This window comes from Salvelinus namaycush, chromosome 11 (genome assembly GCF_016432855.1).
Source record: "Salvelinus namaycush isolate Seneca chromosome 11, SaNama_1.0, whole genome shotgun sequence".
Lineage (NCBI taxonomy): Eukaryota > Metazoa > Chordata > Actinopteri > Salmoniformes > Salmonidae > Salvelinus > Salvelinus namaycush.
Genome location: NC_052317.1, coordinates 19409397 through 19553575, shown reverse-complemented (window position 1 = coordinate 19553575; position 144179 = coordinate 19409397). Strand labels below are relative to the sequence as shown.

The 144179-nt window shown below is 42.7% G+C and overlaps 2 protein-coding genes across 3 annotated transcripts; both read right to left on the bottom strand.

Moving 5' to 3' along the window:
* Positions 1-43085: 43085 nt before the first annotated feature.
* LOC120055264 (pancreas transcription factor 1 subunit alpha) lies at positions 43086-44002 on the bottom strand. The gene is made up of 2 exons (XM_039003149.1): positions 43402-44002; positions 43086-43294 (listed from the first exon to the last, which is right to left on the bottom strand). The coding sequence occupies exons 1-2, from the start codon at positions 44000-44002 to the stop codon at positions 43086-43088; spliced, it is 810 nt and encodes a 269-aa protein (XP_038859077.1).
* Positions 44003-56999: 12997 nt separating this feature from the next.
* Positions 57000-94338, bottom strand: LOC120055543 (disks large-associated protein 1-like). 2 transcript variants are annotated; one of them, XM_039003407.1, is made up of 12 exons: positions 93271-94338; positions 88770-88996; positions 81981-82176; positions 80369-80609; positions 79313-79325; positions 76439-76455; positions 61624-62021; positions 61041-61126; positions 58680-59119; positions 58358-58449; positions 58091-58243; positions 57000-57215 (listed from the first exon to the last, which is right to left on the bottom strand). In XM_039003407.1, the coding sequence occupies exons 1-12, from the start codon at positions 94336-94338 to the stop codon at positions 57000-57002; spliced, it is 3147 nt and encodes a 1048-aa protein (XP_038859335.1). The 2 variants fall into 2 exon arrangements, with proteins under 2 accessions (XP_038859335.1, XP_038859336.1); XM_039003408.1 differs by lacking the exons at positions 76439-76455; positions 79313-79325.
* Between the last annotated feature and the right edge of the window lie 49841 nt (positions 94339-144179).

The window sequence follows — 144179 nt, the reverse complement described above, 5'->3', positions numbered from 1 at the left end:
TGGCCTGTGAATCTACCAGAGGGAAGAAAAACAAACGCCAATGAAAACTTTCATTTTAAAGGGTTCTTTTAAAGTAAATATCTGCAGGGTAGCTGGGTAGTTACTGTAAGTCAATCTGAGTCAATCATAAACTTGGAAGAGAAGTGGCACAGTTCTAGTTATAAGGAGTAATTTGGAGAATTAGGGATGGTTTTCCAAATGGGAGAGCAGGAATTTCTATTGTTTATGAGAACACTGGCCTCGATGATGTCATCTGTATGCATCTCATCCCGAGACTAAACCAAAGCCACAGAAATAGCCATGTCACGCCAGTATCACCTAAATCATTATTAACAAGGGAACAAAATGAAGTTAAATCAACTGAGCAGCTGTTTCAGATGTGTTGAGTTCATGAAAGCATGCATCACTGTTGTGGCTATAAAAAAGACACATGTCATTAGGGCTGTAGTGTAGAGGCTGTAGAGGTGGGGGTTGGGACGGACGGGACCGGGCAGACTTCCGTCTGATCTGAAACCACGCAGCTGTCAGAGCGAATCAGAATCAGGGTCTGCGAGCTAGGCTGCTGCCTGAGATGACACAAGGATTGCCATAATTAACAGATCACATGGGTTACGTAACTGAAAATGAAGTGACTTGGTCAAAATGAAAAAGGTCTGTTAGATCCAATAATACACAGATAAGGGTTTTTTAGGCAATAAAGGATACAATGTAATGAAAAAAAGTATAATTCACATCCTAAATCCATTTCTACTCCACATCATGACAAACAGTCTTCATGTTACAATTGACAGAGCACTTAGGTTAAATTTCACAAGAGGATTGTACATTTCAGTGGATAATTATTCTGATAATAATACCATCAGATTTGCCCATTAGTTTAATCTAGTGGATATTGATGTTTAAAAGTATGAACTTTAAAACCTGTCAACACTTGCTCAGAAACCCATCTCTATCTTTGGAAACAAGGTGTTGATAAAGACACCAGTATCTTTATCTAAAAAACAGGCATCCACTTTGAAGCTAAAACCTGAAGAAAGCCTGTTGAGAACTGTCTTTGCTTTAACCCTATCAGCCCCAAGACTCCAGCAAAAAGTTGGCTTTTCATTTACCTGCGTTCATTTACCTCCCGTCCGTGTTTCCCCCTTATATTTAGCCTCTCAATTAAGTGTTTTACAATTATTTTCAGGACAACCAGGGCTACAAGTAGAACAGATAACAATTTGACATAAACAGTTACATTCGTGACAAATGTCAATAAAAACTAAGGTCCGCCAAAGCAAAAACCTGATAACAATGAATTTATATGAATACTGTACGTACAGAAATGGTTTGCTCAATGGGAAATGAATATCTAACTACTCAGTGACAACTGTGTGGAGTTTGGAGTTTGTGACAGCAACTATGTGAGCTTATTACAGTATCATAGACACTACAGTATGTCCTGTGATTTCCTATGATCTTCTATGTAGAAGAACCCCTTACCTTCTAACGACTCTTGTGTAGCTTGTGAGAGTCATAGAGAAAAACATGTGCGTGTTCGTGGGAGTCTCAGCTTTTCATAGATTGCTTTTAATAGTTTGTAGCTCAAATCCTTTGGACTCTACAGACGATTTTGTAAAAAGACCTGGCCCCGCGGCTCCTTCGGGATCTGTCCTTGTCTCACAAACACCGCTGTTGCTCAGCCACCGTTAATCACACAGGCTAATGGTTGGTATCTACGGATGCGGAAAATAATATACAAAAACAATGGTACAACCCAGACTGTAGCTTTAACAGACAATGTATAAAAGGGGTTAGAAGGCACAAAACTCATCAGGTTAATACTACAGTTTTGGGTGATCTTGCAGCTTAGATATTGAGATATGCACTGATAATTACCACCAGACTGTGTCCAGTGGCAGGCATTGTGATGCGCCAAAAGATTTAGATCAAAAGAAAACAGTGTAATTATTATTTGACAAAAAATATAGAGCAACTGGCAGCAACATGCTGAATTGTGAGTAGCTACAACTTACATTTGAATATTAGAATTGACAATACTAACTAAAACACAATAAACAACAGATGTAGACAATGAAAGATGAGATCATCATCAACTGTTAAGCAGGCGAACCATGGCTGGGATGGCCCTCATGATGAATCATTCACACACTAAAACTCAACAGGTTATTTACTCCCAACTAAATTGCAAAACTACTATCACTCACGATAGAAGACCAGGTTCAGTACTATTCTATTTTAAGTCAACTCTATGTCACTTGCATGTGACAGCAAGTGTGAGAGGATTTTAAGCCGAGGGCTCAGTGTGAGAAATACAGTTTGTCACAATGTATGGAGAAAGGGAAGACATTTCAAAAATAGGCTCGTTAAAGGGTAGTTTAGCAGAACAGTCTTGTATCATGTCCTGAGAGGAGAGCAGAGGATTAGTGTTCAGATCTTTCTCCGAATACATGGTGTTAAGCCTGCCACTGGCAGCAACTGACGATAGATAGACAGCCACAGGAAATGTCATCTGTTAGTTATAGGCCATGTATCGCAGCCATTGTTCGTCAGCTCAAATTATATATTAAACCTAGAGGGAACCTGAGTTCACTCACAGCCTCATTTGTACCCTGGATAGTGTGAGAAATGTTTTTTTCTCTGCGACTGATTCCAGCTGCAGAGTTGGCAAGGTTAAATTCAAAACGGTACAATTTGCAATCAGAGGGTCTGCAGCAGCAGTTACTTTTGAACCGGGACAGGAGATTAACCCAACTTTACTGAAAGAGAATGTGATGATAAGAGGGGGAATGTAACTAATCAGCACAATGAGAGCTAAAAGGGTTGACCCCAGGGCTTAATCCACTGGCTGCTGAGGGGGCCTAGGCAGAACAATGTGGCCAGACTCATGTGCTTCACCCAGGAATGCATTACAATACAAAATAGCCCTCTGACAGGGTGATCTAAGCCCTCCACATACTGTACAGTAATTGTGTATCTCTCTGTGTGTGTGTGTGTGTGTGTGTGTGTGTGTGTGTGTGTGTGTGTGTGTGTGTGTGTGTGTGTGTGTGTGTGTGTGTGTGTGTGTGTGTGTGTGTGTGTGTGTGTGTGTGTGTGTGTGTGTGTGTGTGTAGGTGAGGGCGATAGAGAGAGTGTGAGAGTGTTGGTGGGGTGATCATGACTGATGCACAGAGGCATGTACTGTTGGCTACAGTAGCACTGTACATAATCAGATTTCATTTGTGGTGTATTGACTTTGGCACAATGTCATTGTCAATACAATATCCTATGGCTCATACAGTACATCATCAGAAAACAATGAGTTAGTAAATTACTACTAAAGTCTTGCAGTACAGTAGTAAGTGCCTTAGACTATAAGCTTAACGACTTTGAGAGTTCCTACCTTTGGGTGTGATGGAGCTGGACTGTTGGTGTCCTTCCTGCAGGGGTGTCTGCTGGACAGGTTTGGGTCTCACTACATGTAGGTTCCCCTCACTCCCAGCCCTCATCAGCCTCTCCCCGACCCGCAGCATACAGGAGCGGTTACCCACCGGGCAATCCTTCCTCTGAGAGGGCTGCTTGGACCCTGCCGATGGTCTGCCCAGCCTGGAAGACTTGGATGTCATCTTTCCACCGTCAACAAGAATTCCGGTCAGATACTCCAGGACGTCTTATATATCCCTCTAGCTGGCTCCTCTCACACACTTCTGTCAGTCTGTCAGTCCAGTTGGTAATCAAACTCTCAGTAGTCGGAGTGCCAAGCCTTGACCGGACACGGAGGATTAGCTGTCTGTCGCCTACAAGAAAAAAGTATCTTTAGACAAAGCCCAGCTCCTTAGTTAGATAGGACGTAGTTCATCAGCATGATTCCACATGTGCACTCTGCTGTGCTGTGCCTTGCAGTACAACGGTCTGTGAGTCTGCATTGGGAGAGTCAGAAGCCTCACAAGCTCTCTCTGTGTCGCTGTCCTATTGCTGTTTCTCTCTCTCTTTCTCCCTCTTCTTGCTGTTGCTGTCCCTCTCTCTCTCTCCTATTGATGTCCCTCTCTCCTATTGCTGTCCCTCTCCCTCTCTCTCTGTTAATCTCTTCACATGCTTATAGTAAATGATGCTTAGATGATCCCACACTGGTGACAAATTACCTCTAATCTAGTCGAACGGATGCCAGGGTAAAGGTAAAACCCTTCCTTAATATGAAGGTAATCTCAGCACGGAATGTTTAGCCTACACAGTATTAATGGCATAAGGTTGCAGAGAGCACAGATGATTACAGTTTAACAGTTGTCCTGCTTCTGCTGAGTAGGCATGGATGCCAGCGCATGCAGGCAGCTACAACCTCACTAAGTAGTGTGTAGTGAGCTCTGCTCTCTGATAGGCTGCCTCAGGGAAATCTGCTTGCTGGTTAGTAGAGAGTTCACATCAGAGACGACAGATATAGAGGTAAACTAACAGATAAGTTGTAATTTAAGACAATGGTAGGCTACATAGAGACAACAGGGAATTGGTTCATTGTTAGAATATAGCTGAATAATTTGTGTTTTTTTGGGGACAAAATCCAAACAGTTGATGTGGGTTTAGATGACAGGAGAGATTGGATGTGTTAGAACATGCCATGACAGAAAACAGTAACAACTCAAATACAAAATACAAATAAATATAATATATTACAAGTAAATAAAAAAGCTGGTTATATATCAAATATAACATCTTATTTGACAATAAAAGGTCAGATAAAACACCTTACTGTAGCATAGTGTGCACATGTCAAAATCCACCTGAATAACATGACATGAAAGCAATTATAGAAAATCAAACCCCAGTAGAACCAACCAGACAAATCTGACAAATCTGAAAAAAAACCAGTAGAACCAACCAGACAAATCTGAAAAAAAAACACCACACGCAAGTGTCACACCCTGATCTGTTTCACCTGTCTTTGTGATTGGCTCCACCCACCTCCAGATGTCACCTGTTTTCCCCATTAGTCTGTGTTTTTATCCCTGTCTCTCTGTGCCAGTTAGTCTTGTTTTGCCAAGTCAACGAGCGTTTTTCCTAGCCCTCCTGGTTTTGACCCTTCCTGTCCTGATGCCGTATCCACCTGCCTGACCACTCTGCCTGTTCTGACCTCGAGCCTGCCTATCGCCTTGTACTGTTTGGACTCAGACCTGATCACTGAACCCCTGCCTGGCCTGACCTCGAGCATGCCTATCGCCTTATACTGTTTGGACTCAGACCTGATCACTGAACCCCTGCCTGGCCTGACCTCGAGCATGCCTATCACCTGGTACTGTTTGGACTCTGACCTGGTTTATGAACTCTCGCCTGTCCCCAACCTGCCTTTTTGCCTGCCCCTTTTGTTATAATAAATATCAGAGCTCAACCATCTGCCTCCTGTGTCTGCATTTGGGTCTCGCCTTGTGCCCTTATAGCAAGAGACATAATGCAGATGTGCTGCCATGCGAGCCAGTCCCCTGTCCTTCCCTCGTTGGAAGGGTCGGGAGCATTCAGGAAGTATAACTGACCCAGTTATGCTCCCAGCCTCTCTGTAGCCTAAAGAAAATTAGGATGTGACAGTCTGATAAACAGAGCCAGGAAATCACAAATGAAAGGCATCATGTCAACTGAATACAATCTCTAAGCCTTCTCTGTGGGCACATTTACAAAACATACATATGTAACAACTTATCCTAAATGTTTGGTTGGGGTTAGTTTAAACATAATAATAGATGATCTTTAAATAATCCCTTCTATTAAAAGAGTATCTGTAGGTTATTGTGGTGAAATTCATCTGTCTGTGTTGCTGGTTGGAACTATCCTTATAGCCACATAAACCAACAGTACAGGACCTAGATGTGGGGTAATGGACTGTGGTTCAGCCCTGTGGCTCAGCTTCTCACTAAACCAGTGATCTCCACTCTCCCTATCCTACTGGACCTCCTGGAGTTAAACAAAATGATCTGTATTACAATCCTCTATAAAGTCCTGGCCACTTCACAGTTAAATGACCCAGTTCAATCATATAGTATAAGGGACCAATTCTCTCTGTAGTGGTGGTGGAGGAAGAGAATCTTCCATTGGACTGTTCCCTCATCATGATACTGACACGGGATGGTCAAACTTCATCACCACAAGAACAGCCCTGGTTGGCTCCATGGCATTTGGTCATGAGAAAGCATTGCATTGGTAACAGTCCCTAAATACTGGTGACTTAATATTTCTATGGCACTGAAACATTAAAGACAACTACTGCCGTAACCATTTCTGTTGGTGAAAATGGGTTTCTGAAATTCTTACCTTCAAATTGTACGCTAAACATGTCTTGAAGACTATTATTGTCTTCAATAAGAGTAGACAGACCCCCAGACTATCTGAAACACAGCCAAATAATTCCTCAATGTTATATTCATAAACAGGACAGTCACAACTAAGTATATTATTTATTGACAAAACATTTCAGATGTAGACTGTTTATTTTTGAAATTACTGCCCCCAAAATGACCCATCGTGCAATTTTCCCGAGACCAATTTAAATGTCATAGTCTACTATGTGCTAAAACACTCACTGGTGTAAAGTACTTAAGTTGTTTTTTGGGGTATCTTTACTATATATTTTTTTTTACAACTTTTACTTCACTACATTCCTAAAAAAATTATGTACTTTTTATTCCATACATTTTCACTGACACCCAAAAAGTACTTGTTACATTTTGAATGCTTAGCAGGACAGGGAAATTGTCTAATTCCCATTTATCAAGAGAACATCCCTTGTCATCCCTACTGCTTCTGATCTGGCGGACTCACTAAACACACATGCGTCATTTGTAAATGTCTGAGTGTTGGTGTGTACCCCTGGCTAGCCGTCAATTTAAAAAATCAGAAAACGGTGCCGTATGGTTTGCTTAATATAAAGAATGTGAAATGATTTATACTTTTACTTTTGATACTTAAGCATATTTTAGCAATTCTACTGGGTGACATTCACTTTTACTTGAGTCATTTTCTATCAAGGTATTTTTACTTTTACTCAAGTATGACAATTGGGTACTTTTTCCACCACTGAAAACACTATGTTCTAAAGTGTACACGCAGTATATGCAATACAGAAGCATAGGACCATATACTTTAGATAAGATGCATCATTAATTGTCATCATAATAATTAAGATCACTGTCCTGGCTCTCTGTGTCATGTATAGGTTTGTGGTCTATTTGCAGGCTAATGTCCCAAAATATCTCCCACCACATGTTACAGAGGGAGACAGTTTCTGCTGTCATGATTCTCTGAAGCAGGAATAAAATGGCTTTAATAGGGGTTTATTTTCAGCAGTCCAACACTCTCCCTTCATGTCTTGAGGAAGGGCCAAGGGGGTTTCCCTAGCCCTGAGAAAGGGTATACACACACAGGCAAGGAAGCACACAGAGGTCCATAGCTATCATCTTAGGGTTATAGGAATATAACCTGTCACAAGTAGTATAACCAGTATGTGGTGGGCACTTGACTGGGTACTGTTTACCAATGGGGCAATTTGATCAATTCAAAACTAAATAAAGCCTTGTATAGAAACGGCAGAAATATTATAGGGAATGCTTAAACATTTATACCACTGAGGGTTAAACATCACCTTTATGTAGCTAATAGTCAATGACAGGTGTTGATAGCGTGACACATTCTGTGCTTTTCACAGCACATTGCTCACAAAGGCTATAGGGTGATTTTTTCAATGTAAGTGAATGTTGGTATGTACTGTATTCTTAAATATCCCAAATCTATTGAGAACCAGATAATTGTAGCTCTACTCTGGTTTTGTTATTGATACTGAATTACTTATTTAAGGTGGGATCCTGGAACCAGCATTTTGTTTTTAAAGAACTGTCTTCTCAGAGCTCTCTCTGGGGCCCTCGTGTGGTCATACATGTATCATATTTGGTACATTTTTCAGACCCTTTCTAAAATGATTGGCCATTGGAAGAAGCCTCACCTCTGATTACACCAGTTTTACCTTACAGTAGGCATATACTATGCTTCATCAGTCAATGTAAAATCACATTTTAAGTTCCAAAACATTACATTATATGCAACATTAACTCGTTGGTTTCTAAATGAAACCAACAAACCATGCAGCTCTTTTCTGGAGGACTCAGATAAACATAGGGCCCTTTATTCCTGCTTGCCAAGTGACTTATGGTTTAATGATTTTATTCCCACTCTTGGCCACAGAAACGGCTGGATGCGTCCAGGAGAGTTTACTATCACAGAGAAATGACAGAGGACAGGAAGGGAGGAAATGTATTAAAATAAAGTGTTTCCTCTCCACTAGGCCCTGATGTAAAAGTGTCGCCAATTCAGTCAATTTCTCCACAGACTGGGCATAAAATGGTCGTGTGTCATAATCATTAAGGAACCGTTCTAGTTTTTTTAATGTAATTGAAGCACATTGTAATGGTCTCAACTAAGAAGGGATATAATATGGCTGAGGCTCCTCTTCTCAAAAGACTTGTGACCATTTGAGATCATATTGCTATGCCTGTGATGTCATCACATTAAACATCAGAGATGATGTTGGGGGGAACAGATGATATAATATTATGGAACTAAAATATTTGTAATCTGAATCATATACAATTCGTATTCTACCCCCTAAAATCAGTTTTAAACCTTCTGTATGACAACACTCCTCTGCTCCCACAAACAAACCATATGTCAGATTAAAACCTCAAAGTGTCAGATGCTCCTAAACCTCTGACTAAGTAATTACTTTTTTTTTATTTGCATATGGAGGCTTCGCAGTTCGGATTATTTTAGTATGGGACGCCATTTGTTCCAAATATTCACATTTCCTCTGTTGTGATGTTATTGTCGCTGGCTATTGTGGGTGGGCTGGCCTAAAAGAGCTTTGTTTTGATTTATTTTCCATCCAATCTGGCCCTCTGTGTGTGAACCATGTTGTGATCCCATGGGGTTAATTTGCTGACTCTGTCCCCTTAACACATCGCCTGCTGTGGGCTCTGTCTGCCTCTGAATGATTGGGTCATGTGCTGCTAGGCTTAATCTACTTTGTGCCTGGGGTATTTAGTGATTTCATCATGTCTTGGCTTTCCCCACTTGAGCTCCCCACTTGAGCTATGATGTCAAGTTTTACTTTCTAGTCTATTTTATAGGCTGCAGCTATGTGTGGTGATATTTTGGATGTTTCAGATTTTTTGTCTCAAAGCAGATAGCACTTGATTCTGATTAAATCACACAGTATGGAAAATACTGGAATGGAAAATATGGATGTTGATCATTTTACATTTCTTAGAATTTTTATTTGTTTTATGATTAAATACTGCTAACATGCTATGCTGCTTGGAAATTAAATCGTTTACATTATGGCAACAGCGCTGTTGGATAATTGGCTGAGTGCCCAACTCTGCCTTGGTTGGTTGATTAAAATACAACAGCTTTGCTGACTTGAATAGAACAGAGAATTAATAATATCAAATACTGAGGTACTGCTTAACAAATGCCATGCAAGCTGTTGTGGTTATTATCATTACAAATGTGTTACTTAAGCCTACAGATTACATATTTAACTTTACCACAATTCGCATCAACAGATTGACTCATGCAGCCTTTGCTTAAACGACAAATGTGATAAACGTGCAGTTTATCGCTGCAAGATTGAATTCCCCAATGAGGTACTATCCTATCACCACTAGAGGGCAACATGTATTCTAAAACTCTGCACCGTCAAATCACTGTTACAAAGGGAGAATCTAAATTGGAATTCTGTCCTCTCCTCACCTCCTCTTGAAAAAGGTCAAAGGTAATCAGATGTGCAGAGAAAACGTGGATACTAATGTGCTTGTATGAAATGAAACTCTCCTTCAACTCTCCCGAGGGCTTCCGAGTGGCGCGGTAGTCTAAGGCACTGCATCTCAGTGCTAGAGGCATCACTACAGACACCGTGCTTCAATTCCAGGCTGTATCACAACCAGCTGTGATTGCGCACAATTGGCCCAGCATCGTCAGGGTTTCTCCAGGGTAGGCTGTCACTGTAAATAAGAATTAATAATATAAAAAAATTATACAAAAAATCTCTAGTGTATCAAGAAAATTCTATCACATAGGGGGAAACCCAAAATACATGTGTAAAAAGAAATGTAGATAGTTGTGCTATACATTTTATAGATAAAAGCATAAGTAGCGTATTGTTTTTAAATGTGTGCATTCTTTTCTCATCTGAGAAAAACAACAGCTGTTTCAAAGTGTGTGTGGTGGATTTCAAAACTCTACCGCAGTAGGATACACGAATTGACACTCTCCTACATATGGCGACAGATTAACAGTTTTTCCGGGTCATGGAGGATAGAAGGACGGAAGCCTGGAGGAGAGGACAAAATATCTGTCATTCATAGGCCGAATCATTTAAATTCTATGAAAATGGAACGGTAAATCACAACAGAACAGAAAGACCGGACTAGCCTACCGATAATGTTGTTTAATTTGTTTAGGATGTATTATGTTGCTGACACAGCATCTAAACTCAGCAAAAAAAGAAACATCCCTTTTCAGGACCCTGTCTTTCAAAGATAATTCGTAAAAATCCAAATAACTTCACAGATCTTCATTGTAAAGGGTTTCCCATGCGTGTTCAATGAACCATAAACAGTTAATGAACATGCACCTGTGGAACGGTCGTTAAGACACTAACAGCTTACAGACGGTAGGCAATTAAGGTCACAGTTATGAAAACTTTGGACACTAAATAGGCCTTTCTACTGACTGAAAAACACACAAAAAAATGATGCCCAGGGTCCCTGCTCATCTGCGTGAACGTGCCTTAGGCATGCTGCAAGGAGGTATGAGGACTGCAGATGTGGCCAGGGCAATAAATTGCAATGTCCGTACTGTGAGACACCTAAGACAGCCCTACAAGGAGACAGGACGGACAGCTGATCGTCCTCACAGTGGCAGACCACGTGTAACAACACCTGCACAGGATCGGTACATCCGAACATCACACCTGCAGGGCAGATACAGGATGGCAACAACAGCTGCCCGAGTTACACCAGGAACGCACAATCCCTCCATCAGTGCTCAGACTGTCCCCAATAGGCTGAGAGAGGCTGGACTGGGGGCTTGTAGGCAGGTCTTCACCAGACATCACCGGCAACAACGTCGCCTATGGGCACAAACCCAACGTCGCTGGACCAGACAGGACTGTCAAAAAGTGCTCTTCACTGACGAGTCGCGGTTTTGTCTGACATGGGGTGATGGTCGGATTCGCGTTTATCGTTGAAAGTATGAGCGTTACACCGAGGCCTTTACTCTGGAGCGGGATTGATTTGGAGGTGGAGGGTGCGTCATGGTCTGGGGCGGTGTGTCACAGCATCATCGGACTGAGCTTGTTGTCATTGCAGGCAATCTCAACGCTGTGCATTACAGGGAAGACATTCTCTTCCCTCATGTGGTACTCTTCCTGCAGGCTCATCCTGACATGACCCTCTAGCATGACAATGCCAGTGTAACGGATGTGAAATGGCTAGCTAGTTAGCGGGTACGCGCTACTAGCGTTTCAATCAGTTACGTCACTTGCTCTGAAACCTAGAAGTAGTGTTGCACCTTGCTCTGCAAGGGCCGCGGCTTTTGTGGAGCGATGGGTAACGACGCTTCGTGGGTGTCAGTTGTTGATGTGTGCAGAGGGTCCCTGGTTCGCGCCCGTGTCGGGGCGAGGGGACGGTTTAAAGTTATACTGTTACATTGATGCTGTTGACCCGGATCACTGGTTGCTGCGGAAAAGGAGGAGGTTGAAAGGGGGGTGAGTGTAACGGATGTGAAATGGCTAGCTAGTTAGCGGGTACGTGCTACTAGCGTTTCAATCAGTTACGTCACTTGCTCTGAAACCTAGAAGTAGTGTTGCACCTTGCTCTGCAAGGGCCGCGGCTTTTGTGGAGCGATGGGTAACGACGCTTCGTGGGTGTCAGTTGTTGATGTGTGCAGAGGGTCCCTGGTTCGCGCCCGAGGTCGGGGCGAGGGGACGGTTTAAAGTTATACTGTTACACCACCAGCCATACTGCTCGTTCTGTGCGTGATTTCCTGCAAGACAGGAATGTTAGTGTTCTGCCATGGCCAGCAAAGAGCCCGGATCTCAATCCCATTGAGCACGTCTGGGACCTGTTGGATCGGAGGGTGAGGGCTAGGGCCATTCCCCCCAGAAATGTCAGGGAACTTGCAGGTGCCTTTGTGGAAGAGTGGGGTAACATCTCACAGCAAGAACTGGCAAATCTGGTGCAATCCATGAGGAGGAGATGCACTGCAGTACTTGATGCAGCTGGTGGCCACACCAGATACTGACTGTTACTTTTGATTTTGATCCCCCCCCCCTTTGTTCAGGGACACATTATTCCATTTCTGTTAGTCACATGCATGTGGAACTTGTTCAGTTTATGTCTCAGTTGTTGAATCTTGTTATGTTCATACAAATGTTTACGCATGTTAAGTTTGCTGAAAATAAACGCAGTTGACAGTGAGAGGACATTTCTTTTTTTGCTGAGTTTATAATGAATGCTGACTTTAACACATAAACAAAGTCAACTCAGCATTGTAACGGTAAGGTCCTATGCAAAGGAAAAACAAAATCTTGACGTCTTTAAACTGTCAATTACAATTAAAGTGTTTCAAATGCAGTGAACATGCTTTTCTTACATGCCTCTGAATTACATCAGAAACAATTATATAAATTAGTGTCATAGGGTTCACAATGTCTCATGTTTTCTCTATTGAAGAAACACACTTACCAAACACTTCACAAGGGCCCTTCAACTCCAGCCCTGTTACACTGGTGCACTACGCCATCACAATTAGCAAATCAAATTACGGGGACAGCCCATTAATGCACTATGGGTAACCTATGTGCTTCATCAATAGAAATCACCAGCATTACTGGAGCTGATGGGGTGAAGTCTGTTTTCCAATATGTATTTGATAGAGCAATTATGCATGCACAATCTAACTTGTTAGGATTAGATCATCTTTTTTGAATCCATTATTTTCAAACATTAGCAAATGTGTCCCAAAATTCATCCTTTGTTCAAAAAAAAGTATTGGTTGAATAAATTATAAATGTTTTAATCTCCAATGCATGGGGAAATTTATTTTTTTAACAAGACACACTTATATTTCCTGTAGTAGTCGTTAACCAGTGTTACTGAATGGAGAACCCCGTGTCGTTCTTCCTTAAAAATGTGACATTGTTCTGGGCTGCAGATGGCCTATTGTTCTCACCCAGTATGGTCAGGAAAAATATGGACTCTGACAAGTTTCCCCTCAAAACCAACAGTTTGAAAAAACAATAACAATAGATTTCAATTCTGTTTAAGTTAGTTAAACGTACAAATACTGTATGTGAACAACCATGAATACATAATACAATCTCTATGTATGTTGTGAGGTGTTGCTAAATAAGATGTTTGAGACAATTGCTTCAGTGGTGGTCAACCCCCACCCCCCACACATCCCTCCCCTGAGTCTCCACGGCGGTTAGGCTATATCCCTATTAACGTGTGTGGTATTGATCTTCAGTGTGATTCCATTCCAAAACCACACAGCTGTGAGGCACTGAATCTTAAAACAGAATATCTCAAACAAAGACTTCACATTCCAGAAAATAGGATTATATTCACTAGTAAAAACAGAAAAACAAATAATAATACCATCACCTTCTATTCATTGGATTAAACTGTTTTTGATTAATTAAAGTGCCATACTGCCTAGCCCTCAGGGCAGACTCAGATGTACTGTAAGCAACACTGTGTGAAGGGGGGAGGGGAGGAGACATACCTAGTCTGCTGCCTCTGTGACTGGCTATGGATGGGGCTATACCAGGGGAATAGATTTCAGATTTAGGGATTATGTTGCTCAATCAGACTCTAAGAGATTATGCTATTTAGACAGACTAGGATATTACAACTATTTTCATGTTTTTATATTGTGTGAGAACAATCCATTTTGTGATTAGAGTTTTTCACTAATCTCAGATCCATTCAATTTTAAAATGTGTATAATTTAATTGGCCCCATTTTGCCCTATTTGGCTCAATTTCAATAATCAACAAAAATATGATGAACTGAAATTCACAAGAGTGGTAACAGTGAAGCCTGTCTGGATACAAATTGTTATGTTCACAGGAACAGAATGTTACACATTTGGAAAGGAGTAAATTATAGATCAAATAGTAATCTGAATCAACGAATGCACTCATCATACATTTGCACAAAAACAAGTGTCATCATCTGAAAGTTGCACTTTCAAAGATTCATATTTTGATTATGCTGTGAACATCAGTTGGTTATTATGAAGAGAAAAAAACATATTTCATTGGGGTCCCTCTGGTGCCCAAAACCTCTTAATGAGGGTCAACCATTACCTGCACGCTAGACTGAACAAGCACTTGCGGTGGCGGTTTACACTAGTTACCACAGCCACAAAGTCAAAATTGGCTCAATATGGTAAAAATTCATGAAAACCAAAAATGGCTTTTTGGTCTTAATTTAAGGTTAGGCATAAAGTTAGTAGTGTGGTTAAAGTTAGGGTTAAGGTTAAGTAAGGTTTAAAATTACATTTTAAGAAGATAAATTGTAGAAATAGGCGGGGTTTATGACTTTGTGTTTGTGGTAACTAGTAACGACCCTTCATGGCAGTGCGCGTCAGTGTTGCGCGTGCGCGGGCAGATAGAACTCTGCTAGTTACAATGTAACGTAAAAATAATAATAATAATTGTTCGATAATCGTGGCTGGAGAGATTTGACACGTCTACCATTCAAATAACTAGCTCAATGACAATTTAAAGTACAGAAGATAGAAACAAATAGAAAATCATACCTGCTCCTGATGAGAGCCAGTTTCCCAGTTGTCCAAGTTGCTATAGCAACACCATAATCTGGAGTGGCAAAGACAAGATAGCAAATCAACTAGCTAGCAAGCAAGTGATTTTGAAACATAAAAATCTGTCTGACATTCACGGCTGTTAAACAAAAAAATATGTGTATGAATGAGGACGAAGAGGAGCTATTTTCTAAAGAAATAGAGGAAATTCGCAAGTAAGCTAGCTAATTAGCTAACGTTAGCCAAACAAGCTAGCTAGCTACAACTTTTTTCTGTCACATGTGCACATTCTAACGGTAACGTTACCCAGCTATCTCTCGACTCTCAATATTGGTAACGTTAGCTATCTTGGTTATCATATTGGGCAAGCACCTGTTACATTTTTCAAAAAAAATGTTTTATAATGATTGACATTGTTTTCTCCTCTACCTGTTTGTTTTTTTGTCTGTCTACTTTACCTGTTTGTCTGCTGCGGCGCCTAATGTGGAGGTTTTCACTGGGGAATCAATTGAGGGTGGGATTCTTTGGTCCAGATGCTTCTGTCCAAACCGATGTCTCAGAATTGCCCACTGTCAAGTTACTATCTGACCACACTGCTGAACTTATAAAGGTAGGTTACTTTAGTTTGTACATTGCTTGCTTATATAATAACTTTGTTTCTCCATACAATAAATGCACATGTTTATTACAAAATAAAGATGCAATTTATACAATCGAAAAGTTTCTATTTTCAAACAACTCCAATTATTAGTATTATCCTTTTTGATTTGGCTACGTGCAAAAAACACTGCAATCAGAAGAGCAACATAGAAAGTGAAACGCCTGAGTGACAGTGACTTGTGCATTCCTCTAGATTTGCTCAGTGTTTCAATTCACTCTGCATCCCCTTTCATCTCAAAATTCCTATAACTTTAGGCCTAAATGCAGGGCTCTTATATCTCCCCAGTCCCCTGCTGAGAGGGCATATGGAGGCTTTGTTCTGGGGAAGAAAATGTTAGCAAGGGCGCAGCAATGACTGCCCTTGCCTGCAGAGTTAAACAAATTGATTGGCAGGCTAGTAGATTTGTGGGGTATTCATCCTCCAAAGATTGAAAGTGATACCAATTCAACAAAGAATGAACCAAAACAGAGTACAGTAGCTACTTCCTACTGATTCAAGCTGATTATGCTAGCTGCTGAGTTATACTTATGTCCCTTGTGCTTTAAAGAGCACAGTCTTGATGTGTTTGCACCTTGTGTATTTGTCAAATTAAAGGCTATAATACATAAGAACATAAAATTAATTGGGGAGGCCTATTCAATTTATTTGAACGATGTAGACTAAACAACATCTAGCTTACAGTATAAGAAAAATATGCATTTCAGTTGATGAATTGTGCTGGAATGTGCTTTGGCTCAACATGCCTACATAATAAATGTTGGCTAATCTCCCCCTTTGTTTGTTAGAATATGGATACCCTGAAAAAAGAGATTTTTTTGAAAATAAAGTTCATACAGGCACACTATGAGTCCAAACTTCAGCAAGAGGCAGAGTCCTTGTATACCAGCATGAATAACAAAGTGAAGAGTTTGGAGAATCATCATAAGGAGGTGACAGATATTTAATTTGTACAATTTATTTTGTTATATAAATAATTACCATGTTCTCAGTCAAATTGCATCATGCTTATAAACTAAACAAAACATATTGTTTCATACAGAAAGTAAAAGTTATTCGGAAAAGTTATCAACAACAATTCAATGATGCAATCCATGTGATCAGAGGCAGCTACAAGGTATGGACACATTAAACCTAGTCGGTGTGTTACAACACGGACATGTTTCACTGTGTATTGTCATAACTCTTATTGTATACCAAATACTAAAGAGCATTGCATGTGTGCATGTCTCTATCACCAAGTTTTTATAATGCTTTAAAAATATATTGACTGTGTATTTCAAGCATTTCGCTACACCCACAATAACATCTGCTAAACACGTGTATGCGAACAATAACATTTGATTTGACTGTGTTGTTTTATTTCAGAATTACTACCTTAAAAAAGGAGAAAATGTAGCTGCTGTTGCTAGTGACACAGGGAGACTGAAAGATCTGATGAATGAGATCCAAGAGAAGAACTTGAAGATCAAGTGTATGAGTGAACAGCTGAGGGAATATGAGGAGAGAGTCTTCACAAAGGTAGGCTAGGATCAGTGTGTTCTTCACTTTGCCCACTTACTCTAGTGATGTGAGTCACATATTGTATTTTGTCTTATAATATAGCCTAATTATATTCCAAATTAAGAAGTTAAAGAATTAAGAATATTCAAAGGTTCTGCTAGAGCTGCCAGTGGTGAACAATATGATTGTAGTTAATCATGGTTAGATTAAAATGCATTCAAGGGAGGGGTGGTGATATACACACCTTTTGTTTGGCCAAAAGGTATTCATTTCTCATCAGTCTCTCATCACTCATACCTTTTATGTGGTGAGTGACACCCCCCCAGAAATCAACATTAATTAGATATTTAGTGTTACAAGGTGAGGTGTATTCCCCTAATTGCCTTGTTTTAATGAGGCCGGGCAGCCCCTCACTCTATCTCTCGAGTCCTCTCTCGCCCCTCAGTATTTTAGTTTTGTCCAACACAAGTGGGACTCTACTGTAGGCAGATGGCAGGGAGAGCAGTCACACAAAACCAGCCTCTCAAAGTGAAACAGATGACTGCAGCTCTGGAGAATCGCTCCTTTGTTCTTTGTGCTAATGAGAGTGGTCACGGCCATGGGAGAACCGCATGGCTAATCACTCGTAGTTACCACTCTACGGCAGATGGTGGAGCCAGAGGTAAAGGAAGTAGCGTTTCTTCTTCAATCGCAGTGTAAACAGTCCCGGTCAGCCATGCAGTGTTTTGGGTTTTAGATACAGCTGTGTAGAGAGAACCAGAGACAGAGGGAACCCCCATAAAACAAGAAAAACGTGTATTTATTGCTGTCACTCATAGTTAGTTAACTTTATCTTGGATGGGGAGAGAGACGAGGGGATGGATGGTGTTTGGTGGTGCATGAAGAGGTGATCATTTGTTGATGCCGGTCGGGTCGGGGCTGTGCCAAGGTAGATGGAACGGTGCCCAGGCTGATTACAGAGAGGACCAACTGGGTAATCCTCTGTGGCATGACATGTAGCTTAGCCTAACGCGGCGTCAAAACTGCAGTGTCACACGCAACGCAAGCACTTCTAACCTTATAATCCCTCTAAATAGTTTTTTCATTATTTGATTAACGCTGATACAGCATAATAGTTTAGTCCATAGAGTGCATGCATTTCCTAATAATGTCAAGCTTATGAAGCATGGCTTTAACTATGTGTGTTTCCTTTTTAATTCAAATGTGTCTTTTGGCAAACCTGAATGTATTGGGTGGCTCTCTGTTACAAAAATCTATTGAATTCACACAGTTTTGGCCTCATTCCAACTGAAACAAAAAGGCATTCATATTATTTTAAAAAGTTAGATTTCTTTACTCAAATATGACCCCTGCTCACAAAAGTACTGTCTTCTTTCATTATAAAACAAGAGGAGGAAACAAAACAAGGGAAAAGCAGGGTGGGGGGGACCTTGAAGCTTTGAAAGCCTTTGAACGCCTGCACACTGCACAGTCCTAAGTGTGACAGGCATGCAAAAGCCCTGTTAATGTCCAGGGCATGAATGGTGGCTGCAGCACAAAGTGGAGAGGGCCAACTGCGTGGATATCACAGGAACCTGATGGGCTCCATGCGGCTCCCAGTCTGCAAACTTCACTGCTCTGACATGTGATGTGATCCTGGTGACACTGGCAGCGCTGCCACTGAGGGAAGACACAAAGGCAACAAGCCCCCCCCTGGAAGCTGTGCACTCTTCAAACCCCCTGGTGTTGCCCAACCATACTCCCCCAGTCTCCCCCCTCAGCCCTGCCTAGTTACAGGCAGCGGTTGTTAGAGACCAGGGCCCAGACCGTGGGTGGAAAGGCCCAGCTGCCGCTTTGGACTTCCAGAATAAATTGACCTGAATGACAGGGGCACGCAAACAGTATGATATGTATTATCCCTGTCAATAAAAATGTCCCCATGAATTATGGTCTTTGTATATAATGTACTGCCTTCTTTCTTCCGGGCAAAGAAGGGTGAAAAAAACTCATGGCCGGAGTTCTTTTTTGTGTGTCTCGGCTTTTTATTATTCAGGGGGAAATCGTAGGAGGCAGAAAGTTGTACGATTGCTTTGTTTCTGAAAAGGACTCATACTTGCCACGCTGCTTGAGCTGTGTGCCTTTTGTTTTGCGGATTAAAGAAAAAAGGTTAAAAAGGAGTTGTCATTTTTTTTCTTCAGATTAGCTGTGAGGCTGTGGATGACCCGGATAAAGAATGGCTGAGACAAGAGAATCAAAAGCTACAAGACGACATTGACTCCATGCACATTGTCATGGACCAGGTCCGCAATTCCTTGGAGGCTAAAGAGCAGCAGTTGGAAGATCTAGGTATTGTGGGGATTTTTTTCTTTTTTGTAACAAATCCTATTCCCTGCAGTTTTTTAAGATCTGCTTATTGAAATGTTATAGGATTTAAGATGTTAAGTCATAGAATCTGGACCATAAAATCCATATTGATGTAATTCTGTAACTCAATAACTATATTGAACTGTTTAGTGTAATTGATAAATCTTAACTTTTTAACCCCCTATGCAAACTTCCTACATCAATTGCCGTTTCAACTAGGCTAATCATGTGCCCCCTGCAGCAGATATTGTCAGGAAACATGAGCTAATAACTCACAGTTTGGCAGCCATTGGTCAGATTGTAATGTTTGGCCATCCAGTCCACAGTGTGGGAGTCCTTCAAGAGAAAGTAAACAGTGCACAGGTGTATTTTCAAGGATCAGTGTTTTATCTCTCTAAATGTTTGGTGTTCATTAATTGCTTATGTAACTTAGGTAACCATCTGAATATGTTCCCCCGGATGTATAGATACAAACGGAGCACAAACATATCTCACCTGATAAAATGTGATAGCGCCAAGGCCTCCGTTGACTGCTACATGTTACATTTCATATCGGATGGGGTTTTGAAGAGGGCGTATCTCATTAATATGACCTTAACCATATTCTTAAAATGTGGTGTGTGGTGTCTGCCCAAAGAGCATCTCCTCTTTTATATGTCATTCATTCAAATCAAGTAAGTGTTTTGTATGTGCTGTGACTAACTATAAGAGCTTTATCTGAAGAAGTTGGGTGCAAAGTTTGCAAACCCATACTTGGTCCTTGAACTTAGTGTTTTTAGGTCACCAGAGGAACAGTTGGTGGCAGGCCAAGCTCATCAAGGGTGAAATGCCAGGTCAGAACCCTGTCAGGACCCAGGCCACACTGGATTCAAGTGGACTTTCTCAGGCCACCGCCGTAACTCAATGGGACGTGGATGGACGTCATGTCACACTACTCTCTCAAACTCCAACAACCCTGTCTCTTAGGCCTACTCTCCACTTCCACCCTATTCCTCTGATAGCCTGAAACCAGATGAAAGTGGGAGTGTTTCCTGTCTCTTGCTATCCATCTCAGCTAACTAAAGTGCTCTTTTACTTTTTTTCAGCACATAATCTAAACGATGTGAAAGCAAAGTTAGAGGACGAGAAAAAAGCCCTGCAAAAGGTACATGCAACAATGGTTATTTTGCAACTATGCATAAAGCAAAACATTTATGTACATGTAAAGCAAAAAGGATCACCATGCATTGTTTTGTATAAAGTGGAGTGAATTAGGAGAAATGCTTATGGTGACCACCCCTCCCCCCCGTTTTAATTCTAGATGACCAGTGACTATGATCATCTGAAAGTACAACTCAGCATTGAGAAGGACACCGCCAGAAAGAAGGTAAGCATCCTTTCCCTTGTCACCAGTCTTTACGACCTCCAAGTGAGTCAATGTTGAATTTGGCTGGTGAGAAAACTATGTTTACAAAACATGTCTCAAAGTTCTCCACCCTCAACCCTGCCCATGCTGAACTGCTGTTCTATCCACATTACATGGCCTAAGAGGCAATCTTCCTGGCAGTGTTTGCAGTCCACTCATATAGAGTGGGAAAAAAGCCTTGCTAGCATATGCCAGGTAAGACAAGAGCCCTGATAGATTTCAGTACAGGTGAATGTTCTGTTAGTTTTGTCATCAAAATGAAGGATGCCGACACATTGCTGCGTCTCTCTTACTGTAAAGCAACTGGTAAGTGGAGGAAGACAATCTAAATGGTTTTATGAGGTATTATCAACCTGTCACTGAGAAAATAAAGGTTAATATTTGACGCAGTACTGTGGTTCCATTGGCACAACATTTGGCGAATGGGCCTTGAAGGCCATGCTTTATGTGTTGGGTTAGGATTATTTATCATTCTTTATTGATACTGTAAAGGTAGATGATCTGTTTAATAGTCATATGTGGTGTGAGAAGTGGAATTCTGCCAGATCATTTTAATGAATTGTGCTTGAAATGATAGAAATTGTGCAAGTTTTACTATTCATGCCTGTCAACTCTTTTGAACAGCTCTACCCTACAGTATATATTTCTTGGTTATTTAAAGGGCCTACCAGGTGTCGTATTGATTTGGTCAAAGTAGAAAAATACATTCTTACAAAACAACTACACCTGTGGCTTTTTCATTTACAAAAGGTAACAATCATTGCCCATAGAAATGGGTGACGTGGATTGTTGATAAAGCAAATATACCAGTCATAATGGTTTTTCTCAGCCCCCTTCTCTTTTCACTTTAAAGATACTAATCAGCAGTGGTAGAATCTAAACGCTAACACTTCCTGTGCTACTCTAGCACTCAATTTGGCCACTTCTAACACACTTTATTGAATGCCTTGCCCTGAACCCATAGGGTTGCTAGGATACATAATTTAAATCTAATTAAAGTAAGTCTCACCTCATTGATTATTGTAATTAACATGCGTACCGATAAAAATAAAATATTCATTATATAAGGTATAAATTATGTGTTAATTTGTCACAGAATACTTGAGATTTACTACAGGCCTTCTCCTCCCTCTAATCATAGTTTTCTTTGGACATACAAAACAATTGTCCACCTGAAGGATGCATTATTAGTATCCAATAATAATCTAGGTCATTTTGGGACCTGTAGGTGCAATGGTTCAATAAAAGTGAACATCAGAGAAAGCACTTAGTAAAAGGAATCTGAACATAGATACTGGGCTTCATCATAATCAAAACAACACTAATTGGCGATCTTGGTCAGAGGATGATCACCATTAGAAATACAGCAACAAAAAAAGATTGGTTAGAGATCAAAAGTTAGTCTCATTGATAGACCCTGTTCTCTTCACTTCAATAAACACCGAACAGCCAGGGATGAGTAGAGGTTAATGGTGTGTGGAGCAGATGGTGTGTATCCAAACTCCTTCTAAGGAGCAGCTTTAGTTAAAGACTTCTAATAAAGATGTCCTTAATGTAATTTCAATCATCAATCAAAAGGATTATACATATTTAGTGTAACAATTCAAATCCCCCTCTTTTCAAATGTCTTTGTTACCAGGCCTTTTGTACCCTTCCTGTGACTGACAAACTCAATGTTAAGTGCTACTATAGTGTTTATGCATAAAAATGGAAAATGGAAAAAAAAAGAGGACGTTTTTCACATTATTTTGCTGACTTTGATCAATGAAGCAGAACATTTGCTTCTTCCATAGCTGTAGGGCCCCAAGGGAGAGACTTCCAATGGGAGGCCAAAGCCTAGCCGCTGAAAGCCCAGCTGGGTGTAAGCTTCAGCTACCCATCTCAAGACTCACTCCCTCATCCCTGAATGTCACAATCACATAGAACACCAACAGTACATTGGCTTGCATCAAGGATAAATTTTACAAAACATCTGTACTTGTAAGAACATCATTTTATTTTAACAGAAATGTATATGGAGCTATAAGGTGACATTTTCATCACGCAAAAGAGCACAGATCTGTGCAAAAGCTACCGTAAAACTCATAATCTGCAGCACAATTGCCTTTTTAAGTGTGTGATAAGGAGAGGATTATTTAAGTTTAGTCAACTAAAGTTTAAACTGTGGGAGTCATGGGATGCAACTGAAGCAATCAGGAGTTAAGTGTTTAGAACTCAATAATATGTCATCCTGACCCGTGTATTGCTCAGGCAAAAATGTCACACACAGTATATGGAAGGGCACCATGGGAGGAAGTCTTGTCCATGTCCCATAACCTTTTCACTGTGGAATACTGTGGGACCCTGTACCAATTCTAGGCCGGGTGGAATGCGGACAGTCATGAAAGCAGCGTAGCAATAGGTCAATCATACAGGCAGGTGCAGTCTGGCATCTAGCTTACCCTGTCAGGGCTCTACAGTGCAACCATTTGGCGTGTATGCTACAGCATTAACTAGCTAACTAAGTACAGAACCTGGTAACCACAGATGAAAGTTATCATAATCCTTGTGGGAACTTTACCAGTAGTATGCAAACATTTGGTGGCACAGAAAGAAAGGAAAAGGAAGAGCTTCTTCAGTGGATGTAGCTAAGAGTCATGATATAGGCCTTATATAGACTATATCTCAATCTTAAAAATCTATTCTTCTGGTGCTCCTAAACCCAGTGTTTTGTCATTGCTGGCAATTCTTATCATTAATACCTCAAGTATGTTTTGATTGTGCTCTTATATTTTTTTGTGTGCTCCTAAGATTTTTTACTTAAGAGCAACTGTGCTCCTTGTAAAAAATGTCAGCGTAGAACCCTGCCTGTGGGTCCTGTCTTGCTCTACCCACATTATTGTTGTGCTGAATGATATTTGTGTCCACCCACAGTGTCTTTAGAGGGCTCTTCATTCAATGCAACGGAAGAAACTTATATCCTGGCTGTTGATTCTACACAATAGCATTTAACAAACACCTATCAAGGAATCAAGGCCTTCAGTGTCCTTTTTAACTAAATTGAATAATTTTCATTGGCTTGGTTTAAAAAAAAATAACTTTTGTAAAGTGCTTTATCGCTAAAATCATTATCTGCAAAAGTACTTAATGAACAAACTACAGTGTCATCATTATACTCTCGTAATCTCTTCAGATGATAATCATGTGTTGCTAATGAATGATATTCAATGAATTTCTCAAGACTAGATCGATAAACCATTTGGTACTGTTTTATCATTCAGAAAATGTATTTTAAGGAAAATAGGATTGTTTTCTCTGTAACAACCCTGTTTATTAATTTCACAGATGAAGTCGCTAAAACAAGAGCTGGAAAAAGAAATACAAATCATTGAAGACTTCCGGAAGAGTGAGGTAAGTAACTGACATGACCTGGCTGCACACGTTTCGCGAGTCGTGGAAGCCACCATTATATTTCCAAATTCCCTACAGGTAAAAACGTGCCACGGTCAAGTGCTGCTATCAGTGTCAGGATGTTTAAAAGTCTGGGTCTCTCCAGTGAAGGACAGTTAGTCCATCAGTGCAGACATTAGGCTCATAAAGCAAAGAGAGGGGATAATGTGCGCACGTGTTGTCTCTGTCCTATTGATTTTAGCCATGGGAGTTGGGTTAAAATACAACCTGTTCCACATAAGTCAACAGCGAAGTGAAATCATCAACGAAGTGTCTGTCATGGCACTATTTTGAGACGACACAAGGAATGTGTAGGCAATGCCTTTTTATTTCGGTTTCAGAAACGTAAAACAAAAAGTGCTGAATGTTGCAACTTTAAAGTCCTGCAGCCTCATTATGGCATAACACCATATAGCTTCTACACTCACATTACCACAGCTGGATTTATTGAAAGCACAAAATCTATACTTTGTTATAATTGTTCTAAATCATTTTGACACCCAGCCTTGATACCCCCCCCCCCCCCCCCCCCACACACACACACACACCTACCTACCTCAACACCGCTACTATATTGACTATACAGTTTACTCAACAATAAAGCTGAAGCACTTCAGCTACATATCACTCCCACTTTTGCTTATTCATCCCTTGGTCTGGGGGGGAGGATGGGTATGATTCTGTCAACACACTGACCACATAGAGCCAGACAGCTCCTGTGTGTGTGTGTGTGTGTGTGTGTGTGTGTGTGTGTGTGTGTGTGTGTGTGTGTGTGTGTGTGTGTGTGTGTGTGTGTGTGTGTGTGTGTGTGTGTGTGTGTGTGTGTGTGTGTGTGTGTGTGTGTGTGTGTGTGTGTGTGAAAGGGAGAGAGAGAGAGAGAGAGATGCATGCAGCTGACACAACACGCTGATGGCTGGAGTGGATTGGCTAGCCTGATTTAATGGGCCGCCACAATGAGTAGTTGAAAGTCCACTTCATAAACAATGACTTAACAATACAGGGACCATAGTGCCTGACCATTATGGATCTGTCAACTTTTTTTATGGAAAATATGTACTGTCTCATCCTACTCAGGGCCATGGTCTACCAGTTGACAAGTAGGATGTAGGCCATGGTCTACCAGTTGCTCTGGGTCCTGCTATTTTATATGGATTCAGTGCAATGAGCTGAGTTGTCTGTTAGGCACCAAAAGTCATACAAGACGATTTTGCTGGGAGTTTTTCTCAGTACCTAAATGGTTATAAAAGAAAGAAAAATCAATGATGATCAAACTGGAAAATGTTATGGATTTACAGTTGAAGTCGGAAGTTTACATACACATAGGTTGGAGTCATTAAAACTTGTTTTTCAACCACTCCACAAATTTCTTATAAACAAACTATAGTTTTGGCAAGTCGGTTAGGACATCTATTTTGTACATGACAAATAATTTCTCCAACAATTGTTTACAGACAGATTATTTCACTTATAATTCACTGTATCACAATTCCAGTTGTTCAGAAGTTTACATACACTAAATTGACTGTGCCTTTAAACAGCTTGTAAAATTCCAGAAAATGATGTCATGGTTTTAGAAGCTTCTGATAGGCTAATTGACATCATTTGAGTCAATTGGAGGTGTACTTGTGGATGTATTTCAAGGCCTACCGTCAAACTCAGTGCCTCTTTGCTTGACATCTTGGGAAAATCAAAATAAATGAGCCAAGACCTCAGACAAACAATTGTAGACCTCCACAAGTCTGGTTCATCCTTGGGAGCAATTTCCAAACGCCTGAAGGTACCACGTTCATCTGTACACACAATAGTACGCAAGAATAAACACCATGGGACCATGCAGCAGTCATACAGCTCAGGAAGGAGACGCGTTCTGTCTCCTAGAGATGAACGTACTTTGGTGCGAAAAGTGCAAATCAATCCCAGGACAACAGCAAAGGACCTTGTGAAGATGCTGGAGGAAACCAGTACAACAGTTTCTATATCCACAGTAAAACGAGTCTTATATCGACATAACCTGAAAGGCCGCTCAGCAAGGAAGAGGCCACTGCTCCAAAACCGCCATAAAAAATCCAGACTACGGTTTGCAACTGCACATGGGGACAAAGATCATACTTTTTGGAGAAATGTCCTCTGGTCTGATGAAACAAAAATAGAACTGTTTGGCCATAATGACCATCGTTATGTTTGGAGGAAAAAGGGGGATGCTTGCAAGCCGAAGAACACCATCCCAACCATGAAGCACGGGGGTGGCAGCATCATGTTGTGGGGGTGCTTTGCTGCAGGAGGGACTGGTGCACTTCACAAAATAGATGGCATCATGAGGCAAGAAAATTATGTGGATATATTGGAGCAACATCTCAAGACATCAGTCAGGAAGTTAAAGCTTGGTCGCAAATGGGTCTTCCAAATGGACAATGACCCCAAGCATACATCCAAAGTTGTGGCAAAATGGCTTAAGGACAACAAAGTCAAGGTGTTGGAGTGGCCATCACAAAGCAAGCAGAACTGAAAAAGCGTGTGCGAGCAAGGAGGCCTACAAACCTGACTCCGTTACACCAGCTCTGTCAGGAGGAATGGGCAAAATTCACCCAACTTATTGTGGGAAGCTTGTGGAAGGCTACCCGAAAAGTTTGACCCAAGATAAACAATTTAAAGGCAATGCTACCAAATACTAATTGAGTGTATGGAAACTTCTGACCCACTGGGAATGTGATGAAAGAAATAAAAGCTGAAATAAATCATTCTCTCTACTGTTAATCTGACATTTCACATTCTTAAAATAAAGTGGTGATCCTAACTCACCTAAAACAGGGAATGTTTACTAGGATTAGATGTCAGGAATTGTGGAAAAAGTGAGTTTAAATGTATTTGGCTAAGGTGTATGTATACTTCCGACTTCAACTGTATATGGTAAGGTATTCTTGTTATGGCCTGGTGCTTTATCCAAGCTGCTGTGGCTGGCTGTAGGCTACATCCTGTTGTTACGGATAAACACCTACGCCTTTTCTCCCTTTCTAAAGACAATGAGTTTCTGAAAGGTGACAAGAAGGCCTTCCTTTCTTTTTCTCTCAAACTGAGAAGAATGGAAACCCCATCCTGACATCCTTGTCTTAACTAGACTAACAACACAGCTATAATACACCCACCACTCACCATGGCAAATCTTAGTCTTTCCCTATTCATTCATTTCCACATAGGAACCAACTGGCTCTCTGTCTCAAGCCTTTATAATGAGACCTGAGTTAGTCCTTCAGATTATGGGAACATACTCTGAAAGACACAATATGTAACATTTTCTGCTGTTTAATGAGCATTTAAAGGAATAATTTTTGAGGAATATAACTTAACGCTTTTATGAGCATACATATCCCCAGCCCCACCCCTCTGCTTACAGAACAAAGTGGCAGGGTTAGGCTATTGATATTACAGATGTCTTTTTGATACAAAAGACAACTAGATATGTCTTGAGAGTCACAATTTGGTCTTTGAGGACTCTCAATTTCTTAAGAAAAGCCGATGTCCAGCAGTGACCTGACTTGACCTGACCTTCACACGCCCCAGACCATGTGCACTAAATCAGCTAACATGGCCATTCACAATGCTGCCTTAGGTTCTGATTATAACGGCCACTAGTTTGTTTAAAGCAACCATTGTTAGACCTGAGTTAGTGGGATGACTCAAAACATAGGGCCCCCCAGAGCCATATATATAAAACGTTTGGCAAGGTTTTAGAACGGCTGCCATCTTAGCGCCTGTATTCTCGGAATGTTGGTGATATAACAACACGAGCGCCACCGACAATTCCCTATAAAATGACCCTCTGTAAACAAGCAAAACTGAGCAGCGATTTTAAGACATTTTTATTGATTCATGATAATGTGTATCCAAGTTTGTACTGTGTTGTGGTGTCAACAAATTGCATGTCTGCTTTCACTGGATATCTTCATAGGTGTTCTAAAAACTATCAGAAATATAAAGCACAATGCGTTTATAGCAACAGCTATAGAGGAGAAAGTGGCGTTCTCGGAACGTTCAGACAGAAACCTCATTAGCCCAACTCTCTCTCTCGCTCTCGCTCTCTCTCTCTCTATATATATATATATATATAAGATCACGTATATACAGTACTGTTCAAAAGTTTGGGGTCACTTAGAATTGTCCTTGTTTTTGAAAGAAAAGCAAATTTTTTGTCCATTTAAAATAACATCAAATTGATCAGAAATACAGTGTAAGCATTGTTAATGTTGTAAATTACTTTTGTAGCTGGAAACAGCTGATTTTTAATGGAATATCTACATAGGCGTACAGAGGCCCATTATCAGCAACCATCACTCCTGTGTTCCAATAGCACGTTGTGTTAGCTTATCCAAGTTTATAATTTTAAAATGCTAGTCGATCATTAGAAAACCCTTTTGCAATTATGTTAGCACAGCTGAAAACTGTTGTTCTGATTTAAAGAAGCAATAAAACTGGTCTTCTTTAGACTAGTTGAGTATCTGGAGCATCAGCATTTGTGGGTTCGATTACAGGCTCAAAAGAAATGTCCGGAAACAAAGAACTTTCTTCTAAAACTCGTCAGTGTATACTTGCTCTGAGAAATGAAGGCTATTCCATGCGAGAAATTGACAAGAAGCTAACGATCTCGTACAATGCTGTGTACTACTCCCTTCACAGAACAGCGCAAACTGGCTCTAATCAGAATAGAAAGAGGAGTGGGAGGCCCTGGTGCACAAGGAAAAGTACATTAGAGCTGGCAGGCCAGCATCCTGGAGTAGCCTCTTCACTGTTGACGATGAGACTGGTGTTTTGCAGGTACTATTTAATGAAGCTGCCAGTTGAGGACTTGTGAGGCGTCTGTTTCTCAAACTAGACACTCTAATGTACTTGACCTCTTGCTCAGTTGTGCACCGGGGCCTCCCACTCCTCTTTCTATTCTGGTTAGAGCCAGTTTGCGCTGGCTCTAAACCTATCAATGTGACATTGAGCTGGGTGAGTGGAATATGAATTCCAGTCATCCAATATGCTGTAATAGAAATAAGGCCATGCTCATGAAAAAATAATCGTCCTCCCTCATCTTAAACGGCAACGACCGCACAGTAGTGTGTGACTCTGGGGCCCCCCATTTTAAATTGAGTTTGAAAATGGATAAAACACACAAGGGCCTCCAGAATCCTATTGTTCCTTTTTTCGCAACTGATGGTCAAGTGATAACAATGTGAGTTACCAAAACTGAATGTTGATGTTTTTATTTCAGAAACATGCTGTGGAAAAGGAAGTTAATGAGAAATTGAGTGCAGAGAAGGAGAAACAAAAAAGAGAAATGCTTGCTCAGGAGGCCGTCTTAAAAGCTCAAGCAGCAGAAAAACAACCTGTGGTAAGATTTGCTCTCCTCAATATCCATACATGACATGATTTATACTAAGCAGGAGAAGAAAACCGCTGAACACATTATTGGAATCTTCACTAGTTTATTTCTATAGTTTCAGGTTGCTGAAGGGGGGGAGGAGTTGATCCAACAACTTAATGAGCTGAAAAAGATGGAGACCTTACAGAAACAAGATATAGAGAAGTATGTATCTACTTTATCTAATCTCATTTTGGGTTGGAAAGAAGGGACATGAATAGGTTAGACAATTACATGTTATAGTGCATTATCTACTAGTATTACAGTGTTGATGATTGCAGTGTTAAAGATCAGCCTTGCTATAACACAATAATTTATAGTAGGATCACCTACCACGCTAATCTCAGTGCATGTCAGACTCCGTGCATCTGGCTCAACATGGGATTTAATTCGCTCACACTGTATTTTACTTTGTTGTTTACCAAAGACTCCAAAAGCAGTTGTTTCGCTGTAACGGAATATGGGAAAAGAAATTTGAGATTCTGAAGGCGAGGTATGTATTAATGTGTTTTAACTTTGACTTAGCGCATAGCAAATTGATCATAGAATGTCAATTGTATCTTTTATTCAATAAAAAAATATTGAGCCAGTTGACATTTTATTTAATTATATTGAAATGTTGTTTTTGAGCAAATGTTTCTCTCAAACATCCATTGGAAGTTTCCATGCCATCAAAGATGAGATGTTCTTGCGACAGACGTTACAGCGGCAGGCAGCTTCACTGCAACATGCCTCAGTCAACTACATGGTGAGGAACAAAGCATTCATAATGAGATTTTAGGATGGATTTTTAGGGATAGTGCATGTAAAGATGTATATTAATACATTTGGATAAAGGTAAGGGCAGTACAGTGATCTGAAAAGAGCATCTAGTAGGGATACAGTACATTTCACTGAGTATAAAATTCAAACCATTACATGGGCTTTGGCATAATTTTTGTCAGCCAATTCCATCCTCTCCAACCAGAGGAAATCAACACCTGTGTAATACACACACACACACACACACTCACTCACTTATTCACTCACACATGCACACACACACCCAGTCTTGTTTTTCAAATGGGTACATCAGATCACACAGATCAGAGTTTAACAGGTGCAGCCCCATGTAGCCCGTCATTTAGTCCTTAATTGGAAGTTGCTTAAGAATATTTATAGGTTTGGGTCCGGCTTTTTTGATTGTTTCCCCCTCTTTTCCACACATGGCTGTTCACCATGAGCAGTCAATCATTAGAAAGACAGTTATGATGAAAGCTAAAGATGTTTCTGAAAAGCTAACTGGTGTCAAGATTCTAATGCTATGGATGTGAGCTGCACAGTGCTATACACTGATCGCACTGCAAACCTATCACTCTAAGCATCAATGCAACCCATTGCAAACAGTAGCCTGCTCCAATTATAAAGATATCTTGTATTATGAATGTCTATTTTATTTCCTGTAGATGGACAGTGCTGGTTCTTACCAAAGTCCTGTGTACAATGGATTCAAAATTCCGAGCAGCTATGCCACAGGGACACCTCTGGTTTGTATCAAAAGAAAAAGGCAGAAATGTATTCTAACTTCTTGTGTGTTGGATTCTTCAGCTAAACGTGTTTTCTGTGTCAGCCCATTATAGGTACTGGAGGTTTTCAGAAGATGGACAGGACCGGTGAGATCATGGACATCAGTGTGTTGAGTGGCAGAAGAACAGATTGTTCAGGTAACTCATTTAACCGAACACTAGGACTAAATCCTAACCTGAGACATGCATTCATAACTCAAACTTTGAAGTTTAAGTTCCATTGTCATTGATGCAAGTATGTGCTTCTAATGTTTGGATTCAGCCCCAACATGTCAAATAAGAAATTACCTAAATACCTTTAGAAAAGACATTCAGGAATGGATTATTTCAGTATCCCTGAAGGTGTATTGTTTTCAATAAAGAGACATGGTTACTACCTATATGCAAAGACCTATATTTACTGTCCCAACACACAGTGTAACTTGCCTGATGAAAAATGACTTTGAGTTCATATAGATACATGTCCATTTGCCTTTGGAAATGGATTACAGATGTATAGGATTGGGATCCCTTGTTAACGTGGTATCAGGAGTGACAGAAACAGGAATCAACCTGGCTAAGCTCCCTTTAATCTTCCTGTTTGTGCACTATTGACTTTCTGATAATTGGGATCCCCACTAATGAGCTTAGCAGACATGACTAGGCTAGATAAGTAGGAGGCTTAATTCCTTCTGTCAATATGAAAGCTCTCTCTCAGACAGAACTATCTGATGCACAGAAGCCAACAAATTAATCTGATAGATTACCCTGTCGTCCTGCTGAAATATGTAGCCTAAACAATCCAATAACCTAAGAAAATATGTCTGTGACATTAGGACTAGCTACTTCCTCCTTTCCCTTGAACACTTTTTAATGTTACAGATATGATATTATTCAAATGTCTTAGACAGCCCACTGTGTAACTTTTGGTTAAATGTATCCATTCAAATTCGATAGCAAACATAGATATACATTTTATAATTCATAGTTCATTATGATTAGCTGTATAACTGTTAGTTGTACTTGTGTTAATTCATGTTTTTAGTGATTTTATATCAGGTAATTTATTTGTATATTGGTAAGTTTATTTGTATGCTCTGTGAGGTTTTATGACTTGGTCTAGCCCTGTCCAAGTGTCCATTGATACAGACCTAGCTTTGTGTGAGAGGTCCAAAGGGCCCGCTGATGCAATAGCGTAGAGTCAACATGGCTGACAAACAACATGGTGGAGGGTGACAAAGTTGAAAAGCCACTGGTCTTCAGACCGATTGGTCCGTGGGCAATGACCTCTACATCATGCATCCATCCCCTGACTAAACCATGGGAATTTAGCCCATAGATCACCATTGACACTCCATAATTGAAACATTGGAGATAAGGCACCAGCCAGCATACAGGTCTTGACACTTAGTAAGAGTTGGAAAACACTGTTGTCACACATCAGATTATGTGTATTCTGTGAGTCAGTAATCTAAGATGGTCTGAATGATTTTGGCCCTATATTGCACGCTGTGTCGTGCTCTTTGATTGCTGACCAGTTGAGTGGAAAGGGTTCACATACTGACTGAGTGGTGGGCTTCCAATAAACAAGGAACTTATATTAAATTGCTCATAAAACAGGCTAAGCTTTAGGCAGTGATTTTAAATGTTTGTATAATTGTTGATCATGTCTGTCACCTATACATTTTAAATAGGCCTAACTGTAGTTGTTCTTATTAATATAAATTCATATTATATTTATGCATATTGCTTTAAACATACTTTTGTCATTATTAGCAATAAGGACCCAGTGTTTGCTTGTAATCTGTATAACATTCCAAGAAAATGTTTATCTAAACACATACAAGTTAATGGTATCTAAAACAACATTTTAAAAGGGTACACATTTTATATTTTTATGGCAAGCTGTTTTAAAATGCTAAGTGAATTTCCCCAAAAAAATATCCTCAAAAAAGGGTTGTTAGAAGAACATACAAGGCTAATACATTTTGTCCGTCTTTGTCAGTGAATACGTCTGGCCCCCATATGCTTCAGTACAAAGCTATGTGAATAAGGCATTTACAAACCCAGGCCTACCGCATTAAACTCTATTACAATCTTTGTTCATGGTAAGTTATCAGTCTCAATTAATCAACTTCAACAATGGGAATTCTGATGTGTTCAAGCACCCTGAAACCTCTAGGTCAGTAGAAGGGCACATCAGAGCCCCGTTCTCAATTCAGCATCCTTTTCATTTTATTGCCTTTTCCAAGTCTTAATACATTGTTTATCTAATAACAATTTTCATATTTGAATAACTACTACAAATAGAAGCAAGCAAATAAACCAAAAAGAAAAAGATTAGAGAAAGAGCCTAAATGTTCTTTATTCAAGGGCCTCATTGGCTTTCTAGTTAATAAAAAGTATCCTAGTCACTCCCTAAGGACCATGTCCTCTGTGCTACAATGTGAATGGTATTGTTATGGCCATTCCTCTGCTGTTGAAAGGGGGTAACCACTGGTTTGATTCAGTTACACGGTTTAGTAAAGTTCCCCCTCCCACTGCCTTGGGGTCTATGGAGCGTCCGTGACCTGTTTAGAATTGGCCAGGGAGATGTCATGTCGCCCCTCCCATGGGCAGTACCCAAATTCATGTTATTGGTTAAAAAAATTACTTGGGATGGTGAAACCACTGCTTTTGAATCACAATTTGTTGAACCGGACAAGAAAATACACATTGTAAAGGTGGGAATCATTCCACAAGGATGGATCAATAGTCCAGACTAAAAGTGTCAATGATCTTTGAAATAACAAATAATACCCCAAAAAATGGATACATTTATAAAATGCTTTACTGCACACATTGAGTTTCGTTGCAAGATTATACATCCTTCTCATGTCATCCTGTAGGTTAAGAACAATGATAATATTAGAATCATAATGACAGTTGTTTTAACGGATTAATTTACAGCCCATGATGCCAATATAGTAATGCCACATTATTTTATTCTAGAATCCCAGATGGAATCAGGAGATGAAGAGGAGCTGTGTGGAATTCTTCCTCTTCCTTGCCCTCTGTCCCATACCAGGGAAAGAGCATCCCTCACATCTGCAATCTGCACCCCTTCAAAATGACAAACCTATACCAACATTTATGCTTTACAGACAATTAAACAAATTTGGAAAGTTACATACATATCTGATGCATTTCAGTAGCCTAAGGCTGCATTTACATAGGCAGCCCAATTCTGATATTTTTCCCACTAATTGGTCTTTTGACCAATCACATCAGATCTTTTCACATCAGATCTTTTTCAGAGCTGATCTATTGGTCAAAAGACCAATTAGTGAAAAAATATCAGAATTAGTCTGCCTAATTTTTCTCTCTGCCCCATGCAATATGTGTACAGTTGCAGTAAATCAGCTTTAAAACAGCAAGATTTTCTTTCATCCTCATTGGCAAAATGTGTAGAATTGTAGGAAGTTAAGTTTTTTGTGGGGGGGGGCTTGCTCAGACCTTGCTTGGGGGGCCCGCGAAACTGTGGTACACCACTAATCCAGCCAGCCACATCTCACTTTCCCAGGCTGCATTCAGGAAAAAAAGCCAAACCCCCACAGTCCGCTGCTGCAGGCCCCTTTCATGCCAAACCTCATGACATTAAACGACAGGCTTATAATCAATTAGCAATTTCTCCTTCAATTGGATGTCATTTATTACTGATGATGGTTAGAATATGACTCTCTTTCACTGTCCCACAGTCCTCTTTATAAACATTATGTGATTATACATTAACTCCTTGTTATTTTCAACAGTCCATCATTTGGTGACTTTAATAAGACACTTTTACATTCTAGCCGGTCATTCAGTAAAACACTATGGGCTGTAGGGTAACCATGTTGTCATAGAAACTGCTGGCATATATATTATGTCCCTTAAAAGTCTCAGGAGGGTTTCTTACTCAGGACATTTGCCTCTTTCAGAGCTTCTGCATTGGTTGTAAGACAACAAAGTGGGGAATTTTTTTGGACTTAAAGTAATTGCTTTCATTAAATGCTGGATAAATAGCAATTGCTGGTATGGTGGAGTCCAGCAGAGTTTCAGCATACAGGGTTAATCAGAGTAAGTGCTGGCTGGAAAACTTCCCAACACCATGGCTCTCAGCCATCTTAACAAGTCCCCAAGTTTATGGTCACTTAGTACAGAACTACTCAGTTCAAGCTTTACCATTTGATTCAACTCTTTGGAATAGAATGTGAAAAACTGATTGTTTATAGCACAAGTTGAATAGACCCACTGTCTGCAAGTTATATAATCCCTTCCAATTATAATAATATATGCATTTGTCATTATTGATTTACACCTTGCACACATCTTTTATTCAACCTATATAGTCTACTTTCCTGAATATCTTTGAAGTATATATGGTAACTTTTTGTAAATATATACCAGTTCTTCCATTAAAATATTATCAGAATGTAAACCCAAACGTCTTGTCTTTTGAAATGTAACCATTTTGTTTTCACATAAAGCTGAATTTATCCGAACCGTTTTGTGCCACTTGAATCTCAGCTGCATTTGTCTTGCAAATGCATCCCTGCTGCGCAATGCTTAGAATAGGAAAAGAGATCAGTTGGACAGCAGTGAAGTTCAAACCAGCGAACAACTAAAGGGCCTGTTTCATAGATTTCCTTTTGTGAATATTAAAACGAGACCTGGTGAAAAATGATGCATGCTTTTACACTTCTGGAACCTGGCAACTGAGGGGAGAAAAAAAACTTTGAAGAACTAAATCTTGGAGAACAAAAGAGCTGGACACATTTAGCAGGATTGCAACGAGTTTTGTGTCCCAGGCACATGACGTGCATCACGGAAACATATTGTATCGAAATAGTTTTGAGGAGAATACTGGGGATGAAAGAGAAAGGGTCTCTTTGATCAGCGCCCTGGGGTCCCGGCTCCCCGAATGCGCTCAGACTGACTGCAAGGCGTTATTCACTTTCAGCTAGACACACTTACATTGCCTATGAATGAAATTAGCATATTTGTAATTTATCACATTTTTTTCAACCTTTTTGTTTCGTTACTCAAGGTAAAAAAGTAGACTAAATGAAAGTAGATCAATCATCAACGGAGAGAGAGGGAGAGAGCCATGCAATTCAGTTTCCCAAAAGGGGGAGAACGTTATCAAAAACTCAGTTCGATGATATGTGAAACAAATGTGTTTTCGGCATAACTTTTCAAAAACAAATTTTATTAACACTTTCAAACTGTTTGTTGTGGAAATGTCATAATAGGCCAACTTTTATTTACATTTTGAATCAGAAACCTTAAGTTTGTAGACTAATAATGTAGCCTAACTGTCAGGAATCAATCAGGTCTACCAAAAAAGTTACATCTCTTATAATTACGTTTATGGGAAATGTAATGGCATAACAATTGTTATCATGACTCTTTCTAGGACGTAAGCCTATAGGAAAATATATAAACGTTTATAATCAAACGCGTTGTCCTGTGAACGTCCAACCCATATGGTCACTGGATCCTTGGTGTGAAAGAGCGTTAATGAAAGGACTAATATTTCATATGGGGCACGCAAAAGCTGTGCAAAATGCCTCTCATATTAAGCACAATATCCACCACTCTTTCAGTCGAACAAAGATCATAGCAAGACGTCTTTATGGCTAATTCAGTCAAAAGCCCATCTCCCATTCCCCCGTGGAAAGGTCAGTGTTGTTGTGTTTGGTCCACCAAGGGGGCTTTTTCAGCCGAGAGTCCAAGCCAGCTGTCTCTGTCATAGTCCAGCTATTGGGAGAGCGCACACTCTCATGCTTGTTATATTGCTATAGGTCTACTGATTCAAACATTTTGCAATATAGAAAGTAGTTATTTACTTTTGTTAAACAAAGTCCCAAACATAATTAAACAGGAGGTATAGTTTGTCGAGTTTTTCAAAATAATAAATGTTAAAATGTTATTGGAATCTTTAGAGGAATACCACTCAGATAGGCTGTACTATTATCATATAAATGTCAATGTATCTCAAGTAGGCATAAGTGCTAAGGCCTATATGCTTCCCACTTCATGAAATACTTAAAAATGTTACGCACAGTTCTATATTTTTCACCCATGAAAACATGGTTGACATCAACATGCCAATGAACAGACGATAGAACACAGAAGAAGATGAAGAGAGAATTACTGATACAGTAGTAGATGTGATCATTTTTGTTCTATATCTCGCTGATATAGACTAGGCTTCACCTCACTTGTTTGCTTATCCGTTACAGTCAAGACGTCCTCTCATTTTCACTCTGATCTCACGCTCCATCAAACATCACTCTCGCTCCATCAAACATGACTCTCACTGAGATTTCACCCACCCAATGGGCCACTCACTCTTAGAAAAGTCAGCGTCTTTTGTCAGTACAAGCTCACATTCAATTATTATTTATTGAACGTCTTGGTTTAAATTGATTAAACAATGTTAAAATACGGTACATGCCGAGTGGTGGTTTTAGATGCCTCTCATTTGTGCGCTCATCTTAATGTGCCAAATTATAACCTTAATATCTGCACATAATTATCATAACTTAAGGTATGTGCGCGTAAACTTCAGTGCTTATTAAGAATCGGCAATGAAACTATCCATTACACGTAAAAGTATTGGATTGGTATTTTTATTTAACCATCATGATCCTATAACGACATGAACTAAAATACCAACCCTCCATAATTAAATTACTTTTTTTGGCTATAGACTATTGTAATATGGGGTAACATTGACACTCTACTACTGCGTATAGAAAATGTATGTTAGCTAACCAAAGCCTATATAACTGAAATATTAACAACAAACGAACAATTGACGAACAAGGACCATGTACAAGACATGTGGTTAGTCTATAACCGGTCTTGGCGTAAAAGAACAGAGAAGCTCTCCATTAGCACCCTTACATTCACATGTCCATTCATAGCCGAGGATATATCTCCATGCACAAAACGGTCACTGATTTTGGTGTATTTATTTCCTCCCTTTGGGTCTACAGTTAGGCCTACGATATTTTTCATCATTAAATGGGGTTCATTTTTCAGGGAAGGTTATAAATGTACCTTGCACCTTGCACCTCCTTGCACCATCTTGTACTCGCGCGCATTGGGGACACTTGTTGCCTCGATCACTTTTGTCTATTGAGAAGTGAAATATCCCCTAAAACACACAAGTTACCATCTCGAGGGCTTCCCCAGTACAAAAGACTGGTGCCTTAGCACTATATGCTTAATGGATTTAGCCGTGGAGGCTTTAATAAAGGTAAAACGCGGTCTTTTAAAAGTTGGAAAGGGTCCTTTATTTGCTTTAGATGGAGTACTTGCGCACAAACCAAAGCGCGCCTGGGCATTGACTCGTCCTTTCTTTCAGGAAGCAAAGCGACCACCATAGCTTGTTTCATTACAGCATAAGCTTTTCATCACCCTGCTTTGTTCTGAATGAAAGTAATGCTGTGAATTAAAGAAATGACAATATTTTCTATCAGCTTGAAAGTCCAAGAGAAGGGCCCTCGAGCTTGGCAAAAATCAGGCACGTCATTCATCATGTCACCCCGCACCTGTGGTCTTGGCATTGAAAGTACACAAACCTATTCCTATTAACCTAATTATTCAAAAACGCCACAATGGTTGAAATAGAGCAGGTTGAAGTCTGTTTATTGGTCGTAAATGTTTTTTTTGAAGATCTCCCCAACCTCTTTGTTAGCTCGGCGCGGAGTCCGCCTCTTCCTTTCAGACAGGAGTAGCCCTGGAGTTTTCCATTTTCAATCGTAACATCTGCTTAATCTTACGGATCAAAATATGGAGACAAAACATATGTAATGGAGATTTGTAAAATCCTGGTAATGAGTTATTAACAGGAGAAAACAATGGCGCAGGATGGAGAGAGCCTTACGGTAACAAGAGTCGCCAAATGAAGCGCCTGACATTTTCCTTGTTGGTAAATGGAACCTGTTTGAACGCCAGGTGATGGTAAGAAAATCAATGTCCTTATGAGCCAGGCTAGCTCTAAGTCCTTTTTCTACTTGAAAAAATTAGCAGACATAAATTTAATTGGCTTATCAAGGCACAGCAAAAGGCCGCAGTCTAATTGCCTGCAGATAGACCGGGGGACAAAACGAGATTGAATGTTTGCTGGATCGTAATAAAGCTTTCAATCCAAGTGTATCATTGAAAATGTGTTTTATTATAACAAAACGTCATGCTTTACAGTTCCCATATTGTATCTAGACAATGGTTTGGGACATTAAAGACGAGAAAACCATGCCAACACGTATTGGAGACATTGTAAGGACCTCTCTCTTTGCTTGTTTTAAGCAGCTGCTGTCCAGGACCCAGAAGCACAAAAATAACAAGTTTGAAATACCAGGTGCATCCTATAAGAACGTCGACGGGGATGGATATGTTACAGCCTTGGACATGTGAGTAATAAAGATATCATTTGGATTGTAAGGCGTCTCCACGCCATGTAAAAGGAGAGGCGCCTGGGCAGCGCGTTCTCTGGCAACCTCGCCCTTCCCTCCATAGGTCTCTGTACTCATTAACCCGGGCCAAGTCCTACACTCTTAGAAAAAAAGATTCTGGATAGAACCAAAAATGGTTCTATGCTCGCTTCATATATAGCACCCCTTAATGTTCTATATAGAACCTACATTTGGTTCCATAGAGAACCCCAATATATAGAGCCATTTTGGTTCAGTGAAGAAGAAGAACCCATGGGGTTCTGATCAAAGAACCCTACAAAAGGGTTATATATAGAACCTTTAGGGATAACATATATGAAGCAACCTTTTCGGTTCTATCCATAACCTTTTTTTCTAAGAGTATAACACCTGTTGGCTAGCCAAGTCCTAACATCCAGAGTACCACAATAATCTATTTTCAATTATCACTGGTATGTGCATATGTTTTTCAATCATAATTTTGGGCCATTTGAACATTTTGGCACTTGGTGCGACAGGATTTATAAGGCTACCCACGAGGTTTACACTGCCCATGGGGCAGACTCAACTGGTGTTTGTTCAACCTCAACCTCGCAGCTGGTACCCCGATGCCACCGTGGAGATACATTAATGAAAACGCGGGAGTTCGGGGGATTTAAAGACTCTGAGGCCATATTTTTATGCGCGATAATCCAAAGTATGAGCAGATTTACAGTTTATGAGAATCTTATTAGGCGTCCTTCCCAGTGCTTACCATACGCTTATTTGAGGATTATTATAGTATTATAGACAATGAATATAATGCATTTAATCATTTTACTTTCATCTGATTAATAGAGATATGACTGAAATTTGTTGGATATTATAATGTAGCCTACTTTCATGAAATAATATACTTAGTGGTTGGTTTTCCAATATAGCCTAATTATTTGTAATTCTAACACTTGTCATTATTAACCTATCACAGCTTTTTGTTTTATATTTCTTCATATCTTTGATCTTCTACAATGTATGCTGAGTTGCATGCAAACTGATGCGCATAGGCCTGCGCTTGGTCATGGACACCCTTGTGCGTAATTTCTTTTTTTTGCAACAACTTTTAAATGGTAAAGATAGGCTATATATATGATTTAAAAAATACATAAACACGTGTTCATTATGAAGAGTGTCGATATAATTGACAGTGAACAATGTCATAACACATCCATAAACCTCGTATTTTTCTTTTTTCCCAAGAGGGCAGACAGACAGACCGACACCGTGGAATTACTTGGGTCTATAGGACTACCGCGCTAATAACATAAGGCTCTTTTCTATGGCTTGTGACACATTTACTGACCATAAACTTGCCTTGCATGCCAAAGCACCTCCGCCAGTCTGCAACAGGTAGTCAACGGCTACCCAAATGCTATAGGGAATTGCAAGCCTTTTCAGTATCACTAACTTATTCTGAACTAAATTGGAGCTTGGCATGGTTTTCCAATGTTTAGCCGAGTAAGAAAAGGAATAAAACCTGTCAGCCTGAAAATGGTGCTCTTTTAAGCCTTTGCCAAGACCAAGCACAAGAGTGACAAGATAGAGACCCAAGTGTTTCACTTCTTAAGCCCTTCCCTTCCGCTTGATTGGTATTGCACCAAAGGATGTTTTGAGGGGTTTTGAACTGTGCTTGCACACAAAACCACAATCGCTCCATAGCATTAGGTGCGACCAAACAATGATCCTACTGTTGTTTTATTGTTCTCTGCCACTTCACCAAATTAAATTTAAATGTTGCCCTCGACAAAATAGTTGAAGACCAGCTACAAGACTTTCTGGGTCCTTTATTAAGTTTAAGGCTGACTTGCGAACATTTGACTTTCTAATGAATGTAATGAGATTACATGGTCTCTTGTGTGGTGTCTAGGACGCGGATAACTGCGTTGTTAATGAGGCGGTAATGCAATAAGAGATGAGATTATAGGTCGGTCCACTGAGATTCCTAAAAAGCACATGCACTGAAAACTTGTCAAAATATTGAACTGGAGAGTTTCAAGTTAGAAAAAAGCACATATCTCATTATTTAGGAACAAATTCGAGTAGGGTAATAATATTATCCATAACAATAATACAATAACTATGCATAATAATAATAATAATAAATAATACTTTTAATAATAATAATAATAATAATACTAATAATAATAATACTTAGAAGAAAATAATCGAAATGCAAAGACTAATACAGAAAATGAATATACCTTTCTCTTTCCCCATCCGAAATGCAAGTGTTATCCGAAATGCTCTTAGCCAGATGGTTGAATGAATGTGTGTTTGCAAGATTGGGCATAGGCATATATCTGGGCTACCACTACATAAATGGGGGAGAGCTGACGTAAAAATGGCAAGGGAACACGTTGGAAGGATGCCGCTACCACGGGAAAATGTTGCCTTGAAGCACCTGCAGCACATTGAAGAACACAGCTTTTACAGCAAGCCATCGGTTTAGTCATGCCCCTTTAAACAATATAGTAGACCAACATAGTACATCGGTTTAGTCATGCCCCTTTAAACAATATAGTAGACCAACATAGTACATCGGTTTAGTCATGCCCCTTTAAACAATATAGTAGACCAACATAGTACAACTATGGTTTATAGCTGCAGGCCCTGGTATTTTAAGCCATTGAATTGTAGCTGCATGTTTGTTTTCATTTACATCTGCTTTGCATACCCAATTTAGATTTTTTTTTATTAAGTTTGTTGGTGTATATAAGTTACATTACTAAGACCTACGCAGGCCACAGCTTTATAAAACGTAGGCCTCTAGAAAAGGAGTTATCAGTCTCCATCATCAGATACCCAGTATAATTACTATTTGCCAATTAAGTATATGCATATGCGGGCTTGGGTTGAGAGGCCCAATACGTCATGCATTTAAACTTATGCTGCTGGATATCACTGACTTTCAGGTGAACAACCACGTTCTAAAATATAACTTTAGTTGATTTATTGATTTATGCATGTTGATTGATTGATTTATGCATGTTGATTGATTGATTTATGCATGTTGATTGATTGTTGCACTGTTGTTATGCATAATAACTTTCCTTTTATGAGTACGATCTTCACCACATGGAGTTAAAAATGACATGTTTTGAATGTGAGCAGGAGCCTATGTGGAGGAAAGTGGTATAGACCAGACAACACAATGTATTCATAATTTAAGATACATTTATTCTCAGATTGCATATAAATATAAATTATTTTACAATTTATTATAAAAATAGTTTGGTTTTCGTATATTCATCAATGTTAAATTAAAACATATATTATCATGAAAACAATTAAATACATTTTGCTACATATAAAATGATTGCCCAGCTGCCTTAATTAGGAGAACATTGACAAATATATATTTACACCTAAATAATCAACGTTACAGACAACGTTATATATTAACATGGATTTACAATGTGTGTATAACAATACGTACTTTTAGACATAAACATAACATTTATTGGGCTGAGGTTAAGCTGAAAGGAGGCTCGTTTTCAATGTTGTTCAGGGAGGGTTTCATGTGCAGTTTTCGTGGGTCCTCGGGTGTCCAAACTTTAGCGGTTCTAATGATGTTCTGGTCTTTCAGCTGTTTCTCGTCTGTCCAGGACAGAGAGTGGCCGGCAAGGGGAGGCAACCCGTAGTCAGGGTCACTTGGAGACGGAGATCCTGAGAAGGGGACAAATTATTAGTAATGGACCAAGTCTTTCACAAATGAGTAACAATACAGTCCAAAATTAAGTCATTATCATTATCTAACCATATGGAAAACTTACTTGTTCCTCTGTGGCAAATTATAACTTTTTTGGGTTGAGTCGGTGCTTCACTGTCGGAGTTTCGGATGGGCATGTCCGACTGTACGAGCTCAGCGAGGAAGTTGATGTAGCCAATGGCCAGGCGCAGGGTATCGACTTTGGAGAGCCTCTTCTCGTATGGCAGAGTGGGGATGTGAGACCGGAGTCCCTCGAAAGCATCGTTAATGGACTGCATCCTCCGCCGCTCCCGGACGTTGGCAGCCTGCCGTAAATGTTGCATCTCCATATCGGATCTCATCCGCCTCCGCCTTTTTAGCATCGGGACATCTCCTCCCATCTGAGGCGACAGCTCTGAGGTGCTGTCAGTGCATTCATACGAGAAGGTAGAGGAGGAGGAAGAGAAGGAAAAGTTGCCAATTTCACAGTAGTCCCCATCGTGCGCTAACCTGCTGTCCTTGTAGTAATCTTGGAAATGGCTGGTGAGAAAATCGACATCGTCATCTAGAAACTCGTCGGTGTCCAAGTGGTCCCTGGAGGACTGGTCAGTAAAGAAATCATCCTCGTCAAAATAAGGGGAAGAGAAGGAGTCCAATCCTGTAAATGTATCTAAGACAGTGTCCATTTTTTGCTGTTGTTTTCGTGTTGCCCAGTAACAACAAATTTGATCTTTGCGCTGTCTCTGGATGCTCAAGAGATAGTTCAGTTGAAGGCTGACACGCGAGGACTCTTATAACTACATCCACAGTCGCGTGCCATTAAGCAAAAGCGTCAGCCAATCAGCGTTGAGTATACACTACGCTCCGCAGCCGAATGTGCACCTAGAGATAATCTCTTACCACCCCGCCCCCCTCTACCGCGCAGTGTTTACCCCCCTCCTGCACTACATGGAAAACCGAACACAGGGCTAAATGGGCAACAAAGCATTACAGGACCAATGACCAACTAAGTCCAAAACATGCAGCCACCCTAACATTGTAGCCTACCTTTAAATCTTTACAATAATTTCAAAGAAAAGAGAAACCCACACACTGCTGTTGCAAGTATCATTATTTATTTATTTATTAAAGCTTAGCCCGACGCTCTTGGCCTTCGTCAGAGCTTTTGTGAAAGTTTGTATTTGAGCAAGAGCAGTGTAGTGTTTTTTATTTGATTTGAAGTAATCGCCTTATTCCCACCCACCTGCAACGAGAACTCAGAGCGGTAGATTTTTTAAACGTTGATTCAATACAATTATAAAAGGATTTACTTGCAGCCTAAGTGTCCATATCTGGTTGCATGCTTCCACAACAATATATTATTATTATTAATACTAGTAGGCTATTATTACTATTAGGCTAAAATAATAGTGTAATAAACATCAGAGTCTTTTCCAAGGCTCCACGTCTTAATTATCCCATTGGTCTTTTGTCAATGCAATCTAAATCTGTTTCCTCTTATTCAAAACCTACTTTTCGAGCTTTATACAAGAACATACAACGTCTGAATTGAATAGGCTTATATTGCACTTAATGCACCCTTGCATCTATTGGGACTGAACAATGTGTAAAGTGAAAAAAAAAAACATTTCGATAGTAGCCTAATTAAAGGGTCGAGCAGATAACAATGATAACATCCCTGACACTTCATGAAGGCATGCACATCTTAAAGCAGGTACCTTTCTCATTCAATAGCCGACCACTCATGCCTGCAGCAAACTGTAGAGCCCTTTGGTCTGATCACTTCATTACTAGGCCACCCTGCTATATTGGAGGATTCCAATTCCTATTAGAACCCATAGAACGCAGAGCAAAAATGTGCATGTCATTGAAATGAAAAGTCATTTTAGTGTTAGACAGGCAGACATAATGATGTGTTCATCAATCATAGGTTATACGACGCCGCTCTGCCTACACGTTGGCTCTACGCAGTGGACACTCGCTTGTTCATGCCGCAACAATGTAAAAATATACCACATATTGCAATAGGCTACTCGAGATAAATCGTTAATTTTGTTTGATCTCACGCAAAGATAAGGATGCAAGCATATCCAACACTGATAGTGCAACAGGTAGGCCTAAGGTAGGTCTAGTTAAATATTGTCATGGGGTAGACTATTTTTATCAAAAGCATGCAGACACAGAATACCAGACATCGCTTGCACAATGTTCAAAACTTGCATAACTTTAAATTTCGTTGACATTTTTGTTACGGTTTTCACATTTAAGGTTGAATTCACCTGCCTTTATCTAAAAAATGGCCTATTTCTAATATAATAAGGTTGTCTTGAAACCATGTGTGCTGGAATAGTTTTTATTTTCAAGGAAGGTTTATATTAAGCTATTGTTCGTTTTTTTCTAGACTGCAGAATTTTATAAAATAAGGATAAACCTGGAATTTAAAACATTGCTTAGTTACCTTGGCTTATATACATTAATGCGAGTTCTGAATGTGCATAAAAACGTGCTCAACATGGGATACCAAATAGACTATACTGCAAGAAAAACTCGACGTAAATCATTCAGGTGTTCAGCACCATAATAACAATCCTTCAGTCTAAGTGGTTCCACGAACATAAATACATGCACCAGTAAGGAGACCGACTGCCCACTTATGACAGCAAGTATGGTTTTATTATGGGCAAACTGGTGTCAGAATAATGGCAGTGTGGCCTCACAGTTAGCGTCAAAGAGGGTGTTTGTCAGACACCTCACAACAAATTACGCCGGTACCTGAAATATTGACTGGTCGGAGTCTATAGGATACCCCCATTCAGATTGAGATGGAGGGGGTCACTTTGTTACTTGAAGGCGAAAAAAAATATTTTAATGTAGGCTATGGGTCTTCCGCCTCGCCGCAAGCTGCAACACGAGGCAATAGAGGCACAGTCCGTGGGAATAACGCCACTTGCGCCTTGAGCCAGTCAATGCAACTCGTCCCATAATAATGAGCGCTGCTGCTGCTTTGCACCTTGCATGCGCATTTTGTTATAGTTCTCTGTGAGTTTGCTTTTCTTGGAATTAAAACACGCTGATGTTAGAAGAGCTAATATAACATATAATATATTTCCACATATCAAATATATTTTGGAATGAGACAGTCTGCTATCAATCCATGATGAAAATAAACAACACATTTGCTTTAGTCATACTGGCTTAAAAATAATATTTTCGATTTGATTTATTAGTTTGCATTCAATATATCAGCGTTATAAACTGGTCCACTAGTCTGCATAATAGTCTGTTGCGCCAGACTGGTACCTGAGCGCTGACTGGTCGTTAAGCAGCACTCTCACAAATTGCTCGCAGACAGGACCGTGACCGTCAACGTCACACGATCAATTCACCAGTGTGACATATCTCAGTGCCAGCGGACGCTGCAAAGCGAGCGCTGGCATGGGAACAGCAACACTTGGGTCTCTTCAACAGACGGTATAATGGTGAACATTATAAATGAGATGTCGTATTGCGAAGGTCATGGTGTATTACAATTCATGGTGAGGGAGGGCCAGTGATGCATGATTCCAAGACTCGATACGTGTAGGCCTACAGTTTAATTGTAGATTTTTCAAAGTAGCTTTACGCTCAGTAAAGTTCTAAATTCACATATGCTGTCTGCTGTTCCTAAAAAACGTTATGGATATTGAACATCTCTTTCTTAGAGACTGAAACGCTTACTCCAGTGCAAATGGTGGACAGAATCCTCACAGCGGAGAGTCAAGATAAAGCCCTGTAAACTTGAGTATGCAAAGGATTGGAGAAAATCAAGATAACATTACAAACTAAACGGATTCAAACCGATAAAGAACTTGGAATGACTTAATACATCTTACACCTTGCTAAGCAAGTTTGCAAGTGCGTTGGAGCGCACATGTAGCCTATAAAAACAACAAATTATCAAGATACAATGTATAAATTGGGTTAAGAAAAGGTGCCATAAATATTTATGCTGAATATGAGCCTGAAATATGAACGTTCTCAGGTGACCATTAGCCTATGTCACCAAAGCACCTGTAACTAGTGAATTCATACTAATGCATTTTACCATCACAAGTCCACACAAAACGAATAGTGACAGAGTCAACAAGATACAGTTGATCATTTTTCCTTTCACGTTTCCATTTTAATACTCACAGGTTACCCAATGTAACCCCATAGGATATCCTGTGGTGCTGCAGTCAGCCCCGCACCATAGACGCACGTCCAGCCTTGTGCCATGCCGTTGCTTTTATTCTGCTCGCACGCTTTTCTTTTCATCTCACATTTTTAGTGACCTGGTACCTGAAAAGCTTGCTGGTAAAGTGCCATTGACTACCACAACCATGCGTTTTCATGGCCTGATTGAGGAGGTCAGATGTCAGTGCGAGCTGGATGCGCAAGATGCCGAACACTGGGGATTCCCTGGGAATCCCACCACATGCGCCCTGGCCACTGAAATAGCACGCGGGGTGCTCGCTCTCCAGATTGCCAGACAAATTAGAACGGTGCTCATGTGGTCTGGAGAGACTTGAGTCATTGATAGCAATGAATGCACACAACGTTCTTAAAATAATGTCTTGTTTAAGATATTGTCTTCCAATTTTCACCTGACATACGGTTTAGGCGTTCTCTGCACACCAAGTGCAGCATGAATAACTTGTTAACTAAATGCTTGAAGGCTTATAATAGGCACAGAACGCAGGGCAGTCTTGTTTCTATGATGTAGTGTAGATTATAATTATTCTGATAATTTCCAACAAATCTGATGATTAGCCTATGATTCAATCAATGAATTAACTTAAAAATAAAGGAGAGCCGCACACTCTAGGAGCTCAGATGCAAAAATATTTAATTTACCAACGTTTCGACAGGCAAGCTGTCTTCATCAGGGTACAAGACAGCTTGCCTGTCGAAACGTTGGTAAATTAAATATTTTTGCATCTGAGCTCCTAGAGTGTGCGGCTCTCCTTTATTTTTAAGTTTTCTACTCCGCTAGCCAGCACCTCGCCTAAATAGGTGTGCGTTTCTTTTTCTTCTAGATCAATCAATTAATTAAACATTTAATCCAGGCACTTTAACAGGCAGCGAAATGAACCACTAATCAAAGCCCCCCTCCACCCACACACCCTTCTTCAGTCGACAAAATATTAACATAAATATTGCTTAAGTAATCATAAATATATCCTCAGAGAGATTAAGGAAGATTATTGATTCACTATTCCTTGGCCTAATTGATTTTTTGCTCTAATCTGAAATAATCTGAAAGTCTCTGACCGGAGCCCTGGGGTGGTTATGGCTATTCACGCAGGGAGAGATTAGGGCAGGGATATTCTAGCGTCCTACAAATCTTTTAATACAACGCGGGAAACCTGATGCTTCCTGTCTGGGTTGGTCTCGTTTGCAACAAATCTGTCAGTCTGTTTTATAAGTAGCCAAGCAATAGCAGTTTAGTCAATTGGCATTAAATGAAAAGTGAATAACTACCTCGACATCTGGGTAATCATTTGATACATGGTACATCAACATTGGGTTTTAGGATGGTAATCTGGTGACCTGTGTTAATTTGTAGGTTTACCATCTCTCCCAAAGCGTCAGAGCTCAATCACAGCGTCAGACAGACAGACAGATCAAGAGACATCCAGGCAAAATAAACACATATGTCCATTAACCACATTTGAAGTTGATTAGTTAAATCAGGTGTGACAAAGGCTACACATATGAGCTACTGGGACAGAAAAAACACGCAGTTATGTAGCTCATGTCATGTCTCACCTTCCCAAAGAGACAGCTTCAAATGCCTCCTTCATATTTTAAGACTTTTCAAACTGTCTTTTAACTTGGAATATGATTATGTTTTGCCAGATACAGTATGTGTGTGATGCACATTTTGTGTGGAAAGTGGGATCTACAAATATATACATTTTGCATTGGCTATTATTTGATAGAATCTTGCGCAGGTTGTTATAACAGTATTATCAACCTATAATTTTTACTTAACTGCAGGTAAATTGACACATTTTACAGCAACAACCTAACTAAAAGTTGAAGGGTAGAGTAGACCATTTGAATGACCCAATTAGCCTTATAACTGGGAATTAGAGCACAATCTGAACACTCATGTTGAGAATCTAGCCAGGACACTGGGGTTAAATCACTAACTCATGGGATTAGTATCGGATTAGAGGTTTTAGTGACCACAGAGGATCAGTACAGAAAACCCTAGGGTGTTGGTGTAGAGCGATAAATGCACCGTACTGGCCCTCCAATACCAATACCCAGCAGCATCTGGTCTCCGATCTAGGGATGGACCAGACCCAACACGGTTGAGTTTCAGGTTGCCCTGGGGCAGGTTTTAATCCAGATCAAACATTATTCTGTGTTAGATTTTAGATTCTGCTCCCCAATAACCTCTGTTCAGCCTTCTTGATCAAAAGGAAACAGAAAGTTAATTAATATTTTAACCAAATGTCATGTGATCATTAGCATGCGCTTGACTGTAGTAGCATATGATGTGATATCATCGGAAGATAATTCATTTGAATTTCTCTCAAAATGTTATCAAAAAGCAAGGAGGGACCAACATACTGTACACTACATTGCAAAGAGTATGTGGACACCCCTTCAAATGAGTGGATTCGGCTATTTCAGCCACACCTGTTGCTGATAGGTGTATACAATCGAGCACACAGCCATGCAATCTCCATAGACAAACATTGGAAGTAGAATTGCCCATACTGAAAAGCTCAGTGACTTTCAACGTGTCACCATCATAGGATGCCACTTTTCCAACAAGTCAAATTTCTGCCCTGCAAGAGCTGCCCGGTCAACTGTAAGTGCTGTTATTGTGAAGTGGTCACGTCTAGGAGCAACACCGGCTCAGCCGCAAAGTGGTAGGCCACACAAGCTCACAGAATGGGACCGCCGAATGCTGAAGGGTGTTGCGTGTAAAAATTGTCTGTCCTCGGTTGCCTCTGGAAGCAACGTCAGAACAATAACTGTTCGTCGGGAGCTTCATTAACTTCTTATGGCTGCAGGGGCAGTATTGAGTAGCTTGGATGAAAAGGTGCCCAGAAGTGCCCAGAGTAAACTTCCTGCTCCTCAGTCCCAGTTGCTAATATATGCATATTATTATTAGTATTGGATAGAAAACACTTTGAAGTTTCTAAAACTGTTTGAATGATGTCTGTGTGTATAACAGAACTCATATGGCAGGCAAAAACCTGAGAAGAAAATCCAACCAGGAAGTGGGAAATCTAAGGTTTGTAGGTTTTCAACTCATCGCCTATCGAATACACAGTGGGATATGGGTCAGTTTGCACTTCCTACGGCTTCCACTAGATGTCAACAGTCTTTAGAACCTTGTCTGATGCTTCTACTGTGAAGTGGGGCCGAAGGAGAGGGGAATGAGTAAGGTCTGCCATGAGCTGACCATGCGCGTTCACATGAGAGGGAGCTCTGTTCCATCGCACTTCTGAAGACAATGGAATTCTCTGGTTGGAACATTATTGAAGATTTATGTTAAAAACATCCTAAAGATTGATTCAATACATCGTTTGACATGTTTCTACTGACTGTTACAGAACTTTTTGACATTTCGTCAGCTTTTAGTGAACGGGCTTCGTGACTTTGGATTTGTTTACCAAACGCGCTAACAAAAGTAGCTATTTGGACATAAATGATGGACATTACCAAACAAAACAAACATTTCTTGTGGAAGTGGGAGTCCTGGGAGTGCATTCTGACCGAAGATCAGCAAAGGTAAGTGAAGATTTATAATGTTATTTATGACTTTTGTTGACTCCACAATTTGGCGGGTAACTGTATGGCTTCCTTTTGTGGCTGAACGCTGTTCTCAGATTATTGAATATTTTGCTTTTGCCGTAAAGCTTTTTTGAAATCTGACACAGCGGTTGCATTAAGAACAAGTTTATCTTTAATTCTATGTAAAACATGTGTCTTTCATCAAAGTTTATGATGAGTATTTCTGTTATTTGATGTGTCTCTCTGCAATTTCTCCGGATATTTTGGAGGCATTTCTGAACATGGCGTCAATGTAAACTGAGGTTTTTGGATATAAATATGAACTTTATCGAACAAAACATATATGTATTGTGTAACATGAAGTCCTATGAGTGTCATCTGATGAAGATCATCAAAGGTTAGTGATTCATTTTATATCTATTTCTGCTTTTTGTGACTCCTGTCTTTGGCTGGAAAAATGGCTGTGTTTTTCTGTGATTTTGTGGTGACCTAACATAATCGTTTGTGGTGCTTTCGCTGTAAAGCCTTTTTGAAATCGGAAACAGTGGTGGGATTAACAAGAAGTGTATCTTTAAAATGGTGTGAAATACTTGTATGCTTGAGGAATTTTAATTATGAGATTTCTGTTGTTTGAATTTGGCGCCCTGCACTTTCACTGGCTGTTGTCATATCGATCCCGTTAACGGGATTGCAGCCCTAAAAAGTTAAATGGGTTTCCGTGGCCGAGCAGCCACACACAAGCTTAAGATCATCATGTGCAATGCCAAGCATTGGCTGGAGTGGAGTAAAGCTCGCCACCATTGGACTCTGGAGCAGTGGAAACGCGTTTTCTGGAGTGATGAATCACACTTCACCATCTGGCAGTCCGACGGTTGAATCTAGGTTTGGCGGATGCCAGGAGAACGCTACCTGCCCGAATGCATAGTGCCAAGTGTAACGTTTGGTGGGAGGAAGAATAATGGTCTGGGGTTGTTTTTCATGGTTTGGGCTAGGCCCCTTAGTTCAAGTGAAGGAAAATCTTAATGATACAGCAGACAATGACATTCTAGACAACTCTGTGCTTCCAAATTTGTGGCAATAGTTTGGGGAAGGCCCTTTCCGGTTTCAGCATGATTGGTGTGGAAGAACTTGACTGCCCTGCACAAAGCCCTGACCTTAACCTCATGGAACACCTTTGGGATGAATTGGAACACCGTCTGTGAGTCAGGCCTAATCGCCCAACATCAGTGCCCGACCTCACTAATGCTCGTGGCTGAATGGAAGCAAGTCCCCGCAGCAATGTTCCAACATCAAGTGGAAAGCCTTCCCAGAAGATTAGAGGCTGTTATAGCAGCAAAGGGGGACCAACTCCATATTAATGGCCATGATTTTGGAATGAGATGTTTGACGAGCAGGGGTCCACATACTTTTAGCCATGGTGTGTAATTTAACACAGCACAAGGTTATTTGAACCTAAATAAAACATTTGGATAAATTGACCCCTGATGTGACATTTAACCCATCTCCTCTCCCTTATCTTGACAGGCAAGTTGTGATATGTTCATATGGATATCTGAATATGAATTATTGACAAATCATGCAATTTAAATTTTACACAAATATATAGTTTTGATGTATAGTTCCTTTGGATTAAGTAATTTAAATCAAAATGTAGTAAGCCATTTGTGGGGTGCACCTAGTAAAGCTGCAGATAGAAATCTAACGTGAAAGCTGACGATTTTTAATCTACACTCAGAAAAAAAGGTGCTACCTAGAACCAGAAAAGGTTCTTCAATTGTCCCCATAGAACCCTCTAAAATAACACTTTTTTGTTCCAAGTGGAACCCTTTCACTAATACAAGTTTCCAAGTAGAACCTTTTTCACCATCAAAGGGTTCTACCTGGAACCAAAAAGGGTCATCCTATAGGGACAAAGGAATAACAACTGTTTATATGAGAGTCGGTTTCACAACAGAAAAGTGTCTGTTCTAGCAATATATTTTAATCTGAGGATTCTGTAATGTTTTCTAGGAACAAGCCACTGTTGTTTCCTGCCATTGAGGACTCCTGGTGGTCAAGACGGATGTTATCATAATGTGTAGGCGTTACACACCTGTTTGCATGTCAAGACAAAATCATGCATCCCTTTTCCTCCTTAGTGGATCCACATTTTGGGCATCTTTTTTTTAATCTATAAATGGTATATATATTTTTTTAAAGTTACAATATTGCAGATACATTGCAGTTTTTTTGGTCCAATAGTGGATCATAAATGCTAAGGCATCACATTGAAGAAAATCTCAAAATACATCAGTGCCACCCAGTGGTTAAAATAGGAAAAGCACATCAGGCTGACCGAAAAATTGAATCAGTCAATGGAAATGAATACGGGTCAAGACTGAAAACAGAGTTGATAATTATTTTATTCTGTGTTTATCATATGTATGCACATATACTCTCTATACAATACAACATAAGATCAGAGTAGCATGACAGACCACTGAACAGAAACAGTAAAAAAAATAAATGAAATCATCAATAAATAAATTGTTCAATAAATAAACAGATAAATTAGGTATAGATTTTATAATACTAATATTGTGTCTGCATGCTTACTGGAACATCCTCATGTATCATTTCTGTACAAACACACAAATGGTTATTTTCAAGTACAAGTGGTGTTTTGACTATGTACAACATGTTCATGAGGCTACTTGACCGTATTGAAGGCCAACATGTCAACCGAGGAAATCAGGAAGCACTTTAAGAGACCCACAACCACACACACACACACACTCACCTCTAAACACTGATGCACAAACACACTCACCTCTAAACACTGATGCACACACACACACTCACCTCTAAACACTGATGCACACACACACTCACCTCTAAACACTGATGCACACACACACACTCACCTCTAAACACTGATGCACACACACACACTCACCTCTAAACACTGATGCACACACACACACACACTCACCTCTAAACACTGATGCACACACACACACACTCACCTCTAAACACTGATGCACACACACACACTCACCTCTAAACACTGATACACACACACACACACACTCACCTCTAAACACTGATACACACACACACACTCACCTCTAAACACTGATGCACACACACACACTCACCTCTAAACACTGATGCACACACACACTCACCTCTAAACACTGATACACACACACACTCACCTCTAAACACTGATACACACACACACACTCACCTCTAAACACTGATGCACACACACACACTCACCTCTAAACACTGATGCACACACACACACTCACCTCTAAACACTGATGCACACACACACTCACCTCTAAACACTGATGCACACACACACACTCACCTCTAAACACTGATGCACACACACACTCACCTCTAAACACTGATGCACACACACACACTCACCTCTAAACACTGATGCACACACACACACTCACCTCTAAACACTGATGCACACACACACACTCACCTCTAAACACTGATGCACACACACACACTCACCTCTAAACACTGATGCACACACACACACTCACCTCTAAACACTGATGCACACACACACTCACCTCTAAACACTGATGCACACACACACACTCACCTCTAAACACTGATACACACACACACACTCACCTCTAAACACTGATGCACACACACACACTCACCTCTAAACACTGATGCACACACACACACTCACCTCTAAACACTGATGCACACACACACACTCACCTCTAAACACTGATGCACACACACACACACTCACCTCTAAACACTGATGCACACACACACACTCACCTCTAAACACTGATGCACACACACACACACTCACCTCTAAACACTGATGCACACACACACGCTCACCTCTAAACACTGATGCACACACACACACACTCACCTCTAAACACTGATGCACACACACACACTCACCTCTAAACACTGATGCACACACACACACTCACCTCTAAACACTGATGCACACACACACACTCACCTCTAAACACTGATGCACACACACACACTCACCTCTAAACACTGATGCACACACACACTCACCTCTAAACACTGATACACACACACACACTCACCTCTAAACACTGATACACACACACACTCACCTCTAAACACTGATGCACACACACACTCACCTCTAAACACTGATGCACACACACACTCACCTCTAAACACTGATGCACACACACACTCACCTCTAAACACTGATGCACACACACACACTCACCTCTAAACACTGATACACACACACACTCACCTCTAAACACTGATGCACACACACACTCACCTCTAAACACTGATGCACAAACACACTCACCTCTAAACACTGATGCACACACACACTCACCTCTAAACACTGATGCACACACACACTCACCTCTAAACACTGATGCACACACACACTCACCTCTAAACACTGATGCACACACACACTCACCTCTAAACACTGATGCACACACACACTCACCTCTAAACACTGATGCACACACACACTCACCTCTAAACACTGATGCACACACACACTCACCTCTAAACACTGATGCACACACACACACTCACCTCTAAACACTGATGCACACACACACTCACCTCTAAACACTGATGCACACAAAATGACACGCACACCCACACCCACATACTGGCACGCACGCACGCACAAACACACGCACGTGTCAATAACACACACACACACACACCACCAGACCCTGATTTGACAGACTGAATTTCCATCTCTTCCTGAGAAATAACACAGAGCTAAGCCTGCTGGAGCATCACACTGGTCCACTTGGGATTTCACTAATATACCCAGAAACAGTTTACTAATAAAAGTAAACCACTGAACTTGCTACTGGAAAAACATTGTTAAGAAATAAAACGACTTGCTTTCTTAGTGTCCCTCTGTTTTTAGGGTATTTCATATTGGGTGGCTCATCATTGCAAATATCCTCAGCTGTCATAAATCTACTTTAGACACCCATCAGACTTTACAAAAGGGAAAGCAGGATTAGTTGTCCTTGTACCAAGAATGACTAAAACGTTTAAACAGATATTTCTCTAGAATAAGCAACTATGTCTTTACAATAGACAGCTTCAGCATAACAAACCAACAGAACTGGCTACAGAAAAAATATTTTTGTCTCAAAGCTCCGATCTTCACAGATGGGATTTCAAAATCAGTGTTCATTTGTTTTACACATTTACTTCCTCTGATTTCAAACAAATATTGCTTAAGCATAATATACCCTGTTCGTTTGCCAATCATGTCACAATCAAAGAAAAATGATTCAGAGGTTTGAATGGGACATGAAGCAAGGCATTCTGTTTGGCCCATGCTTAGGTGAAAGTACAAAGAGCTAAAGAAACCAAATACTCAAAGATAATTATTATTTGCTTTCTGTTAGGTTATCAACAGCTGTCTACATTGATTAAGAATGCTTTACATTTCACAAGATCGTGGTGTATGTTACACAGGTGTGGGTAAAAGTGCTAAACTTTTTAAAAGAAGGATCACGAAGCGGTCATCTTCAGGCGAGGATCTATGTTACATAGATAGAAACAAGACCAGGATCAAATGTGTGAGAGACAGATAATAATATGTAAGAGAAACAACTATACCGGTGGCATTTCTTTTCCCATTATGGACAAAATAGTGTGATTATATTACAAATACCCTGCACTTACCTATCAGTGGGAGTAAGTCTCTGTGTTTGTGTCCACAGGAACCATACTGTGTGTTTGTTTACCTGTGTGTTTGTGTCCACAGGAACCATACTGTGTGTTTACCTGTGTGTTTGTGTTCTAGCAGTGTGAGGTGTACTGTAAGTGAATCTGTGTGTGTGTGTGTGAGCCAGGGTGTGTGTAGTGGTGAAGATGTGCCTTCCATGGGGCTCATAGTCTGGTTTGGGCCTCGGGGATATAGATCTCGATACTGTCTGCGCTCTCGGTGGCTGAGTTCTGCCGCACCGACGCAGCTCGCTTGGCAGCCATCAAGCGCTTTCGCGCATCCAGCCTCTGCTTCTCGGAGCTCTCCAGGGACCTATCTCGGGCCAGGGGAGGCTGACCTTTTGGGGGTTTCTTTGGCACAGGAGGAGGGATCCGTTTCTCCTGAACAGGGACGACAAATAGTCAGTTAGCCGCCTCCCAGGGGGGATGGGGACAGGAGCGCAGACAGCATTTGCACACCTATAGCAGCACACGGCTAGCGTTACAGATAGACAACCACACGCGATGCAGCGACTGCATGAGGTACGGTGGCCCAGCGAGGTCAGGCCTCGTGGTGCGTGGCAGATGGAATGACTTCTCAAAACCAGCTCACTGTCGACAAGAACAACAAAACAAAAACATGGAGAAGTGGTCAGAAAATCAAGAGTATAAAAAGCAACAGCCATGATACAGTACAGTAAACACAACTCTACTGACTTATATGCAACACATGACAGGAAAATGGCAACATTCAACATCTTTTGGGTGTGATGTTTTTCATTGTGTTGAAATATGATTGTGTACAAAACTATTGGGAAGGGAAAGGGGATACCTAGTCAGTTGTGCAACTGAATGCATTCAACTGAAATGTGTCTTCTGCATTTAACCCAACCCCTCTGAATCAGAGAGGTGTGGAGGGCTGCCTTAATCGACATCCACGTCTTCGGCACCCGGGGAAAAGGCTGTCAGTGTGAGTAGTGTATATGTTGTAATGTGTGACTCATGCCATGTAAAGCACTTAATAAGGTATGGGGTACATCTAATAAACCCTCACCATCTAGACAAACGTCAGTTGTTGCCAAACCCCCAAAAAACATTGATACAGTATGTTAATATAAAAGAATAGTGAAGTTACAACAGCGATACTAGACCATGCGATGAGTTACAAAGCTACTGATTTGTTTCGGCATGATGAGTATGTCTCGGCTGGTCTGTATCATGATGTACTCTGTGTCATACACAGACAGACACTAGCTGGTTCTGGATGCCTGTTTTACCTTTCTCTCCGGGGGGTCCAGGTGCTTCCAGCTGTTGGCCTTCAGCTGGTGCAGCTCGTCAAATTTCAGGCTGATGTTCTCGATGGACAGCTGGAGCATGTCCCAGAAACCAGCCAGGTCCTGAGAGATGGGCCGCGGGTGGGCGTTGGGCTTCTGGTGACATATCAGTGAAGAGGGGAAGAACAAAACAGAGTTTCATCTCAGCTTTAATGTGAAGAACAGGGGGAGAGGGACAAAGGAAGCTGGGGAACCAGAAGAGTCACTCACCAGGTTCTCCTCACAAAGCTCCCGGAACTGCTGGAACTTCTGTGACATCAGGAGCTGAGCACTTCCCACAGCAAGCCTTATTTTCCCCAAGACTGTGGAGAGGAAGATCATGTAAACACAGAACAGATAGCACACACACCAGTGGAGGCTGGTGGAGGAAGAACTCAGACGACTGGCTCAGTGTAATGGCTGGAATGAGCCCACCTAATTGTACCTAGCACAGGTACAATGACACACAGGTACGCAGCACCAGCCTCCACTGACACACACCCACATTTGTGATAGGTAGTGGTATAAGAGCCTTTGGACTGGGCAGACTCACCGTCATCAGGCAGTTCGTTCTCCTGTTCATCCTGCTCCATCTGTCTGCACCAGCCCTCCATGCGGTCTGTCTCAGCCTGCAGTAGCTTGAGGAACCAGCGCCCATCCCGCTGACACACGGACCTCTGGACCCCCTCCAGGGGGTCTTCGGTCAAGCTGTCGATCCAGGGATCGGGCGGGGGCAGGATGGACGGGTCGAAGCCCACGTCATCATAGTCGTCTGAGGTACAGGCGTGGTAGTGGTTCCCCGAGCCCTGGATGCTGACGGTGGAGGCAGAGGCTGGCGAGGTGGCGGCGTCGCGGGAGTACTGGCGTGACACAGAGACTGAGGAGGGCAGGTCTGTCTCTGAGGAGTCCAGGGCGCTGTCTAACATGTCAGGCATGTCCAGGTCAGCCTGTACTGCGGCTGTTACACTGTTGGAGCGGGTGAGCCGCCGGTATCTGCCAACAGGGGGAGACAGACATCAGTGCCCAGTCTGAGGTGACCTGACCAGGAAAAACTCTGAACCCCAGTTTAAGCCTATATAGGGCCCAGAGTTTTTCCGGTTCAGATCATGTGGTCAGACAAACCTCAGGCCCTGAATTTAATCCATTCTGATGGACAGAAGTTGTATTGTACCACATTTTGAGACAATCCATGACATCATGAATGAACATCCCACATAGAGAGGTAGTGTGGGAGGTGCACAGAGACACAGAGTGAGGGAAGGGAATGGGCCCTAGGCTGCAGTCATCATGAAGCAGGCTACTACTGTGAAACACCACCCACCAGCCATGACCATTCCTTTAGAGCGAGCACCCTACACTACAGACACACAGCAGAGCTGTACAAGAACAGCCTCAGCAGAGCTGTACAAGAACAGCCTCACCATACCGATGACTGTTGATGCTATATTTGTCCTGTACAACACTTAGGGTGGAGCAGAACACACGTAGGAACCAGGAAGAAATATACAATAAGGTTTCTTACATGAATAATTTCACTCTGATTCATATTAAAACTCACACAGTCTAGTATGACCAGGCTGCCGTAGTGGGCGGTCAGTGATCCTCATTAACAGAAGTTGAGACACCAGCTGCAGCAGTCAGCTACTTTAAAGTCTTCCAGCATTATTTATCTAACTTCTATCTCCGGTATAGAACAAAAAAGTGGAGAGAGTGTAGGCGTTTTAATTTGCCTCGTCAGACTGCAATCGCAGGTCAGCTGGAGAGGACGCAGCTGAAGTCACTGAAGAGGTGTCATCGGCGAGTCCAACAGACAAACACAACTCCCTCACTATTTTCCTTAAAGATGAAGGGGGCAGGAAATGCCATAGTTCCAAATGTCTGTTTCACTAGCACAGCTGTTCCACTGCATTCACAACCCTAGGCTCAGGCTTCTTCCCCCAGAAACCCCCATAACTCCCTTGATAACGGCCTTCATTTGTAAACGGATGCCTTTCTCTGGACATTCACACAAAAGGTCTTGAAGGCAAGAAACAGTGAGCGACTGACATTCTGACCTGACTGAGAGGAGAGAGAGACAGGGAGAGGGTGACAGAGAGAGAGACGGTGACAGAGAGAGAGAGAGACAGGGAGAGGGTGAGAGAGAGAGAGAGAGAGAGAGAGAGAGAGAGAGAGAGAGGGAGAGGGTGAGGGTGAGGGTGACAGAGAGAGAGAGACAGGGAGAGGGTGACAGAGAGAGAGAGAGGGTGACAGGGAGAGGGTGACAGAGAGACAGGGAGAGGGTGACAGAAAGAGAGAGGGTGACAGAGAGAGAGACAGGGAGAGGGTGACAGAGAGAGAGAGAGAGAGAGGGTGACAGAGAGAGAGAGAGGGTGACAGAGAGAGAGAGAGAGAGAGAGAGAGAGAGAGAGAGAGAGAGAGAGAGAGAGAGAGAGAGAGCAAGAGGGTGACAGAGAGAGCAAGAGGGTGACAGAGAGAGCAAGAGGGTGACAGAGAGAGCAAGAGGGTGACAGAGAGAGCAAGAGGGTGACAGAGAGAGAGAGAGAGAGAGAGAGAGAGAGAGAGAGAGAGAGAGGGTGACAGAGAAAGAGAGAGAGAGAGACAGGGAGAGGGTGACAGAGAGAGAGAGGGTGACAGAGAGAGACAGGGAGAGGGTGACAGAAAGAGAGAGAGAGGGTGACAGAGAGAGAGAGAGAGACAGGGAGAGGGTGACAGAGAGAGAGAGAGGGTGACAGAGAGAGAGAGGGTGACAGAGAGAGAGAGGGAGAGAGAGAGAGAGAGAGAGAGAGAGAGAGAGAGAGAGAGAGAGAGAGAGAGGGTGACAGAGAGAGAGAGGGTGACAGAGAGAGAGAGGGTGACAGAGAGAGAGAGAGACAGGGAGAGGGTGACAGAGAGAGAGAGAGAGACAGAGACTCACCCCCTCTCGTTCTCCACCTGGACCCCAATTGATTGGAACGTGGACTGGTCCTCCATCTCCAAAGCTTCCTCTTCTGGCCCGTCCACCTGGACATAAAATCATCAAAGAAAGAAATGAAATGATAAAATATACATTTACCTCTCAGGGTCACTACAATATACACACAGCGTTTCCCAACTCCAGTCCTCCAGTACCCCCAACAGTACACATTTTTGTTGTAGCCAGGGACAAACATACCTGATTCAATACATCCAGGGCTTGATGTTTAGTTGACAAGTTATATCTGGTGTGCTTGTTCAGGGCTACAATTAAAATGTGTACTGTTGGGGGTAGTGGAGGACTGGAGTTGGGAAACTGATATACAGAACACCAGGCTGAAGTAAATGTAAACATCTGCCACTAGAGGACAGTATAGAGCAAAAGTAGAACCACATCCTGTCAACTCAGAAAGGGTATGGGGATCCAGTCTCTCAAAACCTGGCTCTTGTATCACCTAATGCATTTCTTATCATTCCCATATCAGATCAAACTAAATGTCAAATGACACCTCAAAAGTTGTTGTGAGGTAACGTCTACCACAGACCTGGATGCCGATGGACAGCTGGCACTTGGCCCTCCTGGCCTGCTCCTTCCTGCTGTCCTCAGTGATCTGGGCCAGGGCAGAGGTGGTGGTGATGGTTATGGTGCTGTTTGAGACATGCTGACTGGCGGGGCCGTGGACCTGGGCGTTGGCCGCTTCGATGGCTGCCGTCAGGGCCTTCATGCTGTCGATGCTCTCCGTGGAGTTGGACAGGGCTGACTGGACGGTCATGTCTCCCCGGGGGTGGCTGTCCCTGTTCCCCTGGCCATGGCCATCCATGAAGGCATCCTGGGCCGACTCGGTGCTGCTCTGGGCTGTGATGGAGATGAAGGGTTTGGAGATGGTGGTGCGGGGCGGCACCGGGGGAGGGGTCTTCTTATAGGTGGTGATGCATGATGACACTGTGGGGAACCATGGGAGAGATACAGTACTTGTGAAGCAGGGGGATATTTAACACACACACACATACACACATGCACAGTATGTTAGAGTTGCAGTGTATCAAAGTATGAATGTATATTCTACTCTATATTCTACTCTCCCGCTGTGGACAGGTTCTGATGTTCTCATACATAGTCAAATCTATAGGTGATCAGGAGAGGACCATTATACTCACTGGTGTAGAGGGAACATGTTAATATCTAAAGAAGTAGTAGTGGTAGTAGTAGTAGTAGTAGTAGTAGTAGAAGAGGTATGTTGTGAGCCAACTAATACAAAGACATGGATAAAACACAAGGGTTTTTTAGTCTTCTCTTTCCACCTTTGAATTTTTTTTACTATGCTCACCCTGTTTTTAAAGTTTATGATGTCGTGTTTTTGTGATAGCTTACATAACCTATCAAAGAGTTAGTTACCTGCTCATTACAAGACAAAATAGTGTTATTACAGCAAAAATAACGAGGTGTTAGTCATTTTTCTCTTCATAATGACACAACCAAAAGGTTAACATAAAGCACAGTTCGGGAACAGCCAGTTCCATTCTATTGTAGGTCAGAGCATTTCCCCATAGTGCGGAACTGTAGGATGTTAAATTGTGCAACACATATTAGCAGACAGATACTCTGTATCTGTTCTGACTTTACGTCACAGAGACAAACACCATACTTTTATCCACAGTAACTGGTGAAACACATCAATACAGGTCCAACTGTACTAGAAAAATGCTTTTCAAATGAGTTCTTAAAAGTATGTTTCACTTGTAAAAAGTATTGGGATCATCTCCAATACATCTCCAATGAGATATTTTATTCCATGGCAAGCTAACAAAGTCAGGTGTCTGTGGAGGAATGATCCATGAAGGGTGGCAGGATATTTATGTTACCTCGATAGCAAAAGCTCTTGCTCTGTCTTGGCCCCAGGTTCTGTCTGCTTTGACAAGTACTTCAAAATGGACACTCTGACAGGACTGAATAAGTAGTATCATGGCCTCTGCCCGTTGTTTTCTCTCTCCTTCCTTCTTATACACAGACACACGCACTCATTTGATATCGCCACATCTAAAGCGAACACACTTTTATGATAGAAATCTGGCTCATTTTGGGGATTTCATTTTAAAACATAGTGTGAAAAAGAGTAGGCCTCATCTTTAGCCTTGACAAGGAAAGTAAAAAGTCAAGATTGTTCTAAAACTATGCAAAATGTTAATATATTCAGTAATTTCCTTTCAAAACACTGTCTTCCATCTATCCCATTTCCTCTTTCAAATACGACAATAAAACTAATTTCAAATCTACATACTGTATCTCAACGGCTGCAGTTTTATGCCATATCTTAAATTCTTAAATTAGACAGACAAAATAACCTCATCTGAAATAATTATAAGTAGAGGCAAAGGATTCTGTGCTGGCCAGCTACTGTATTTTCATGCGAGTTCTCCTGTAGATGTTTTTGATAAGTGATGGCTGGCAGGAAGAGGCAGGGAGCACACAGACACACACCAGCTCTGCTCTGACTGAGACTGTGGAGCTCATTAGTGTGTGCAGTGTGATCCCCCTGCCCCGGGACGCCCCTGGCCCTACTGCTTGTTTCTATGCCTGGAATGGGAACTAACACTGTCTCACAGTCCTGAGTGATTTTCCTGTTATCATCTGAAAATGTAAGACATGATTGGAGGTCTACAGTCAGTTTATGGGAATTTGATGTGATGGGTAGAGAAGCACAGAGGCACTTTCTCCAGTTGGTAGGCGGAAGATATTACGGCAACAACTTGACTGTCGGTGTGTGTGTGTGTGTGTGTGTGTGTTCAGCTCAGTTTAGCTCAGCAGTGTGAAAGGGTATCAGTATGATGAGATGAGTAGCCTTGTGTTGTTGTTGCCAGGAGAGGGAGAGCAGCCTCCTCAGCAGAGCCAACTAACCCTGGTCTTTCTTAGAGGACAGGTCCCCAACATAGCCAACTAACCCTGGTCTTTCTTATAGGACAGGTCCTCAGCAGAGCCAACTAACCCTGGTCTTTCTTAGAGGACAGGTCCCCAACAGAGCCAACTAACCCTGGTCTTTCTTAGAGGACATGTCCCCAACAGAGCCAACTAACCCTGGTCTTTCTTAGAGGACAGGTCCCCAACAGAGCCAACTAACCCTGGTCTTTCTTAGAGGACAGGTCCCCAACAGAGCCAACTAACCCTGGTCTTTCTTAGAGGACAGGTCCCCAACAGAGCCAACTAACCCTGGTCTTTCTTAGAGAGCAGGTCCCCAACAGAGCCAACTAACCCTGGTCTTTCTTAGAGGACAGGTCCCCAACAGAGCCAACTAACCCTGGTCTTTCTTAAAGGACAGGTCCCCAACAGAGCCAACTAACCCTGGTCTTTCTTAGAGGACAGGTCCCCAACAGAGCCAACTAACCCTGGTCTTTCTTAGAGGACAGGTCCCCAACAGAGCCAACTAACCCTGGTCTTTCTTAGAGGACAGGTCCCCAACAGAGCCAGCTAACCCTGGTCTTTCTTAGAGGACAGGTCCCCAACAGAGCCAGCTAACCCTGGTATTTCTTAGAGGACAGGTCCCCAACAGAGCCAACTAACCCTGGTCTTTCTTAGAGGACAGGTCCCCAACAGAGCCAGCTAACCCTGGTCTTTCTTAGAGGACAGGTCCCCAACAGAGCCAACTAACCCTGGTCTTTCTTAGAGAGCAGGTCCTCAGCAGAGCCAACTAACCCTGGTCTTTCTTAGAGGACAGGTCCCCAACAGAGCCAGCTAACCCTGGTCTTTCTTAGAGGACAGGTCCCCAACAGAGCCAACTAACCCTGGTCTTTCTTAGAGGACAGGTCCCCAACAGAGCCAACTAACCCTGGTCTTTCGTAGAGAGCAGGTCCCCAACAGAGCCAACTAACCCTGGTCTTTCTTAGAGGACAGGTCCCCAACAGAGCCAACTAACCCTGGTCTTTCTTAGAGGACAGGTCCCCAACAGAGCCAACTAACCCTGGTCTTTCTTAGAGGACAGGTCCCCAACAGAGCCAACTAACCCTGGTCTTTCTTAGAGGACAGGTCCCCAACAGAGCCAACTAACCCTGGTCTTTCTTAGAGGACAGGTCCCCAACAGAGCCAACTAACCCTGGTCTTTCTTAGAGGACAGGTCCCCAACAGAGCCAGCTAACCCTGGTCTTTCTTAGAGGACAGGTCCCCAACAGAGCCAACTAACCCTGGTCTTTCTTAGAGGACAGGTCCCCAACAGAGCCAACTAACCCTGGTCTTTCTTAGAGAGCAGGGTGAATGACACCAACAGTGCCAGAAGATAATCAATCTCAGCCACACAATCAGTCTCCATTTCACGGACAGGCAGCACAGATATGTGTGTTCCCTCTCTATAGTAAGTAAGGGGCGGCAGGTAGACTAGTGGTTAGAGCGTTGGACTGGTAACCGAAAGGTTGCAAGATTGAATCCCCGAGCTGACATGGCAAAAAAGTCTGTCATTCTGCCCCTTAACAAGGCAGTTAAACATTTTTTTAAATTATTTTAAAAAAGCGTGCGTGCCCTACAGTAAGTGTCTGTGTGTGTTCCCTCCCTACAGTAAGTGTCTGTGTGTGTTCCCTCCCTACATTAAGTGTCTGTGTGTGTTCCCTCCCTACAGTAAGTGTCTGTGTGTGTTCCCTCCCTACAGTAAGTGTCTGTGTGTGTTCCCTCCCTACAGTAAGTGTCTGTATGTGTTCCCTCCCTACAGTAAGTGTCTGTATGTGTTCCCTCCCTACAGTAAGTGTCTGTATGTGTTCCCTCCCTACAGTAAGTCTGTATGTGTTCCCTCCCTACAGTGTCTGTGTGTGTTCCCTCCCTACAGTGTGTGTGTGTATGTGTTCCCTCCCTACAGTAAGTGTGTGTGTATGTGTTCCCTCCCTACAGTAAGTGTCTGTGTGTGTTCCCTCCCTACAGTGTGTGTGTGTGTATATGTGTTCCCTCCCTACAGTAAGTGTCTGTATGTGTTCCCTCCCTACAGTGTGTGTGTGTTCCCTCCCTACAGTGTGTGTGTATGTGTTCCCTCCCTACAGTGTGTGTGTATGTGTTCCCTCCCTACAGTGTGTGTGTGTATGTGTTCCCTCCCTACAGTGTGTGTGTGTATGTGTTCCCTCCCTACAGTAAGTGTCTGTGTGTGTTCCCTCCCTACAGTGTGTGTGTGTGTATGTGTTCCCTCCCTACAGTAAGTGTCTGTGTGTGTTCCCTCCCTACAGTGTGTGTGTGTTCCCTCCCTACAGTGTGTGTGTGTATGTGTTCCCTCCCTACAGTGTGTGTGTGTGTGTATGTGTTCCCTCCCTACAGTGTGTGTGTGTGTATGTGTTCCCTCCCTACAGTAAGTGTCTGTGTGTGTTCCCTCCCTACAGTGTGTGTGTGTTCCCTCCCTACAGTGTGTGTGTGTGTATGTGTTCCCTCCCTACAGTGTGTGTGTGTGTATGTGTTCCCTACCTCTCTGCTACAGACAGAAACACAGAGATGGACGATGTATAACACTTGAGAGCCATGTTGAATTCTTAATTTCTTGCATTCAGCCATGCATGATCACTCAGCAGGCAGTGTAGGTGGAAGTATGTACTCATGTGAAATGTGTCATACTGTATGTTCATACGTTGCACATCTGACTTCAGGGGAGAGAAAGCTCATTAGCCAAGTAGTTCTAATTAGGACCGTCCTACATAGAAAACAACAACAAACATGGCGGCTTACAAAACACTGTTGCTTGAGTTATTTAGACAAATCTCTACCTTCGCTATTCTCTGTCACCAGCACTGTGTGGGGAATGTACAGAATGAAGAATATGAGTAAGGAGCTAAGAGAACAGATTGAGACCTTGAGTGAGTATGACACAGCGCTTCTTACTTCAAGAGAGGTAATTACAATCATAGTAAAAGCTAAATATGAAGTTAGTGAAGTACGGTATAAACCACGCTGAAGGTCCCTGCGGACAGGTAAATCCATTGTAACAAGAAGTGCCATGACAACCATTTCCTTTAATTGCCCACAATGTCAGCTCATTCTTGTCTGTGTGAGCCCTTGTGAAAGGGGATATGTGCATTGTTGTGCTGTGGTAGAAGTTGATTATGTGAAACATGGAGCAAAGTGTTAAAAGACTTCCAAACTGCTAAAGGACTTCAACATTTAACACACCCCCATCTCCACTGCCAACAAAGCATACATCTATCAAAATAATCAGCTTTGGCATCCTAAAGCCACTTTAATAAACATGCATAGTAGAAATTATCCTGTGTTACATGTAATTCAGGAATCTAATGCCATTCCATCTTAAAATGTATAATTTTATCATAAAAAATTCTGCTGTGTATATCACAGTTCTTCCCATTTGCATCTCCTCTGCTCCAGTACGCAGTAGGAAGTATCTGTCAACTGATTTACAGTTTCAGCAGAGTTTTTAAGTATTCCTCGACAGGGTCAGAGTGTAAGTAGAGCCCCTCTTGTGTGTTTTGGCACATGCAGCGTCAGCGGAAGGAAGGACAGGCTTATCAGACTCAGAGTTAGTAGCCGGTGGACTGACTCCTCATTCATGCTCTGCTAGGCTGGAGGTTAACAGTGGTTGACAGACAGGCAGGAGCCAGGGCAGGGTCGGACGCTGAGTGAAGCAGGCCTCCTAGCTGGAACACACAGCTGGATCATCCACCAGCAGCGCTACTCAGACTGCCTTGGGAATGACCTCAGTCCATTGTGGTCTTCTTTCAGGGAATGAGGCACAGAGACAGGACCCACATGACTAACACACTATATATACAAAAGTATGTGGACACCCCTTCAAATTAGTGGATTCGGCTATTTCAGCCACACCCGTTGCTGACAAGTGCATAAAGTTGAGCACACAGCCATGCAATCTCCAGAGACAAACATTGCCAGTAGAATGGCCTTACTGAAGAGCTCAGTGACTTTCTATGTGGCACCGTCATAGGATGACACCTTTCCAACAAGTCAGTTCGTCAGATTTCTGCCCTGCTAGAGCTGCCCCGGTCAACTGTAAGTGCTGTTATTGTGAAGTGGAAATGTTGAGGAGCAACATTGGCTCAGTTGCGAAGTGGTAGGCCACACAAGCACACAGAAAAATTGCGTGTAAAAATCATCTGCCCTCAGTTGTAACACTCCCTACAGAGTTCCAAACTGCCACTGGAAGCAACGTCAGCACAATAACTATTAGTCTGGAGCTTCATGAAATAGATTTCCATGGCCGAGCAGCCGCACGCACACAAGCCGAAGACCACCATATGCGATGCCAAGCGTCGGGTGGAGTGGTGTAAAGCTCGCCACCATTGGAGCAGTAGAAATGCATTCTCTGGAGTGAGGAGTCACGCTTCACCATCTGGCAGTTCGACGGAGGAATCTGGGTTTGGCGGATGCCAAGAGAACACTACCTGCCCAAATGCATAGTGCCAACTGTAAAGTTTGGTGGAGGAGGAATAATGGTCTAGGGCTGTTTTTCATGGTTCGGGCTAGGCCTTGACTGGTCTGCACAGAGCCCTGACCTCAACCCCATCAAATACCTTTGGGATGAATTGGAACGCCAACTGCAAGCCAGGCCTAATCGTCTAACATCAGTGCCCGACCTCACTATTGCTCTTGTGGCTGAATGGAAGCAGGTCCCCGCAGCAATTTTCCAACATCTAGTGGAAAGCCTTCCCAGCAGAGTGGAGGCTGTTATAGCAGCAAAGGGGGGACCAACTCCATATTAATGGCCATGATTTTGGAATGCGACGTTCAACAAGCAGGTGTCCACATACTTTTGGTCATGTAGTGTATCTCCAGCTATAGCTAGTGTTGTTTGCACTGTATAACAGTGTCTGAGGAAATAATAGTCTAGGGTAAGATGGCAGCTACTTGTATTCTAGCGCCTTGCTTGTCTTGGTGGAGACGAAGGTCCCTATTTTTAAGATACTGTAGTTTGTTAGCGTAAATGCATTGCCTCTTGAAGAAAACACCTAGAAACACTGTGAATGTCACTGAAACACAATACAATAACATCTAGTGTGTTAAGAGTGCTCTCTTTCCCCAAATACTGATCCCTACACTGAGTACACTCAGTACATACACTATTCTTGCCCTACTCCAGGAGACATCCGTTCGTAACAGTTCTGATTGCACAACTCCTGAGCTGTAATATTATCCCCTCCTCTCCTCCTCCCCCCTCTCTCCTCTGCTGTATGTATGAGCCAGCCAGAGCCCTAGGGCTCAGCTTGCACCAGTATTACACGGATGTCATGTACAATCACACATCTACTTTCAGCAGCAGCACCCACACCCACTCACAGCTACACATCAAGGGCCTCTTGGGATCCCATCATCGCAGCTGTTTAGGGAAACACGTCACTCACACACATCAGCGGTCACAGATTATTAACGATGGAACGATGGATGGAAAAAACTTTCAAAAGTGTCATGGGATTCTGAAGCTCTAAATCGTATCTGCCGCATACATTATATAAAAATATAGCCTCATTTTCCAAGCCTCCTCACATGACTAACAAGACTTGGAAGGATGGCATAGTGAGTCTAGTAAAATATGACATAAAAAAGAATCAAGAATTACATGGAAATGGTTAGGAAAGAGTGGGGTAAGTTCAGCCAAAGGGTTAAGTTGAGCCACCCTTGTTTCTAGGAAACCATACACAAAATGTATCATTTGACCAAATATTCAGGAAGGGATCATAATTTCATGGAGTCTGTGAAGGAAGAAACCACATAGAAAAAATCATATGCAAGTTAGGTTAAAAAAAACAGATTTTCACTAAATCAAATTAATTTCATGATGCTTGTTTCTCAACCGAAGTAGATCATTTAAGTCCATCCTTGTAACTGTGTGGGCTAATACAGTCAAAATGTTTGCCTTGGGGTAAGTTGAGCCAATGTTTGAGCAAATGGCAAGCTGAGCAAATTGAAGTGTTTACCTCACAGGCATAATGCAAGGCATTATCGCTGGGATATGAGGTAACAACGGGGCCTGGCCTATTTTAAAAGTGTTTAAAAAAAGTGTTTGTTAGGTCTTAAGCCTGTGTTAAAATATGCTTAAAATTATTAAAAGACAAAAAAAAGATTGTGATTGTGTTGAATTGTGTTTGGGAAATAAAGATAGACTTGGTTTTAAAAAGTAGTGGTAATATTTAATTCAGTACAGAAATGTGTAGGCAGCTTAACTTACCCTGTTCAACTTTCCCCAAGAGACCACTTTTTTTGGACAAGCTATGTTTTCAAAACTATCATGTTTACATGAATTCAGATTATTTCCAGGAATACACAACATCCTGAAATATATGTAGGTGCCTTTGTTAATAGGAATACTATATTTCCCTTGACGGAATGATGCTGAATGTAAACAATGTCTCAACTTACCTCAGTCACCCCTATGCTTATTTTTTACTTAATCAGATAAAGAGAATCAAATGTATCTGACTTCAACAAGGCTTCCTTGTAAATTGCATTCACCTCAACTAACCTAGAGACCTGAGTTACAACTTTGCTCCTGCTTTCCATTCCAAGAGGCAGATGGTATGTCTCAGGGAGCCAGACCCGTGTACGAGGGACAGAGGTGCCCTCTGAATGTCAGCACCAACATTCCTCCCCATTAACTCTCCCATAAGTGATTGGTCCCTCCTCTCCATTTCTCATTCCGATTGGCAAGCCAGACTCTCTCTCTCTCTCCAGTACAGCCATGCATAAATCTCCCTCACAGCACCATGGCGATTAGCCATCATTGGGATTGCCCACTCCCTCCACTCCAGACCCAGGGACAGACAAAAATGACAAAAAACAATTACAAAAAAAATAAAAATACAACATACTTGTATTTAATAAAATACATGTATTTTGTATTTTAAAATACAGAAATTACATTTGCAAATAGCCGGCCGGAACAGCAACAACAATCACAGTAACGGTTACAGAAACGTTTGACTTGCTATGACTGTAATATGTTGTTGTTTATCTACCATAGTTTAGAGAGCAGTATTTCTGTTACATGCATTTGAAATACAGTACTTATTTGAATTACTTCTGAGTATTTTGTATATTGTATTGCACTGGGCTGAACTACACATTTATTTTGTAACAAGATACTTTCGAAAGCCGTCATTTGTATTTTCAAAATACAAAATCATTTTCTTTACAATTTCTTTATAGCAGTTCACAATTTTTTCACCCTACATTGGTATCAAAAGTCTGATTGCACTATGGTGTGATAAGAGCGTCTGCTAAATTAACTACATATAAATCAGTGAAGGATCCTCAGAGGAGGAAGGGGAGGACTATCCTACTTAGTGAATTTCATAAAAATAAACATAGCGAAACATTTAAAAGTGATTATTTTTAGATAAAACTATACTAAATACATTTACATCACCAAATAACTTATTTAAACACACTGTTTTGCAATGAAGGTCTACAGTAGCCTCAACAGCACTCTGTAGGGTAGCACTATTGTGTAGCTGGAGGACAGCTATTTTCCATCCTCCTCTGGTTCAATACTATACCTAGGAGGCTCATGGTTCTCACCCTCTTCCATAGACTTACACAGTAATTTTGATGACTTCCGGATGACATCCTCCAACCTAATCAGAGCGCTTGCAGCATGAACTGACATGTTGTCCACCCAATCAAAGGATCAGAGAATGAATCTAGTACTGAAAGAATAAGATACATCTAGCTAGCACTGCAGTGCATAAAATGTGGTGAGTAGTTGACTCAAAAAGAAAAACAATAGTTGAATAGTTTCCAATACATTTCTTAAACAATTAAGGAGAAGCAGCAGAGAGAGAAAGCGAGAGAGAGATATTTGGTTGGATTTTGTTTTCTTCAGTTTCACTTATGCTAGCTAATGCAGCTAATTTAGCCTACTCAACAACCTGACTCAAACAGAGAGGAATGATATTTATGTTAGCTAGGTGCTAAGGCTAACCAACACTTCCATGTCGAGGTAAGCTTTCGGTTTAAACAATTTATTGCCACCTGGGCCTGGCGGTGTAACTGCTAAACTGCTTGCTATACGGTATTGCGTGATTGTACACATGGATTGGATTGTGGGCTTACTAATGCGTTAGTTCTAGTAGCTACTGTATGTTGACTATGACTTCAGCTAATATGGTGACAATGATGTAGGCTGTGTGTAGTGGTTATGGTATGGTTTGGCTTTTTTTGCCTGGTAACAGACAGCTGTTGTCCACAAGCGAAGGGAAAATGAGAGAGGAGGAGAGCGTGCAGATGTGATGATGCTGTTTGTATGGCTGCTATAAAAGTGAACTGTGTGTACGGGTGATCATGGGTGTATTTATTCCGCCAAAACTGTTGCAAAACATTTTTTAAACAGAAACAAACGGAATGAAACGGGGATGGACCTACCTGAATTTGTCCAATAGAAACTCTCGTTTTAGTTGCAAAACGTAACATTTTGCAACTGTTTGGACTAATGATTACATCCTAGATTTGCTAGATGCAGGTAAGATTGTGCATGGTGGAATTGAATGTGTAACTGTTCATCAGCTTCATTACTCCTTTTTGTCTCTCGACCTGTGCACCTATGCTACAAACATTCATTTGTAGGCTTGGTTGTCGAGTATTCGTGTATCATGTAGTAGCCTAAACCGATCAGTGTTACATTGAGCTGGATGATGGACAGACAGTCATCCAATATGCTGTAATAGAAATAAGGCTATGATTATTAAAAAATGAAATCATCCTCCCTAATCTTAAACGGGACTGACCACCATGGATGTAAATGTATATGTAAAATGTAACAATTGCAAAGCATGCTGAGTATTACTCTAATGAGCTCCGCCCTGATACAAGGCCAATGACAATACCCAGTGTGCTTTTCAGCTGTTCATTTTAAAATATACCTTTACATTTTGGTCATTTAGCAGACACTCTTATCCAGAGTGACAGTGCATTCAACTAAGGTAGATAAACAACACATATCACTGTCATAGCAAGTAAGACGTTTCTGTAACCGTTACTGAGAATGTTGTTGCTGGTCGGCCAGCTACTTGCAAATGTACTTTTGTATCTTTCTTTTTATTTTGATACATTGGTCTTTAGGGTATTTTGTGATTGTAATTTGTAATTTCTGCCCATCTCTGCCTTAGTTGAGTGCACTGCTGGTGCGCGGGTCAGCTGTTTGTTCACCTGCACCCTCCTGCAATTGCTAATAACCCATCCGCAACCACCCGACTATATGTGATAAAGTGAAAATCTGAGGCCTGCACCCAACCCTAACCAGAAAATGTAGAAAATGCACTATAGGCTACAGGCAAAGACTGCAGAACATTTTTTTGACAGGGGGTGCAGGATTTTGTTTTGCCTGATTTAGATAGGTTTCTGCTTATAATTTCTGAAATTTGATAGGCTATTTGTTATTCAACTTGTCTATAATTAGATACATGTAGCTTCTCTTTTGTCATACATTACCCTAGAAGACTAAATAAACCATTGCTCAACAGAATAATGTAATAGATCGATAGAATTAATGCTTTAATCTAGTTCTCAGTCATCTTTTGGTGAGCAAAGATGTTTAGGGACTGGGGAGAAAATACAATAAAGCAAAAACAAACGGGATACATTTTTTGTGGAAAATGTCCAAATGACATCAGTTTGACCGGTTGTAACATGCTGACCACACCACTTGCGTCGCATTTAAAGAAAAAGTTAAGCAGTCTAAGGCACTGCATCTCAGTGCTGGAGGCGTCACTACAGACACCCTGGTTTGAATCCAGGCTGTATCACAACCGGCCGTGATTGGGAGTCCCATAGGGCGGCGCACAATTGGCCCAGCATTGTCCAGGTTTGGCCGGTGTAGGCCGTCAGTAGGTTATACTGGTTAGTCAATGTAACATTTTCAGTTTTCATTTAACGAATCTAAACAGTAGGCTACATTTTCCTTGACATGCCATCGGCTTATTTGAAGTCTCGTCTTGTGACTGTGGAAATTGTATAGCGCCTCACAATCACACACATAGCATAGCCGGCACTGCTATCATCCTCTTTTTTCATTTTACCAAATATTTTCCAAACATTACTTGCAGAGTTGCAAAGAAAAAGCCATATCTCAGACTGGCCAATAAAAATAAAAGATTAAGATGGGCACGACTCCACGACTCCATTTTGTTGCTTCCAGCCTACAGACAGAAACTAAAACAAGAAGCTCCCGCGCTCAGGTCTGTTCAACACTGGTCCGACCAATCTGATTCCACGCTTCAAGACTGCTTCGATCACGTGGATTGGGATATGTTCCGCATTGCGTCCAACAACAACATTGACGAATACGCTGATTCGGTGAGCGAGTTCATTAGAAAGTGCATCGGCGATGTCGTACCCACAACAACTATTAAAACATTCCCAAACCAGAAACCGTGGATTGATGGCAGCATTCGCGTGAAACTGAAAGTATGAACCACTGCTTTTAACCAGGGCAAGGTGACCGGAAACATGACCGAATACAAACAGTGTAGCTATTCCCTCCGCAAGGCAATCAAACAAGCTAAGCGTCAGTACAGAGACAAAGTAGAGTTGCAATTCAACGGCTCAGACACAAGAGGTATGTGGCAGGGTCTACAGCCAATCACGGATTACAAAAATAAAACCAGCCCCGTCGCGGACCAGGATGTCTTGCTCCCAGACAGACTAAATAACTTCTTTGCTCGCTTTGAGGACAATACAGTGCCACCGACACGGCCCGCTACCAAAACCTGCGGACTCTCCTTCACTGCAGCCGACGTGAGTAAAACATCTAAACATGTTAACCCTCGCAAGGCTGCAGGCCCAGACGGCATCCCCAGCCGCGTCCTCAGAGCATGCGCAGACCAACTGGCTGGTGTGTTTACGGACATATTCAATCAATCCTTATCCCAGTCTGCTGTTCCCACATGCTTCAAGAGGGCCACCATTGTTCCTGTTCCCAAGAAAGCTAAGGTAACTGAGCTAAACAACTACCGCCCCGTAGCACTCACTTCCGTCATCATGAAGTGCTTTGAGAGACTAGTCAAGGACCATATCACCTCCACCCTACCTGACACCCTAGACCCACTCCAATTTGCTTACCGCCCCAATAGGTCCACAGACGACGCAATCGCAACCACACTGCACACTGCCCTAACCCATCTGGACAAGAGGAATACCTATGTGAGAATGCTGTTCATCGACTACAGCTCAGCATTTAACACCATAGGACCCTCCAAACTCGTCATCAAGCTCGAGACCCTGGGTCTCGACCCCGCCCTGTGCGACTGGGTACTGGGCTTCCTGACGGGCCGCCCCCAGGTGGTGAGGGTAGGTAACAACATCTCCACCCCGCTGATCCTCAACACTGGGGCCCCACAAGGGTGCGTTCTGAGCCCTCTCCTGTACTCCCTGTTCACCCACGACTGCGTGGCCATGCACGCCTCCAACTCAATCATCAAGTTTGCAGACGACACTACAGTGGTAGGCTTGATTACCAACAACGACGAGATGGCCTACAGGGAGGAGGTGAGGGCACTCAGAGTGTGGTGTCAGGAAAACAACCTCTCACTCAACGTCAACAAAACAAAGGAGATGATTGTGGACTTCAGGAAACAGCAGAGGGAGCACCCCCCTATCCACATCGACGGGACAGTAGTGGAGAGGGTAGTACGTTTTAAGTTCCTCGGCGTACACATCACGGACAAACTGAATTGGTCCACCCACACAGACAGCGTTGTGAAGAAGGCGCAGCAGCGCCTCTTCAACCTCAGGAGGCTGAAGAAATTTGGCTTGTCACCAAAAGCACTCACAAACTTCTACAGATGCACAATCGAGAGCATCCTGTCGGGCTGTATCACCGCCTGGTACGGCAACTGCTCCGCCCACAACCGTAAGGGTCTCCAGAGGGTAGTGAGGTCTGCACAACGCATCACTGGGGGCAAACTACCTGCCCTCCAGGACACCTACACCACCCGATGTCACAGGAAGGCCATAAAGATCATCAAGGACAACAACCACCCGAGCCACTGCCTGTTCACCCCGCTATCATCCAGAAGGCGAGGTCAGTACAGGTGCATCAAAGCAGGGCCCGAGAGACTGAAAAACAGCTTCTATCTCAAGGCCATCAGACTGTTAAACAGCCACCACTAACATCGAGTGGCTGCTGCCAACATACTGACTCAACTCCAGCTCACTTTAATAATGGAAATTGATCAAAAATGTATCACTAGCCACTTTAAACAATGCACTTTTATGTTTACATACCCTACATTACTCATCTCATATGTATATACTGTACTCTATATCATCTACTGCATCTTGCCATCTTTATGTAATACATGTATCACGAGCCACTTTAAACTATGCACTTTTATGTTTACATACCCTACATTACTCATCTCATATGTATATACTGTACTCGATACCATCTACTGCATCTTGCCTATGCCGTTCTGTACCATCACTCATTCATATATCTTTATGTACATATTCTTTATCCCTTTACACTTGTGTGTATAAGGTAGTAGTTGTGGAATAGATTACTCGTTGGTTATTACTGCATTGTCGGAACTAGAAGCACAAGCATTTCGCTACACTCGCATTAACATCTGCTAACCATGTGTATGTGACAAATTAAATTTGATTTGATTTTGATTTGATTTGAAGAACACAGACACTGGACAGAGGAACTCGGCCTAGAAGGCCAGCATCCTGGAGTCGCCTCTTCACTGTTCACGTTAAGACTGGCGTTTTGCAGGTATTATTTAATGAAGCTGCCAGTTGAGGACTTGTGAGGCGTCTGTTTCTCAAACTAGACACTCTAATGTACTTGTCCTCTTGCTCAGTTGTGCACCGGGGCCTCCCACTCCTCTCCCTAGTCTGGTTAGTCAGTTTGCGCTGTTCTGTGAAGGGAGTAGTACTGTACACAGCGTTGTACGAGATCGTCAGTTTCTTGGCAATTTCTCGCATGGAATAGCCTTCATTTCTCAGAACAAGAATAGACTGACGAGTTTCAGAAGAAAGTTCTTTGTTCCTGGCAATTTTGAGTCTGTAATCGAACCCACAAATGCTGATGCTCCAGATACCCAACTAGTCTAAAGAAGGCCAATTTTATTGCTTCTTTAATCAGAACAACAGTTTTCAGCTGTGCTAACATAATTGCAAAAGGGTTTTCTAATGATCAATTAGCATTTTAAAATGATAAACTTGGATTAGCTAGCACAACATGTCATTGGAACACAGGAGTGATGGTTGCTGATAATGGGCCTCTGTACGCCTATGTAGATATTCCATTAGAAATCAGCCGTTTCCAGCTACAATAGTCATTTACAACATTAACAATGTCTACACTGTATTTCTGATCAATTTGATGTTATTTTAATGGACAATTTATTTTCTTTCAAAAACAAGGACATTTCTAAGTGACCCCAAACTTTTGAATGGTAGTGTATATGACAATTAACATACCAAAAGGATCTGCAAAGCACACTAGCTATTATTATTGGCCTTGTTTCAGTGCAGAGCTCATTATAATAATATCAGCATGCTTTGCAATTGTAGATTTGTACATATACATGTGTATTTAGTTCATTCAGCAGACTTCTGATACCAACGTAGGGTGAAAGGGGGACACAAAATGGAGAACCGCAATAGAAAAATGGTATAGAAAAGTATTTTGTATTTTGAAAATACAAATTACAGCTCTCGAAGGTATCTTGTTACAAAACACATTGGAGTGTACTTCAGCCCAGTCTAATACAAATTACAAAATACTATTTCAAATACATGTAACAGAAATACTGCCCATCTCTGTCCACACCACTCCCTCCACTCCACACCAAGCATCAAGTCAATGTCAGGGCCTCACTCTGATGAGCTTGGCTGCCTCAAAACCTTGTGGACCAAACCCCTTTTCCTCACAACACCACAAGGTTTTGTCAGGGCCGTACTCTGAGGCTGACTCCCTGTTCTGCCTCTACTCCTTACAAAACAGTTCATGACGTTGTTGCTGCTGTTTTCAATTCACACGCAAGGTTAACAAAGGATGTTCATATCAATAGAATTACATACTCTGAGGCAGATTTATCTAAAAATAAAATTGCTTGTCTGCGTTTAGAGCCTTTTGAAATGGTTGGGGAAATTATAAATGGTGGGAAAATAGGATATCAGAGATGCAATGGGAAGTGATTTGCATGGGCCAGAAAGGGGAAGTGATTTGCATGGGCTTTAGATGTCTTAGCCTGGCTCTTAACTGGGGATGACCTCTTTCAGGGCCATGCTCCCCTAACGCCTAATTACTCTGCTGCCTCATTAGAAATCTGCTTCGACGGCTTTTATTTAATATGGACAAGGACATCATAGGTCAGATTAAAGAGGAATAAAGATGAAAAGGTTTGTTGCATGAACAATAACATACCTGTACTGTACAGAGTAAAACAAAAACATATACTGCTTCTGTACCCAAATACAGTAAAATGAAAAACAGTATCACTCTCAGGCCCATTCTTCTAACATGCAAACTAGATCTGGGCATCAAACTGATGAGAGCGCCTCTGATCCCCCACACAGCTCAATATCTCGAGTTATTGTGGAGAGCTGACGGCAGAGTTGGGACGGGACACAAATGCCAGCTTGATGTTTTCACTCAGACCCAACGGCCATCATGAAAGATTAACTAGTCCAGAAACTTCCCTCCACACTTTCTCTCATCCCATGTCCCTTGTTTTCTTTTTCTCTCTTTTCTCCACTTGCCCAAGCAGCTCTCCTGTGGGTCCAGCCCATATGTCTGCCTTGACTAGCCCTGGGCGCAGAGCAGCAGGTTGGAAAGTGGCAATCTTCATTCAGACATGCAGCACCAGCAAAGAGTTGAAGGGGAAGTCAAATACAGCCTTTATTATTTATTTGTTTCAGAAGATTGTGCCTAGCTTATTTTTCATCAACTATGTATATCTGAAGTATTTGTTGTTCCAGTACTCAAGCTTTCTTAGTTTCAAGAGATAAACCTGAAGATAAGCAAATGCCACCTTCCTTTTATTTTCACAAGACAACACAGCTCAACGTCAGTTAGAGAGATCGGTCCTCAGCAGTTCTGTTATTATTTCATTCCACCTCTGCATGGTATCTGTCATTTTATGATTATCTATAAATATAACAATTATTGCCAAAATACATTTGTTTTCATTTAGAATATGGCAAAGGGTCCAGGTGATAATTTTCTGGGACTACAGAGACATCTCTTAACGTTTCATCCTGGGATGTCAAACTGAACCTTGCTGTCAGTGGATTGCCCCTAGGAAAACAATCTAAGAATTCCTAGAGGAACAGTCAAACTAAGTAGCAGGAAGTTCGACTCAAATCAGCACTGACATCTGGGACTCATCTGACGGGGCAGTCTCTACGTTTGATGAAGACGCTTGAAGCATTTCAGTGAAATTATAAAAACATGCTTTCATTTTTTATAAATAACTTGATAACAGTGAACTTCAGAGAGTCCTTATCATATAAATACATACTGTATCTCAGATAGCATGCTATTCATTACAGAACATTTATTTTTTCTCCTTCTTGTAAGCATGTACACAATGTCAGGATTAAAACCAATTATAAAAGGGGAATTTCTTCAGATCCCTTAACCACATTTTAGAAATTAGCCACATTTCTCCAAGCCTATTCCACACACCGGCTCTGATTTGAAATGTTCTGTATATAATAATAATGGTTTAAAATACCAGGGAGAGACGCTTATGTTGCTCATGTGGACTGGACCAGGCAAGAAGCCATGTTTTGTCCATAGCACTCAAAGACTCATCTATCAAAGAGATACAGCAGTGATAATCCTCAGGCTCTTCATCCTCCTGCTTACAAATACAGCAAATATCCTCAGGCTTAGTGCTGCTATGACATTGTGTTGTGTGGTGTATGCTTTGGGAGTCAGGTGAACATACTGTGATGCTGTGGAGAGTCTTTCTTGGCATTGACCTTTGCTGGTATGTGGTTCCCTGACAGTGTTGGTACAGTAGATCAATATGTGTTGTGAAAGGGATAAACACACCAAACTGTGGTGAGGGTTTCTCTTGAGGGTTTCCATAGTGATGGTGGTGTGTATTAATGGTGATCCAATGGAGACTCTGACCTTTATTGGTCTGTGCAGCAGCATTTGTTTTTGCTAGCTAGTAGACCTTTACTCCTGCTGGTGGTGATTTAAAGGGTGATTGAGAGAAGACACTGACATTTTCTACCGTGGACAGTGGTATGGTTGAGCAGTGCATATTTTGACTCGCCAGATAACAGAGCAACAGATCTAGACTGACCTGTGACTACTCAGTGTGTATTCGAAGAGTGATAAACCGACTGACCTGTGCTGCTCTGGATGGTCCTGACGGTGGTGGTGGTGGTCCTGGGGGGTGAGGAGGGCAGCAGGGACATCCCGTCATCCTCTGAGCAGCCCTGGTCCATGGCCCTCACGTAGCTGTTTCTACGCATGCGGAAGCAGCTCGGCATGGGCAGGTCCAACGCATCCATGGCCTGCGACTCCATCTCACTGTACACCTGCTCACACACCTGCTCTATCTGCCCGTTCACCTCCACCTCACTCACCTGCAAGGGGACGAGGTGTCGGGGACGATGGGGGAGAGAGGGGGTGCAGCACAACCGGACATCCAAATATCAGTATCCTAATCCTAACCTGGAGAACGCACCATAGAAGAGCCACTTACCTAGAGTTTAATAGCTGTGCACATTCAATGCTGAGGGGCAGAGTAAACACATCTGAAATCATTAGGAGAAGTAAGGAAGAGAACTACAGAAGAAAAAGAGGAACCACAATGCAGCAGTAGCAAGAGGAGGAAGAGTCAGAGGGAATGGGAGCGTGAGGGTCAATGTTAATTGGAGAACAAGCAAGTGCAATGAAGAGATTGTTTGGGATGATGAGGATATTTAATTTAGGGTCTAAAACAGAGCTCTGCATTATTGAAGCAAGGAGTTGGGCATTCCCTTCTCAACTTGTGTGTCCTCTATTCCTGGTATCCTCTCTCCTCGACTCCTTTTCAAAACACATACAAGTAACCTTGGATCTTCGAGAAAAGACAAATTGAGAAAAGGTAAGAGAAGAACCAGAGCATCTAAGATGGTTTAATAACATACTGTAGGTTAGGGTGGGATAAGGATGCTTTGGATATGGTCTAAAGCACCAAAAGACAAGAGCTTGAGGTGCTTTTGGCAAGACTAATGCTGAGATGTTTGTAATTCCATCTGATTTTCACTGATAACTGAGGGTGGGTATTAAACAAGAAACAATTGGTGAATACTGATCCTTAATCCAAATCTTTATCGCATTTTAGTTTGGGAGATTTCACAGATTTGGAAGATGATTGTTCAGTGAGTTATATTTGTAATTCCAGACATGAAATGCAAAGGGCATAAGGTCACTCATTAGAAATATTTTGTGTGACTAGTTTATTCTGAAATGTAAGGAAAATACTTTTGTATCTACAATGTCCTTGGAATAGATTATTGTACAATAATTTGATTATTATATTTGAATCAATGTTTAAATGTTTCTTTAGCTAAGAGTAATATGAAGTAATGTGTATGACATACAGTATGGAGGTAATATGATAATGGTTTCGGGTTTTTATAATGATTTATTCTGTTATGCTATCTTCGAAATACTATAAAACAATGCACAACTGGCTTTAAAGGCTGTGTATTCTTCCAAACTCTAGAGAGGAGATATGGTAAATGGAATGGTAGATTAATTTTGCTTCTCCTCTTTAGGTTGACTCTTGATGGTTGAGGGCTGAACATTGACATTGAAACTGGTTTGAAATACAATTCATCTCATCGCTGGAGAGATGAATTTGTGGCTGATTTCATGGCTGATTTGACTTGGACTTTGACTTGATGTGACTTTCCTCCCTTGCACAGACGTAGCACCAGAGAAGGTGACGTAATGCCGGGAGCACCAACCTGGCTGATGGTGCTCATAGCCCTCATGTAACTCTCGTTTCGCGAGCGGTATTGGGGTGAGGAGAGCAGCGCTTTGGGGTCCAGGAGCCCTTTGGGGTCCAGGGTGTCCAGGCTCCTATTGATGGAAACTTCACTCACCGCCCGCAGGTAGCTGTGGCTCCGGATCTGCAGCTTCGGAGAGTGTTCGTTGGAGATCCTGCCAATGAAGACAAGTCAACAAACAGGTGTTAATAATAAGGCCAACTAACGTTAGCATGATCACTCATTGACAAGGAGTCAAATCAAATTTTATTGGTCACATACGCATGGTTAGCAGATGTTAATGCGAGTGTAGCGAAATGCTTGTGCTTCTAGTTCTGACAGGCAAGTAATATCTAACAAGTAATCGAACAATTCCCCAACAACTACCTAATACGCACAAATCCAAAGGGGTGAATGAGAATATGCACATATAAGTATATGGATGAGTGATGGCCAAACGGCATAGGCAAGATGCAATAGATGGTATAAAATACAGTATATACATGTGATATGAGTAATGTAAGATATGTAAACATTATTAAAGTCCCATTATTTAAAGTGGCATTGTTTAAAGTGACTAGTGATCCATTTATTAAAGTGTACAGCGACTGAGTCTCAATGTAGGCAGCAGCCTCTCTGAGTTAGTGATTGCAGTTTAGCAGTTTGATGGCCTTGAGATAGAAGCTGTTTTTCAATCTCTCGGTCCCAGCTTTGACGCACCTGTACTGACCTCGCCTTCTGGATGGAAGCGGTGTGAACAGGCAGTGGCTCGGGTGGTTGTTGTCCTTGATGAACTTTTTGACCTTCCTGTGACATTGGGTGCTGTAAGTGTCATGCAGGGCAGGTACTTTGCCCCCGGTGATGCGTTGTGCAGACCGCACCACCCTCTGGAGAGCCTTGCGGTTGAGGGCGGTGCAGTTGCTGTACAAGGCTGTGATACAGCCCGACAGGATGCTTTCGATTGTGCATCTGTAAAAGTTTGTCAGGGTTTAGGGTGACAATATACATTTCTTCAGTCTCCTGAGGTTGAAGAGGCGCTGTTGCGCCTTCTTCACCACACTGTCTGTGTGGGTGTACCATTTCAGTTTGTCTGTGATGTGTATGCCCAGGAACTTAAAACTTTCCACCTTCTCCACTGCTGTCCTTTCGATGTCGGGTGCTCCCTCTGCTGTTTCCTGAAGTCCACAATCATCTCCCTTGTTTTGTTGACGTTGAGTGAGAGGTTGTTTTCCTGACACCACACTCTGAGTGCCCTCACCTCCTCCCTGTAGGCTGTCTCGTCGTTGTTGGTGATCAAGCCCACTGCTGTTGTGTCGTCTGCAACATTGATGATTGAGTTGGAGGCGTGCATGGAGACGCAGTCATGGGTGAACAGAGAGTACAGGAGAGGGCTGAGCACACACCCTTGTGGGGCCCCAGTGTTGAGGGTCAGCGAAGTGGAGATGTTGTTTCCTACCTTCACCACCTGGGGGCGGCCCGTCAGAAAGTCCAGGACCCAGTTGCACAAGGCGGGGTTGAGACCCAGGGCCTCCAGCTTGATGATGAGCTTGGAGGGTACTATGGTGTTGAATGCTGAGCTGTAGTCAATGAACAGTATTCTTACATAGGTATTATTTTTGTCCAGATGGGATAGGGCAGTGTGCAGTGTGATGGCAATTGCGTCATCTGTGGACCTGTTGGGGCGGTATGTAAACTGAAATAGGTCTAGGATGGCCGGTAAGGTGGCGGTGATATGATCCTTGACTAGCCTCTCAAAGCACTTCATGATGACAGAAGTGAGTACTACGGGGCGGTAGTCATTTAGTTTAGTTATCTTTGCCTCCTTGGGTACAGTAACAATGGTAGCCATCTTGAAGCATTTGGGGACAGCAGACTGAAGCGATTGAATATGTCCGTAAACACACCAGCCAGCTGGTCTGCGCATGCTCTGAGGACGCGGCTAGGGATGCCGTCTGGGCCAGCAGCCTTGCGAGGGTTAACAAGTTTAAATGTTTTACTCACATCAGCAATGGAGGGGGAGGGGGGTGGGGGTGGGTCACAGTCTTTGTTAGCGAGCCGCGACGGTGGCACTGTATTATCCTCAAAGCGGGCTAAGAAGGTGTTTAGTTTGTCTGGAAGCGTGATGTCGGTGTTCGTGTCGTGGCTGTTTGTGTTTTTGTAGTCTGTGATTTCCTGTAGACACTGCCACATACATCTTGTATCTGAGCCGTTGAATTGCGACTCTACCATGTCCCTGTACCGGCATTTTGCTTGTTTGATTGTCTTGCGGAGGGAATAACTACACTGCTTATATTCAGCCATATTTCCAGTCATCTCTCCATGGTTAAATGCAGTGGATCAAGCTTTCAGTTTTGCGCGAATCCCACCATCCATCCACGGTTTCTGGTAGGGTAGGTTTTAATAGTCACAGTGGGTACAACATCTCCAATGCACTTCTTTATAAACACACTCACCGAGTCACCGTATAGGTTAATGTTGTTCTCTGAGGTTGACCGGAACATATTCCAGTCCGCGTAATCAAAACAATCTTGAAGCGTGGCCTCCGATTGGTTAGACCAGCGTTGAATGGTTCTTGTCACTGTTACATCCTGTTTGAGTTTCTGGCTATAAGACGGAATGAGCAAGATCGCGTCGTGGTCGGATTTGCCAAAGGGAGGGCGGGGGAGGTCCTTGTATGCATCACAGAAGTTAGAGTAGCAGTGGTCGAGAGTATTAGCCATGTGTGTCGTGCAATCAATATGCTGATAGAATTTAGGTAGCCTTGTTCTCAAATTTGCTTTGTTAAAATCCCCAGCTACAATAAATGCAGCCTCTGGATATATAGTTTCCAGTTTACATAGAGTCCAGTGAAGTTCCTTGAGGGCCGTCTTGGTGTTCGCTTGAGGGGGAATGTACACAGCTGTGACTATAACTGACGAGAATTCTCTTGGTAGATAAAATGGCTGGCATTTCATTGTAAGGAATTCTAGGTCGGGTGAGCAGAAGGACTTGAGTTCCTGTATGTTGCTATGATTACACCATGAGTTGTTAATCATAAAGCATTAACCTCGCCCTTCCTCTTCCCAGATAGGTGTTTATCTCTGTCGGCGCGATGCATGGAGAATCCCGGTGGCTGAACCAATTCTGACAACATATCCCGAGAGAGCCATGTTTCTGTGAAACAGAGAATGTTACAACCCTTGCTCGAATTTCATCTACCTTGTTGTCAAGAGACTGGACATTGGCGAGTAGTATACTCGGGAGCGGTGAGCGATGTGCATGTCTACGGAGCCTGACCAGGAGGCCGCTCCGTCTGGCCCTTCTGCGGCACCGTTGTTTTGGATCGGCTACTGGGATTAGATCCATTGTCCTGGGTGGTGGTCCGATCAGAGGATCCGCTTCGGGAAAGTCATATTCCTGGTCGTAATGTTGGTAAGTTGACGTTGGTCTTATATCCAATAGTTCTTCCCAGCTGTGTGTAATAAGACTTAAGATTTCCTGGGGTAACAATGTAAGAAGTAATACATAAAAAAAACAAAATACTGCATAGCTTCCTAAGAACTCGAAGCGAGGCGACCATCTCTGTCGGCGCCATTTTGTACTGAGATCTGGTATCAGGCTACTCTCTGATGTCATGGGCTCTCATGACGAATAAGCATGTCATCATCATCTAGTGATGCATGTGAGTTGTAGTCCACTTCACTCTGACCAGCAGTCAAAGGTATGGTACTGTTAGCTGTAGTGACGTCAGATGGACAGATCAAAGAGAGACGTTCCTGGGGAACTGCCAAGCTGTACAGTAGTCACAATTATAGCTCCATGGATCACCACACTGGAACATTAAATTATACAAATATTTTTTCAGACCACAATTGAGAGGTATAGTCTATTTTGGCTCGATAACACGCTGTGTCTAATTTTCACCATCAAAACATAATCAAGGGCCTCCCGAGTGGAGCAGCGGTTTAAGGCACTGCAGTGCTAGAGGCGTCACTACAGACCCGGGTTCGGGGGGGCTTTATTTGGGGCTTTACTTGGCTCATCGCGTTCTAGCGACTCCTTGTGGCGGGCTGGGGGCCTGCAGGCTGACCTCGTCGTCAGTTGAACAGTGTTTCCTCCGACACATTGGTGTGGCTGGCTTCCGGGTTAGGTGGGCGGGTGTTAAGAAGCGCAGTTTGGCAGGTCACGTTTCGGGGGACGCATGACTCGACCTTCGCATCCCGAGCCCGTTGAGGAGTTGCAGCGATGAAACAAGATCGAAATTGGGGAGAAAAAAAACAAACAAACCAGATGAAAATGGATCACAACAAGATGTACATGCTCAGTGCACATTCACATCAGATTTCCTTAATGCTGACTATGGTAAGTTAAGTACGTCCAACAAGATCTCTTAATTCCTTGACTCCATGTTTGTCCACTCTGCTCCTTGCATTCATTATACACTGAGTGTAAATTAGAAACACCTTTCTATTATTAAGTTGCACCCCCTTTTGCCTCAATTTGTCAGGACATGGACTCTACAAGGTGTGGAAAGCGTTCCACAGGGATGCTGGCCCATGTCGACTCCAATGCTTCCAACAGTTGTGTCAAGGTGGCTGGATGTGCTTTGGGTGGTGGACCATTCTTGACACCCACGGGAAACTGTTGAGAGTGACAAACCCAGCAGCGTTGCAGTTCTTAACCACACTCAAACTGGTGCGCCTGGCACCTACTACCATACCCCGTTCAAAGGCTCTTAAGTACTTTGTCTTGACCAGTCACCCTCTGAATGGCACAAAATCCATGTCTCAGTTGTCTCTAGGCTTAAATATCCTTCTTTAATCTGTCTCCTCCCCTTCATCTACAATGATTGAAGTGGACTCAACAAGTGACATCAATAAGGGATCATACATTATGCACTCTCCCATAAAGCAGGTCGGGCCAGCCAGCGACCACAGTGCTGAGGAGAAACAGCTAAATTCACTTAAGGCTGCCCACGCAAATCTTTCTCGCCTGCCGTGCTGACAGACACCTCGGCTAAGCAGCAGCAGTGAGGGAAGCCAAGCAGAATAGACATCTAGGACAGTGCTGGGTTGGGTTGGGCTGGCACCTGAGAAACTCTATGTCTAAACTCCATGTCTACTCTGCTGCTGCAGCATGGTTCTTTTGGATCAGAAGCTCCTACTGAAACTCCACTGTGGTCCAACAAGTCTTCTGGGAGCTAGACTCCGACTACATCCAGAACAAAAGAAATGGAAGAAGTTGGAAACTACACTGCTTGAAGGGCGAAGCAAGAGCTGCGGCTGCCTCAGTGTTGGGATCTTAAGGAATTTGGTTATGCATGATGTCATTGGTGTGGAATAAGCCAATATGTTTCCAATATTATCTAACAAGCAGTAAACGAAGACAGATAAATGTCAAGAATACGTTCACACATGCACATAGAAATGTGGGACACATACATTATATCGACTGCTATTAAACATAACCATAACACCATAATAAAAAAATCCAAACTGGCCTATATGATAACTGAATCAAAATGGATATATCATTAATGACGACACATACCCTCTGCCTGTAATCCATGTCCAACAGCACAGCAATGAAGTTCCAATCTGTGAGTACAGCACTTTTAAAGAGAAGTCCCCAGGCTCACCATACCTTCTCTAGCAGTGTGGGTACTTAATTAGAGACAGAGACAGGCCTGGTGTGTTTCTGGGGAGAACCTAATCATATCCCTGCTGTTAGTGCAAAGTCTATGGAGCCTATTACCTACTGTAGGCTGGCGTCAAAGAGAGAAAATGAAACAAAAGTGTAAAACTATTACACTGATCTATCTCCTAAAATATTAAATACATTCCTTTTTGTGTAATAAATCAATGTTGTTCTTGTTCATCGGGAAGGTGATTTATCAGTGTAGATGATCACATCATTACTCCACAGTAAGTTCAGTAGTACATCTGCATGGCCCACATACAGTACAGTAACCATCGGGCAGCAGATGTGGTAATCTAAGGATCACTTAGTGCCAGCCAAACAGTTTCAGACGCCTAGTGGAGTTCATAACATGAACAACAGAACTAGGAGAGGCACAGTACACTATCAAAGGTCATGAGGCATGCAGAGCTTCAGACAGAAATACAAGCTGATTTAGAACACGGATCACAGTCACGGTTAGGGGTGCTTTTCTCACAATCCTAGTGCGTTTAGCTCAACTTCTGTCAAAGATCCTTTCAAATTTAAGTTGAGAGATGTTTGCAATGCTAGGGATTGACATATTTGTTCATTGTGAAGATTATAATAAACCTATAAGAGTATAATTATATAACTTAGAATATACTGTACTTTTTCAACTGAAACATTCATTTTTAAAATAGCTTCTCACTTCATCTACAGTCAAGAGAACCTTCCAGTCATTTCCCCTGGTGTTTGAAACATTAATACTCTTTACTCACTGAGTGGAACGACATGCAGGGGAAAATGCACAGGTGCCGGGCTTGGCTGTCTCTTGAATTGGATGCTGCTTTAATGAATTCACAAATTCTAGCTAGAAGTCCCAGATGTGTCAGAGTGATACTGAAAGCTACGAGCAACCTCTCTATATAACGGTACCAATAAAGCTGGGGGTCGGATGACCTTATCCTAAAACGGTTGTCTGATTTCTTCATGCTATGCTTCTCCCCCACTGCAGTAAATGGGTAATTTAGGTATACTACACATCATGCCCCAAACAATGTGGAAGCATAAGGACTATGATAATGAAAGTAAGTCAAAGTCACTTTAAAATGTCATAGCGCAGAGTCTTACTTTAAGGTGGTCATTTCAGTCAGTGATGGCTGGGTGGCTTTGAGATAGCTGGCCCGTCGACCTTGGGCCTGGACCTTTGGCGATGGCTTTGGACTTCCTTCCGAGTCTTCGCTGTCTTCTTCCTCGGCCATAGCCTTCACGTAGCTCCCGCTGCGCATGCGTCGACATGGGATGTCGTCCTCCTTACCCCCCAGAGGCGAGAAGCCACTCCACTCGTCCTGTGGCACCTGTGGGGACAGAGGAGGTGACAACAGGGCATCAGGCACCTCCACGGATGACTGTATGGCGCCATGAACCCACATCTACCTGGTCCGGTCTGGCCAACGCAGCGCCACAACAACATCCAACGCACAGTCAGACCCCTACCTCTCTCTATCTCTCATGCTGAGCATTGAAGATAATAAATAGGTAATTAAGGAAGAGGCTGGTATGAGTTCACATGATTACACTAAAAACATCTTCCTGACAACCTGAGCACCTGCTAGTGTGGAGTCTCCCTAAGGGCACACAAAGACTTATCAAGAGGATGTTCACAAAGAACTAGGGTGTCTATCTGAGCTCAAACAACATCATCAGGGTGGTATAACATTTGAGCTAACTTGAAACAAAGTATTTTAAGGCTTTGTATAGGTGTGAGGGAAATAATGGATTGAAGGAGAAACACAATGAGGTAGCCATACATATGTGTTAAACAAATTAGTAAAACTAGGGCACAAGCAATAGCACAACCTGAACTTCCAAACTATTCTTTATTGTATAATAGTTGATGTGCTAATAGGAATACTAATATGCCCATACTGAGAGGGATTATGGTGCCCCTTCTCTAAAAGGTTCATTCAGAAACAGTGAAAGAATGTGTTACCAGAGAGTATCTATTAATCTTCCAATGATATACCCATTTGGGTAGTTACCATACTGCATTCAAAAATACTTTGGAGACGAAGTTGATGCTGGAGGAGAGAGAATCCCACTCCTCCGAAGACTTAGTAATTACATGAATCTGCAAAGGGAGAGGAGCCTTGGTAACTAGGGAGACAGCCAGAGCTGGGCAGGCTAGGCTACTAGGGCTTTTGTCGCCAGAGCAGAAATTAGCATGTTGTATATAAAAGGAGGCTGTGGAGGCAGAGTTACTCTATTACCACCGAGCGGCTGCATGCCCACACACTACAGATGTAAGATCTTAATTTGGTCACCCTGTTGCAGGAGAACTTTCCTGCAATGCAGGAAATGTAAAACTTGTAGTGTATTTGAGGTGTAGCCAGATTTAGACACTGATAAGTGCTTAAATGAGAACGCAGTGGCTGTACAATAAAATGCTATACCTGATGTCAGAGCACAGGGTCTCTGCTTCACAGCGCTGTATGAGTTTTGACTGACAGCCATTCTGAACATGAGCACCACACGCAACAAGAAGTTGCCCCCACCCCTCCAGCTAATTGGGGAAATTTAGCAAATGTTTTATTGTCTGAGTAAGGGAAATGCTGCAAATTACGAGGACTCAATGTATTTTGAAAGATGAGACATTGAGGATTATAATAAATACAGCTTTGATGTCATACAAGGAAGCCAAACATCCGTGAGTCCAAATGTGCACTTCACATTTCCATATCATAAAACTCATGCAATATACAGTGTCAACGTTTATGATCACTATGTTTGATGTACAGTTACAAGATGACATGGTGTTACATCCTGGGTTGCCCTGACCAGAATAAGCCTATGTTCGTTGTGTTTTGAAGAAAATTTGCTGCGGTCCACACATCTGAATGCACTCATGACGCCATTCTATGCGCACTAAAATTAAGACCTGCTTCTCTGAATTGCCTAGTGAAATCCTAACACTGTAAGATCGTATTTTATATTTTAGCTAGTCAATAGAACAAGCTTTCAAATTATGCCCACCTTACCCAGATTGCGATTTTTAATGGACCGTCTTTGGATTGTGTAAAGGCGGGGATGCAGGGCTGTGTTTCAAAGAAAACGACTACAAGTTTGATATGTGTAGTTCCTCAACTGTGCAGGTTGGGTGCTCAAAAAGCACCTAATAGCTGAAGACTCTCCTTTGAGTCATAAAAGTGCATTTAAATTACTTTGAAGAGGTATGTGGCCCCTTGGAAACACAAGTTAGACCTCTCCCTCAAACGCTTTTCATTTTTTGGTGTTATGTTGCACCTTAATAATATTCTTATCATGTTACTGAATGAATCCAGAGTATTTTCAGATTTCGTTAACAACAAATGCGGCAAAAAGTACAGTAAATGTAAAATGCACCTAAAATCAACAATGTATTTTAAGTTTTGGATTCAGTCTTTGTCTAATAATTTTCCCATAATCTCCAAACTGTTCCCTTTTAATTGATACCATGGTTATGCATATGTGTTCCATATTTCTTCTCTAAGAAACATTTCAATTTAGCCCTATCCAATAAGGACAATTCCCACAACTGTAAAGGGTTAAAAAGGTACTTTCCACTTTGAAATTTCAGACTTGATTTTCCTTAACAAAAAATGCATCAACCCCTAGAAAAATGTCCATTAATTATAATCATAAAGAACAGGAAGGCCCGCACACTGTTTATGCTCCTAATTCGCTGTTGACAACGTTTTGATCCGAAACGGATCTTCGTCAGGTCAAACAGACTGAGCACTCACATCCCAAAATATGCACATTTCACCTCACATGACCATTATGAACATGACACATGGTGAGTGTGTCATCCACATAATAATAATTCACCTTTCCTGTTGCTGCAGGATAATTTTCCTGCTGTAGAAAACTGGCTCAAATTAAGATCCTACATCTGTAGAACACAGTATAACATGCTCGGCACAGAAATAGGCCTATCTTCACAAGTTCACACAGAACTAACATGTACTGTATCTTAGATATCGTACTTTATGTGTTCAGCACTTTGTTGTTGTGACAACTCCACTATAACAGCTTCGGTTACTTTTATTTACTGCAGCTAACCGTTCACTGTACACAGTGTGGGGCTGAATATGTGGAGATCTAAATGTTGTGATGCTTGGCTAAGGCGGCAGCAAATAATTCCAATAATATGTCAGTAATTGGGTACTTTGCATGTGTATTTGTCACTGGGGTCTTCCCTGTTGGACATTCATGTCCACAATACAGTATCAATAATGCTTTAAAATACATAACTCAAACATTAAACACGACAAGTCTACTCACAACACAACATCCCTGTCAAAATAACTACACTAATTTAGAAGTTTAGATCTGAGATTTGAGAAATCAAAATGCTTGGCTCCAGTTTTATTTTTGTATATATTGTTTTAACATAATTTCAAAATGCTGCATAAAATCTTTGCCATCTTTCCTCACATGGCACTCGACTCACAGACATATAGGTAATTGGTCTCCATTTGTACTGATAACACAGCTACCACTATCCTATCCCAACATTCGAATCAATCCTGTCACTATTGTTGGTGGGTGTTTCTATGGGAACAGAGTTACTATATAGAGCAGAAAGAGATACAGGATCTTAATTTGAACCTGTTTGCTACAGCAGAAAATGTGAATTATTATGTGGATTATAATTAATGGACATTTTTGTAGTGGTTGATACATTTATCGTAAGGGAAAATCATGCCTGAAATTTCACAGTGGAAATTACTAACTTCAGAAGCCTGTTTAAACCTCAAATACACTACAAGTTTCAAATATCCTGCATCGCAGGAACGTTCTCCTGCAACAGGGTAATCAAATTAAGATCCTTCACCTGTAGCAGGATATGAAGGAGTACATGGGAAACATCTAAGCAGACCAATTAGGTCTGTGCCCACTAATGTGCTGGTTCACAGTGTTGCTGACTGCTACTCAATGTCTCAATGTCTTCTATTAGCCTATCATACATAAAACCACTCCTACATGTCTGGTATACATTATATACCTATTCAGTGATTAGAAAATACATTCAGTGTAGAACAAGTGAGCGTGAGAAAGAGAGGAGATGAACTATTGTTGAGAACAATATTTACATATTATTTACATTAACATAATAATTCATAATCAGTACTTGGATATTTCTGTAAATAAACTGAGTTGAAGTTGAGTGCTTAGATCCATTTAGAGATGTGCTATTTGTGCTCCTGTTGTGCAAACTGTGTCTCGTGTTTTGTGAGTGGAATTTTATAGGTGATGGTTTTGGCAATGTAATCTTTGTGTACAACTTCCGGAGAATATTCACACAGTACACACACACACACACACACACACAAAATTATTAGGAAAGAATTAAAGAACCCAAAAACTGGGAAATCTATGAAATTAAGAGGTTTATAAACAGGAAATAATGCCAGTCACTGATGGGTTTAAAAAAAAAGCCTACTAAAGGAAGTAAGGCCACTACTGGTTTGCACTTACTTCTCTCTTCAAATCAAATGAAAGTGGAGAGGTGGGTAGGTCCTCTCCAGTGGGGTAGGTAGGTGGGCAAGGGGGGGTTTGGGTTTAAGGGTGAATTTAAAGAATTGCATACCTGCAAGAACTGGCATGAGCGCTCCTGCTGACAAGCCTCAGATTTCACTAGTGCTTTATGATCTAAGTTAACTGAGGCCTTCTGGTAGACTTGGCGAGCCCTGCTCACCGTTAGACTGGACGACCACAAGCTCTTCTTCATGAGCTGGGCGTCCATGCTTATGGGGATATGAGAGGGGACACAGGTGTGTTTTACTACGTCGTTATTACTGCGCGACGTTTTCAGGGCGTGTTCACTGATGGTGTTGTAGGCCTCCATAAAGTACTGCGACTGGGACTTGTCCGGGTGGCGGCCCATGGTCATGACTCCGGTGGGGCTGTGCAACAGGCTGTGACAGACGTCTCGGTCATCCAGGATGTCGTCTGAGCTCCAGTACCCCGAGGTGGGGCTCCTGTGCTTGGGCTCAGCCGACTTGCAGCGCTCCCTGCTCTTGCTACGTTTGCGGTGCTTCTGCGTGGGGGGCGTCTCGCTGTCGGGGCTGTTCCTGCTGCCATTGATGCTTCCCTGCTTGGAGTTTGGCCCCTCCAGGGAGTGGGACTTTGCGAAGAGTTTCTGGACGGAGTGGACCAGGTGGCGGATGCGTCCGGGGCTGTCGTTGCGCTGCTCCAGAGCCGTCCTCTTGTACTGCAGCGTGTGGTAGCCATCCCTGGTGAACGACGGCTGCCTCTGAAACTGGTCCAGCAGGTTGACTGGCAGGCGGATGTTGACGCCCTTGTTGGGAAGCATGTTACCCACACCAACACCCACACCATAGGGCACCACAGCACACTCATCCATCCCCATCCGATCCTTCAGCTCGTGGTGTGAGCTGCTGTAGTGTCGTCTGGGGAAGGTCCCATAGGGCACCACACTACTGTCTGAGGGGAAGGCAGTGTGGTTCCTCTGGTTATGCTGGCTCTGGACCTGGGTGTAGTAGGGGTGGTCAGAGGGGTGGGACATTGGCATGTCCATCTGGTTGATCAGGTAGGGCTTGCGGTCAGGGTGGTGACCATGGCCTAGGGCATCATAGGAACCAGGGTCACAGGTGACCAAATGGTGGTGGCTGCGGCTGCTTGATAGACCCTTCATGGTGTCTGTTCAGTCCACAGACAGTGGGCCAGCCTGGGAACCGCTGCAGATGATGTTCCTGATAGGAGCTGTAAAGACAGAGGTGGAAAAACAACAACAAAATGTTAGAACAACTGGAAATGTAGACATTGTATTTTCCTTCTGTTCATGCGCTTTTATACTCCCAAAAACAATGCACTTGTCACAGCCGTCAAATGAAGTAGACCAAAGCGCAGCGTGGTGAGAGTACATTTTCTCTTTATTAGAAAAGACGCAGAACAAAACAACACTACAAAACAAACTGTGAAGCTAAAGGCTATGTGCCATAAACAAAGTCAACTTCCCACAAAGACAGGTGGGAAAAAGGGCTACCTAAGTATGGTTCTCAATCAGAGACAACGATAGACAGCTGTCCCTGATTGAGAACCCTACCCGGCCAAAACATAGAAATACAAATAATTGAACATAGAATACCCACCCCAACTCACACCCTGACCAAACCAAAATAGAGACATAAAACAGATCTCTAAAGGTCAGGGCGTGACAGTACCCCCCCCCCCCCCCAAAAGGTGCGGACTCCGGCCGCAAAACCTAAACCTATAGGGGAGGGTCTGGGTGGGCATCTATCCGCGGTGGCGGCTCAGGTGTGGGACGCAGACCCCGCTCCACCACTGGCTCACCCCACTTTGGTGGCACCTCTGGTGCGGGGACCCTCGTCGCGGGCCCCGGACTGGGCACCGTCGCTGGGGGCTCCGGACTGGGCACCGTCGCTGGGGGCCCCGGACTGGGCACCGTCGCTGGGGGCCCCGGACTGGAGACCGTCGCTGGGGGCCCCGGACTGGAGACCGTCGCTGAGGGCCCCGGACTGGAGACCGTCGCTGGAGGCCCCGGACTGGAGAACGTCGCTCGAGGCTTCGTGCCATGACTCCTCGCTGGAGGCTTCGTGCCATGGATCATCGCTGGAGGCTTCGTGCCATGGATCATCACTGGAGTGAGGAGACGTATGGGCAGTCTGGTACGTGGAGCTGCCACAGGGCTCACCAGGCTGGGGAGACACACAGGAGGATTAGTTCTGGGCGCAGGCACAGGACTCACCAGGCTGGAGAGACATACAGGAGGCCCTGTCCTTGGCAGAGGCACCGGATACACTGGGCCGTGGAGGCGCACTGGAGTTCTCGAGCTTGGAGCCTGCACAACCCGGCCTGGCTGGTTATCTTCACCCCGCAAATGCGGGGCGCTGGCACAGGACGCACTGGGCTGTGCAGACGTACCAGAGACACAGTGCGCAGAGCCGGCGCAGGATATCCTGGGCCGTAGAGACGTACTGGCGGCCAGATGCGCTGAGCCGGCACCCTCCGACCTGGCTGGATGCCCACTCTAGCCCGGCCGATTCGGGGAGCTGGAAGGTAGCGCACCGGGCTGTGCACGCGCACTGGAGACACCGTGCGCTCCACCGCATAACACGGTGCCTGACCAGTACGACGCTCGCCACGGTAAGCACGGGGAGTTGGCTCAGGTCTCCAACCTGACTCAGCCACACTCCCCGTGTGCCGCCCCCCCAAAATATTTTGGGGGCTGCCTCTCGGGCTTCCTTGCTAGCCGTGTCCCTTCGTAACGCTGCCGCTCTGCTTTTGCTGCCTCCAGTTCCTCCCGTGGACGGCGATACTCCCCAGCCTGCCTCCAGGGTCCCTTATCGTCCAGGATTTCCTCCCAAGTCCATGAATCCTGAACACGCTGCTCCTCCTTACCACGCTGCTTGGTCCGTCGGTGGTGGGAAGTTCTGTCACGGCCTTTGAATGAAGTAGACCAAAGCGCAGCGTGGTGAGAGTACATTTTCTCTTTATTAGAAAAGACGCCGAACAAAACAATAAACACTACAAAACAAACCGTGAAGCTAAAGGCTATGTGACATAAACAAAGTAAACTTCCCACAAAGACAGGTGGGAAAAAGGGCTACCTAAGCATGGTTCTCAATCAGAGACAACGATAGACAGCTGTCCCTGATTGAGAACCCTACCTGGCCAAAACATAGAAATACAAATAATAGAACATAGAATACCCACCCCAACTCACACCCTGACCAAACCAAAATAGAGACATAAAACGGATCTCTAAGGTCAGGGCGTGACAGCACTCTAATAATTATCACTCATATCTACTCTAAGATCCTAAATCAGTATTTTTTAACACATACACAATCTACTTCGCCAATAAAGCATTAGTCTCTGAGAGGTTATTTTGATATAAACACTCACAAAACCAGAGGAGTATTGGGTTCCTAGCATTGGAATGACAGACACAGAGGGTATGTCAAAGAGTAAAAAACTTAACTTCAAAAATTCCGTCATAGTTCAGCTGTGATTTATTTCCTCTGCGACACTAGCTAGTTTCCCTGGGCCCACGTTTTTGACTGGCTGTCTGGTATTTTGATGTGCTTGTCATGAGTGAATCTCTATAAATATCAATGGTGGAGCAGAAGGAGCGGCATCCTATCCCCTTGTAATGTGTAAGGGTAAACCATTATTCTACCAGAACCATTTGGAGAAAGATAATTTTCTTTTTAACACTTTTCATTTCACAGTCCCTCCGGAGTATACAGTATATACATATATACTGTATATATACAGTGCTTTCGGAAAGTATTCAGACCCCTTGATTTTGTTACATTACAACCTTATTCTAAAATGTATTAAATTGTTTGTTTTTTTCCTCATCAATATACAATACCCCATAATGACAGAGCGAAAAAACATTTTTAGAAAATGTTCCTAATTTATTATGAAAAAAACCACTAAAAAAACACATTTACATAAGTATTCAGACCCTTTACTCAGTACTTTGTTGAAGCACCTTTGGCAACGATTACAGCCTTGAGACTTCTTGGGTATGATGATACAAGCTTGGCACACCTGTATTTGGGGAGTTTCTCCCATTCTTCTCTGCAGATCCTCACAAGCTCTGTCAGGTTAGATGGGGAGCGTCGCTGCACAGCTATTTTCAGGTCTCTCCAAAGATGTTTGATCGGGTTCAAGTCCGGGCTCTGGCTGGGCCACTCAAGGACATTCAGAGACTTGTCCCGAAGCCACTCCTGCGTTGTCTTGGCTGTGTGCTTAGGGTCGTTGTCCTGTTAGAAGGTGAACCTTCACCCTAGTCTGAGATCCTGAGCACTCTGGAGCAGGTTTTCATCAAGGATCTCTCTGTACTTTGCTCCGTTAATCTTTCCCTCAATCCTGATTATGCTCCCAGTCCCTGCTGCTGAAAAGCATCCCCACAGCATGATGCTGCCACCACCATGCTTCACCAAAGGAATGGTGCCAGGTTTCCTCCAGATGTGACACTTGGAATTCAGGCCAAAGAGTTCAATCTTGGTTTCATCAGACCAGAGAATCTTGTTTCTCATGACCTGAGAGTCTTTAGGTGCCTTTTGGCATACTCCAAGTGGGCTGTCATGTGAATTTTACTGAGGAGTGGCTTCCGTCTGGCCACTCTACCATAAAGGCCTGATTGTTGGAGTGCTGCAGAGACGGTTGTCCTTCTGGAAGGTTGTCCCATCTCCAGAGAGGAACTCTAGAGCTCTGTCAGAGTGAGCATCAGGTTCTTGGTCACCTCCCTAATTGCTCAGTTTGGTCGGTCCGCCAGCTCTAAGAAGAGTCTTAGTGGTTCCAAACATTTGTTGGTACCCTTCCCCAGATCTGTGTCTCGAAACAATCCTGTCTCGGAGCTCTATGGACAATTCCTTTTCGACCTCATGGCTTGGTTTCTGCTCTGACATGCATTGTCAACTGTGCCTTTCCAGTTGACAATGTCCAATCAATTGAATTGACCACAGGTGGAATCCAATCAAGTTGTAGAAACATCTCAAGGATGATCAATTGAAACAGGATGCACCTGAGCTCAATTTCGAGTCTCATAGCAAAGGGTCTGAATACTTATGTAATTAAGGTATTTTAATTTTTAATTTTTTTAATACATTTACAAACGTTTCTAAAAACCATTATGGGGTATTGTGTGCAGATTGATGAGTATTTTTTTGTTGTTGCTGTAGCTCACTGCTTCCCATAGCTCCCCCTTCTGGCTACTGGAATTTACAAAGATGGAAAGACGTAGCAGGACTATCCGTATCAAACGTTAAATTGTATTTCCAGGCACTAGCATTTCGCCCCGTCCTAAATTGGTTTAGACATGATTATTTTGCCCCCTGGCTCAGTATAGAGAGAAATATGGTGTCTCATATTGCTGTGGAAGAGGTGGTCTTCACTGATATATCCCTTAAATAATGTAAACTATGCTTTGGTCCTATTATTGCTTACACAATTTCGTGCAAAATCTTCAAACATTGCAACTGGGTATCAAAATGGTATGCCCATACTCCAATATTTCACAATAATGCCTTGTGATCTGGAAGGTGGCCTTTCACATCACTCCAATGGTCCAAATGTGTAATCTGTACTCTTACCAATATCATGAACTGGAATGGTTTGAGAACATTCCAAGATTTGAAAGATACATACACATTACCATGCAACTCCTTTTGTCTATGGTTGAGTTCGAAAATTCACTCTGGAGTGCCAGAGAGCGCTCAGAGTGCGCTCTGGTTGTTCGTAAATTCAGAGCATTGTCAGATTGTCCATTCATAAATTCAGAGCCTTTCGCTCTAAGAGCGTTCCGAGTGCACACTGGACACTCTGGCCGAGGAGTAGGGTTGATCCGAGCGTTCTGACCTCACAACGGCAGTCAAGCACCCAACCTAACTGACTAACGTTGGCCAACTTGCTAGCTACTTCCAGACACAAATGAGAGAACACCTCACTCTGACCATTTTACTCGCCCTAGAAGAACTGGTTAGACTGTTTTCATGTTATCCAGAGCGTTGGTGACTTTGACTATGCTGCTTACAACAATTTTTGGAGTCCCTTGGGAAACCCAACTTCCGAACCATTCAATGACTGGATTTATAAAAACATTATCTGGGCTCCCAAAAGGACTGATCTCTATAATATATAAACAACCTTTGGAAAGTTCATAATCTGAGCTAGCCATTAAAAAGGTAAGGGCCACAGATCAGATTGAATCTGAACAACTCTTTAAATGGAACAGAATATGGAAAAATATGACCTTCGCATCCCGTAATCCGAACCATCAATTTATACATTTTCAGTTTGTTCACAGACTGTATTTAACACCAAGGAAATGTTTTATGATGAGATTGGCCCCAACTCCCAACTGTTCACTGTGTCCCCTAAATCAGGTGGACACATTCCTTCATATGATGAGGGAGTACCCTGCAGTTTCGAAGTGCATGAATTAAAATATTAAATGCTTTGCATCTATTATGTTACTTAACAATGATAGCCCCTTGCATCTCTGAATTACTCAGAGAAGATCACTGCTGGCAGGCAGCACTGCTGCGAAAACATTTAATATTATAACATGGATTCCGGGTGGGGAGGATGCAGGTGGGTGGATGGGGACTGAGGGGGGAATGGGTTATCTTAGTACGTATTTCTTTGACTCTTTTTTTTTAACCTCTACCCCACCCGAAGAAAATGTATAAAAATAAAATAGAAAAGCCTCCTCTCCACCAACCAACACTGACAACAAGAATATGTTCACTGTCTTCTTCTGGTTGCACTGTACAACAGAACAGATCATAACCACATACTTAACAATGAGGCACACGTCATTTGAATCACACGTCTTGAGATAAATACCAAAGACACGAGAGCACAAACATCGGCTCGATTCATTTCTTTGACATGCAAGGCGCATCAGAGTAATTGCAGCAGGCAGAGGGGCTCTTCATTCAGCTGTGTTAATTGTGTGACGTCCTTCAGGACAGGAAGCAGCACACACCGGGCCGCACGGCACCACACACAGCAGGAAGGAAGGGGGCTCAACGGGTGGCAGAGAGTGAGCAGCCAGCCATGTTATTATTGGGCTATTATTGGCCACTGTGATCCTCTAATGGTACTGGGGGTTGAACCGCTGCGTCAGCCCCCAATCCACCCCAGGTTCCTGATATCACTCTCTGTGGCGGGAGAGAGAGCTAGTTTTGTATTTGTATTTGTATTTATTAGGGATCCCCATTAGCTGCTGCCAAGGAATGAGAGTTTTGGAAACACATAATGACAGTCCACACAGTACTGATTTATTAAGTATTTGATGCAGCCATCATGTCTATAGTTAACACAAATTACGTTTGTGGAGAGGAAATGGCAAGATATATAAAAATTCAAAAGTTTGGACACAGCTACTCATTCAATGTTTTTTCTTTATTTTTACTATTTTCTACATTGTAGAATAATAGTGAAGACATAAAAACTATGAAATAACACATATGGAATCATGCAGTAACCCAAAAAGTGTTAAACAAAACTAAATATATTTTATATTCTTCTAAGTAGCCACCTTTTGCCTTGATGACAGCTTTGCACACTTTTCGCATTCTCTCAACCACCCTAATGAGGTAGTCAACTGGACTGCACTTCAATTAACAGGTGTGCCTTGTGGAATTTCCTTCCTTCTTAACGCGTTTGAGCCAATTAGTTGTGTTGTGACCAGGTAGAGGTGGTATAAAGAAGATAGCCCTATTTGGTAAAAGTCCAAGTCCATATTATGGCAAGAACAGCTCAAATAAGCAAAGAGAAACGACAGTCCATCATTGCTTTAAAACATGAAGGTCAGTCAATCCAGAAAATTTCAGGACGTTTGAAAGTGCAGTCTCAAAAACCATCAAGAGCTATGATGAAACTGGCTCTCATGAGGACCGCATCGGATAAGTTCAGTAGAGTTAACTGCACCTCAGAAATTGCAGCCCAAACAAATGCTTCACAGACTTCAAGTAACAGACACATCTCAACAACTGTTTGAGATGAGGCCTTCATAGTTGAATTGCTGCAAAGAAACCACTACTAAAGGACACCAATAATAAGAAGAGACTTGCTTGGGCCAAGAGACACGAGCAATGTACATTAGACCGGTGGAAATCTGTCCTTTGGTATGATGAGTCCAAATTTGTGATTTTTGGTTCCAACCGCCGTGTCTTTGTGAGACATAGAGTAGGTGAACGGATAGTCTCCGCATATGTGGTTCCCACCATGAACCATGGAGGAGGAGGTGTGATGGTGTGGGGGTGCTTAGCTGGTGACACTGTCTGTGATTTCTTTAGAATTAATGTCACACTTAACCAGCATGGCTACCACAGCATTCTGCAGCGATACGCCATCCCATCTGGTTTGTGCTTAGTGGGACTATGATTTGTTTTTCAACAGGACAATGACCCAACACACATCCAGGCTGTGTAAGGGCTATTTGACCAAGAAGGAGAGTGATCGAGTGCTGCATCAGGTGACCTGGCCTCCGCAATCACCTGACCTCAACCCAATTGAGATGGTTTGGGATGAGTTGGACCGCAGAGTGAAGGAAAAGCAGCCAACAAGTGCTCAGCATATGTGGCAACTCCTTCAAGACTGTTGGAAAAGCATTCCAGGTTAAGTTGGTTGAGAGAATGCCAAGAGTGTGCAAAGTTGTCATCAAGGCAAAGGGTGGCTACTTTGAAGAATCTCAAAATATTTGTTTAACACTTTTTTGGTTACTACATGATAGTTTGATGTCTTCACTATTATTCTACAATGTAAAAACATGAATGACTTGCCTAGTTAAATAAAGATTAAATAAAAATGTAATAAAAAAATAAGTAGGTGTGTCCAAACTTTTGACTGGTACTGTATTAAAATATAAATAATTGGAAAGAGCTGTAACACATACATATATTTATATCTACTCTGCCATTGTCTAGGGAGGAACAGAAATGATCTTACGTTTTACAGTGGCTGTTTCACAAATGGCACCCTATTACCTATTTATTTGACTAGGCAAGTCAAGTTATTTTCAATGACGGCCTAGGAACAGTGGGTTAACTGCCTTGTTCAGGGTCAGAAATGACAGATTTTTACCTTGTCAGCTCGGGGATTCGATCTTGCAACCTTTCGGTTACAAGTCCAACGCTCTAACCACCTGTCGCCCTACATAGTGCACTCCTTTTGACCAGAGCCCTATGGGTCATTTGGAACACAGACAGTGTGTGAGTCTTGGAAGTGGTCTCTTCAACACATTCAGAGAGAGAACTCCCAAAGGACATCTGAAGTACAGTATGCAGCATCTCTGACTCCAGAGAGGACCATCCACTGCATGGGGAAAATGTGATGCTGGCTTCCCTGACATACTTGGCCTTCCACAGGCAGCAGGCTGCTTATCCTCTACAGGATCGAATATGCATATCCTTGCTTCAGGTCCTGAGCTACAGGCAGTTAGATTTGGGTATGTCATTTTAGGCGAAAATTGAAAAAAAGGTTCCGATCCTTAATAGCTTTTTAACATAAGATGACAGCTCCACTAGTACTGTACAGTACAGCCAACTCTAACAAGGTGCCCTAGCTATCCTTCACTGCTGAACCCTAAAGCATGGGAAACTTTGAAGAGCTTGCAGTCGTTCGCTCAGTTTTCTGCCCCACAAACAATGGAACCACATAGAGTCAAATACTTGTCAAAATCAACTGTTTTCCAGATTACCCAAGTGGTGCGTTTGGTTGTATAATAATGCCTCATCACAGTTTTGATTGAGGCAATATTATAGTAAAGGAGACTTAATTGGATCTGTATAAAATCAAGTTTCTCAACCCGGCACAGCCAGAAGAGGACTGGCCACCACTCAGAGCCTGGTTCCTCTCTAGGTTTCTTCATAGGTTCCTGCCTTTCTTGCTGTTTGAGGTTTTCGGCTGGGTTTCAGTATAGCACTTTGTGACATCGGCTGATGTTAAAAAGGCTTTATAAATACATTTGATTGATTGACTGATTGAAGTTTCCAAGTGAAAAAGAAGTAACTCATTATTTCCAACTCAACCTTATCCTAGATACTTCACATGTTATGTTAAAGAGTGTCCAATAATATTAAGGGTCTGTTCAAAAATGTGGAAACAGTGGTTTGGATGTCACAATCACCAAATCACAGAATAGCTAACTATATGTGTAATTACAATAGTGTTGCATGAAAACTATCCATCAGTATGTTTCATACAGTAAATATTAATGAGAGTGGTTACGGTTAGTGAGTAATTGGTCTCTGAGGGAAAAGGATCATTACACAGAGGCAAGGAGAGCAGATGGAACAAAGGGAAGAGAGACACACAGAGATAGGAAAGAGAGAGAGAAGGGGGGAGAGAAAGAGGGTGAGAGAGTGTGGAGAGAGCATAGAAAGATTTGGTAGCTAGCTATCCCATTCCCAAGCATACCGTCGAGCATTTGAATCACCACTGAGAATAATTTTTCCTAACAAACAGATAAATAGATAATTGTAATTCAAGGCAATAATCTGACAGACACACAGAGGGAAGTTCTTGCTAGACAGTATCAGAGTGCTGTCGACAGACAGACCCATGTCCAAAGGAGAGTGGGACTCAGCTCTCTCCTTTGATCAGTTGTCCTCTACTGCTTTTCTCTTTTTTCTAATGTCTTTTCAGAGCCAGCAACGTACCCTTGACTACCTGAACAACTGAGATAAAGAACCATACAGTGACAGCATTACTCAAAAGCATTTACATTTGGAATCCTGACATTACACAATTGTTTCACATATTGCCTTTGCATTCCGAGTTCATAATCTGAACATACCAAATACTTCAACACTAGGGTTGCGTCCCAAATAGAACCCTATGCCCTAGTGCACTAATTTTGACCAGAGCCATTGACAAAAGCAGTGCACTATCTATATAGGTAATATGATGGGACACAGATTAGGTTTTGAAGTGTTCCTAATTACCAATAAGGTAACAACTATCCAACATTACAACCAGCTAATTGCAGCATTACCGCAAAAATGGAAGAGGCAAGTGTAAGAGGGAGAAAGTAAGGAACGTGTCTGTTAGCCCTGCATTAAATACCACAATTGGTTAAAGAAAATTGTGAGAAATAAAAAAGTATACCAGTTTCATTTAAGGACCAAAACATTGACAGCTGTGCCATACAGATTGCTTGGGAAGAGATTTTCGATGTACCAATTCCATGGCACATGGTTTATGAACTGACACACAAAACACCAGATTCAAAACATAGAGTTTTTCAATTTAAATTATTATACAATTCTTGCAACCAATAGAATGTTACACAGTTGAAGTCGGAAGTTTACATACACCTTAGCCAAATACATTTAAACTCAGTTTTTCACAATTCCTGACATTTAATCCTAGTAAAAATTCCCTGTCTTAGGTCAGATAGGATCACCACTTTATTTTAAGATTGTGAAATGTCAGAATAATAGTAGACAGAATGATTTATTTCAGCTTTTATTTCTTTCATCACATTCCTAGTGGGTCAGAAGTTTACATACACTCAATTAGTATTTGGTAGCATTGCCTTTAAATTGTTTAACTTGGGTCAAACGTTTCGGGTAGCCTTCCACAAGCTTCCCACAATACGTTGGGGGAATTTTGGCCCATTCCTCCTGACAGAGCTGGTGTAACTGAGTCAGGTTTGTAGGCCCCCTCAATATAATGCTGCCACCCCTGTGCTTCATGGTTGGGATGGTGTTCTTCGGCTTGCAAGCCTCCCCCTTTTCCCTCCAAACATAACGATGGTCATTATGGCCAAACAGTTCTATTTTTGTTTCATCAGACCAGAGGACATTTCTCCAAAAAGTATGATCTTTGTCCCCATGTGCAGTTGCAAACCGTAGTCTGGCTTTTTTATGGAGGTTTTGGAGCAATCAATCAATCAATAATACTCTTAGCAAATAATGTTATCTTTAATTTACAATCCGTAGAAACTATGAGAATAGAAAGATTCAGAACTTTTGTGAAACATCACAGCACAGTTGAAAAATATGTGACAAATAGAAATCAAAACTGGATGGTGTTCAGAGATAGACAGGAGGGGTTGAGGGGAGCTGAAGGGTGGGACTAAAAATAACAAAAAAACAAGAGAACTAATGTAAAATATACTGTGTCCGTAAAATGTATATAGGTTCTGTCACGTTCCTGACCTGTTTTCTGTTGTTTTGTATGTGTTTGATGGTCAGGGCGTGAGTTTGGGTGGGTAGTCTATGTTATGTGTTTCTGTGTTGGTTTAAGGGTGACCTGATATGGCTCTCAATTAGAGGCAGGTGGTTTTCATTTCCTCTGATTGAGAGCCATATTAAGGTAGGTGTTTTCACTTTGATTGTTGTGGGTGGTTGTCTTCCGTGTCTGTGTATGTTGCGCCACACGGGACTGTTTCGGTATGTTTGTTCGTTCGGTTTTTGTGTAGTCTGTTTTCCCTGTTCGTGCGTTCTTCGTGTTACATGTAAGTTCTTACGTTCAGGTCAGTCTACGTTGTTTTGTTATTTTGTAATCCTTCCAAGTGTTTGTTTTCGTGTTTCGTAGTTTGCTTTAATAAATCATTATGTATTCACAACCCGCTGCATTTTGGTCGAATCACTACTCCTCCTTTTCGGATGAAGAGGAGGAGGAATTCCGTTACAGAACCACCCACCAAACCCAGATCAAGCAGCGGGTTAACGGACAGCAACGACAGCAGCAGTGGGTCAAGGAGGATTGAACGTGGGAAGAGATTCTGGACGGAGAAGGACCCTGGGCAGAGCCAGAGGAGTGTCGCCGTCCCAAGGCGGAGCTGGAGGCATCTAAAGCGGAGAGGCGACGATATGAGGAGGCAGCACGGAAGCAAGGCTGGAAGCCCGCAAGTACAACCCAAAAATTTCTTGGGGGGGGGGCTAAAGGGTAGTGTGGCGAAGTCAGGTAGGAGACCTGCGCCAACTTCCCGGGCTTACCGTGGAGAGCGAGAGTACGGGCAGACACCGTGTTACGCAGTAGAGCGCATGGTGTCTCCTGTACGTGTTCATAGCCCGGTGCGGGTTATTCCACCTCCCCGCACTGGTAGGGCTAGATTGAGCATTGAGCCAAGTGCCATGAAGCCGGCTCTACATATCTGGCCACCAGTACGTCTCCTTGGGCCGGCTTACATGGCACCAGCCTTACGCATGGTGTCCCCGGTTCGCCTACATAGCCCGGTGCGGGTTATTCCACCTCCCCGCACTGGTCAGGCGACGGGGAGCATACAACCAGGTAAGGTTAGGCAGGTTCAGTGCTCAAGGGAGCCAGTACGCCTACACGGTCCGGTATATCCGGCGCCACCTTCCCGCCCCAGCTCAGTACCACCAGTGCCTGTACCACGCACCAGGCCTATAGTGCGCATCGATAGTCCAGTGTGCCCTGTTCCTGCTCCCCGCACTAGCCTTGAGGTGCGTGTCTCCAGTCCGGTACCACCAGTTCCGGCACCACGCACCAGGCCTACTGTGCGCCTCAGCGGGTCAGAGTCGGCCGTCTGCCCAATGCCGCCTGTACTGCGCGTCTGCCCAGCGCCGTCTGAGCCATCCGTCTGCCCAGCGCCGTCTGAGCCATCTGTCTGCCCAGCGCCGTCTGAGCCATCTGTCTGCCCAGCGCCGTCTGAGCCATCTGTCTGCCCAGCGCCGTCTGAGCCATCTGTCTGCCCAGCGCCGTCTGAGCCATCTGTCTGCCCAGCGCCGTCTGAGCCATCTGTCTGCCCAGCGCCGTCTGAGCCATCCGTCTGCCCAGCGCCTTCTGAGCCATCCGTCTGCCCAGCGCCTTCTGAGCCATCCGTCTGCCCAGCGCCTTCTGAGCCATCCGTCTGCCCAGCGCCTTCTGAGCCATCCGTCTGCCCAGCGCCTTCTGAGCCATCCGTCTGCCCAGCGCCTTCTGAGCCATCCGTCTGCCCAGCGCCTTCTGAGCCATCCGTCTGCCCAGCGCCTTCTGAGCCATCCGTCTGCCACGAGCCATTAGAGCCGCCCGTCTGTCCCGAGCCATTAGAGCCGTCCGTCAGTCAGGAGCCGCTAGAGCCGTCCGTCAGTCAGGAGCCGCCAGAGCCGCCAGCCAGTCAGGAGCTGCCAGAGCCGCCAGCCAGTCAGGAGCTGCCAGAGCCGCCAGCCAGTCAGGAGCTGCCAGAGCCGCCAGCCAGTCAGGAGCTGCCAGAGCCGCCAGCCAGTCAGGAGCTGCCAGAGCCGCCAGCCAGTCAGGAGCTGCCAGAGCTGTCCTACAGTCATGAGCTGCCCTACAGTCATGAGCTGCCCTCCAGTCATGAGCTGCCCTCCAGTCATGAGCTGCCCTACAGTCATGAGCTGCCCTCCAGTCATGAGCTGCCCTCCAGTCATGAGCTGCCCTTCAGTCATGAGCTGCCCTCCAGTCATGAGCTGCCCTCCAGTCATGAGCTGCCCTCCAGTCATGAGCTGCCCTCCAGTCATGAGCTGCCCTCCAGTCATGAGCTGCCCTACAGTCATGAGCTGCCACCCAGTCATGAGCTGCCACCCAGTCATGAGCTGCCACCCAGTCATGAGCTGCCACCCAGTCATGAGCTGCCACCCAGTCCGGAGCTGCCATTAGTACAGAGTTGTCCCTCTGTCCGGAGCTACCTCTCTGTCCGGAGCTACCTCTCTGTCCGGAGCTACCTCTCTGGCCTGAGCTACCTCTCTGGCCTGAGCTACCTCTCTGGCCTGAGCTACCTCTCTGGCCTGAGCTACCTCTCTGTCCTGAGCTACCTCTCGTTCCTGAGTTGTCTCCTCTATGTAGGAGGGGCCTTAGTGAAGGTTCCTGGACCATGGTCGGGGGCGAGGGTCGCCACTCAAAGGACGCTAAGGAGGGGGACAAAGACAGTGGTGGAGTGGTGTCCTCGTCCACCGCCGGAGCCGCCACCGTGGACAGATGCCCACCCAGACCCTCCCCTTGAGTTTTAGGGGTGCGCCCGGAGTTCGCACCTTGAGGGGGGGGTTCTGTCACGTTCCTGACCTGTTTTCTGTTGTTTTGTATGTGTTTGATGGTCAGGGCGTGAGTTTGGGTGGGTAGTCTATGTTATGTGTTTCTGTGTTGGTTTAAGGGTGACCTGATATGGCTCTCAATTAGAGGCAGGTGGTTTTCATTTCCTCTGATTGAGAGCCATATTAAGGTAGGTGTTTTCACTTTGATTGTTGTGGGTGGTTGTCTTCCGTGTCTGTGTATGTTGCGCCACACGGGACTGTTTCGGTATGTTTGTTCGTTCGGTTTTTGTGTAGTCTGTTTTCCCTGTTCGTGCGTTCTTCGTGTTACATGTAAGTTCTTACGTTCAGGTCAGTCTACGTTGTTTTGTTATTTTGTAATCCTTCCAAGTGTTTGTTTTCGTGTTTCGTAGTTTGCTTTAATAAATCATTATGTATTCACAACCCGCTGCATTTTGGTCGAATCACTACTCCTCCTTTTCGGATGAAGAGGAGGAGGAATTCCGTTACAGGTTCAGAACTTTTGTGAAACAATCACAGCACAGTTGAAAAATATATGACAAATAGAAATCAAAACTGGATGGTCTTCAGAGAGAGATGGGAGGGGTTGAGGGGAGCTGAAGGATGGGACTTAAAAACAAACAAAAGATAACTAATGTAAAATACACTGGGTCCATGAAATGTATATAGTACATATAAGCTGTATGTATAAAGGAAAAAAAATACAAATATATATATATATATATATATATATGGGGGATTGGAAATGATGCAGACAATTACATTGATAGAAACCACAGTCTATTTGCAATATCCACTCCCCCTAAAAATGTAAAATAACGAAAATAACAAAAATAAGGTATCAACGTCTGTAACCAATCAAACAAGGACCTACTCTCTGTAACTATTTCCTGGGTATTGGCCCTCTGCAAAAAGGTAATTCAACAACAATGACAAACTTTCTTGCTGGGTTATGATATGAATCATGATATTTCAGGTGTCTTCTACAATAGGAGTGACAGGCCACTGAGGGTTCAATATCTTGCTATTGTCCCTTCTGAAGTGCAGAGATCCATCATAAGATGTCTCCTGACAATCCTCTGCCAACCCATTAAAGGTCCACAGCTCTACCTGTCTGTAATGAGAGGGCCTCTTCTCCACTCGTCTCCCTGTCACTACAGCCCTGCTCTGGCCTATTATGATGCTGCCTGGGCCAGGGTGACACACTGAAACACACTGATGTCAAAGGCCTTCAAAAGTCTCCAATTCTCAGTGCTGTCAGGTTGTGAGTGAATGCTTGGCTGTACTTTGCTTTGACTATCATTCATCACCACTCCAAGATAGAAAAGCAGTGGGAAGCCATCCTGATATACAGTGAGCTCCAAAAGTATTGGGTTAGAGACAAACATTTTGTTGTTCTGGCTCTATACTCCAGCACTTTGAAAGTATACATGACTGTGGGGTTAAAGTACAGACTGTCAGCTTTAATTTGAAGGGTATTTTCATCCATACTGGGTGAACTGTTTGGAACAATTTTGTACATAGTCCTCCCATTTTCGGGGACCAAAAGTATTGGGACAAATTCCTTTATATGTGTCGTCAACAGTTTAGTATTTGGTCCCATATTCCTAGCACGCAATGATTACATCAAGCTTGTAAATCTACAAACTTGTTGGATGGATTTGCTGTTTGTTTTGAATGTGTTTCAGATTACTTTGTGCACAATAGAAATTAATGGTAAATAATGTATTGTGTCATTTTGGAGTCACTTTTATTGTAAATAAGAATAGAATATATTTCTAAACACTTCTATATTAATGTGGTTGCTACCATAATTATGGCTAGTCCTGAATGAATTGTGAATAATGATGAGTGAGAAAGTTAGACACACAAATATCATACCCCCAAGACATGCTAACCTCTCACCATTACAAAAACAGGGGAGGTTAGCATTTTTTGGTGGGTATGATATATGTGTGTCTAGCTTTTTCTCACTCATCATTATTCACGATTAATTCAGGACTATCCGTGATCATGGTAGCATCCACATTAATATAGAAGTGTTTAGAAACATATTATATTCTTATTGACAATAAACGTCACCGTAGCAATGCTTTTTGAGTTCACTGTAGATGCCAGGGTTAGCTTAGGGTTAGGGACATTGATTGCATGAGCAGCATGTAGACCTGGCTTTATGAATGGAACTGTTATTGGATTAATCTGATTACGTTCTTCACTTTACTTCATTTGATGACTAAACTAATAGACAATGAGCTACACTGTATCTACACATGTAGTGCTGTTTTATGAGTGGTTTGGGAAGGTACATGAATGAGCCTGTTGTAAAGACTGGGCCTTTAACTGGTTTTACCTGCAAAGTTTGGGAAATAGAAAAATGTGGACAAATTATGAACACACCGCTGCAATAGTAACATCATTGTATACAATGTACCAACACTGCAGCAGCATATTGTTTGTCTAAGGCTTTTCTGAAATGATGTATGATTTGGTTCATTTGATTTAAAAGGACCCAAGCTGCTTATATCAGGCCGACAGGAAGAATAGAGACATAAATAGAATACCATTAGGCCTGTGCATTGTAGTGCTTTCGGGATTGGCAAAAACAACTCAATTGAAATACAATAGCATATACAAGATATGAATGTTCAAAAAGTCACAAAAAAATAAAATAATAATAATACATTTAACCTTTATTTAACTAGGCAAGTCAGTTAAGAACAAATTATTATTTACAATGACAGCCTACCGGGGAACAGTGGGTTAACTGCCTTGTTCAGGGGCGGAACGACAGATTTTACCTAGTCAGCTCGGAGAATAGATCCAGCAACCTTTTGGTTACTGCCCCAACGCTCCAACCACTAGGCTACCTGCCACCACTAAGGAAACATTTATAAATGTTGGACAAACTGCATTCTCTAAAGGAGGGATGGAAACAGAAAAATCCATCAGATTGACAGCTAAAACCTCTCGACGATCATTTTCAAAGCGCCTGTGCCAAGCGTTTTGAATTCTGTGTAGGAGGAGAGAGAATCTGCTCAGATGAGGTTATTTTTGGCTTTAAGGAAGCCGGTAAACAAAAGCCTGAGTCACAGAAATACATGCCAACACTATTGAGAGTCCACATAGATTCTACAGTTCTCACTATATGGCGCTTTCTTTAAGGTTTGTGTGTTGCTCAGTAGGACATTATCATAAGAACATGTGTAATCATTGGATGCTCTCCTGTACTGTATGTGAACAGTCATTGGTTTAACCCTAATATGCATAACCTATGGAACTAACACATTTCCATTACATGTACCTCAGATGTGAAATTATTTTATATAAAATATATTAGGACAAACTGACCGACATGTTACAGTACTAATCTTGATCAATAAATAAGATCAGTTTGACACATTAAGTAATTTGTCACTGAGGGCCCCTCGGGGCCCATGTTATGTTTTTTCTCTCTGTAACGATTCAACAATTTAAATGTTAGATTATAATGTGATTATAAACTATATGGTATATCAGTATATGGTATAACCGTATACCACGGGTATGACAAAACATTTATTTTTACTGCTCTAATTACGTTGGTAACCAGTTTATAATAGCAATAAGGCACCTCGGGGTTTGTAGTATATGGCCAATATATACCACGGCTAAAGGCTGTATCTAGGCACTCCGCGTTGCGTCGTGCTTAAGAACAGCCCTGAGCCGTGTATATTGGCTATATACCACACCTCCTCGTGCCTTACTGCTTAAATATAACACAGCTATTATGTGGTTTACTGGTAATTTACTAATAATACATTTTACAGCTGAAATAATAAGAACCAGAATGTTGCATGGACCAGAATGTTGATGGTTGTCTCATCTGATTGGATACTTTTCCAGTAACGGTAATACATCAAGAAGATATATTAACACTCTTGAATTCCCAGGTCTGAATTAGTTACTAAGCAAGGCACGAAAACCAGAAGCCACCACAGCCCAGACAGTGTAGCTATGCATCCCTGACAAATGGATTTCACCATGCGGAGCAAGCTTGAAAAGGGCGTAACCGTGTGACGCTAATGGATCTAAACAAGGCTGTGAAAGGCTCTATCAAGTATACTCAAAGGATATCAACACACTACTGCACCATTTACAGTTGATACAGGTCTATTTCAAGTGTTTTACAGAAAAGGATGCATTATTGTAATATGTTTTCACATTTTCATGGCATTTAGTTTGGGGTGTTAATATGGGTTGTCAAAGTATGGCATGTGTGTATATGTAAGCAAACACATGCATACTGCTTCAGGGAATATCGCTGAAGGAAAGGAAGGACAGGACATGTCACCATGGAAACAATATGTATTTTAAAACTATAAACCTTGTTGCAAAATTGCTGCAAATGTATCTGATATTTTCAATAACAGCTTGCACATGGCTGAAATTAAATATAGCCAACAGTGGCATTGCCATCTTTGGATGTTATCAATAAAGACACTGGTTAATATCAATAAAGGCATGGAGTCCTGGCTCACTCTGCCACTAACAACAGATACTGCTCTACTACTGGCTCAATATGCAAGATGGATACTACATACTTAGATAGTAGATAATAGACAGTCATACTTTGAATGTAACATCACCACAGATTTGTCCCCAGGGGCTGTGGCAGCTATCTTTGAAAATGTCGGCCAGCAGGACCATTATTTTACAATTCAGAAGAATTGAGCTAGATATAATGGACCCAGAGCGGGCCCCTGGGTTCCGTGGCATCCGTTTTGCAATGGCCACTTTTGAAAATAAAATGTCACACTTCCGAAGACCTTTTTTGAGATAAACGCACCAAATGTGGCACAGAGGTAGATTAATGTACCCCAAAAATATGTAGATATGGAAGCTCCACAGCTTTGGCCAATGGGGGCTGTGACAGCCGTCTAACAAAATGCCTTCAACCCCAATTAGGCTAGATGTTATACTTTAGAGACCCTTGTGTACATCTAACATTTTTGTAACATGGCTGCCATTGGCTGATAGACAGCATTGGTTGACCATACACTTGAGGGTGTCAGGTCAGGTGAGTTCCTTTTGCTTAGTAGCCACTAGTAAATTAGCTAGTTAGTTCCAGGGCTTTTGATGCTCTACTTACGTATCTCTTTCGAAAGGTGTATATTCTGTCTGTGAGTGTGTTTGCCTCCACTGACCCAAAAATGACTAATTCTGAATGATGATTTTGGAGGTGCCTTAGGGTGCAGGAAGTACACCTTTACCAGATGCTGTTCCAGATCAACGGTCACCACCAAAATTCCAAGGCATACTAAAATGTGACATAGCCTTTCATTTGTTCAAATTGCAGAATATTATATTAAATTAGTGGAATACTTTTGTTCATGAACTGGTTGAAAGTAAAATATTCTGTGTGTCAGGCACAGCTCTGACTAAAGCACAGCTCGAGAGAATTGTCCTGTTTCCCAGGTACAGCTGTAGTTAAGTCTGAATTTGCTCCTGATAAGGACATTGCAAAGTAGCTTTAGTAGCCATTTAATTTCATGTTCAAGTAAAAGGTAGGATGTGGACCCTGGTCTCCCGCTTCAGAACCCAACGTCTTATCCATTAGACCAAAATAAGGTTCTGTCTTGGGCTGAAGGTAGTTTTAGATGCAGGCAGGGCTACCTCATCACGAGCATTCTAACTCACCTCCACTACAGTTTTCTACAATTTGGCCAACATGAATGCTGTGTTTCCATCTGTACTCATTGTATTATACTGTGTGTTAATGTTGAACCTTTTGGTTTTTGGGAGATCCAGGGCAAGAAGTATAGGCCATGACATATAGGCCACTTCTTTTTGTGGATTAGAAGTTTGTAAAATAGTGGTACTGTCTACAGCCTTTTAGTACAATGGCTGCCATGGTCCCCAGGGGGCAAATCTGTGGTGGCTCCATATCTTAATCTTTTTAGGGGAACCCAAATCTACACTACAGTTCAAAAGTTTGGGGTCACTTAGAAATGTCCTTGTTTTCCATGAAAACATAAATGAAATGAGTTAGGAAATAAAGTCAAGCCTTTGACAAGGTTATAAATAATGATTTTTAATTTAAATAATAATTGTGTCCTTCAAACTTTGCTTTCATCAAAGAATCCTCCATTTGCAGAAATTACAGCCTTGCAGACCTTTGGCATTCTAGTTGTCAATTTGTTGAGGTAATCTGAAGAGATTTCACCCCTTCCTTCCTGAAGCACCTCCCACAAATTGGATTGGCTTGATGGGCACTTCTTACGTACCATACGGTCAAGCTGCTCCCACAACAGCTCAATAGGGTTGAGATCCGGTGACTGTGCTGGCCACGCCATTATAGACAGAATACCAGCTGACTGCTTCTTCCCTAAATAGTTCTTGCATAGTTTGGAGCTGTTCTTTGGGTCATTGTTCTGTTGTAGGAGGAAATTGGCTCCAATTAAGCGCCGTCCACAGGGCAGAGTGATAGCCTTCCTTCTTCAAGATCCCTTTGTACCCTGTACAAATCTCCCACTTTACCACCACCAAAGCACACCCAGACCATCACATTGCCTCCACCATGCTTGACAGATGGTGTCAAGCACTCCTACAGCATCTTTTCATTTTTCTGCGTCTCACAAATATTCTTCTTTGTGATCCGAACACCTCAAACTTAGATTTGTCTGTCCATAACACTTTTTTTTTTACAATCCTCCTATGTCCAGTGTCTGTGTTATTTTGCCAATTTTAATATTTTCTTTTTATTGGCCAGAAGGATGTTTCTCAAACTAGATACTCTAATGTACTTGTGCTCTTGCTCAGTTGTGCACCGGGGCCTCCCACTCCTCTTTCTATTCTGGTTAGAGCCAGTTTGCGCTGTTCTCTGAAGGGAGTAGAACACACCGTTGTATGAGATCTTCAGTTTCTTGGCAATTTTTCGCATGGAATAGCCTTCATTTCTCAGAACAAGAATAGACTGATGAGTTTCAGAAGAAAGTTATTTGTTTCTGGCCATTCTGAGCCTGTAATCAAACCTACAAACGCTGATGCTCCAGATACTCAACTAGTCTAAAGAAGGCCAGTAGTGTTGCTTCTTTAAATCAGCACAACAGTTTTCAGCTGTGCTAACATAACTGCAAAATGGTTTTCTAATGATCAATTAGCCTTTTAAAATGATAAACTTGGATTAGCTAACACAATGTGCCATTGGAACACAGGAGTGATGGTTGCTGATAATGGCCTCTGTATGCCTATATAGATATTCCATTTTTTTTTAAATCAGCCGTTTCCAGCTACAATAGTCATTTACAACATTAACAATGTCTACACTGTATTTATGATCAATTTGATGTTATTTCAAATGGGGAATTTTTTTGCATTTCTTTCAAAAACAAGGACATTTTTTAAGTGACCCCAAACCTTTGAACGGTAGTGTACCTCTGTGCCATATTTGTTGTGTTTATGAAAAAATAAGCCTTCTGAACTGTAAAATTGCATTACTGTCTGTGGCAATTCTGTAAAATGACTGCCAATGCCCCTAGGTGCCAAATCTGTGGTGGCTCCATATCTAAGTCTTTCAAGGGTACATAAATCTACCTCTGTGCTAAATTTGGTGTGCTTATCTCAAAACAGTACTTCTGAACTGTAAAATAGTGTTACCGTAGTCAGCCATTTTGCAAGATGGCCACCTCAGCCCACAGGGGCCAAATCTGGGACTGCTACATCTTCTCAGAGTCTATACATCTATTTCTGTTCCAAATTTGGTGCCTTCATCTCAAAACAGTCCTTCTGAAATGTAAAATAATGGTACTGCTGGTGGCCATTTAAAATAATTCTACCATGCCCAGAGGGGCCAAATCTGGGTTGGCTCCCAATCGAAACCTTTTCAGGGTATATAAATCTACCTCCGATGCTTTTATCACAAAATGCACGATCTTTAAGATTTTTCAGGTAAGCAGCCCCACTATTAACAGAGTTTAAAATCACAAACTTAGTGGGAACTAGAGGCATCCCCTATGTGCTTAGAATGTGAGCAGTGTTTTTTTCTTTATTGACTACTGTCTTTGAAGTTTATCTGTTAATAACAACACGTTTTACTGAACTCATGTTTGAAAGAGGAAAGCTGCTGAGTAAGTGGATGGAAAAGCAAAGCCAGGGAAGATACGTTTTCTGGAATACTAAATAGTGCATTCTAAAATGCTCAGTCTCATGGCTGTGTGACAATATCACTGGGATCATATCCACTACCAAGACCATTCATTTTTGAAGCAGCGATTGAACATTCAAAGCTAATTCATCGGAAACAAACAATTTTCACTGAGTTGTGTTACCATGACTGGCTTGTCTGTGAGAATCACTGTCAAGCAGGCGGGCTAGATGTGCAAAAGCCACCCCTGAAGCAGCAAGACAGACACATCTCTTATCTAATCTTAGTATTACAGTAGATCTACAATATAAAACTATCCTTTCCACAGTAGCAAGACAGAGAATCATGAAAATGAACTAAGGGGCTCTCGCTGGTCAACATAGTCAATTAAGTGCTGCTGGGCTGTTTCTTAAGACATTGAATAACATGGTGCATAAATGTAATGGTGGTTTCGAGGCTGACGCTCCAAGACATTGAATAACACAGTTCATAACTGACACACACTATAAGGTGTCCACTCGAGAAAAAAAAACGTATATCTGATTGAACACCCTCAAGGCTAATATGGTACCCTCCGAATGAACCCTGGTGACAATAATATGATTTTGCTCCCCAAAGTAAGGGACTATTGCCTGGCCAAGCCATATTCTCAGATTTATGACAAAATTCCAGTTAATAAAAGGTTCAGATGCCAGCACATCAGTGGGATACTCACTGATAGGCATATAGTTGCCAGACAGACTATTTCTATTCAAAACAGTATTTTCTAATGGTATCTTTAACAGTCTTTAAAATCACAGCATTGAAAGAAAAGACAAACTCAACTCTTACATTACTTTGCCAAGGGAAACCCTCAAAGCTAACACCTTTGCAACACAGAGTAAGGATATCTATTTTGGTCCTCTAGTGTACTACCAAGTCCGTTATAGTTAGTTGTTCTCCTGAAACTAGGTATAGTCCACTGTTATCCAGTCAGCAGGTCCATGTTCCTGTAAGGGCATACCAGAGGAGGCAATGCTATTTGTGTTCAGGAGGGAGAGTACTGATGATCACCCAGCTGGCAGTGGAAGCAGACGCTCTGATGGCAGCTCCATTAATCAAAGCAGACAACGGCATGAGGACACCGCTCATGTGCTCTCCAGATCGGTATCACTTGTCTTCTGCACACTGACCTCATTCATTCATTAATCTGGCTCTGGGATGACATTCAGGAAGTACATGACCCACGTGTACACACTGTCTTACACCCTCCTCTATCCCATTACAGTATATGACCTGTACATTACAAGTCTGAACAGGTCAGTGTGAGTCCATGGGTTGATGGAGAGACTCAATTATTATCTGTTGCAGGCTATCAATCAATATTTACCGGACACTTACAGCTTCTTTGTCCAGTCTAGCATCAAGTGATAAGAAATGGTTTGGTACTGTTTGGAGGTTGTGTATTTCTATGACACAGGTGTTTGTAATGTATGCATATACACTTCCTGTCTGTTGTCAGAGGTCAACGATGATGTCATCCCATTTGAGTACAGACATCCATAATACATACAGTCGCATTAAAATGAGAAAGTGCAAGAAAAAAAAAATCAGAAAAAAAACTTCCTGGAGGCTTTATTCTCCAGTACGCCAGGGATATACGTCAGAGCAGAATCTCTGCCTGTCTGAGGAACGAAACGCGTTTCCCGCCCACTCACTCTTATGATTCATCCCAGCCTGCACAGAGCGTGGGCTCAGCCTGCTTTCTCTCACACAGAAAACAGCCAGCTCCAACCCTCTTTCCCCTGCAATTCTGTTCTGGAGGAACCTCCATCTGTTTCTACACCCAATGCTAAACGTTGCTCATATAAGATATGAATATGCATACATTTAAATGGAAGGAATAGCTGTGTGGATGGGGGGATGGTGGAAGGAAGGTGTTGATGCTGAGAGGAATCAGAAAATGCAAAGATGAGTATCTGGATGAAATACGTTTTAAGTAAAGATTGAACAGAAATACATTCTATATGTAATCCCTTTGTTAAGTAGAATAGTCCCTTATCAGCTGAGCATCAATGTGAATACAAACATAATTTTTTATTCCCATTTCTGGCAATGGAACAGAATGTTGGCTGGCTGAGTCTATAGATTTTGATATATAGATTAAAACATATTGGATCTACCATTGCAATTAAACTAAATCACCATGCATTAACACACCACAGTTGAAGGATATGGGAGGAAAGGGAATGGCCAGGAAAACAGAATATAAAGACATTCATACTGTATAGGTAACAACTCCATCAACTCCATACATTATCCACTTATGAAAAGCTTTCATTACTTTCAAAAAGAGGAAATCTAATTCCATCATTTGAAAGTTGTCCTCAACGATGATTTACATTGGAAACCAAAACTATATTTCCAACAACAAGCTTTAATTCCTACCAACCAACCAACCAACACTCCCTTGAGTCTTCGTGCTATGTAGGTTGTAAAAGAGTTAGAGCTAAATTTCAAGAAAGAGAGATCCACCATTTGTGTTCCACATGAAAACAAGTCCTAAAGGCATGCACTATCATTAAAGTGCTTCTGTACTTTCCCTCCTCACCAAACAAAGAGCAAGCAAATATCAAAGGCCTGTAGTGCTAACATATTTATTAACTTGGAAAATGTGCTAGCTATCCGACTTGATTTACATTTCCTGAAAGAGCACAAACACTAGAAGCAGGGAAAGAAAACCCAAATTGAAGATATAGATGTCCTTGGTCCATAATTTGCTCAAAAAAAATACAGCATTTCTCTAAATCAAATCTAATCAAATCAAATACTATTTGTCGAATACGCCGAATACCACATGTAGACTTTACAGTGGATTGCTTACTTACGAGCCATGTTCCCAACAATGCAGAGTTAAAAAGTTAGAAAACTTTACAAAAAATGTAAAAGGAAATAGTAACACAATAAAATAACAATAACGATACTTTATACAAGGAGCACCAGTAGTTTCTCTCATCACGCTCTCCGTAGCCGATATGAGTAAGACCTTTAGACAGGTCAACATTCACAAGGCCGCAGGGGCAGACGGATTACCAGGACGTGTACGGCGAGCATGCACTGACCAACTAGCAAGTGTCTTCACTGACATTTTCAACCTCTCCCTGTCCGAGTCGGTAAAACCAAAATGTTTTAAGCAGACCACCATAGTGCCTGTGCCCAAGAACACTAAGGTAACCAGCCTAAATGACTACCGACCCGTAGCACTCACGTCTGTAGCCATGAAGTGCTTTGAAAGGCTGGTCATGGCTCACATCAACACCATTATCCCAGAATCCCTAGACCCACTCCAATTTGCATACCGCTCCAAAACAGATCCACAGATGATGCAGTCTCTATTGCACTCCACACTGCCCTTTCCCACCTGGACAAAAGGAACACCTATGTGAGAATGCTATTCATTGACTACAGCTCAGCGTTCAACACCATAATGCCCTCAAAGCTCATCACTAAGATAAGGACCCTGGGACTCAACACCTCCCTCTACAACTGGATCCTGGACTTCCTGACGGGCCGCCCCCAGGTGGTAAGGGTAGGTAACAACACATCTGCCACGCTGATCCTCAACACAGGGGCCCCTCAGGGGTGCGTGCTCAGCCCCCTCCTGTACCCCTTTTCACTCATAACTGCACGGCCAGGCACAACTTCAACAGCATCATTACATTTGCCGATGACACAACGGTGGTAGGCCTGATCACTGACAACAACGAGACAGCCTATAGGGAGGAGGTCAGAGACCTGGAAATCATATTGAGAGACATGGAAATCATATTGAGAATAGTCATTTTACTCCGCGTCATAACTGTACTTGGTAAAAACGAACAGAAAAAAACATTAGTCGTGAAAATCCACTGAACAGTCTAAAAAAGTAACTTAATGATGAATAAACTGCAGCTAATTGTTCAGTGCACCCAGCCATGTTTTAATCCTGAAACGGTCAGCACATCATTAGCATATCCTCTGGCTAGATGTAGCCTAGCTAGCGGACGAGGCACATTTAAATAAGGAAGAACACATACATAGGAAATGTGAAATCACTCTGGGTGAAGAGAGAGAAGAGAGACCAAGCTGAGAGGAGGGGGGAAGAAGCCCTTCTGGTTTTTAGTCTTCAAAGTCAGAGTTAATCTGGCCTCTGAGCAGCACCCTGCTTGTTAATTACTGCTAGCTAAGGAACTCACGTGCACACTAAGAATCCTGCTGCTCGACCCTAAAAGTATGAGTCACATCTTAATTACTATGGGAAACATGTATTCATCAAATGGCCTGTTTGTTCCCTGTGGATCCACAACGATCCACTCCTCCAGTCTTATCCCCCTGTTCAGAGCACTGCAGGTGGCTCTAAACGTCGGAGAAACCTGGCTACCATGAATTCATGTTTGGAATGAACCATGGTGGCTCTGTAGAAGTGCTGTAACAAAGCAATAGTCTCTACGTCACATTTATTTTGCTCTGCATCTATCTACTCGCCCAGGGTTTAGATTCATCCGTTTGCTGAATACTGTGCAGCTCTGTAGAATGGACTCTTGTAAATAAGAATTTCTTCTTAACTGACTTGCGTAGTTAAATAAAGGTTATGTAAAAAAAAATATAGTGCACTACTTTTGACCAGGGACCATAGGGTTCTGGAGGGTAGGGGGGTTGTAAAACAATTGTGGTAAAATTAAAAAATGACTATAGTAAGTGCCTATTAAGTGGCAAATAAAGTAAGAGGGTTGAGGATTTCTTCTTAAATCAGCCATGAATCCCATTGTGACAGGGGGAATGGAAGCTTGTTGTGTGCAACAGGGAGTGGCAATTGAATGCAAGCCTCATTAAAAAATAATTGTTAAAATCTTTCCAGCTTGTCTATCTGTGGGTAACAGGGTTGACATGTTATGCTCTACACACTCAGTTTTCCACCACAAAACACCAGAAAGTGACCAGAAAGAGTAGAACCAGCTCCCCTACTGTTACACTATGATTTGCAGTGTTGTGTTCTAGACAACCTAAATCGCGACCTATTCAAGACCAAGACCAGAGCAAATCGAGTCTGAGTCAAGACCAAGACCGGATTGGGGGTCAAGACTGAGTTAAGACCGAGACAGGGAGGGGGACACGGGGTCCGAGACTGAGTCAAGACCGAGACCAGAAAAGTCCAATTCAAGACCATGAGTGTATTTTTGTCAAATCACCATAATAAGAGTTCAAAATGTCCAGTTTTTCTGTGTTCACATTTCAGAACGACATATGGTTTCTTTAGAAATTCAGAATAGATAAACAAATGCATGCAGAGGGAAAATAGAGCCACTCTACAAGTTATTACTAACCAAACACAGTGGGGAACAATGGGCCTTCTACACCTTCAGAGAAGGGCTAAGGATTTATAAAATAGTAATGATAATATAATAATTATAATTATAATTATATTATTTTCAATTATGTTCTTATTTAATCTCTTCAGTTTCTTGGGGAAAGGAAAGGGTTAACATATCCAATCAGGATTTTTATTTGCTGGTCTCAGGGGAGATAAATCTAGCTAGCTAAGTCAGCCATTGGCTAAGCCATCAGAAGCTAGATCAAGGCATCTGCCATTCAACTTTATTCGGGCAAAATGTTTGAGTGACAGTGGAATCAACCAATCACATTTTGACTTAATGGGTGGGACCATTTTTACAAAAACTTAAGATTTCCCACGGCCTAGCTAGCAAGCTTTTGTTGTTGGCTAGTTTGCAGCAGCTGTTATCAAAGAGGATGTTGTTCATTTGTTAGCTTATATCTTTTCAAGAATAACTTTCAACAAGAAGTTAAGTTTCAAATGATCATCATCGGGTGAGTGGAACTGTGTTTTTTATTGCTGCGTGGTTGCTGTTGTTAGCCATCTCTTTGAAATTAACATGTGTGAAACATTGTTGCATTTTAATTGGAACTGACAGCATTTTAGCATCATGACATTATTATTAAAATCTGTTCATATACTCCCCCAGGAAGAATATGACACTTATATGTCACATACAATATGACATATTTTTGGACAAGCAACCACTTTGTCACGACTTCTACCGAAGTCGTTGCCTCTCCTTGTTCGGGCGGTGTTCGGCGGTCGACGTCACCGGTCTTCTAGCCATCATCGATCCATTTTTCATTTTCCATTGGTTTTGTCTTGTCTTCCCACACACCTGTTTTCAATCCCATCCATTACCTATTGTGTATTTAACCCTCTGTTTCCCCTCATGTCTTTGTCAGAGATTGTTATTTGTCAAGTGTTGTGTTTATTGTGTATAGGTGTGCGACGGGTCATCGTACCCATATTTGTTTTATGTTTTTCCTATGAGTGTTATGGAGCAGATTACTGGGACTATAATTAAAAAACTCCATTCTACACTCTATTTGACTCTCCTGCGCCTGACTTCCCTGCCACTTATACACGCGACTGTGACAGAATCTCTGACCTTTATATATGAAGTCAGCAGGAGAGGACATGACGCCCATGGAGGTGGAAAAGCGCGTTATGGAACAAGCGAAGGAGATTGACTGTTTGAGCGCCGTCATGGATCGCATTGTCCAGAATATGGATCGCTGGGAGAGACAGGGAGTTTCTCCAGCGCCTCCACTGCCACAACTGGGATTTACCTTTAACGCGTTTTCCCCACCTGAACCTAACAAAATCCGTTTACCCCTACCCACGGGTTACAACGGAGATACTGCCGGCTGCCAGGGTTTCCTCCTTAAACTGAACTTATATCTGGCCACGGTCTCCCCAGTACCATCCGACCGGGAGAAGAGTTCCGCCCTCGTCTCATGCCTCACCGGGAAAGCACGGGAGTGGGCCAGCGCTGTGTGTAGAGAGGAGAATGCGGCGTTGGACCATTTTGAGGAGTTAACCCTTTATTTCAGGAGAGTATTCGACCATCCTCCCGAAGGAAAAACGGCGGGTGAGCTCCTCTATCATCTGAGGCAGGAGACGAGGAGTGCCCAGGAGTTTGCTTTGGAGTTTAGGACCTTGGCTGCCGGCGCTGGATGGAGCGACAGGGCCCTGATCGACCATTACCGTTGTAGCCTACGCGAGGACGTCCGTCGGGAGCTGGCCTGTAGAGACACCACCCTCAACTTCGACCAGCTGGTGGACATGTCCATCAGGCTGGACAACATGCTGGCTACTCGTGGACGTCTAGATCGGGGTCTGGTTGTTCCATCCTCCCGCACCCTCTCTCCCGAACCAATGGAATTGGGAGGGACGGTGCGCCGGGAGACCGGAGGGGGTTCCCGCTCGAGCACCATCTATGGTCGCAGAGATCACACTGCTGGTCGGTGTGACCAACCACCGGGTTGGTTCCTCTGGGAATAGAGAAGGCAGGCAGGGCACTCTGGCATCACCCCAGGTGAGTAGGCACCATTCTCATCCAGAGCCCTCTGTTGCACTTATGTTTGTCTCTGTCACTTTTCCGGATTTTTCCCTGCATTCCCAGTATAAGGCGCTAGTAGATTCAGGCGCGGCTGGAAATTTCATTAATAAAAATTTAGCTCATAGTTTAGGGATCCCTATTGTGTCTGTGGATATGCCTTTCCCTATTCATGCCTTAGATAGTCGACCATTAGGGTCAGGTTTTATCAGGGAGGTCACCGCACCGTTGTATATGATAACGCAGGAGGGTCACAAGGAGAAGATTAGTCTTTTTCTTATTGATTCCCCTGCGTATTCTGTGGTGCTAGGTCTACCCTGGTTAGCGTGTCATAACCCCACTGTTTCTTGGCCACAGAGGGCTCTCACGGGGTGGTCGCGAGAGTGCTCAGGTAGGTGTTTAGGGGTTTCCGTTGGTGCTACTACGGTGGAAAGTCCAGACCAGGTCTCCACCGTGCACATTCCTCCAGAATATGCCGATTTGGCTCTCGCCTTCTGTAAAAAGAAGGCGACTCAATTACCACCCCATCGACAGGGGGATTGTGCGATAGATCTCCTGGTAGACGCTGCATATCCCAGGAGTCACGTGTATCCCCTGTCGCAAGCGGAGACGGTGGCTATGGATACATATATCTCTGAATCCCTGCGTCAGGGGTTCATTCAGCCATCCATTTCACCCGCCTCTTCGAGTTTCTTTTTTGTGAAGAAGAAGGATGGCGGTTTACGCCCGTGCATTGATTATCGAGGTCTCAATAAAATCACGGTGAAATATACACTGCTCAAAAAAATAAAGGGAACACTTAAACAACACAATGTAACTCCAAGTCAATCACACTTCTGTGAAATCAAACTGTCCACTTAGGAAGCAACACTGATTGACAATAAATTTCACATGCTGTTGTGCAAATGGAATAGACAAAAGGTGGAAATTATAGGCAATTAGCAAGACACCCCCAAAAAAGGAGTGATTCTGCAGGTGGTGATCACAGACCACTTCTCAGTTCCTATGCTTCCTGGCTGATGTTTTGGTCACTTTTGAATGCTGGCGGTGCTCTCACTCTAGTGGTAGCATGAGACGGAGTCTACAACCCACACAAGTGGCTCAGGTAGTGCAGTTCATCCAGGATGGCACATCAATGCGAGCTGTGGCAAAAAGGTTTGCTGCGTCTGTCAGCGTAGTGTCCAGAGCATGGAGGCGCTACCAGGAGACAGGCCAGTACATCAGGAGACGTGGAGGAGGCCGTAGGAGGGCAACAACCCAGCAGCAGGACCGCTACCTCCGCCTTTGTGCAAGGAGGTGCACTGCCAGCGCCCTGCAAAATGACCTCCAGCAGGCCACAAATGTGCATGTGTCTGCTCAAACGGTCAGAAACAGACTCCATGAGGATGGTATGAGGGCCCGACGTCCACAGGTGGGGGTTGTGCTTACAGCCCAACACCGTGCAGGACGTTTGGCATTTGCCAGAGAACACCAATATTGGCAAATTCGCCACTGGCGCCCTGTGCTCTTCACAGATGAAAGCAGGTTCACACTGAGCACATGAGCACATGTGACAGACGTGACAGAGTCTGGAGACGCCGTGGAGAACGTTCTGCTGCCTGCAACATCCTCCAGCATGACCGGTTTGGCGATGGGTCAGTCATGGTGTGGGGTGGCATTTCTTTGTGGGGCCGCACAGCCCTCCATGTGCTCGCCAGAGGTAGCCTGACTGCCAATAGGTACCGAGATGAGATCCTCAGACCCCTTGTGAGACCATATGCTGACACATGCACATTTGTGGCCTGCTGGAGGTCATTTTGCAGGGCTCTGGCAGTGCACCTCCTTGCACAAAGGCGGAGGTAGCGGTCCTGCTGCTGGGTTGTTGCCCTCCTACGGCCTCCTCCACGTCTCCTGATGTACTGGCCTGTCTCCTGGTAGCGCCTCCATGCTCTGGACACTACGCTGACAGACACAGCAAACCTTTTTGCCACAGCTCGCATTGATGTGCCATCCTGGATGAACTGCACTACCTGAGCCACTTGTGTGGGTTGTAGACTCCGTCTCATGCTACCACTAGAGTGAGAGCACCGCCAGCATTCAAAAGTGACCAAAACATCAGCCAGGAAGCAGGAACTGAGAAGTGGTCTGTGATCACCACCTGCAGAATCACTCCTTTTTTGGGGGTGTCTTGCTAATTGCCTATAATTTCCACCTTTTGTCTATTCCATTTGCACAACAGCATGTGAAATTTATTGTCAATCAGTGTTGCTTCCTAAGTGGACAGTTTTATTTCACAGAAGTATGATTGACTTGGAGTTACATTGTGTTGTTTAAGTGTTCCCTTTATTTTTTTGAGCAGTGTAGTTACCCACTACCTCTGATAAATACAGTTATGGAGTCAATGCGCGGGGCACGCTTCTTCACAAAATTGGATCTCAGGAGTGCGTATAATCTGGTGCGTATTCGGAAGGGTGATGAGTGGAAGACGGCATTTAGCACCACCTCAGGTCATTATGAGTACCTGGTCATGCCATATGGGTTAATGAATGCTCCATCAGTCTTCCAATCATTTGTAGATGAGATCTTCAGGGACCTGCACGGGCAGGGTGTAGTGGTGTATATAGATGATATTCTGATATACTCCGCTACACGCGCCGAGCATGTGTCCCTGGTGCGCAGGGTGCTTGGTCGCCTGTTGGAGCATGATCTATTTGTCAAGGCTGAGAAATGCTTGTTCTTCCAACAATCCATCTCCTTCCTAGGGCATCGGATTTCCACTTCAGGAGTGGAAATGGAGAGCGACCGCATTACAGCCGTGCGTAATTGGCCGACTCCAACCACGGTAAAGGAGGTGCAGCGCTTTTTGGGGTTTGCCAATTACTACCGGAGATTTATCCGGGGTTTTGGTCAGGTTGCGGCTCCCATTACCTCACTGCTAAAGGGGGGCCCGGTGCGCTTGCAGTGGTCGGCTGAGGCGAACAGGGCTTTTGGACACCTGAAGACTCTGTTTACCTCGGCGCCTGTGTTGGCTCATCCGGATCCCTCTTTGCCATTCATGGTAGAGGTGGACGCATCCGAAGCTGGGATAGGAGCAGTGCTCTCTCAGCGTTCGGGTGTGCCACTGAAGCTTCGCCCCTGTGCTTTCTTTTCGAAGAAGCTCAGCCCGGCGGAGCGAAACTATGATGTGGGGGACCGAGAGCTGTTAGCTGTCGTAGAAGCCTTGAAGGTGTGGAGGCACTGGCTTGAGGGGGCTAAACACCCTTTTCTCATCTGGACTGACCACCGCAATCTGGAGTACATCCGGCAGGCGAAGAGAATGAATCCTCGCCAGGCAAGGTGGGCCATGTTTTTCACTTGTTTTGTGTTTACTCTTACTTACAGACCAGGCTCCCAGAACGTCAAGGCAGACGCATTGTCTCGGCTGTATGACACAGAGGAGCGGTCCATGGATCCCACTCCCATACTCCCAGCTTCGTGTTTGGTGGCGCCAGTAGTGTGGGAGCTGGACGCGGACATTGAGCGGGCGTCACGTGCAGAGTCCTCTCCTCCTGAGTGTCCAGCTGGTCGTCTGTACGTTCCGTCTGCTGTCCGTGACCGATTGATCTATTGGGCTCACACGTCACCCTCCTCTGGTCATCCTGGGATAGGTCGGACGATGCGCTGTCTTGATGGGAGGTACTGGTGGCCCACTTTAGCTAAGGACGTGAGGATTTATGTTTCCTCCTGCTCGGTGTGCGCCCAGTGCAAGGCTCCTAGACACCTGCCTAGAGGTAAGCTTCAACCTTTACCTGTTCCTCAACGGCCGTGGTCGCACCTGTCGGTGGATTTTTTGACTGATCTTCCACCTTCACAGGGTTACACCACGATCTTGGTCGTTGTGGATCGGTTTTCGAAGTCCTGTCGTCTCCTCCCTTTGCCCGGTCTCCCTACGGCCTTACAAACTGCAGAGGCCCTGTTTACACACGTTTTCCGGCACTATGGGGTGCCTGAGGACATAGTGTCTGATCGGGGTCCCCAGTTCACATCAAGGGTCTGGAAGGCGTTCATGGAACGTCTGGGGATCTCGGTTAGTCTTACCTCAGGTTTTCACCCCGAGAGTAATGGGCAGGTGGAGAGAGTTAACCAGGATGTGGGCAGGTTTCTGCGGTCCTATTGCCAGGACCGGCCGGGGGAGTGGGCGAAGTTCGTGCCCTGGGCAGAGATGGCCCAGAACTCGCTACGTCACTCCTCCACTAACCTTACTCCTTTTCAATGTGTATTAGGGTATCAGCCGGTTCTGGCTCCTTGGCATCAGAGTCAGACCGAGGCTCCTGCGGTGGACAATTGGTTTCGGCACGCTGAGGAAACCTGGGAGGCAGCCCACGTCCACCTTCAGCGTGCCATAAGGCGCCAGAAAATTGGCGCAGACCGTCGCCGCAGTGAGGCCCCGGTGTTCGCACCAGGGGACAGGGTCTGGCTCTCGACCCGAAACCTGCCCCTCCGCCTGCTCTGCCGGAAGCTGGGTCCGCGGTTTGTGGGGCCGTTTAAAGTCCTGAGGAGAGTGAACGAGGTATGTTATAGGTTACAACTGCCCACTAATTACCGTATTAACCCCTCGTTCCATGTGTCTCTCCTCAGGCCGGTGGTGGCTGGCCCGCTCCAGGAGGCTGAAGTGCGTGAAGTTCCTCCACCTCCTCTAGACATCGAGGGGGTCCCGGCGTATTCTGTTCGATCCATTTTGGATTCGAGACGTCGGGCGAGGGGCCTTCAGTACCTCGTGGACTGGGAGGGGTACGGGCCGGAGGAGAGATGCTGGGTTCCGGTGGAGGACGTTTTAGATCCTTCCATGTTAAAAGAATTCCACCGCCTCCATCCGGATCGCCCTGCACCTCGCCCTCCGGGTCGTCCCCGAGGCCGGTGTCGACGCGCTGCTGGAGCCGCGCGTCAGGGGGGGGGGTAATGTCACGACTTCTGCCGAAGTCGTTGCCTCTCCTTGTTCGGGCGGTGTTCGGCGGTCGACGTCACCGGTCTTCTAGCCATCATCGATCCATTTTTCATTTTCCATTGGTTTTGTCTTGTCTTCCCACACACCTGTTTTCAATCCCATCCATTACCTATTGTGTATTTAACCCTCTGTTTCCCCTCATGTCTTTGTCAGAGATTGTTATTTGTCAAGTGTTGTGTTTATTGTGTATAGGTGTGCGACGGGTCATCGTACCCATATTTGTTTTATGTTTTTCCTATGAGTGTTATGGAGCAGATTACTGGGACTATAATTAAAAAACTCCATTCTACACTCTATTTGACTCTCCTGCGCCTGACTTCCCTGCCACTTATACACGCGACTGTGACACACTTAGATATGGTCATTTTCACATTTTCATAAATTCTTAGAGGGATTGGGAATTACGTATACTAAGGCATTTGTGAAAACTCTATAGCAATATAGAGTGGCAAAGCGGCCATGCTTTTGAACAATTAATAGACACTGCAGTAAATAAAACATCTGTCTTGTCCAGAGCTGAAGTCTACACAGACCGGTGCGCTATAGCCAATCAGAGCTACAGTAGGCCTTTATACAAACAAGCCATTTGCCACATAGGCTTGCCATCATTCACTATGAACCTTACTGTGTGTTTACAGGCAGTTGCAACAGCGCGACGTTAGATCATTAGAACGCATTTACCAAAAGCCACAAAATACATCGCAAATATGTAAACACCACTGTAGTCCTCTTACATTTTAGGAACTGTACAGTCCTATTGATCAAACAACCATGAGAAGGTAGGCTCTCTCTCCCTCAGTTATGCACATCAACAAGATCAACAACTAATGCTATCCAGAGCAAGATGAGCTAAAATTTAACGAAGGAAGATTAGACAAATCCTCAAACTTTTTCAGCTAGTTGGCTGTCCATAATCAGCAGCTTTGCTGCCAATGCATGCTTGTCCCAACCAAGCACCCAAGTTAAAAATCTAAAGTTGTCTTGCTTGCAAGCTATCTACTTCCAGACACAAATGAGAGAACACCTCACTCTGACCATTTTACTCGCCAAAGCAGAGCTGGTTAGGTTGTTTAATGTTGTCTGGAGTGTTCTTGACTATTACTTTTTTGGCAAAATTTACTGACACCGGTCATATTCAGCAGGTGTTGCGCGTTCGTAAATTCATCAGCTTTTCTGCGCTGTGGCACACTCAGGCGAGAGTGCTCTGAAATCGTAGTAGAGTGAGTAGCCAGAGTAAATTTGCGAACGCAAAAGATGTGCTAACTGGATAACAGTCGTTCAAGTTCTTGCTAGCTAACCAAATGATACCTGCATCTCTAGCTGTGCATAGTCACCTAAAAACAATATGAGGAAAAAAGTCAGTCAGTCAGAGGCAGCAAACAATGTACCAGGCCACCTGTGATTTACAACCTGATAGCAATATTTTTTGGACTACCAAGAAATATATTAGTAAATGATATTAATCATGCATTGAACTGCATCCATCTATTCTGCCAACAATGCCTTTGTTTACGTCATGGAACGTTGAATCAAATATAACCTATTTTTTACAAATATCTGTATGTTTCATATCTGCAAAGTAGTTAAAACGGAGGCAGTTCCCACTATAAGCTTTAGGTCACAGGTTACTTTGTGTGCTAAACGTGAAATGCTTTTTGCAAATGGAAGTAGTAGTTGTACATTTCAATTGGGAAATGTTTAATGGTTGTGTTTTTGTACTCTTATGATTGGGACCTACTAGCTTATTATGCCTGAGTTTATGGACTATTTATTGTTTAACATCATGCTGTGTGTGACTGCTGTCTTTTTATCGGCCCTATGCAGTGGTATAGTGTTGCCTGGAGAAGTAGGTATACTCTAGTTTTCCCAAACAGTCCGCCCAGAGATGGAAAATCATTTTTATTCGTTTTCCTATAGATTTTCAGATTTTCCCTCTCAATTAAAATAGAAAAAAAATAAAAATATTTGAGCGTCTTAATCCACAACAACGCTTACACCACATCAATCTGATTGGGTGGGTCTGTCAAGGCCTGGCTCCCCAGTGGGTGGGCCTTTGTCCACCCAGGCCCATCCATATCTACGCCCCTGATACAAACTGTGCATGATGGTAATTGCACATCACAAATAGCCTACTAACCAACACTTAGGAATAAACTTTTTCAATACCTGGTTACATACCCATTGTTGCCTTTGTTAGCATTAACTGGTAGATATCATGAATTGAAACGCATTTGCTACCCTACAGTCTACAGATGTATTCTTCTGTGAGCTGCTCCATTCTAAAACTAGTTGAGAGCTGCACAGTCTTGCTGCCTGCAGATGATATTTCGTTAAAACTAGGCTATGTGCACGTGAATATATTTAACTTGCTTTGCGATTGTGTAGGCTACTTTGTGCACGCTTTTTCTATTGTACTACATAATTGATAAGTTGTATACCTCCACTACACTACTTTGATACACATCAGTAGGGATTAAGAAGCGAGTATGCGCAATGCCCACTGAAGAAAAAGTGGGTATACGGTTTATACATGTGTATACTCTCCACTACACCACTGGCCCTTTGTGTTTACAAAAAGTGCACACTGACAAGAGTGCGCTGGTATTACGGTTGCTGTCCTTTCAGAATCACCAACGTGTCACACCCTGAAGGCCTATTGGTTCGCCACTGCGCAAACATGTCTAAAATAGTTAAAGATAATGTTTAAAGGAAGGAGTGTATATATTTGGCGTGGCGAAGCGGTTTTATGCGCTGACCAAATGGAAGCAGCTAATTATGATTTTTTTACTCCACTGGTCTCGGCTGGTCTCTGGGAAGAAATTACGAATCCTCACTGTACGAGACCGAGTCAAGACCGAGTACAAATGTATGACTCCGAGACAAGACCGAGACACTCGAGACCGTTCTCAAGTAATACAACACTGATGATTTGACTATCAGATGTTCAGTGTTTCTTTTGGAGATTTTTTTTTTTTTTTAAAGAATAGTTTCACCATATTAAAACGAGAGTTGACCTTAAAATGAGGGACAGACGTAAATTAATCACTAATCATTAATTAAATTATAATCTTCAGAAATGACTTCGTCAAAGCAACAAAATAAATAGGGCTTTACAATGATGGTAAAACCTGGTGAAATGTTGGAGTTAATTTGGTTAAAATCTTTTTAGAAGGGACGGGAGCGTTGCAAAATAAATGTTTCTTGGTTCTATTTTTGACCCATGACAAGAGCTGCAAGTCCCACGTCTCCGATCTCCTCATTGGTTTTTAGGAGCATATACCCATGTGGATAACTAGTTTAACCCTTTTATCTGCGGATTCATTGTCGGAGTAGAGGACCTTGTGCATTTCAGGTAAAATAACAACCCAATGTTTATATCCCAGGACAAATCAGCCAGCAACAGCAAGCTAGCTAAATTGCCATGAATGTGTCATGCATTTCGACCTGTTAATATAGTTGGTTCAGAGTTCGTTTTGATATTTCAACCTGCGTGTCCTGATCGCGTTTGGTGTGGATGGACAAAATCAACATGCGTGCGAAGGTGCACGCAGACGCACGTGCGTGCCCGGTCTAGTCAGCATGTGAGGGACATGTTAAAATGCTACATTTTGGCACTTTAGCAAGTCTTTATTCATATATAAAAAACGGATTTATTGAATTCTATATTAAAGAGCACTTCATTTAATATGACAGGCTTTTAATATCTACTTCAAATATCAAAAGGCACTCTTTTCGTGGAACGACCCAGGGAAGGGTGTCATTTGGTGTGCAGACAAAGCCTTTCAGCTGGATGAATGATCATACAGAGCTGAATTTCACACCTCACCACGTATTAACCACAGTGCCAGACATCTCTGAGCAGCCCCATTGGCTTTCACAGTCACACCACAGCTGTGAGATGAGGTACAGTACCCTACCTGGGTAGCTGATTCCCATCCTTGTCTTCCTGCTAATCTCCAGTGAGTGTACAAGAATTAGAGCATGTCACAGGTTCATATACTGTAGGTGGTCATCCATGTACAAAAGACACCATGTACAGAAGACACCATGTACAGAAGACACCATGTACAGAAGACACCATGTACAGAAGAAACCATGTACTAAAGACACCATGTACAGAAGAAACCATGTACAGAAGACACCATGTACAGAAGACACCATGTACAGAAGACACTAATCACTTTTTATGAATCTCTTCATATATTCAATAAGCAGCCTTCAACCAATATTTACCAGTATGAAGGATTGAGGAAGTCAAGTGAGCAGTATCAGTTGTAACATATTATGCTTGTCATCAACATGTCAAACCAATATGTCTTGAGACTGGTGTCCTCGCCTCAGTACCTTAAAGCTATAGTACTTGAGTACAGTTTTGGAATTATGTTAGAGGCAGGTTACAATTTAATGCTTCCACTCACACTCCTCATTGCTTCTACTTCTACCTTAAGTCTACTGTAAATACACTACTAGCCCAAAACCCCTAGATTTCCAGCATGTCTAATCCAACAATAAATGTAGTTCATGCTTCCTTCTCATCTCATCCACTATCTACTATACAATCAGATCTCTGCCCCTCCCCCCAACACCACCACTAGAAGACCAAAAATGACTCTTAAAATTTAATGAGCAGTGTTTCCGCCAGGGGCAAATGGAGCACAGATTCCAAGTGAGTGCCTTTCGCACCACGTATCTTACCTTCTGGTGCACTTAGACAAAAAAATCCCAGCTGAAAATGCTGCTTCTTTCGTTTTTTAACCACAGACCCCACAAAAAAAGATAGGTAGGTTGATGGAATCAGTTAGGCAGATTTTGGACACAAATGTGTGCTGTTAATTTGGCACAGCCCACCAAATTACAGGGGTCGGCTGTGAAAACACATGGAGTTTATTATGAGACAGTGGAAAAGCCCTCTGATGTTCACTTATGGGTCCGCACCACTATATTCTTCAAACTGACTAGAGAATGCTGCCCTGCTGTGGTTCTGATCAGACAGCCTTTGAGTACTTACCACCCCCCCACCCCTCCTCTCCTCTCCTCTCTAGCTCTCCAGCTTAGTGTCAGTGTGTCAGGGATCAAAGCTTGTTTCTTTACTCCATGTTACTCCATGTTGTTGCAGATTTGTTTCCAATTTAGTTTGTTCCTAATCCCGGGGCATCATGATCTCCATTTCATCAACAGCTACTATTTGTTGTTTAGCTGCAGGCTTTCCCTTCAAAACATAACATCATACTTGGTATTCTCATGGCATTGGTTGTGGTGAACTGAGAGCTCAATACTGCACGTAGAATAAGATCATCCAGACACATGTGCAGTGTGAGGTCACTGGCCTCTCTCCCTGCCTGTGTCCCAAATGGCACCCTATTCCCTACTTAGTGCACTACTGTTGACCAGGCTGTCCCAGGCTGCTGCAGAGCCTCTGTGCGTCACTTTGCTCCTGTTGTCTGTCTGTTGTCTCTCACTCTCATGTGTTACACTAGTCACTTTAATAATGCCACTTGAAGAATGATTACATATCTCACATTACTCATCTCATATGTATATACTGTATACTGTATCCTTCACTATCTATTATTTACTATCTATTGCATCTTAGCAGCTCTGTCACTGCTCATCCATATATTTATACTAATACAGTTTACATACACTAAGTTGACTGTGCCTTTAAACAGCTTGGAAAATTCCAGAAAATTATGTCATCGCTTTAGAGGCTTCTGATAGGCTAATTGACATCCTTTGAGTCAATTGGAGGTGTACCTGTGAATGTTTTTCAAGGCCTACCTTCAAACTCAGTGCCTCTTTGCTTGACATCATGGGAAAATCAAAAGAAATCAGCCAAGACCTCAGAAAGAAAATTGTAGACCTCCACAAGTCTGGTTCATCCTTGGGAGCAATTTCCAAACACCTGAAGGTACCGCGGCCATCTGTACAAACAATAGTACGCAAGTATAAACACCATGGGACCATGCAGCCGTTATACCGCTCAGGAAGGAGACGCCTTCTGTCTCCTAGAGATGAACGTACTTTGGTGCGAAAAGTGCAAATCAATCCCAGAACAACAGCAAAGAACCTTGTGAAGATGCTGGAGGAAACAGGTACAAAATTATCTATATCCACAGTAAAACGAGTCCTATATCGACATAACCTGAAAGGCCGCTCAGCAAGGAAGAAGCCACTGCTCCAAAACCGCCATAAAAAAGCCAGACTACGGTTTGCAACTGCACATGAGGACAAAGATCGTACTTTTTGGAGAAATGTTCTCTGGTCTGATGAAACAAAAATAGAACTGTTTGGCAATAATGACCATCGTTATGTTTGGAGGAAAAAGGGGGGAGGCTTGCAAGCCGAAGAACACCATCCCAACCGTGAAGCACGGGGTGACAGCATCATGTTGTGGGGGTGCTTTGCTGCAGGAGGGTCTGGTGCACTTCACAAAATAGATGGCATCATGAGGCAGGAAAATTATGTGGATATATTGAAGCAACATCTCAAGACAACAGTCAGGATGTTAAAGCTTGGTCGCAAATGTGTCTTCCAAATGGACAATGACCCCAAGCATACTTCCAAAGTTGTGGCAAAATGGCTTAAGAATCTCGTTCATCCATTCATGCGCGTCACTAATTAGATGACGAGGCATTTGGCTACCTTAAGTGAGTCATTAAGGACAACAAAGTCAAGGTATTGGAGTGGCCATCACAAAGCCCTGACCTCAATCCTATAGAAAATGTGTGGGCAGAACTAAAAAAGCGTATGCGAGCAAAGAAGCCAACAAACCTGACTCAGTTACACCAGGTCTGTCAGTAGGAATGGGCCAAAAATCACCCAACTTATTGTAGGAAGCTTGTGGAAGGCTACCTGAAACGACCCAAGTTAAACAATTTAAAAGGCAATGCTACCAAATACTAATTGAGTGTATGTAAACTTCTGACCCACTGGGAATGCGATGAAAGAAATAAAAGCTGAAATAAATCACATTCTTAAAATAAAGTGGTGATCCTAACTGACCTAAGACAGGGAATTTTGACTAGGATTAAATGTCAGGAATTGTGAAAAACTGAGTTTAAATGTATTTGGCTAAGGTGTATGTAAACTTCCGACTTCAACTGTATATTCTTATCCCATTCCTTTACTAGATTGTGTGTATTAGGTTTTGTTGTGGAATTGTTATATATTATCTGTTAGATACTGCTGCACTGTTGGATCTAGAAGCATAAGCATTTCGCTACACTCGCAATAACATCTGCTAACCATGTGTATGTGACCAATAAAATTTGATATGATTTGATGTTATTTAATTTTATTTGCTGCAACCTGATTGGCTGAAAGCGATATGCAACCTTCAGGACTAAATGGAGAATGTTTTAGGTACGAACCGGTCCACGGCGGATACGAGTGTATTGCCGGCTGCATACAATGCTTTTGGACAGTAAGGTGAAACGATTCGATATCACCATCAATTATTTTCAGTGTGAAATTTGCAATAACTACAAAATCTAAGTAAAAACCAAGGCTATGTTCCACTATGTTTTGACTGCAGTTACCCGCTCTGCCATAAGAGAAGTAACTAAGTAACTATTGAAACAGTGAAACAGAAAAATTGCTTTAAAAGTTTATTTGCTGTCCAGCCAAATATGTTGTAGGCAGACAAGTGATAACGCACTGATGTATCATCTTATTATGAAGTCATGTTTTATGCCTATCAAGCATGAGCACTGATGTGACCTATGACATTTAGTCAAATAAATGACTATACAAAGTCAAACAGAAAAACAATAAGAAAGTTGGATGAACACATTAACAGATTGTAGATACTTCACAAAATGAAATATTACTTTTTAAGTATATACATTATGCGTGATGAAATCATTAAATACAGTTGGAATGTATTTAGAACACATACTGTTTCCATCAAACAGAAAAACAACAAGAAATTTGGAAAAACACATTTACATTGTAGATACTGTACTTTGCTTTTGCATTACCCATATGCAGTGCATTCAGAAAGTATTCAGACCTCTTGACTTTTTCCACATTGTGTTATGTTACAGCCTTATTCTAAAATTAATTCGATTGTTTTTTTCCCCTCATCAATCTACACACAATACCCCATAATGACAAAGCAAAAACACATCTTCAGACCCTTTACTCAGTACTTTGTTGAAGCACCTTTGGCAGCAATTACAGCCTTGAGTCTTCTTGGGTATGACACTACAATGTTGGCACACCTGTATTTGGGGAGTTTCTCCCATTCTTCTCTGCAGATCCTCTCAAGCTCTGTCAGGTTGGATGGGGAGCATCGCTACACAGATATTTTCAGGTCTCTCCAGAGATGTTCGATCGGTTTTAAGTCCGGGCTCTGGCTGGGCCACTCAGGGACATTCAGAGACTTGTCCCAAAGCCACTCCTGCGTTGTCTTGGCTGTGTGCTTAGGGTTGTTATCCTGTTGGAAGGTGAACCTTCGCCCCAGTCTGAGGTCCTGAGCAGGTTTTCATCAAGGATCTTTCTGGACTTTGCTCTGCCGCTGAAAAACATCCCCACAGCATGATTCTGCCACCACCATGCTTCAATGTAGGGATGGTTTCAGGTTTCCTCCAGACGTGACGCTTGGCATTCAGGCCAAAGAATTCAATCTTGGTTTCATCAGACCAGAGAATCTTGTTTCTCAGGGTCTGAGAGTCCTTTAGGTGCCTTTTGGCAAACTCCAAGTGGGCTGTCATGTGCCTTTTACTGAAGAGTGGCTTCTGTCTGGCCACTCTACCATAAAGACCTATTTGGTGGAGTGCTGCAGAGATGGTTGTCTTTCTGGAAGCTTCTACCATCTCTACAGAGGAACTCTGGAGCTCTGTCAGAGTGACCAAGGCCCTTCTCTCCTGATTGCTCAGTTTGGCTGGGCGGCCAGCTCTAGGAACGGTCTTGGTGGTTCCAAACTTCTTCCATTTAAGAATGATGGAGGCCACTCTGTTCTTAGGGACCTCCAATGCTGCATACATTTTTTGGTACCCTTCCCCAGATCTGTGTCTCGACACAATCCTGTCTCGGAGCTCTACGGACAATTCTTTTGACCTCATGGCTTGGTTTTTGCTATGACATGAACTGTCAACTGTAGGACCTTATATAGACAGGTGTGTGCCATTCCAACTCATGTCTAATCAATTGAATTTACCACAGGTGCTCCAATCAAGTTGTAGAAACATCTCAAGGATGATCAATGGAAACAGGATGCACCTGTGCTCAAGTTCAACTCTCATAGCAGAGGGTCTGAATACTTATGTAAATAAGGTATGTCTGTTTTTATTTTTAATACATTTGCAAAAAAAACAGTTTTTGCTTTGTCATTATGGGGTATTGTGTGTAGATTGAGGAACATGTTTTATTTAAACCATTTTAGAATAAGGCTGTAACGTAACAAAGTGGAAAAAGTCAAGGGGTCTGAATAATTTCCGAATGCACTGTAGTTGTTTAAGGTCATACAATGGCAGAGTTTTGTATCTGCATTTTAGGGGTCATAGGTCAAATCAGTGGTCATGGTCAATATGCATTAAAATTACTTCATAATAAGATGATACATCAGTGCATTATCACTTATCTACCTACAACATATTTGACTGGCTATCAAAAAAACGTTAAAGTCGTTTTTGTCAGTTTCACTGTTGGCGTAGTTACTGCATTTTGCCTTTGTAGGGCAGTATAGATTTCTGTAGGCATGTCGATAAAAGCAAAGCAAACACTTGATTAACAGTTCATAATCCTACTCACCCTCTTCAATTCCCCATCGTAGATTGTTGTTTGGAAGGCATTGGAATCCCTGTGTGTTAGCCTTCACACCAATACAGTCCACTGGAAATGACAAAAGAAAACAAACAGAAATGGTCATTTCATTAAGATTTATTAGAGGTGTCTCATTAAACAATGCACTGTCTATTTTTCCATTTTAAAAAGTTAAATCAATTAAGGTTATTTTCAGTTCAGATGCCACAGGGGTCACACCGAGCAAGTTGTGCAATCAGAAATCCTGAAGTCATAGCTACAGTAAATACTCTGACACTTGAATTCCTTCACGCTCATTTGGCCAGCTACATTACAGTAGTTCATACAGAGATACCACAGTGAAATGGCTTTTTCAACTGTCCTTCACAGCCCTTTGATCTGAAGAAGGAGCTATGAGCACAATTTGAGATAAGCTCCAGCTTCAACCCAAGGTCAAAAAATAACATTTCCCTGATTACACATCACCAGTCCCCCTAGCCCCAGGATGTAACACAGCACAAGCTGTTCTGGCAACATCGTTATTCACACAGACAAGCATCATTGGCTTTGATCATTAGATGTTATCTTTGATGAGACTCCATAACAGAAACTTGTAAACTGCCAGCAAAAAGAGGATGTAATGACTTTGAATGCAGTGTTGATTTCTCAGATGAGCCAAACTTATGGTGTGTGCTGTGATTCTTTCTATTCCTAATCTCCCTCAATGTCCCCAAATGCTTGTAACGATCGGAATCACTACCCACACACACATACCACACGCACTCAAATGTATATGTACACGCACACACTTAGGACAACTTAGATTCCAGCTGCATCTCATAAAATAGCAAATAGCTTCAGATGTGTGCATATGGGCATGTCAAATCATTGTACTACCATCCTGGGTTTACTGAGTGCATTATACAGTGGAGTGTGATAGTGCAAACTACTTTGCTGCCATCAAGCGATTATAATAGGCTAAAGACCAGGTGCTTGAGTGCAGCACATGGAGGTCACATGGTTAAGTCCGTAGAGCTATACACTGAGTGTACAAAACATTAAGAACACTTTCTCTTTCATTGACATAGACTGACCAGGTGAATCCAGGTGAAAGCTATGATCCCTTATTGATGTCACCTGTTAAATACACTTCAATCAGTGTAGATGCAGGGGAGGATACAGGTAAAATAAATATTTTTAAACCTTGAGACAATTGAGACATGGATTGTGTATGTGTGCCATTCAGAGAGTGAATGGGCAAGACAAAAGATTTATGTGCCTTTGAACGGGGTATGGTAGTAGGTGCCAAGTGCACCGGTTTGAGTGTGTCAAGAACTGCAACGCTGCTGTTTTTTTCAAGCTCAACAGTTTCCTGTGTGTATCAAGAATAGTCCACCACCCAAAGGACATTCAGGGGTGGCAGGTAGCCTAGTGGTTAGAGCATTGGGACAGTAAAAGAAAGGTTGCTGGATCAAATCCCAGAGCTGACAAGGTAAAGATCTGTCGTTCTACCCCTGAACAACCCACTGTTCTCCGGTAGGCCGTCAATGTAAATAAGAATTTGTTCTTAACTGACTTGCCTAGTTAAATACAAAACTGTGGGAAGCATTAGAGTCAACATGAGTGAGCATCCCTGTGGAATGCTTTTGACACCTTGTAGAGTCCATGCCCCTATGAATTGAGGCTGTTCTGAGGGCAGAAGAGGGGGCAACTCAACACTTGGAAGGTGTTCCTAATGTTTTGTTTACTCATGTTCTATATCTATGGTTATGCCGTGCAAAATAGTGCACACGAAAACTCAAACTGTGTATGCCTATAATTAAAATGTATATAAAACCTTTTATCTCTGTAACTCTGCAACATTCCCTCCACACCTCCAACCTACCCTCTCATGTCGTGCTTTGACCAGATCTATTCTACCACACTTAATTTCTTTAATTCATACTTAATGTAAAAATCATGTTTGACAAGGTGGGAAGTAGACTCCCTATCTCCCTCTTTTCACTAATATGTGGAGAGTTACATGGCTGTCAAAATGCATAAAGAGCAGAGGGCTAATTCAATTGTCAGCCATTTGCAGCCCTTATTGTTATGCCTGATTGCCAGCATCAAGGCTCTATGATTGATGAGGATTAGTTATGAGCCTCTATCAATTACCTCATGTGATGAGGCAGCTTCCTCTCTCTCTCTCTCTCCCTCCCTCCCTCCCTCTGCTGCAGCCCCAGCCCCAGCCCCAGTCACCAGGACCCTGGAATAAGCTGGGGAATATTAAACCAGTATGAGAAGATACAGCAGAGGATCGGTGAGGAGCAGTAGAGCAGAGCAGCCAGGGCCCTTAATGTATGCCACTGCCTAAGGGGTTGGGGGAACAAATGACTGCGGGTGGATAATGCAATATGTTCAGATTTAAAGGGACACGGGTTGAATTTCACTGGGAGATTGAAGGTCTGCTACTATGGCACAGGAAAGATTGGATGAGGGTGTTAAGGTGAAGAGATTGGGGTTGTGTTTAAAAGTAAACTTCCGATAGACTTTGGAGGTAGTAGTAATAGAAGCTCTTGTTGTGTGCTATGTCAGAACACGGGAAGGGAAGCGGAAGGAGATTCATCCACTTGTTCTCTGCCCTGAGTGGCCTCCTGCTTTAAGCTGTTGCAATATGGCCGTCTCGTAACACTTATCCTCTGTGCTTTCGCTTCTGTGTTATGTGACAATCTGAGTGAATGTGACTCACACAGAAGCCTCGGTATGTCGGTTGTTGGGAAGTGTTTGAAATTAAACCTCCCGTGGCGGTGGCGGTTTAAAGAACAGCTTAGCAATGGCCTCAGGAAAGCATAAGGTGGGTAACATTCAAAGTTAATTAAAATGTAATTTTAGGCTATTATCTGGCGAGGAGAAAGGAGGCAGAGAGAGAGAGAAATGCGGCAGGCAGAGCAGTTTAAAGCAGAACGGAACTGAATGCAAGCATATTGCAGCTGCTGGTGATCGTTGTGCTGAAAGTAGTCAGATGTTGATAATGGTCTCTCTCTCTCCTCAGGGTTGATATTACAGGCAGCACTTCATCATCTGCACACAAGTGATTTGTGGCACTGTTGTTTCACAAACTAATTTGTTTGTCAGAGTTAATTCGTCACTCTTGACTGGCAAAAAAAAAGAGATTGTCTTTTGCAATCGAACACTAAGAATCAAAGTTGCTGACTTGAAATTGGCTTATCCAACCACTCTGACAAACACACACTAAGAATGCGTTTGCATGTCGAATGCAAATCTTTCTGCCTATAATTTACCTGACAATGATTTTCATATTTTACATACAGTTGAAGTCGGAAGTTTACATACACCTTAACCAAATACATTTAAACTCAGTTTTTCACAATTCCTGACATTTAATCCTAGTAAAAATTCCCTGTCTTAGGTCAGATAGGATCATCACTTTATTTTAAGAATGTGAAATGTCAGAATAATATTTCAGCTTTTATTTCTTTCATCACATTCCCAGTGGGTCAGAAGTTTACATACACTCAATTAGTATTTGGTAGCATTGCCTTTAAATTGTTTAACTTGGGTCAAACGTTTCGGGTAGCCTTCCACAAGCTTCCCACAATAAGTTGGGTGAATGTTGGCCCATTCCCCCTGACAGAGCTGGTGTAACTGAGTCAGGATTGTAGGCCTTGCTCGTACACACTTTTTCAGTTCTTCCCACAAATGTTCTATAGGATTGAGGTCAGGGCTTTGTGATGGCCACTCCAATACCTTGACTTTGTTGTCAAGCCATTTTGCCACAACTTTGGAAGTATGCTTGGGGTCATTGTTCATTTGGAAGACACATTTGCGACCAAGCTTTAAATTCCTGACTGATGTCTTGAGATGTTGTTTCAATATATCAACGTAATTTTCCTGCCTCATGATTCTATCTATTTTGTGAAGTGCACCAGACCCTCCTGCAGCAAAGCACCCCCACGACATGATGCTACCACCCCCGTGCTTCCCAGGTTGGGATGTTGTTCTTCGGCTTGCAGGCCTCCCCCTTTTTCCTCCAAACATAATGATGGTCATTATGGCCAAACAGTTCTATTTTTGTTTCATCAGACCAGAGAACATTTCTCCAAAAAGTACGATCTTTGTCCCCATGTGCAGTTGCAAACCATAGTCTGGCTTTTTTTATGGCGGTTTTGGAGCAGTGGCTTTTTCCTTGCTGAGCGGTCTTTCAGGTTATGTCGATATAGGACTCGTTTTTACTGTGGATATAGATACTTTTGTACCTGTTTCCTCCAGCATCTTCACGAGGTCCTTTGCTGTTGTTCTGAGATTGATTTGCACTTTTTGCACCAAAGTACGTTCATCTCTAGGAGACAGAACGCGTCTCCATCCTGAGCTGTATGACGGCTGCGTGGTCACATGGTGTTTAGACTTGCATACTATTGTTTGTACAGATGAACGTGGTACCTTCAGGTGTTTGGAAATTGCTCCCAAGGATGAACCAGACTTGTGGAGGTCTACAATTTTCTTTCTGAGGTCTTGGCTGATTTCTTTTGATTTTCCCATGATGTCAAGCAAAGAGGCACTGAGTTTGAAGGTAGGCCTTGAAATACATCCACAGGTACACCTCCGATTGACTGAAATTATGTCAATTAGCCTATCAGACGCTTCTAAAGCCATGAAATCATTTTCTGGAATTTTACAAGCTGTTTAAAGGCACAGTCAACTTAGTGTATGTAAACTTCAGACCCACTGGAATTGTGATACAGTGAATTATAAGTGAAATAATCTGTCTGTAAACAATTGTTGGAAAAATGACTTGTGTCATGCACGAAGTAGATGTCCTAACCGACTTGCCAAAACTATTGTTTGTTAACAAGAAATTTGTGGAGTGGTTGAAAAACAAGTTTTAATGACTTCAACCTAAAGTGTATGTAAACTTCCGACTTCAACTGTACATTTCCTTGATAAGCTTTGTGAATGAACAATAGCGACGGATATGTGGTTATCGGATATAGTAGAATGTGGTTCTTGGATATCGTTGAAATACAATGGTGAAAAGGTATTCCGAACTGTATCTCTATCCTGTATCAGTTATTCTAATTCCTTTCCCCGTACTCTGCTCTACAGGCATCTCTAACCACCTTTTGCTAATGAATGTTCATGATTCATGTAGCAATTACTGATGCAATTAACATCATTCATGGAGGTAAGACATCACTTACATCATTAGTGGGTTTGTTAATCATCCCATAAACAATACAATTAGTCAATATCAGACAGAAGTAACATGCAATAGGTCAGTATGTAAAATGCGAAAGCTATTCTCACAGCTAACCTCACAAGGTGAGCTACCTGCGAACTATAGAAACTAATGAAAAGGGATTATTGCCCCACAAGTTCCACAACATACTAAATAACCCCACAAAATGTTACATCCAGCATCAAAACCCAAAACACATATCTGCTAGCTAGATGAGTTGCGCACTGCACATTGATGATTTGGTTCAGTACCAGCAGGAGAAGAATGTGGGAATGAGAACACACAGCCATGCACTTTCTCTCTGACAGCTGTTTATTCAGTGGGGGAGTTTATGTGGGGTATGTTGGGCGTTTACTGAACATCCGGAGAAGATCTGTCAGAAAGCTGGCCCTCAAGGACCCATGGGGATGTGCACTGGGATTTCAGGATCAATAGGTCTCTTAGTCTCTGCTGGATGACTAAGAGTGAGAAAGAATAGGTGCCTCTCCTGGGGATGTCATAGTCTGGGTCACCACCGTAACTGTTAGAAACTGAGGGTGGGCTTT

Excerpts from the sequence above, each read along its gene's own strand:
- LOC120055543 (XM_039003407.1), bottom strand. The coding sequence starts at position 94,338 with ATGAAGGGTCTATCAAGCAGCCGCAGCCACCACCATTTGGTCACCTGT. Across the intron at positions 80,610-81,980 it reads CTATGAGCACCATCAGCCAG|GTGAGTGAGGTGGAGGTGAA; the intron begins GTTGGTGCTCCC and ends GTCCCCTTGCAG. Across the intron at positions 58,450-58,679 it reads GAACGAACTGCCTGATGACG|TCTTGGGGAAAATAAGGCTT; the intron begins GTGAGTCTGCCC and ends TCCTCTCCACAG.
- LOC120055264 (XM_039003149.1), bottom strand. The coding sequence starts at position 44,002 with ATGGACACTGTCTTAGATACATTTACAGGATTGGACTCCTTCTCTTCC. Across the intron at positions 43,295-43,401 it reads AATTTGCCACAGAGGAACAA|GATCTCCGTCTCCAAGTGAC; the intron begins GTAAGTTTTCCA and ends TCCCCTTCTCAG.